Below are 108,152 nucleotides of genomic sequence, written 5' to 3'. Positions count from 1 at the left end.
GGCAATTTTAATTAAGACAAAAGCAAAACAAAGGTGTAAAAACAATAACAATAACAATATAACTGGATTCAAGATTAGACAAGTTCATAAATGTGAATTCAATAGATTCGCTTAGATTCATGTTACTTGGCAATAAAATTGGTGATAAATAGCAAATTTGTCCATCTTTGAAATATATTGCTCAAGCTTCCAAAGGTGGAGGCGAGTCTTTTCAATTTATTAATAAAGACACTCGGAATGCAAAGGTAGTCCCACAAAGTTCAATTTTCTCACCAACACTTGGGTGACATACTGCTTGTAATGGAATCCTATGATCAAAATCTTTTCACTATAAGTCAAAAAACTATTGCACCAACTTGTTAAGTTGTAGACAGTGGATCAGTAATTCCCATCATCCTCAATCAATATGATATGAGTTGGCTTAAAGAGTTCACAACTACAACATCATTGTACCGTACAAGTCCAATAGATTCTAGCAAAGTCAACATTTGGGTAGAGAAATTGCAATGAGGTAGCACCGTCTAACAAAGAAGAAGTTTTGTCTAACAACTTCCTCGTAGAGATAAAAAATTGAGATGAAGACTGAAGAATAGAGACGAGGTTGTGGATTTTCAGGACTCCATTACTTTAGCTCGTGGAGAAAAAGAGAAGAGAAAACCAGAGGAAGAAGAGGTGATGGACTTGATTTCCTAACCCTTCCCCTAAAACTCAATTTATAGATTAATCAAACTACTGTATTACAATAATATCCTTGAACTTAGGGTTTAGGATTTAAGATTTTAACTCTGGAACTTTAAACTAATTATATCAATGCCATCTCTATGAGATGATTCTTTATTTGCCATCATGTCATAATTATATGTTGGCCTATGAGCCTTCTCCTTGATCTGTGGGCTTGAACCCGTCTTCTACATCTCTTGGATGTGTGGGTCTTCCTTGGTCTTATGGGCTTGAACCCATCTTCTAACACAATTGGACTTGTGAGCTTTCCTTAGTTGTGTGGGCTTGGGCCCATCTTCCAACAGAGGTAGAAAAAATATCTTAGAGGAAATATATTGGAGATATTGTTGGACCTCCCACTAAAATGATGGAGAGAGCTCGGAAAAGTCAATGAGAAATAATATAACCATATTTCCAAGGGAGAGAAAAACATGGAACAAAATAGCAGCAAGAACCTGGACAGAAAAAAAAAAAAAAAATAGAATGCATCCGATGGACAAAATAGTATCAACTTATTAAAACTTCTCTACTCTTTCAGGAGTTGATGACCAATGCAAAACATTGTCACAAACTTTCTTTGATGCCTCAATAAATGCAATCACATCTTTAATAACTAAATTCAAGATATAAATGACACAACGCATATGAAGAATTTTCCTATATAACATAAGAGGGTGCATGGATAAAAGTTGATCTCTGAGTAGTCCAACCAAAACATTATTAGTAAAACAATTATCGAAAATAGAACACACCAACTTTCTTTATTCCAATCAAGAAGAGTACCCGTCAATATTTCACACAAAACATACTTAGTGTGAAGAGTTGGTACATAAGCAAACTTTAAAAATATGTTAGAGAACAAATATATTAAAATTAAGGCAACTATACAACAATTGACAAGTTAAGTAAAAAGCAAAACAAAAAATTAACTTTAAAATATCATAAAATTCGCTTTTGTAACAACCCAACTTCATCGACGTAGTATATAACTATGAATCATATAACCGTTCTTTGCATAAATGTACATAAACAAGTTGTGAGTAAACACGGCCATGAATTTTCAAAAGGATTTTTTGCAATGTTATTCTATGTCTTACATACATATGAACAATATGTTTTTTTATAGTATTATGAGAGACGATCTTGAACAAGGGTTGCATGGCTGCTTCCCAATTCCAACCATTAGACTTGTTGATATATGATAAAGAAAGATACTTAATCATAATCATAAGAGTAAAAACATCTTTTGCATGTTGTTTGTCAAAAAGTAAAGTTCTTAACATTCACTTCTCCATCTTTTTTTCACTATTAGATGTTGCTTTAAATTGGGAGAAATATCCCATGAGGTTGAGACTCATTTTCTGGGTTTTTTTTTTTGTTCAACTAATTAGTTTAATTGTCAATTGAATAAAGTAGGTCATGATAAGTGTCATGTCATGCGGGTTTAAAAGAGCATTAATTTAAGCTAAACAATACCAAAACAATAGTCAAATAACTTTTTAAAACTATTACGAGCCATCCTTTATAAGTTAAATAATGTATAATCTTTAAACTATAGAAAAAATGAGATAAGGGATACGCCATATTTTGACACAAACCCAAGAGATTTTATGACACTGCCAACCATTTTCACATATTTTATAACAATGGCTTAATTACAAAGCAAAATCTAGACTAAAATAAAGCCATCCTATTCAAGATACTTTGGCAATGTTAATGACTTCTCTCTAGTTATTCTATCTAATCTCTATTGCATTCTCCATCCATCATGTTCACAACTTAGACAAGATAAATATGAATCTTATGTGAGAATATTTTATTTAAATCATATAGTAAAAAATGCCTGATAATAAAAAGATAGTCGAAAGTATAGTAGTGTATTCATGAAAGAATATATGATAAAATTTAATAAGTAATAAAAGTAGCATGTATCATGACCATTCAAAAGAATTTGTACCTTCATATTGATGTGTTTTAATAACACTAGTGTGTATCAAGTCTGATAGGGGCAAAAAACCCTTTTTATGTATGTTATTATATAATTTATTTCTAATTGATTGAATTTGAATTCAGCTATATTACAGTACGGAGCATGCCTATAAATCAAACCCTATTTTTTGGGATTTTAGTTTGGATTGAAACTTATTGCCCATCACAATGCGAGCTACAATAAAAATTATGGGATCAAACGTAGATAAGAAAGTTGAAGTTATTTGGATCAATTTTTAGGGCCAAGAGAAAAATTATGAAATAAAACTAATGCCCAAAGTATAAATAGTATTATTGTTTTAAGCGCCAAAGACATTTTTACTTCAAAACTTGTTACAAATGAGGATAATTTAGAACTTTCATACATTTTTATGTTGCGGGGCTCCGTTTGAGTCATTTGCAATAATCATAGTTAAACAATGAATAAACTTCCACAAACTCAAATTTCAATTTTTGATAATAGAAATGTTTGATTTTTTTTTAATTAAGCAAGCATAAATCCAATGCATGAAATATTTTGAAGTAATATTCTGTGATTGAGTTCAAAATCCTCTTTTACAACTTAGCAATTATCAGTGGGAGCCGGACTCGAACATGGGGCCAACCTGCTCTGATACCATGTTGACACCAGTGCGCTAAAAGGTTCGAATCTATTAGGAAAGCAACCTCACGGATCTTATACAAGGACTGCTCGGTCGATACAAATAAATATTCCAACATCTTTCTCATGTCTCTAACGCTTTAAATGCGTTTAATTCACTAATCCGAAAATATATTATTTTCCCTGAAAATTGATGATTCATTGGGCACTCATATGGGTCCAGAAGGAGATTGTTGAAGTGTTTAAGTTTGATTAATTGGGGAAAATGGGATTTTGCCAAACTAAATAAAGTTTTAATCATTTAATAACACTTGAAGTAGAGGATTTTGAATTGAGTGGTGGTGAAGGCGGCCAAAATTAGATGGACCTAACTTTATCTAACCTCACTTCGCAGTCATACCCAACTGGGACAAATACAAGCTAACCCTTTTAAACACTCTCCCCCCATTCACATGCAGACAGGGCCCACGGCACATTATTCTCCTTAAAATAAAGCGAGATTTTTTGCTTTTCGCTATTCTATTTCGGTTCCTCAATTTTTCTTTCTTTATTTTTTTACTTTATTTTACCCTTTTTTGCTTTCCTCTTTATCAAATTTCAAGAGATCCTTCCATAGTTCCATTCTTTACTTCTCAAATACCTGCTTTATACAACAATTTTCAGCCTTTTTTTAATTTTTTTATGGGTGAATGTCGGGGATATGTGACTATGTAGAGGGAAGTGGATGGATCGGTCGCCGGTTCTCGTGTGAAATGACTACTCATCGATGAAAATCAAGGAGACATGATTATCGATCGGTTTATTCTGTGGAAATCATAGACCAGGCTTTCCGGGGACCAGTTTCTGCTTTCATGGCGTAGACATGATTGGGTCCAACCGTTCTACGAGTGATCTTTCTTCTGGGGATTCTTTGTTAGTCTAACTACTGTTGAAAGTAGATCACCTGAATGTATGAAATCAAAGTTTCTACGACGTCTTCTTCTACAACTGGAGTTTTTTTTTTTTTTTGCTCAGAATTATAGCCGTGGATATATTATTCATAAATAAACTATAATTACGATACTTCATTTGATTATTCTTCTTCTTCAGAAGCGTGTTCCGCTAAGAAAGAGAAAGAAATCAAGGAACACTGTATACAGTAGAGCGAATTAATTCAGTCGGAGAAGCCTCATCAATGAAATTAGCAGAGGCTGGCGGGTAGTTACTGATTCTCTCTCTGTGTTTTAATTTCTTCCTTTAAGCCTTAGGGTGAGTCCAGGTGAAGAATCTAATAGGTTCTCAAAAGGTTCCTGAATCCTGCGCCATGGATGTCTTATACAGAAAGGAAAACAACAGAGTAGTGGTGTGAATGTAGATATACTCCTCTGGGCATACAAAAAGCAGAAAACAGAAAGAAAATCGGTGAGAAATAAAAAAATGACCATCTCACAGGGGTAACAGAGCACTGATAATAAAACAAAAAACAAATTTGTTTCTTGCTTTGCCTATTATATATGCTGCTTCCTCGAGAAGTTTTCTGGTTTTTTCTCATTTTAGTTCGATCGGGGTCCATCAAGTGTACTTCATTTGCCTTGCATATCAAGCAACCTTCGAAACCTTCTCTGCAACTCTTATGGCAAAAGAATCATGATTCTAGCTTACCGGTTCAAGACCCATGTGAGTTCTTATCACCTTTATTTATTTATTTTTCATTTATGCTTCCCGTTTTTATTTCTGGAATAGTGTCAAAATTCCGTTTCCTTTTTCATCGGGAAGAACAAATCGTCACGAAAATTATCAGTCTCTGAGATTTGTTCCTCCGTGTTAAGAATAGAAACGGAAATCTGCGTAATAATCTTTTCTGCAAATACATGAGCTGTTTTTAAGTCTCAGCTAAGGGGCATGAACTTGACCTTATTTCGGAAACAGTACCATTATTTTCTACTACAATAATGAATATTTGCGTCTTAAAAATGGTATAATTGTACAGAAGGGTGCTTTGAATGTATCTGAGAAACAGCTGTGAGGCCGTTTCTCGCTTTTGCTTTAGTAGCCAAGGCGAAAACAAAGGTAGGGATGGAGCTTTACAAGACGAATGGGTTTTTCCTCCTCTCTGTAATCTCTTCTCTCTCTCAAACGTCTACTTGCGCTGCTTAAATTAGTGTATACTGAAAAGGTATATGTATGAGAGACACTTTTTCCTTTTTCTCAATGGCTTCAGTTAAAGTGGAGCGAAATCTGGTGTTTTCCTAGGTTAAAGCAGGTTTATAGCTCAATCTCATAGGGACAGTTTTCTTCTTTTCCTTCTTTCTCTCTTCTTCTGCTTCTTATTCTATTCCTTCTCTCGCCTCTTTTCTCTTTCTTGTAGCAGTTTCTGTTTCTGAAGGGTTGCTCTCCCTTTTTTGTTTTCAAGTCTTTTTCTCCTCTTGCTTCATTGAATTATCGGTTTTTGATCCGATTTCCGACAGGGAGCGAGTCGGTGGTTCATGGGTTCTTTTCTGTGCATTGAGAAGATCTATTTTTTGCTCTCTTTTATTGAACTCATCTTGTTCTCGTCCGACTCCTCACTAGGGTTCTAACGAGAGTGTTGACGCAGCAATTTTTTGGTACGCCATAGGATACCTATTCATTTCCATGTTAGTTTCTTTCCTTGTCTAAGAATCATATTCACAAGACAAAGAACAGTTTAAACTCCTTTCTTTCTTTTCTCTTAGTTTTCCTTCTAAATCTTATATTCATCAACGAATTTTTTGGTGGGTTACAGAGATGTGGATACTGCAAAGGAACTTAACCAGAAGCATGACAAGAAATTTTTGCTGCATCTGAAAAAGCCATGAATAATAGTTCAATTAGTAGTTCTGATCTTATAGATGCTAAGCTCGAAGAGCATCGATTGTGTGGATCCAAGCAATGCCCAGGCTGCGGACACAAGATTGAAAGGAAGCCGGTACGGACGCTTCTCAGTACTGTTTTGATTTACAATTCATTACGATTCCAGATATATGGTGAAATAGAATAATTTCCACACCAGAAATGAAAGTTGTTCGTGTTTTTCTCCAGGATTGGTTGGGCCTTCCGGCTGGAGTGAAGTTCGATCCAACAGATCAGGAGTTGATCGAGCACCTAGAAGCCAAGGTTGAATCTGAGAATTCGAAGTCGCATCCTCTGATAGACGAGTTCATCCCCACAATAGAAGGAGAAGATGGGATTTGCTACACTCACCCGGAGAAACTTCCAGGTAAGCAGCTTCAACAATTGCTCCACCTTTCCTTTTACCCCTTCTTGATACTTATTAATATCTTAGAGCTCACTGGATTTTGTTATGTCAGGCGTGACGAGGGACGGTCTGAGCAGGCATTTCTTTCACAGACCATCGAAAGCATACACAACAGGAACAAGAAAGCGAAGGAAAATTCAAACAGAATGTGATCTGCAAGGGGGTGAAACCAGATGGCACAAAACGGGCAAGACAAGGCCTGTCATGGTGAATGGAAAACAAAAAGGCTGCAAGAAGATCCTAGTCTTGTATACTAACTATGGGAAACACAGAAAACCTGAAAAGACCAACTGGGTCATGCACCAGTATCACTTGGGTCAGCATGAAGAAGAGAAAGAAGGTGAGCTTGTGGTTTCCAAGATTTTCTATCAGACACAACCACGACAATGCAACTGGGACAGGAGTGCAGCGGCAGACAGCACGGACCACAGGAGGGAGAGCGGCAGTGGGAGCAGTTCATCCAAGGAGGTGGGTCATAGGGAGGACTTGAGTGGGGCTGGGATTTCAAGCTACGGCGCCATGGATATCCAGCATATGAAAGCAGACAATTTCAGCTTTGCTCCGTTTAGGAAGAGCTTTGATGAGGTAAGTACTCCGTCTTTTCTCTACAAGAAACACGTTGGAACTAAAGAGATTCCCTCTCTAAGATCTACAAACTCTCCCAACTGTTTCTGTACATCGGTTTCCATTAACAGACCACACCAAAACTTCAATCATATGATACCTCGAGGACTTCCTTCATATTTTTCATTACCCTAATTTTGGTTCCACAGATTAAGTTACCTCGAGGAAGAAGGAAGAAAACTTTTTAAAAGTTCTAAGTTTCATCAATCAACATAAAACCATGCTTAAAAAGTCTGACACTACATATCTGAAACCTGATTTCTCCCTACTACAACCCCATTTCTACTTCATGAATGGAGCCAACTCAACTGTTTCGATGAGTTTTTTCTGGTCCCAAAGTGACAGTGGATAACACTTCAACAACAATAACAATGACATCCACCTCACGTAAAATGAAAGAAGACCTAAAATAGACCTTTAAGTTGATGAAAATGGTATGAACAGAATGACAAAAACGCAAGAATGTAGAATCTGCTGGTATTTTCATATTGTCTAAACATCACCAGAAAATAAGTATTTGAAACTTGAGGGAAAAAAAGAAAAAGAAAACCAGGTTATTTTCTTACCTTTTACTTGAAAAAAATCTTACAAAAATTCCTCTGCAGTGTGTAGTAAATCCATCTTCATCATCTTCTTAACGTCATTACCAGTAAATATATGAGATCCTTCGATTAAATCCGCATAATACTCACCATGGAGGAGAAGAATCAAAGGAACCATAATCTGTTTTCCTTTTCCATGTCCATTACAGGTGGGAGTGGGAGAAGCTTCAAAGGGAAGGGAAGCCTCGTCGCGCACGTGCGAGGAGCATGAAGATCACGAGCACGAGAGGCTACATCACGTGAGCCATGAGCAACAGCACCACCAAGTTGCAACAACAGCCTTCCATGTCAGTCGGCCGTCAAATCCCATTTCTGCCATCATCTCTCCTCCTCCGCTCCACCAAACGTCCATTGTTCTCGATGATCCCTATCAACACGTCTCCAGAATAATTCTCCAAAATGAGAAATTTCAGGTACTTTCAAATTCCCGTTTTACCTTTCATTGCTATATGAAAAATAATGGAATATCATTTTAGTATTTTCTCCGAAAATTTACTGGTTCGATCATGGCCAAAGTACAGAATGTTTTGCCTTGTATAACCGATTGAGTCGTAGGCCGTTGTCATCTATCTGACAAGGGTAAATATTCGATCCAATATCTTAACCAGCATTAATCCAGTCGTTCTTGTATAGGAGAGAGAATCTAATGGTACTAGGAGAATGGTGATATATGAAAAAAAAAAAAAATTCTTTGTTTCTTAGTCTGTTTTTCTCTTTTTATCCTCTTTTTCACATTTTCTTATATAGATTAATTTTAAACTGGGCGGGTTTTGCAATGACAGCTTCAACAGCACCACCATCATAAACTGGCTCAAAGATCAACAGGCCTGGAAGAACTGATAATGGGGTGCACATCTGCTGACATGAAAGAAGTAAGTTGAACTTTTGACTCTGAAATCTATGGACTTGGATGCCATGTAAACACAACCAAGATCAGACAAAAAAAACTACAGCGGAAGCTTAAAAAGGAAATTGAAAAGGAAGACAAACCCGACATTTCTTTTGACATTGGATGAAGAGATAATAAGAACTCTTTTTAGTCTTTTACTTTTGCTCATTTTCCTGTGGGTTCTGGTGATGATGACTGCTCAGAGTAGTAGTCCAATAAAAGCACTAGGTAGGATACTGTAGAACTTAAGCCAAGGCCAACAAAGTGTAAAAGGAGACTGGATAACAATAGTTTATTCAGGATGAGCCTCAAACTGGCACAAAATTTGGAAATTCGATCATAGAGAAGCGCCTACATATACCAAAGTAAGATTCTGGAGCTTGCTAATAGTACTTTTAGTGGCTCAATCTCTATCTTGTATTTAAAAACCATGGTTTTCTTCTAAAAGAAACATGATTAATGAATTCCAAGTCTTTCAGAGTTGTTTAATTCTTGTTTTTAGAGCGTGAGCCACCCATGATAGCTTCCAGCATATCAGTGAAGATATCATCTGCATCTATGCTGATTTTGCTAAATAGAATGGCAAATGAGAGAAGAAAAAACAAATACAGAATACGATCTTCTTGGGAGGGAAGGAAAAAAGATCTGGTGATTTTCTCATAGACAGAGCGACTGGAATAATGCAGAGACAAAAATGTGTCTCTTGCTCTTATTGGATGTAACAACCACATCCAAAATATCAAGTCTTCTGTTTTTGGGACTTTCTGTTTTTTTTTTTTTTTTTTTTTTTTATGGGCAAGAGATCAATTATATTTGCCAAAGGTAGTCAAGAAGATTGTTCACCAGGAAATGGGAAAGGGAGCAGAAAACCAAGGTTGCTTAGACTTTCTTGCACAACAGAAATATGTTTTGTAGTGTCATTCTGGTGTTAGAGAGGCAGGAACCGGAAGGAAAAAAACAGAACCCTTCATTTTTTATAAAGAAGATGACAACAGAACCTTTCGTTTCTTTTGAAACAAGAAAAAGTGCGGAGGTCGAGCTTTTTTTTCTTTTTTTTTTTGTGTGTGGGGGTTCCCTTTTTAGACTATCTACCAAAGAAAAATCAAGAACCCATCTCGGTCTTTGCAAAAAAAGACAGAAAACGAAGGAAAACCATGTATCCTTTTTTATAAATAACTCACTTGGGAGAATTGGAAAAGCGATTCATTTCTACTATTCATCATGTATACTTCTGTATCGAATGCATTAAAATTACACTATCTCATGATTTCACGAACGCACATCTTGCTGCTGCAGGAATCATCAATGCCAAACCCTCAAGAGGCGGAATGGCTGAAGTACTCCTTCTGGCCTGATCCTGACAACCCCGATCATCATGGGTAGGAGCACTGAAGAGGAACTATAAACAGTCGCCAACATCATCATCAGAACTCTAAATGATCCCTGCAGCTCCTTCCAAAAGCGAAGAAGCCATAGGCGCTTCAAGGCCTTCTTCATTTCTTTCTTCGAAGGGTTCTGGATAAGTTTCTGATGGCTCATTCAATTGATCTAACTGTACAATAGACCAAGTTGGAAAAGAGGAAAAAGAGCAAGAAGGCAAAAAGAAAAGGAGAACGACACAAAAAGCAAAGCAGCAATTGCTGAAAGTAGAAGGGAAGCCAAATGCAGAAATCCAAGATATCATGCATGAAAATCATGGCGGCCATCATTATATCTTAACCATCTTATATTATTATTATTATTATTTTTAATTTTTTATCATTATTGCCTTTTATATTATTCTTCCTTATGTTCAAACACATAAACCGAAAGGTTCCTGCTACCGATGTTCCCGCCAAACGTCCAGTTTTCTGAAGCTTTTAGGGGGTTCAGACTTCAAAGTCAGTTATTTTTTTGTTTCTTTGTTAAGATGTCTATGTGGATCTACTCCATCGTCAATTTTGAATGCCAAAACTTCACTCTTGACTTTAAATCGTATTAATAAAAGCAAACATATTTTCTCTCAAAATTTTCACTATCTCGCGTTCTTTGTTAAAACTTTTTATGGAAATGGTATTTTAGCCCTTGATTGAAACTAGTTCTTCCGCTCCTGAATGAGAAAGGACCCGTATGACCTCCCTATCTTATTATTTCTGGTGTCAAATTTGTGGGTTTTTCGAGTGATTTCCCAGATAAAATTTGGGAGACCAGACAACTATTTTTTATTTTCTTTTAGAGAACCCAGAAACGTTATAAAAGCTAGCTCGGCAAACTGCTCTTCATGTGAGCGCAGAGGAAGTTAGGCTTCAGTGACTGTTTCCGTAACAGAACTCACATTCTTACGTATTGCCTTTAGCTTCTGTTTCTCGGAAAAGAATGTCTCTTTATGCTTTATTCTATTCCAAACGCAAGCTTTTCCTCAGTAGCATGGCAATGCGCTTGTTTTAGGAGGAAGAGAGAGAGAGAGACGTTATGGTGGATCTGACGTGCATGAAAGGCAGCAACGTGGTTTGGTATCTGATCTCAGGCATTACGCACCTTCATTGCAGTTTCTTAAGGAATAAAGAGCACCAAGGAACGAGCATAAAATACTCTTTAAATTGTGAAAATGACTCAAAGATTTGTGCTGATCTTTGTCTTCTTATATAAATACGAAAGGCGATTGATTTTCCGTGCATGAGATATCCTCTTGGTACAATAACAAGTCGCCATGATTAATTCCGATGAATAACACTAATGTTCTCTGACATGATTCTGCTACAGGTAAATGGGTAAGGTTGTTTGATTAGTCTTGGAGTAATTCTGAAGCTTCCCATGTCATATTCATGATGGGACTAGAAAAATATTCGTGAGGTATGATATCTGCATTGGAGTTTACTATTTTGTTAAATGTTGACATGGAATTTATGTTAGGACATTCTTCTCAATGTGGATTGCCGATTGGGTGGATGCACCTTAGATCTGGCTTTTAATTAGTGACACAGAAAACTCAGGCAAAAGATCTATCAAGAACAGATGCATCTTAAGAAGTAAGGCAGCCTTGGTATTGAGAATCTTCTGAAACACTGAAAGAGAAATTCTTGGAAACGCTTCTGCTGACAAAATGCTACATACATACGAAATACATCTCCCTGTAGACCTTAATATTCAGTAGGGATGGCATCTAGCTTGAACCAGTTGTTCCTGTTAATTTAATGAAAAAGAAACAAAGAGAGAAGAACACAGATTAACCAGTGTAGTAGTTCATTGAATAAGTGGAACCAGAAAATAAGGTGAAGGAAATAGAGAGAAACAATTGCTGGTGGTGGACTACCAACCAAACTAGCTGCTTCTGTCTCCCGAATGTCGATTGCTAATTAACTCTGGTGGTATTGTTAAGAACTTGCTGGGCAGGAGGCTGATGAATAATCCGTTCAATCTTTCTCTTTTTGCATTACATTAGCTTTTTTAAGCTTTATTTGGAGCCGTAGTACTGGAATGGGGACTTTTCACTGCAACCAAGAGATCTTCCCCACCTAGGAGGGCCAGAGGGAATAGAATGTCAGAGAGTGTCTATTTCCACATGCAATAGAAAAGTATGCTCTGTCTCGTTCACTATAAAAATTCTGAAATTGATTTCTTTCACTTTATGGAAGACTGCGGACGGATGCTTTGGAAGAGTATCAAACGTTAGGCTGCAGATTTGGTTGCATAAAGAAGTTGCAAGCAGAATTGGGTTAGTGGGAGAGGGAATAAGAGAACATGGACTCCCTTTTTCTTGATTCTGCTTCACAGGAAGACCCACTTTTAGAGTTAAAACTTCCTCGTTTCTTCATTTTCCCTTATAGTTTGGCTTTCTGGGAGTTACGCTTTAAACATCCATTTTCCAGTACAGTGATTTTGCAGGGAAGTCTCACGATCTTCTGTTCTACGCATAAACTACACTACATTAAATCAAACTCGAGCAACAAGATATTAACAGTAGCAAACATATCTTTGCATGGTTTACGTACTTTTTGGAACCATGTTTTCTTCTTTCGGATAAAAGTGGCATATCAGACTCATGCATATTGAGCAAGTTTTCTTTTCCTCTTTCCCGGCGTAAAAAAATTGAACTGGGTAGTGTTTTTTGTCATCTGGTCCAGATTATCTTCGACCCAATCGAGTATTTCTGGTGAAGGGGGAGGAGGTGAGCGGTGGTTAGAATAATCTCATATTGATCGAGTGTTTATATTTGAGATGGAGAGACGATCCAAAGGGGGGAACAAACTCTGGGTGCTGGATCCAAATGGAGTGAGATGGAGACCACGAATTGCAGGAGTCGAATCAGTCAGACGAGTCAAATCCGGCCTAAGTAAAGCCGTTGAAAGGGGAAGGATGTCTAGGCTGGTTGAACGTTCAAAGGTGATTACTCTTTAGCCAAAAAGGAAAAGAGAACCATTAGGTTATTTTTATTACACACAAAGTCGGTTCTCCTGGAAAGCTACAGACGAATGCAGAGAACTTACGAATATTTGAATTTCGCACATCGTTTAAACAATTTGCAGGAATTGGATTGAAGTGAATTCAAACTTGATTTGCGTTCTTTAATTTTATGCTTGATGGCGGACTTCAATTCAGCTCATGAATGAACAATCATGTACTAGTCTTGCTTTCGAAAAAGCTGGACTCTGTGTTAAATCTGGCTAAGAATCTGGTCCACAAGTGATTGAGCCCATGGTATTGTTTTCGTGTGATACGTAAGCTCCTAGAGGCCCATAAGATAAACACTTGTTTCCTGAATCACGGATGAGTCCACCTGAGGTCATGATCTACTGAAAAATTATTGTTGGCTCTTGCATTCAAGGGCAACCAGGCATTATATTTGTCAATTGACACGACGAATCGGTTCAGTGGTGACGAGTGACGACACCGTTCCGGGGATTAGGTGAGTCACAGCCACGAGTCGACGATGGAGAAACCAAGGCGGAACCTCCGGCCTTGTTACAGGAGGAGACGGACGGGAGTGAGGACAGAGACTGATTAGAGGAAGAGACGCGGATAGATCGGATTAGATGAAATTGAGAGCGTCGACGAGTAGACATTGGAAACTGCCATAATGCGGCAGAAAATACTACTTCTCTTCTTCGTCTTTTTCCTCGTTATTCTCGCGCTCTCCATCTCTCACCGGGTTTGTTTTCTTGGTGTATTATCTTTTAGTAACTCTCATTTCCCTTTTTTTTTTTTCTTATTTGTTTTCCTGGGATATTTTTAGGCTGGATCCTGGATATCTAATTCGATGATACGTTTTTGTGTGTGTATCTCTCTCTCTCTCTCTCTCTCTCTCTCTCTCTTAATTTGTTCGTGTGAATTGGTCGTAATTGAGGGTACATTGAGTACCCGAACAGAATAATTTGTGAATCTCCGTTTGGGCGTTCTGCTTATTTGGGAATTTGGACGAAATTGGAATCTGCGGTTTTTCGGTCATTATGGGTTATTATGGGTTCCTTTCTTGCAGGAACTTTTTCCTTTATAAAAAATTATGAGGAATAAGAACGCGGACAATAAAATTACTTTCTTGCAAAGGTGTTTCAGATTGTCCGACATGGGAGTGCTTATGGAATATAATCCTTCCATTCCAATTATTGACTCTTACTACCTTCGTCATGAATTGTCTCCTAAGTCTGATATTTCTTTTGTAATTGTTGAAACTCTGTTTTTCGACTTTCTTCCTCTAATATGAACTAAAGTTCTTTATCTATTGTTTTTTTTATGTCACTCTCATTATGGATCACAAGCCTTGTGGGGGTGGAAAAGAGTTTATAGAATCCAGAAAATTCCGAGAGTGGTGATATATCACTAAACTCTGAAACGTCTTCATGCCATGGAATCGATGCATGTTTATCATTCTATATGAATTTTTATATTTAATGTTGTAGTCTCATTTTCTTACTTGAGATTTTCTCTGTACCAGTCAAATGTCTCAGAATGTTTCTAAAACATTCTTTTGCCTTTAGGATGAAATTGAGGTCGAGATAGATCCAGAAATTACTCACAGGGTTTACTTAGATGTTGATATTGATGGACAGCATGCCGGTAAAAAGTTCCCTCCTAATTTTAATTTTAATTTTTTTAGATTAAATGATTATAATCATAAAATTTAATCTTTTGTTCTTTACCTAAATTATTCTTCATGTAATATTTTCTTAACTGCTATTTGACTATTGTCTTCTAGAGAGATCTTCTCTCACTGTTCATTTGTTATTGACTATGGGGAAGTGGCTGGCAAGTAATTTATGATAAATGCTTTTTCTCTGGATTACACCTCATGGAGTTGTAGTTAGATAATTTTTGAAAAATCGTGCATAAAATCTAGATTTCTGTCAATAATAGATCTTTTTTATCAAATCTGGATAAGCTATGTAATTTTTCAATTGGACTTGCTATCACTCTCTCAATTTAGGAATGAACCAGGAGTTGATCAAATATAGCTCTTAACTGAGCGTGAAAACTCGAATCACTGTATGCAAGAGTTGAACTAATATAACTTTCTCATATAAACTAGTGAGCAACAAGCAACATTGAATATAAATTTATGAAAACTTATGTCATAATATAGAATGTTGACTGTGACAACCATGTTATTCTGTGTTTTGACTTAGGCGTGCACAAAATTCTCACAGTCCTAAATTTATACTAAAGAAAAATCAAGCAAAACCCTCATTAAACATTGATTTCCCATGGATTTCTCAAAAGATTTTAGTCACATCTTTACCATAAACCTGTTTCATGGCTTCCACTTATGCGTGAGGCAGTTAGAGTAGCTGCAAGATAAGTGAATTTTTCTATGAGGGCCAGACCCCAGGGTTAGATCTTCATCAGGGAAGGGGAGAAAGGTAGCTAAAATTGATTTTCTTTACAAAGTCTATGTCTTGAAACTTTTGATGGATCTTGCTCTCTCTTGTACTCTATTACTTAAAAAGTAGCCAATTCAAGGTCTCAAAGATGAGCTTAACTTCTGGTAGCAAAAATTTAAATCCCAAGTGATAAATATCATAGCATCTTCCATTGCCTAATTGACTACTATCTAGGAATGTCAGTTGTTAGATAGTCTTGTCTTTGCAATGAAGTGAACAAGGCTTTGAAAATTTTGAGAATGTCAAGATCTTTGGAAAGTGTGCAGTCAATTTACCTAATTACTTGCTTTCACTTTAATGTATTTGAGGAGTTGAGGTCAAGTGGGAGCATGGTCTGATGGAGAGTCTTCTATTTGTTTATCTGCGAAATGGGAAATTGTGGAGCTACTTTGTGAATCTTGCCGTCGAAAAGTTAGTAGGGATTTAGGAAGTAATGGAAGCACAAAGGTTTTAGGCATATTTAGCACGCTGATATCCTGAAACTGGACTCAAGGACTTGTTAGAACCATTGTCTGAATGTGAGTCTGTTGGATCTAATGGTGTTTTGGTAAATTTTTTAAATATTTTTCAAATGACACAAGAGTTTGAAGTACTAAGCTTTTATCTAAACTGGCACTTCTGGCCAATATCTGCGACGTCTATTTGTAGTTTCACTTCTTGAGGTATGTATGGGCTCACATGTTAATTCACTGAACTATGGATGTGGTTGACGTTAATTCTTAACTTGTGGACTGTCCTTGTTGTTTATCCTAATAAATTCTTATGCCCGTTTCAACCAATTGGCATGAGATCTCCATGTGTCAGATGGACAATAGATTTTCAGTATTGCAAAGTATGCTTTCTTTTCTGAGGTATTGGGTTCAAATGTCGGTAGGGGAAAGGGCTGCAGCATATGCATTTGTAATTAACATTAAAAATTAAATCACCTTTTTTTGGTTCTTAAAAGTGAATTATCTGCAGGTAGAATTGTTATTGGTCTATATGGCAACGTGGTACCAAAAACTGTTGGTATGTTCACATCACTTGCTCTATTATACTTGATTTCATTTTCTTAGTGGCTTTTAATTGTTGCAAATTGTTGTTGGTAGAATTTAATAGAATAAAATTCTCTCCAGGAATCTCTCACTAATCTTTAGCTTCTGATATTGTCCATATTACGTTCATCACATGAAACTCTTCTATACTCTGAAATTGATGTATCTTTTGCTTCTCTCTGTTCTAATATTTAAAGAGCTTTTAAGTGAGAAGCATTGGGAAAGGGAGAGATGTTGTCTGAAGTCTGAAGATGGCATTTGCTAAAATTCCAACTATATTCACAATTTTTTACGAGACTGAGAAAGTAGCTTTTTGAAAGAAAGATCTAAATCTTCCCAAGGAACTGATATTGCAATTGGATGTACCTGACCATACTAATGGTTCTGGCATGTTTCTGAGCCTTAAGCCTCTAGCCATCTGTCTGCCCAAATTCTGGAAGAATGATATTACTTAGAAAATACCTAGAAGAAGGATATTCTTAACTTCTTGCATGAGAAACATAAACTGGAAAAGAACATGAAGTAGAGTGGTAAATATGGTTGCAAAAAATAGCGGGAGAAATGTCTAAGAAAAAATTGAATAAAATAAGCTGAGCTACGTATGATATTTTTTAATAGAATTTTTGAAACTATCTACAAAAGGACAAATGAAAATTAACATATAATTTTTGTTGACTCTTCTTGACATTTTTCATAGATTTTGCTTTGTTTTTTTTTTTTTTTTTTTTCACATCCTGAATATTATCTTCTGATACGCCATATAAATTTTTTGGAAGACTTAATGTGAAGTCTAGCATGAACTGTAACTCATGATAGCATGGTGTGATTTGAAATTTACTTGCCTAAAAACAATGAGAAATAAATAAAACTTATTTTTGTTAATTACATAAGAAAGTTCTTAGCTTAACATGTTTAATAGGTTTGTCATGTTACTTGGATAATTTTACTCAAATGTGCGTATTGGACCTTCTAGCTTGTCTGACAAAGTTTCCTTTGGTTTTGCAGAAAACTTTAGGGCACTTTGCACAGGTACTTCCGAGCATCTAAATTTATTATTATTATTATTATTATTATTATTTATTATTATTATTATTATTCTATAACATTGTTGTTACCATTTTTATTATTATATGAAGCATCTTGCAGTTGTAGGTTTCCCTTGCACGATGGAAAAATCCAGTTGTATTGTCATCTGAATTTGGCATTCAAAATTGTAGGGGTAATGGGGAAGGGCCATAGTCGGAAGAATTTACACTACAAGGGAACACCATTTCATCGCATTATTTCTGGGTTTGTAATACAAGGTGGAGACATCATTTATGGAGATGGGCGAGGAAGTGAATCAATATATGGTGGCACCTTTCCTGATGAGAACTTCAAAATTAAGCATTCATATGCAGGTCCTTGTTCATTTTTAATTCGTTGCTTTTTTGTGGAATCCTAGGTTTGGTGGTAGGAAGATATTTACTGTCCTTGGGCTTTGAAATATTTTTGTACTGGCTGTCTTTGCATGTCATCTGTGGTTCAATATGCTTGGCAAAATCAGCACGATTTCATTGCAGGAGTTGGTTTTGTCCTAAAAAATTAAAACCTTGCATTATCTTTTTTTTTTTTTTTTTGAGTAAAAAAACCTTGCATTATCTTCACTACCATTATTGTTAAAGAGATTTATTTATGAGTTTTCTGCTGTTTATTTTCTTGGAGGCATAAAAGCTTTATTGCATGATCAGTCCCTGGACATATGATTTACAATTGTTCTTTTCATTAGGGCTGTCTGCTATATTTGCAGGACTAGGGATGACAATAAGGTGGTCTGGTTTAGGTTTTTAAAAGCCCAACCATACCTTGCAACCCCACCCAGCAGCCTTGTCCCTTCCCGCCCCGGCCTGTGATGGAGTTGATTTTTCATATCCATCCCCACCTTGCAACCCCATCTCCAACCTACCTTGTGATGAGGTTGATTTTTCAATCCTGTCCACCCCACCTTCCCATTCTTTTAGAGTCTGACCATTTCCTGGTTTCTGTGCTGATCTTGAAAATTCTACATGTTTTCCCCTGAATGTTATTCCCGCAGTCATGGTGCCAATGCTAATCATCATTGATATAAAAAAATTCTCTGTTGAATATTCTTTACTTCTCCTTTAGTGCCATCTAAGAAACCCATTCCATAGGAAGTTGGAATGACTTCCTCCCGTTTCTAGTTCAAGTTGATCAAGTCTTTGTAATGAAAATGTCCACAATTATTTGTCTGTTTGCATAAATTACCATATACAATCAGAATAAGATATTGAGTTCTCTTGAGAGAGAATTTTTTATCTGTCAAGATACTTGTGTTTATTTTCATAATGAATTAAATAATGCATACCTTCATAGGGACTGCTGCTAAAATCTAATTCTGAACTAATAAGCAGTGCAACTAGACTTTAGCACCAGTGTTGTAAAACCCATGTTGGACCGGCTGGTTGAACCAGGTTCAATTGGACCCGGTCCCTTGTCTGGGTTGGAGGTCTTATTGACTCTAGATTGTCTCAAAACTCGGCTGGTTTTGCTGCTTTAATTGGTGAATCACATGACCTGGCCGGTCAATTGTGTCACACACCCATTGGACTAGAGGTGTAGAGCATGGGGGAACTTCGGTGGGGGGGAAGAAGAATCAGCAATGGGGATGTGTCTTGTCTGTTGATGGTGGCCAGGCCTGACCTCTTTTCTTGCTGCTGGAACCAGAACAAGGGGAGGAGTGGCGCCCGCCACCCCCTGCTCTCTACAAATCCGTTTAAATATGCAGAGAGAGGGGTGGGGAGTACCACTCCTCTCTTTTTCGAAAAACTATCGACGAGGGAAGGATGTAAAATGTGAAGCATGTGAAGGGGGGAGGGCCTTTCTGTAACCCGGAAGCAAAATTTTTATTTTTTGTTTTTGAATTTAATTTTTTGTTTTTTGAACTGGACCTGATCTGTTTTAATAACATTGTCTAGCACATTTAGTTGGACACGTCATTCCACAGGGAAATATTTTCTTCTATACGTTTCCATAATGTTGCTTCAGATATGCTATGAAGCTGGTACAAGTATTTCTGATCATTTGGTTGAGATGAAACTTTGTTATCTTATTGTCCAAAACCCGTGTCTGATGCTGTTAGTTGACTTCTCAGCCATACAAATCCCTTTCAGGTGTTGTCTCTATGGTTAACACAGGACCGAATTCCAACGGATCACAATTTTTTATAACCACAGTGAAGACTAGCTGGTAAGACTCTTCTCAGGTACATGGCAGCAATTGCTCTATGTAAAATAAATCAGTTTTTACGTGCTTGTCTAATTTACGGTTGTCTAGGCTGGATGGTGAACATGTGGCCTTTGGCAAGGTGATTCAAGGGATGGACACTGTTTATGCAATTGAAGGTGGAGCAGGGACTTACAACGGAAAACCAAGAAAAAAGGTTGAAATTGTTGATTCAGGGGAGATACCAATGAGCGAATGGAACGAGGATAGCTAGTTTACTGGCAATCTTTTGGAAGTAGTGACACGGAGGCAACAGGTACGTGAATTCAGATGCAAATGCACTTATCAAAAGCTAGGTGCAGTGCGGTTTCTCTGAAGCCTTTGCTCACTTAACCTGTCTCAACCAAAGATTAGATTCTATGTTTCATCCCTAGCATACTCTTGTGGTTGTCTGTAGATAAACGTTTGTAACATTTTGAGGATAATTTAAATCTCGAGCAGGAAGTTGTTGTATTAGGTAATGTCGATCCGGTGTGGCAGAACAATGAAACGAAAGAGAAACAAAAGACTCTTTTGTCTTTTGTGGGTTGTCTTGTATCTGGATTTCATGGTGGTTTTGTACTATTAGTTTAATTATTTCCACCCTCTAACCCTATCTCTACTCTGTGATGCAAGAGTTTGGTTTTCTATTCTACGTTTACACCTTTAAATCCCAATTCTTGTGCAACAATGAGATTACTTTTTTAGCTCTATGTTACCTTGCAACTTTTCATATTCCACAATGGAGTTGATTTTAATGATGTTCATATCTTACCTCATCCGGTTGTTCTACTGGGTCATGTCAAGATTTTTCATCCTTTCAATTTTCATCATTATTAACCCAAACGAAAATTTGAAGGCTAAGCTCTAAGACACAATATCAATACGACACCCACTTTCTAATGAACAATTGATAAAAGGATAAATTCTATGGAGAAAAATAAATTCGTACAAAGTAACATTTAAATGGTCCCTGAATGCTTACGTGATAGGTTGTCCCGAGAATTTTAGCTACCCATTCGACTTGGCCGTCTCAGTTCCTCTGTTGGAGAGAAGAAGAATTCTTCCTTAGGGTAGTTTTAAAGTCAAAACAGATTACAGACTGTTTGTGCACTTGATTCATAATATCCCCATAAAGAAGACCGATTCTCTAATCCAACGTTGGACAAATTTGGCTATATTGAAGAGTTGAATTGGAATCAAGCTGTTCTTCATTATGAAACCTCGGTGACAGCTTTAATGGCGACCCATGTTCCCTTGCTTCGTTCCAAGCTCACCAGTTATTACCAGAGGCCCCATCAAATACTTTCGGTGGCAGACCGATGCTTATGTTTTGAACTGTAGGCCGATGATAAGATCCGAACTGTAAAACCAGGCCCCCATAACCCGAGGTAACCATTTAAGATGAGAAGTCTGATGCTACACCCAATTCATTGCAGTTAGAACAGGAAGCCACCTGCCACCGTTGTAAACTGGGTTTGTGGATTTGCTCGTTGAATCTTCGGACAAGGGATAAGCAACAAGCAAAGTGAAATGATTTGGGGGATTTGTTCGATTTAAGATTCCGTAATCACAGCTTCTCGGGGTGGGGTATCGTGAATTTCCAGAATCATTCTGACTTGGCCGATTCATGTTATGCACTTAACAGCATGAGCTAATCAAGTTCTGAGAATAACCGAATATAGTTCTAAACGGTAATGGTAATTTTAAAAATATAAAAAAGGAAAATAATGGATGCAAATTAATGAAGAGGAGGCGGTACTACTGTATGAGGGACTGGGAAGAGGGGAAAGTGATTTCTCTGAGCTGTTTACAACCTAAATTTCTTTTCAGTTGACAATGGACACTTCTCTGAAAGCTCACGCCTCCGGACTCCATTGTATCCAGCTTTCACCTTTTTCCTTACTTCAAGGCAACTCGGGCTGGCCTCTTATTGCTTCACCTCCTTCACTTCATTTCTTCCCGAAAAAACACCTCTTTGCTTCAATTCCGCGCGCCCTCTGCCTCATCAGCCTTGACTGATTGAACAGAGGAAGCCTTGTACTTAACGTAGAGGGCATGAAGTAATAAATATTAGAAGGAGACAACAATAAAATACTTCTGTCATTGATTAACCCACCAACCTTTGTTACAGAAAATAAATACCAGTAATCTCATGGAGTTCTGCTTTGAGGCTTGACATTATTCGTCTGTTTTAGATCAGCTGAGCCACACACCACAGGTCCTGCTGCAGGGATCCTCAGGCAGTTGATATTGATCGGTGTTCCGAGACACTCTGGCGGAGGTCTCTGCATATAACTTCCGGGAATGCAGTTTCCAATGAAATCAAAACCAAAATTTCTAGCATTCCCACAGTCTTGGGTAAACCCAGAAAAGAAATTGTAGGAAACAGTTAGATTGAGAAGGTTTTTCAGAGAACAAATAATGTCAGGGATGACACCGGAAAAGTTGTTATGGGCGAGATTAAGAACTTCAATTTCTGATAAGCAGGCCATTATATCCGGCAAGTGTCCGCTCAATGAATTGAAGCTGACATCCAGAAGCTCGATCTCGGATAAAAGTCCTACCCCTTCTGGAATGCAACCTGTTAGCTTGTTGTTGAGGAACAAAATCTCCTTGATTCTTGGACCCATGTAACCAAAACTAGCAGGAATGCTCCCAACGAATCTGTTATTGGCCAAGTTGATCACTGAGGCAGGCGAGTTTCCCAGACTCTGGGGAATTTGCCCATCAAACAGGTTATTGTTGAGGAAGATTGCATCAAGATTTTTGTTGAAGAGCCCTTCGGGGAGGGAACCCGTGAAGTGGTTGAATCTGATGTCGAGATAAATGAGGCTAGGTAGCAGCAGAGTGACGCTTGGAAAAGGCCCCGAAAACTGGTTGTTGCTCAGGTCTAGCTCCGACAGATTCTCAAGGTCTCTAAAACTATCAGGGACGGTTCCTGAAAACCTGTTGCTGTTAATGTGGAACACTGTAAGATCGAAGAGGAGAGAGAGCTCCCTGACCAGACAACCTTTCAAATTAGCATGATTGAGATCTATGGCCGCAACAAAGAGGCCGGAAGGCATTGATTCCACAAGCTGAGAACAGAAGACTCCTTTGTAGGAACAAACATCCGGACCAACCCAACTGTTCAAAATCCCCGACGGGTCCTCCGTGATAGCAGATTTCCAAGCTTGTAGAGCCGTGTAAGCTCCAGAAAGCCTGGAATTTGGAGACCCAGAAGACCCAGAAAATCCAGAAGGCCCTTGGCTGGTAATACCTCCCCCAACCCAGAAACCCCCGCTTTGAAATGAACCACCTCCAACTGCAACTCCTCCACTGTAATACGCCTTCGACGAGACGACCTGCAGGAGGAGAAGAGCTAGAAACCAGCTCCTCCCCATGTTGTGAAACCAAAGGGAAAAATTTCTTTATTTGGTTAACTACGTCCCCAAGCTGCAGAAAGAGATCCGACTTGGAGTCCAGGTCTGGCTCATTTCAGTTGACATCTTTTAAGTGGCCTTTGCTGGCCAGGTGTTGCGCATGGCAACCTCAACGCAGTCGCTTAGGAGGGAGCTTAAGAGCTTTAAAAGTAGGATAAGCATGAAATCTTGTTTATACCATTCTGGTCAGAAATTACCTCCCATAAAACAACAGGAAGAAAGAAAAAGCTGAGGAATTAAGAGAAAGGTACCCGTCCAAAACTCACAAAAATTTGCTTTGCATATTGTGGAGAAATGAGTGATGTTCCCCACAACGAAAGAAGAGGGTCATGGGTGTTCTTTCATTGGTGTTTAAGGGTCTTGCAAAATCTGCAGGTTGGCCAAGCAAATACCTTCAAATCAGGTAAGTAATCCTTCCAAGCAAACATCTGGTTTCCTTCACTTTTCTAAACATGTGTCTGAACTCAATGATTCATGAACATGTACCAATTATCCCTCTGGCAGGCACCATGTGCCACTACCTCGGTTATAACTCTATATACCCTTTGACTGAGTGGGAAGGAATCCCAAGTGGGTTTCTGCATTGAGTGGTAAGCAATGACCTCAACATGACCACTATTTCTCACCTGTTTTAGAAGAGGGGGCTGGTCAATTCCTCTAATTATCTAATTGGGGTAAGAAATCTTATTCTATTTTCATTCCATTTAAAAAACAATTAATAAAAAATCAAGTAAACAAGTAAAATTGACGCCCCTAAGATGGAATTGCGAATGATGTAACAATATGGAAAATAGTATCGATTTGATTGTATAATTGGGTCATAAAATTAAAATTATGAAGTGATTCAATTTATGTTTGTGACGAGTTAGGTAACACGGAAACCTGATTAAAGAGAATGAGATAAAGAGGAATTCTAGCTTTTGGGAGAGAAGGAAGAGGAGGAAAGAGAGGTTTATAGACGATTTTGAGCGAAAAGAAAGAGGTTTGAACTCTCTACTCTATGTCCTGATTACAATGCCCTGAGTGTTACATGATTCAAAAGAAAAAAGACATAAGAAAACATATATTAACTTACATAATTACAATTTTATATCGTATCTATAAAATTTCTCCTCACCAATAAATTTAGATTTTATCTAAATAAGAACCGAAAAAGGATCCACGTTGTACGCGGGCGTCATCTGAACGCTAGCAGATATTCGGGCTAACTTGCTAATTTCTCTTTGGACAATTCCGGCGATCGCATTAGTATTTAGTACCAAACTTTCCTGAGTTCGGAGAAGGTTGCGAGAGTGAAAAAAACGGAGCATATGTTTGGAGCATAAGAGTGTCTAATTGTCGGCTCCGTCAGTCAAGCATGGAAATGTTTCTTTAAGGTTGTTGGCCATTGATTGAGGTAATGTGCGATTTTCTCTGAAAAAACCGTCAATTATCAGAAGAATTGGTGTAAGAATTTAGAAGAATTTTCTTTTATATGCAATTTAACGGTGCTGGAAGATTCCTCTGTGGAAATAGAGAAAAAGGTACTAGGTTTCCCGCATCCGGCATTATTTTGGGCCGGAAAGTGTAAAATGAGAATCGAGGAACTGGATAAGTGCAAGCTGGAGGGAGAAGTGGTTGCAGACTATCGACGTGAGATTGTCCTGTTTGACTTCAAGAGAGTGCTGGTCGGGGCAGGGGCTCGTGTCCTTTTTTATCCAACACTTTTGCATAACGTCATGCGGAACAAGATTCAGGCTGAGTTTCGGTGGTAGGATCAAGTCGATTAGGTATCTTTCTTCACCTCGCCTCCACTCAAATTATCGTTTCTCGTTTTTTTTTTTTTTGTTTTTTTTCATTCACGTTTTCTTATTGTAGTTTTAATTTCCTTATTGCTACCTATTGACGTTGAAAAGGATAGATCATTTAGAATTCCATTTGGCCGGAATCAGCACTATCAATGGTGTCACCTTGCTTGGTGTCATTATGTTTTAGTTTCTCTTGCTTGGTGCTGTTCCATTTCCCAAAGATATACCTCGCTTGAAGCAGCTTGGTGTTCGGGGAGTCATCACCCTTAACGAATCATATGAAACGTTAGTCTCAACATCTTTGTCTCATGTAAGTTTATTTATTTTAGTTTATTTTGTTAGAGAACTCCTTTTATAAATGCAAGTAGAATATTATTTGAATCACTTGCACAGTTTGATGTCATTGAATAAGTAAAAAGCTCTCCTGTTTAGATACTGTGACTTATCTTTTACTTGTGTTCTTCAGTCTTCCTCTCTCATTCTTTCAGTACATATAGTTTCAATCCTGATGTAGTGAAATGCTGGTTGATGAGGTAACATTGAAATTTCATTAAAGTATATATGCATTAAACTGATACAGACCTTTTCTATTGAACTCAAGGTTGAGTTTTAATCTGGATATCGAAGCATTCATAGGAATTTCGTCTGTGGCTGTACTTAGCTGGTAAGATTAGAGTTTCAAATTATGGACAGGTTAGAGATGAAGACAAGATTTTTGGAGAAAAGGCCTTTTGAGGATGTCTTTACTTTTCCATGTGGAAGAAAACATGATCTCTCTCTCTCTCTCTCTTTCCCACCCTGACCCCCTCTACATATATTGTAACATATTAATTTGGTTTCCAGGCTCATGGGATAGACCATTTGGTGATTCCAACGTGAGATTACCTCTTTGCTTCATCATTTGCGGATATAATTCATGCGGTGGATTTTATTCACAGTAAGAAATTCTGAACAAACTATTATGTCATCTTTTCATACTCTCCACTGATTTGAACTAAGGCTCTTTTTGTCTCTAACTTAAGAGAAGTTGTTTTTACTTAGGTATTGAGCTGGTTATTTCTCATAGTTACTTCCTATATCATTCAGCCAGAGAACATGTTGCAAATTTAGGAAGTCATACTGTGTATTCTCTAAAGTAAACACCCCTACAGATTCTGGTGCTATCCGCTTAGTTTCGGTAATCTCTGTTTCTGTTTCAGTAAAAAGTCCAATCCATTTGTATCTGAGGGCGGACACATGGATGAGTGAATTAGCTCACTCACTAATCCAGGTTTTAGATACCTGCAAAAGGTTCTCATCGCAGCAACCACTGAGCACAGACTTTATACAAGCACTCTCACTGCTAGATTAGAAGTTGTGTCATGTTGTTTTCTGGGTAAAAGAAAATCATGCACGGAACCAGGTTATGCACCATTATTTGAGGGTAGTGAGGTGCCTTAGTTGTTTCAACTGTTAAGTGTGACTCTTTAGTTTAGATTATTTTGTTTATAGAGAAATTTAGTCGCAACATTGGCCTATTTGGCTTTATTGAAATCAGAAGTAAGGTTCTTGTCGAATATCTGATCTCATAACAAACTCTTGTTTCTTTATGCAGAGAATGCATCCTATGGTAGAACAACATATGTCCACTGTAAAACTCAAGTTTGTGGATATTTGCAGTTTCTCCTAATAGTATTCAACTGTCCCAAACTAGACAGTCCTTCAACAGGAAAATAGGCAATAACTTGAGAGGACACCGACAAGGATATCTCACCAGTGATCAATTTTATCCATGCACCAGTGGATCATAGGCTTGTTCCTTTTGGGATGCAGGGATCTTCTTGGTTCACTTTTCAGCAATTGTTGGCCGAAACTTGGGAAAAAGATGTCACCCCATAGGGCTAAGAGTTCACTGTCCTATGACAATTAGATGAGTTTGAACTTTTGATGCTGTTCTAAAAGGGGGTCCCTGGAGTTTCATTTCTTGTTATTCCAATGTTGCAGGTGGAGCATAAGCATATGACACCTGCTTCTGCTTTGCAATTTGTTCGATCCATAAGACCTCGAGTGCTCTTGGCTCCCTCCCAGTGGCAGGTATTGAAGGTTTCTTACATGTAATCTGCAGCTTTCTGGAACCTGAATCTCCCCTTTGCAGCGCATCTCATGGGGCCTGCAAAACTCCTAGTTTACAGGCGTAATGGCTCTGCAAGGGTTCTGTAGTTGCTCCTCTCCTCTGACACCTAAGGCCATCTCGGAGTGTCAAAGGATCCACCTAACGACAATTTATTTTCAGACTAAAATTTGTCTTAGTGACTTCTAGATAACAAGACTCTGTGTAAATGATTTCCTGAACTTACCGGTGCTTATTCTTATAAAATGATTGCAGGCTGTTCAAGAGTATTGGAAGCGTCAGTCTGATCATTCCGTCATTCCTAGTGACACCTTGCCTCTACCATCAAGCGATAAAATTTTCATTACAGATGAAGATCTTGAAGGCCACTGTACGGGTAATACTGCATCTAAAGTGTTGATTGTCCCTGAGGAGGCAGTTAGAGCCAAACCCGTGACTGTGAGGCTTTCATGTCTCTTTGCGTCCTTTAAAGTTTCCAGCAGTTGTTTTCAACTTGGTAAACGTAAACCTCGGATACGCGTCTGTTAGCGTGTTCTGAAATCTGATTAAACTGGAACTATAGAGAGTTGTACAGAATATTCTATAACTCAAGCAAAAAATTGGATAAAATAACCGAACTAATATTAAAATAACGCTACAGAAGTAGAAGAACTTCAGATGATTTCATGGAGTGCTACGGCTAGATAATTGCAGCATTCCTAGTCCACAAGGACATCAAACAGGGTCATTAGAGTAAATAAATAAAACCACAAAAACAATGGTATAATTTGCATTTGCTAGCTCCTTTCCAATTCTACAAATTGCTTGGGAACCGTATCTAAATCAACACATGATGTGAAACAAAATACAAAATCTTGTCGCGAGAATGAACCTGCGCCATAGAGGAGACATAGGTGTATCATCTTGCATCTGTTTTACTACCATAAAAGAAAAGCAAAACAAAATCATGTCTGAGGAACCCTACCTTGACTATATTGAACCAATTTAAACTCTGAGAGCAGCTTTGTGAACCATTGTTTCCTTGTGTATTTGGTGGCAGCTCTTCTCGACGAGGTCAAGCAGCTTCTCTAAATTCATAGCCCATGAATTAAGAACGTCATTGCTATCCTTAGCCACCTGAAAGCACACTATTCCCATTGGCCTGTCTATTTTAGCAACAAGGGATTTAGACACAACCATATCTGACATGTGCTTCTCTGTATCCTGCAGAACAAGAACCGATTTCATCACAAAAGAGACAAACTACTGGAGCAAGCAATCTTAAGCATTTCTAGAACATCATCAAAGACGACACCTTCAGAGCCTATCAATAATTCAAACAGAAAATATTTCTCGGACTCCGAAGAAAAGACCAAAAACTCAAGCACACAAACTGAACTAATTTTTAAGAAGTTTGTTATGCCATAAAGCTCCCAGTAACTGTAGGAGGGCAACAAAAATGACAATCAATTGTAAGCCTCTATGGTACACACACAAATGATCTTGAACTCTAATTACTTAAACTGAGAGAAGTAAGTTGTCAAAATGTTACATCCTCTGTAAGTTTTAACTCTTACAAGTCTTATTAGAAAGTAAAAGTCGACAAGGTTTAGGAGACAAATATATCCATGTTTCTGTGTTGTAATTCTCCTTTTTGTACTTGATCAATAAAGTAGCCATAAGCAGAAGTTGATTGGTCACTGATTCAAAGTTCATCAAGTTGGTTGTATTATATTCTATTCTCTGATACTCCTTTTGTCTTCTCCTTTTTGCACTTGATCAATAAAGTAGCCAAATTGGTTCTATTCTCTGCTATCTCCGTAGTCTTTGTGGTTTCTCCTCTGTCTCTTTCATGCTTCTTGATTTATAGGGATCATGTTGATGCCCAAAGTAAAATACAAGTAAGCCTTTGCAACTGTCATTTACAGGCCAATATGGACGATACAAAAACAAACCCTAGGGGCATCCAAATCTATACAGATTGTATAGAAGTGTCTTGGTGAAATTTGAACCCAGTAAATTACAACAGACAGAGATAAGGAATAAGATACTTAATATGCCAAACAAACAGACACTCACAGAGTGAAGGTATGTCAGATAGTGAAGTTATGTAAGTCTCATTTAGCACTGCACATTACACAGGCTTTGTCGAAGATACACGATTGGTGTAAGATCAAGTCTCTACCTCAAATGCACCCACTAGATCACAATAAACCCTCCGAAGAGAAACACTTTGCAATATGGCTCATAGAACATTACACATGGACACCACCAGAACAGTTACTCAATGCAAGATTGTTCACATCGATTACTCTTCATAAGTTAAAAAGTCCACTATGAGTTGAGTATACCTGCAAACTCAAGCATAAAAGCTCCGCTAGCCTCTTGATTGTAATCTTAGTGTAATATTTGGCAACAACCAAGATGTTCTGAAACCATATCAAAATATAAACAATTAGTTAAGCACCAAAACTAAGAAAAAGGAGATACGCATAGAAAAATTACATGTTCAATAATTCTCTGTCTAAGATCTTCTGCTGCCTTATCACCTAAGGGTCCTCCAAGCATATTATTCTCATTCTCAAACTCAGCCCTGTATGTGTCCCAAAGGCTTGTCCACTGAATCACCTCCATTGTAACCAACTGTTTTAACAACAAGCTGGAGTCACAACAAAGCAACAGACAAGGTCAGATAAAAAAATAAACTTGAAAACTGAGAAGAAATAACACAAGAAATTAAATGGATAAAAATGTAAGAGATTGGACAACATGAGGATTAGTGGCCTACCGAAAATGAGGAATTTCAGACAGATTTTTGTCTTCCAAAGTAGAATTAAGAAGGCTTGACTGCATGGGATCATGAGGGGACAGAACCAAATACCAGCATATTTTTCTCAGCACCTGCAATTTGAATCTTAATGCCATTAGGAGATTTTCATGAGCCTTCTAAAGAGAGAAAATGGAAGGTCCATACCGGAATCCACTGTGATGGATCCTCCTTCACTGAAGGGATCTCATATATTGCCTTGTAGCTACGGCAAATTTCCAGGTAATCATTGCTATGTGAATGATACCTGACCAAGAAAAAAAAACACATCCAAGAATGTGAACACTAATGTTTTAATATATATGCCCCACAAGGGTAGAACTAAATAGACTTGAACAACCAACATAGACAGCTTTTAGGCTAAAAAATTTGGCAAAATTTCGTTCGAACAGCGACAAGACAACTCATGTATTCACGAATAATCCTATGTTTGCCTTCTATCCAAGAATAATAATGAATTACTTTATAGTGTCTTACATCCTGAGCTACATAAACAAGAAAACATCATAGATAATATATCCTGACGGAAATCAAAATTGTCAGAAACTAAATTATTTTCATAAATATTTAAAATAAAAAATAAGAAAAAAACTAAGATAATACTAAATCATGCATTCACTCTAACCATATGAACCCTGGCAAATCAGCTTTACAGTGAAAAAGAAAAGGATGCCAAAGTGCCACCCATATCATGCTAAATTGGAACAAGCAAAAGACATTAGACCCAACATTTTGCCCCACAAACCGTAAATGTTAACACAATAAGCAAACCAGTTAACTGAGATAGGACCATTAGAAGATGAGTATATGTCATCTCAACAAGAACTCGAAGAACAGACAAGCTGCAACATTAAAATTGTAAAAAGCATATGATGCTCACCATGATCCATGATCATTTATCATTCAAAGAACAATAATAAGAATAATACCTTATCATTAATTCATAATAAATTCGCTTCAGTTCTAAGAGTGAAGGTATATCTGCAGGGGCTTCTTCAACAACAGCATCACCTTCCTTTGGCTTTTTCTTCTCCTTTGAGGGGTCTACATAAAAAACCCGTGGGCTAATTTTCCTTGAGAGGATCTGAGCACGCACATAATCTTGACGATCTAGACATAGACGAACCTGGAAATTATTTAATTGAAACATGGCAAAGAAATCACACCCTGTCATTGCATATTCTACTTTTGTTCAGAAATCTGTCAATGACATTGAGTGATCAGTGTTTTTACTTGCTCAAGAATGAATGCTATCTTTTCAGTCTTTGCCATTGCTCCAAATGTCTCCACCTGCAATAAAATATCATAAGAGACTGCTTGGAATTTTTAAGAAAGCATCGAAAAAAAAAAAAACACAGAATCAGTTAGATGTGTTACAAGTCTAAACTTACAGCAACTTCTTGCATCAAATCAGCAGCCTCAGCAATTTGGCCCTGCTCTTCCCTAATTTTTGCAAGCTTTTTTATCAGCCGAGCCCTCTCTATTTCAACATAGATCTGCAAGGATACATAATTACTAAAATGATTAATATATATGAGGAGAATAAGAAAAGTAAGTGTTCCCCAACACAAAATGACTCTGAGCAGATCTTATCCACTATAACTCACCTTTCCAGCAGAGACACTGTTCAGTGTTTTTATGAGCTCTATGCGCATCTCAAGATCAGGTGTCTCATCAATATATTGCATAGCTTGCTGGACCATTGCTGTGACAGCCTGCACAAGAGTTGGTTGCATAAGTAATACGACATGTACAGCTACTCAAATGAGTATCAGAAATGTAAAACTTCTCATTTTCATTTTTAAGGTAACATGTGAAACTCAATAACAATTAACAAAGTTACTTGTTCAAGGTACACATTGGAATAACCATAAGAAACAATCCAGATAAGTACTTGAATGGTCTCATTAACTGGATTATGAAAGCCAAATTGGAGGCATATGGAAGCCTCTAACAACTGTGGCCATTGAAAACAAGGTCCTAAAGTGCATTCATGGGTAAACTGATATCTAACAGCTTATCAGAAAGATTTCAGACATCTCTGAAAACTTGCACTTATATCATTCTTTTTTTTAAGGGATTACATTTAAAAAGATCAATCTTTAAAAATTATATTGAAAAATGATTCAAAGATAGTAAAATGGAGCACATACAAGAAAGCATGATTAGAAACAAAGAGAAATAGAGAATGAAAGACATCGCTGTACGAAGCAGAGTGCACTTGCACATGTGTACACATGCACCGACTGCTAAATACACGAAGGAGTAAAAAGTATTTTATGTACGCACTAAAACAGAAGGAAAAAAATCGCAACCATTTCAGCACAAACAATTGACATATATAAGATCCACTGAAGCCCCCACCATTCAAAAGATGTATAGTCAATTGGAACAAATACTGCTTTTTCACTCATAAACAGAACCGGATCCAAATTTAAAAGTTTTCTCATGCCAAATGGCATGTGCTTTCCATTTTTTTGGTAGAGGTGCTTTCTCATTTAATGAATAAAATCTGTTGCATCATTTTTACTCCAGTAAACCAGAAATCACCAAATTAATCCTCTCCAGTACAATTTCTTAAGCCTCTGGGATTGTGATGAGAAAGCACATCAACATTGTGGGAATCAACCTTCACAAATCTAATTTATTCTCAGAGCTATCTAACTTTTCCAGTATTTTACCCAAGAGATGCTGCTGATTGTAGCTTCTTAAATTATTGATCCAAATAATTGCTTCATTTAAATGAAATACTACAGTCCACCTAGATATTTTTTTCTTATTTAATATTATCATCTTGACTTGAAGAAGCAGCAAATCAGCATCGTCCTACTGTCTACAGCAGTAGAAAGCACACCAACACATGATGACTGAAATGTTTTACTTCTGAGAATACTCTTTGTCAGTCAAATAATGCCACTCAAAAAAGATACTCTTTGTCAGTCAAATAATTCCAGTCAAAAAAGATACTCTTTGTCAGTCAAATAATGCCAACCCAAGAACTCTAGAGTGAGGTATTGGGTTCAAGTCTCACCAAGGTTGAAGGGGTTTATCCGTGTGCAACCAGCAATCAAAACAAATGATAATAATAGCAATAATAATGCGAACCCAAGAACTCTACATATCTAATTGAGTGTAGCTCTCTAAAACCAAAGATATTTCATAATAGCAACTCAAACAAAGTTACCAAAAACGTCGTATACTAATTATCATGCCATGAACAACTTCAAATGTCACATGAAAATATATACAAACGATGACGTTTACGAGAAGAATCTAATTACCTGTTTGAGCTGACCCCTTCTCTTCGACAGAAGAACAATTTGATCGTTCAAAGTCTTCCAAGCTCGAGCCTCGTAGCAAAGCTGGATGATATCAATAACCGCCTTTCTGGTCCCAGAGACCTCACCAGCGAGCCTCATTTGCTTTTCCACATTCAAAAGCGATTCAATTGCGGCTTCCAGATTACCCTCCTGAAAATGCCCAACATTCAAAGGCATTAACACCTTGTTCCATACGCAGATGTAGAATACATGAATTACATCTCACCCTCTTTATAAACATGAAAACAACAACGGGAAAAAACCCTAAACCCAAGATTGAAGTCTCAAAAGAAGAGATCAATCGTATAGGATATGGGTGGAGCGATAGAATCCAGCAGCCAGACAAGATTGTAAAAAGAAATCGCATAAATAACCGAAACAGAAGGTCAGAAACAAGAAGAAATTTTAGCTGCTTAAAAAGAATTATTGCAACCACGACAAACAAAATAAAGAAAACGTCTTACCATTATTCCTCTCAACAAGCAGGGACAAGAGCTAAGGAAGAAAGAAACACAGGAAGGACCGTGGAAGCTGAGGAAGAAAGAAACACAGGAAGGACCGTGGAAGCTAAGGAAGAAACGCGGCCAATCAGGGACAGTCGGGAAGAAGAAGAAGCGGGAGTAATTCACTCTGCACGTCACTTTATTGTTCCCGTTTATATGGGCAGAACCTATGATTTGTCACAGACGACACAAGGCTAAGACTAAACGCCCACGGCACCTGGTTTGTTTTAAAACTCGAGCTGACTTTATGTCTAAAAAGCCCAATAAGATGGAATTTGGATTCAACCGTGCGAGAGACGATGTCTAAGGTCCACTTGCGGGGCACTGGTCTGTCTCCCACCGTGACATATTTTGTCCAGTGTAGAGGCTCGAGCTCATTCAAGGAAAATATTATTTTTAATGATATTGATAAAATATATCTTAGTTTTGAAATTAAATTATATGGCAAATTTTTAGCCATACAGAATTCATTTCATCCGTGCGGTTACTCACGTAATTCCACTAACATATTTTTTCTTATCTAACAATCACTTATTTTACTCTTTTCCCGCTTGTAACAATATATCTGCCCGCCATATTAACCCACAGTTGCAGCTATCTCTCTCCAGTAAAACAATGAAATGTTCTACAAGAAAATAAATTGGTATATTTTGCAACCATTTTTGCATCATTAAGACTGATATTATTTGTACAAAGAAGTATGAGAAAAAAAATGAAATTTACCTTGTGAAAGAATTTGTTGCTAAACCTAAAAGTAACAAGTTTTGTGATCTTTCAACCAGTAGCAGATTACTAGTTTGTCGAGATCCTCTTCGCTTGCTTTGTATCCTAGAATTGAAATAGTATAAAAGGCAACAAGAGGGAGCCCATGATTGAATTTACTAATTAAGTCTTCCTTATTAGCAGTAGTAAGTAGAAAAAAATGATCCTTTATAAGTAATGAAGCTTATCAAGTTCTTTATCTGAGTTGCGTACAATATGATGGTCGAACATAAGTAAAACAATAATGGTATCATTCTTCGGCCTCCACTTCTCAATGATTTTTGCTTTCTCTCCAACTTTTTCTCCTTTTTTTATGGTTAAAGGGGAAGAAAATACCAAGAAAATAAAATGGGCTGGGATCATGAGTAATGGCTAGGTTTCATCTGATCAAGGGACGCGACATGGTGTCCGTAGTCTAGCAGCCAGTCGGAAATCGCCAGTTCTGTGGCGAAAATCCGAATCGTCTTCTTCCTAAAAACAAGTCCACGGTGTTTTGGACTCGGCAGTCAGAAATTGAGATGGAATCAAAATCTGACACGGCCGACTGGTAAGGAACTAGAGATTATCAAAGATTCCAGAAAAAAAAATCGCATAAGAAGCCGACAGATGTTATTCAAGGGAAAACGAGTCAGTATATACAGATTTTAGGCTCCGGGAGATGAAACGAAACCACTGCAAAGTGCATAATTTGTACAGCAGATCAAGATCCAAGGAGCTATCCTTCGGGACCGATCGATCTACGCGACGACGACATCTTCGTTCGGATCTTCATAGTTGGGATCCTTAGCGTCCAAAGGACCCCACTCCATCCCGATTTCCTCCGCGGAGAACCGATCGCCGGCCCACGTGAACTTCCCCCCATGGCCACCTTTCTTCGGGGCGCCATTCGTGCCGGTGGCTGATTTCCGATCCTTGCGCCCTTCTTGGACGGATTTCGAGTGAGACTTGTACCCTTTCCCAGTGGCGTCCAACATGCCTGCCGATCGCTCTCTCTACGTTCGACGCAAATATCTATATGTTCAGTGAACGAAGACGGTGACCCTATTTATAGCCTGAAACTTTTGAGGAACTGTTATTCAGACTGACGAGGAAAGGATAAGGCCGATGACGTGTATTTTAGTAATTAGTAAGTGTAAGAGGATCCGTGGTTTTCGCCTTCTCCTCGCTAGAAATAGAGTTTTCTTTTTTCGAATAATGAGTTTTCTTAATTAAAAATATTTTAATATCACCAAATTATTTAGAAAAATATTTTTCTAAATATAAAACTTCAACATTATTTTAAAAATTACACATTCAGTATGATGCTTGTAAGATTTTGAGTTACTACCTCCTATAATTTAATATTTTTATTTTTATTCAATATATAAATTAAAGTATTTATTTATTTTTAATAAATATTACCTAAAAACCAATAAAACCTCTTACGTAGATTACCTTTTTTACACATGATTAGTCTTTTAGGTTACATTGGCCAACCTTTTTAGCCCAAGTCCCATACGTTCTGCCTTCAAATACTGCTAAGAGTAAGGGCTAGTCAAGTGGCCATTGGCATTGATTACAAATAAAATTAGTAATTTTTACGTTCAAAATATGCTTAAAAGTATGTATCGGAAAGCAATTAGGGTTTATTTACCTTTGTGGAACAAGGTGTCCTTGACGCTTCGCGTAAATTGTAAGCGGTATCAACGAGATCCATTCTCAATGTTTTTCAGATCGAGTCCTGTTCACGAACGAACATTCTGGTCGGACGAGGGTGCCTCATTTCGGTATCATTAAGGCCGAACATTTTCATGTGTGGCCCTAACGAGGGAAACGGCTCGCTTTATTCGGCGGCGAGTGCCCCCTAAACAGCCAGTAGGGAAAAAGGACCAGCGGGGTATTTATGAAATGACAGGGGCACCGGTTCACTTTCTCTCGTCCACCGTGCTCCCTCCTTCCTTGGGTCGCCTCTCTCGGCTTCCTCGACATCCACCAGAAACCGGTAAGCGTGGCTGTCAGAACCTTAACATCTTATTTGGTTGTTTTTCCTATATTTTGTTTCCTGCCATACAATTTAGTGCTAATTCTTGGCAAAAAATCCTACTTTTTTTTTGTTCAAGAAAAGTTCCATTTTGTTGCCTAAAGTGAGTGGTGTTTGTTTTCTAGATTTCCCACATTTGAACTGGAAAGCAGGCTTGAATGATTTTTTATATGCTTCGTTGCTATCAACCGTTATTTCTTCTTTGCTAGTACTGTCCTTGTTCTCTTACTCCATTTTTATCTTCTGTCTATTTCTCAATTCTGGTGAGTTGATTCTTGTGTTTTATAAAATAACTGAAGTCTAGACGTTTTTTTTTTTTTGTCTTGATAAGACCCTGTCAACTTGTCAAGTACAAAAATTTAATTTACCGGTGAGTTTTTTAGATAAAGATGGCATGTTGTCAATGCTTGACGCAAATCCTTTTCATTTTGTTGCAAGCTCATGTTATTAATTTCCATCTCTCCAACCATAATTTTCTCTGTTTCTTGTTTCCTTGGGGTGGTTGCATATTCGGTTTTTATTGTTCAAATATCTGCGCAAATTTGTAAGTGGTCAGTGCAATCCTTATATTAGTAATACGCTGAGCATAATGAAGACGTAACTTCAATGCCATTGACAATATCCAAGTAGAAGTTGCCTTCTTTGCAAGGTAACAGTGTCTTGGTATTGCAGAATTTTACATTTACAAAGTCTGGCACTCCCTTCCCTTTGGTGCTGATCAGTAATCCGTTTATAACTGGAAGATGTGAGCTGTCACTTGTGATTGGTGGCACAAAATTCTATTCTTTTGGTTATTAGTAGAACGATTTAAGTTTGAGTACTTCTAATGCAGGATATACTGCTTCTTGTGAAACTAGACAGGTTACTTCAGATTAACGACCAGAAGATTAATTATTAGCAAGCAGGCTTCATTGCGGTCAGCAATGAGCAGTGAGGTGTCAACATCTGCTACTCTGCAAGGAGGGGCAATAGATCCGGTAAGTATCTGCATATGTTGATGTTGAGTCCATTATTAGTTGAGGCTGTAACTCTTGATTAACAATTTAACTGCCTTGTTATAACAAGTTTTTTTTTGGAATGGCATTATAACAAGTATTTTGCATCTTGCCTTTCAGAAGAAAAAAAAATCCTGTGTCTTGTGTTTTAGATTAGATTTAAAATGGTTTATGTTACTATCTTTACCTTTTTTGTGGAGATTTGCATATAGAAATTAATACTGTATGCAAGCAGTTCAATGATGGCTTTACTTCTTGTATTTTTGCTTGACGAAGATGAAGATGGAGAAGTTGAATGAATTAATCTCATGATCCTTTATTTGCTGTGTTTACATGTTTTTCCGTTGTCATTGCAATATTTTATGATGGTTGCTGGCAGTCATTTCTTGTGAGGAGAAAGGAGAGGATGCTGGATGTTCTGGGTTTTGCTTTGTTAATTACCCCAAAGTTGCATTTTGCTGGGGCTAGATATGAAGACTATAATTGCTGGTGTTTACCATTTGAGATTGAAGATAACAGCATGGCCAATAAAGTAGTGAAGAAGAGGGAAACACTGCTTGCTTAAGACAGCATCATACCGAACTCTTTTTTGGCGATCAGCATGAATTGCTTTTCCTTTTGCATGCTAGGAGAAATATGAAATTTAGGGGAGAGATTGTCTATTACAATTGCCTTAGTCAACGGATGAATTTTTCTGTTAAATTTCTTTTTGCCTAGTTCAGAGATTTTTGTCTTCCACATTTCGCTTAAAAAAGCAAAGATCTGTCACTTGTACGACCAGCCAAAGAGGCCCACTCATTGATGATATGAAACCAGAGGAGAAAGATCTTCACTGCTGCGAGCTTACTATTCATTTAGGCAACATAAATCTTGCTTGTTTATGCTGATGAAACAGTGAACTGTCTATTTGCCTATATGCCTTTTTGAGTGGAGGTACTGAGTCCCTTTATGAAGGGCATTGGCATATTCATGTTATGCTTGGATGTCGGATAGTATTGATCCATGATCTCTGTTCCCTGTGGGATGTTGTTCTTGTGGTTAGATAAGGAATTGCCTTCTTTTATAGGCAGCTCCACCAGCTCAGGTGATATGCAAGCTTTCAAATTTTACATTTTTGAGCTGCGGGGGAAAACAGATATTGGACTACCCTCTTTTGTGAGAAAATTATGAATGTTAATAGGAAGGAATTTCTTTCACCTTAATTGTAGCCCTCGTGGAAAGTGTGATCACCTGATAAGATTTCCGTAGAGCAGTTGCCCCTCATGAAGTTAAGAAGAGACTGCTTGAGTTCGCCACAGTTGAATCTAAGCCAACCGGATGGAGGCACATGAGAAAAGAAGTCTTCAAGCTTGTTTTAGATTGCAGCCGTGACCTTGGTGAAGGGTTTGGGGCTGGGTTCTCCAGCTTGAGAATTTGGGTACCTCAAATTTTGGGGCACTGAATGACTGTAAGGGGCTGGTTACTTTCAAATTTTTTGACTCTCTTAGTTAGTTATACTCAACTAGAGTGGTGGTCCTGCCTGTTTTAATGGGGACTGAATTGTATGTGAAGACCTTTTCTTCTCCTGGTTGTTGAATGTGGTCCATTGATCAATTCCACTACATGAGGGCATTCCTTGTCATGACATGCATCATTAAGTTAGAGAAAATTATAGCTATCTAGGTATGGGCACAAATTACCTAGTACAAGTTACCTGGTGATATATACTTAAGTTGGCAGGGCTTGAGATTGGTCAGTGGACTATGAGGAGATGGATCAGTGGACTTTGAGGAAGCAAATAAGGGAGTGCTATTGCACTACTTTTGGGGTATAGTGACCCTTATGGTCTCATGCTCAGTAATTGTGTCGTTATACATATTCTGAAAATTTTGTGTAATTTCCCAAACCTGTTCATATTTCTTGCCAAAGATTATTAATTCTCCTCTGACTCACACTTCACTTTTAAAATGCAAATAAAAGGAAAAGGAGGTTAAGAATTTATATTCATCTTGCATGTGTAAGGACCATATTCTGACACATAGCTAAAGGACTGCAGCACATAATAAAAGATTTTAAAAAAATCTCCATTCCTCTTCCATGTATTTGAATCTTGTTGCTGTTGCACTCATTGTCCACTGATTAGAGTATCCCCCCTTGCACATAAATGCTATTGATTTGATAATGTCTTTGATACAAGTAGACAAGTACTCCTGAAGCATGGTTTTTAGTCAATATTGCTGGTGTTATCTCATAAACAGCAGAAGCCCGCATGAGGAAGATAAAAATTATTCAAATTGTTCCACATTCTTTATGATGGAATATATCCCAGAGTCCCCACTGTGTATTGATGTTGTCTTTTTTATCCTGTTCATAGGATCTTGCATCTGATTTCATTCTGATGGTAGTTATGTTCTTCCATCCCTAGAAATTTGCTACTCATTTTGAAATGATGCATAATGTTGTTAAGGCACAGATAATAGGTGGTGCTGGAAATGTTAAGAGGCAACTATCTCAATTATTTGAAGTCTCTCTAAGAACAACGTTTCCAGATGAATCAAATGTAGAGCCTCTGGTTGCAGTGTCCCAAAAATTTGGTGATTATCAGTGGTGAGTTTCTTATCATATTTTTATTAATTATAACGGATGTAAGGATATTCACCATTCTTTAAAAAAAAAAAAAAGATGTTAAAAAAAAATACTTGATAAGACTTGAGGCCAATGGTACAAGATGGACTGACTTAAAGTAGTCATAAGGATCCTTTATAAAAAAAAAAGTAGTCATAAGGATATATCAGTCTGTACCATTTAGCACCAAGTTCTTGGAGTCACGGTGTGATATGGATTTCTGTTGTGATAAGATTTCAGCATGGTTTTGGTACCTCCCAGTATTTATTTGGTGAAGATGATTTGTTTCGGTGTAGCAACAATGCTATGAGCATGTGGTCCAAAGTAAAAGGAAAAACAACTGAGTTTAAAGGGGGTCCTGCTTCTATTGGAGAGGTACTAATACATTCTCAATAATCTTTTTGTGCTGGCCTTTTCAGGGTTCTTATCCAAAGCCTTTGTGAATTGTAATTCCTTGTCTCACAAAACCACTTCTTTTCTCTTTCAGGCCCTTGCAAGAAATTTGCCTCCTTCTGAAATTGTAGAATCTACATCTGTTGCAAAAGCTGGTTTTGTGAATATTATTTTGTCAAACAAATGGATAGCTAAGGTCTTGTCATGGCTTTTGATTTCTTGACATTTCTATTTATTTTTCTTGTTTATTTGAATCTCTTGAGCACAGTTTAACTTTCACAACTAATACAAAACATCCGTTTAAAAAAAAAACTAATACAAAACATTGCTAATTATAATGTTTTACATGCAGAGCATTCAAAAGATGCTTGTTAATGGAATTGGGACATGGGCACCGGTGCTTCCTGTAAAAAGGGCAGTGGTTGATTTTTCGTCACCCAACATTGCAAAAGAAATGCATGTTGGCCATTTAAGATCAACAATCATTGGGGACACCCTTGCTCGAATGTTAGAATATTCAAATATTGACGTTCTTCGGAGAAACCATGTTGGTGACTGGGGTACACAGGTGGGTTATATAGAAACAATCAGTTTCCATTACCTGATTGAGGTTTCTTTCTTATGTAAGTTTTGTGTTCTGCAGTTTGGTATGTTGATTCAGTACCTCTTTGAGATGTTTCCAAACTGGGAGGAGGCTGGTGTTCAGGCTATTGGTGATCTGCAGGTTAGTTAAATATGCGCTTAACAACCTTTCCACTTCTTCTTATAACTTGCCCTCGTCAGATAAGTATTTTTGTTTTGCCTTTCTCTTTGAGAGTTTACTCAACATGACAGTTAAATTTCCAAGTTGCCTTCCTGGTCTTTCCCTGTAATATGTGCCTGTTTTGTAGTACCACTACTTTTGGACTGAATATATGATAGAATTTGTAAGATGAAAATCACTTTTTTATTCTTCAAGGAAAATTTATTTGGTGGAAGTAGGGCTGGTTCAAAGATGTCCTCCATTTTTCTTTCTATATTTTTATGTGGCAGTTAAAAATGGTGACTAGGACTTGTCTTCTTTCATCCTTTTACAACATTCTTTGACCAGTCTTTTTTATTTATATACTTAGTTATTTGAAATAGTGGAGTCGTTTTTGTTGGAAGTGTCCTAACCATGGTTTTTGATGTCAAAGTTAAGGAATCATTGTGGTCTTGCCAAAGTTCAATAAGACCTTGTTTTAGCTGTAACAAAATGAATTTAACAGCAGTGGAGCCATTTTTTTTGGAAGTGTCCCAATCATGGTTTTTGATGTCAAAATTAAGGAATCATTTGTGGTTTTGTCAAAGTTCAATATGGCCTTGTTTTAGCTGTAACAAAATGAATTTAATGGCTAAGCTCTAAACTGAAATTGTAGCACGTAGAGGAAAATCTGTTTAGAATTAGGAAGAAAAGCTGTGCCATCCCTGCATTCCAACAATTATCTTTATTTATGAATTTTAATTTTTTTGAGGGTGCTATGTTTCCATTTTACATTGAGTACCGGAATTTTTAAATGAAACATGTCAATTTAGTGAATTGAAAGTCTGGTCACTAAATCTTGACAAAGGAATTTATGGTTTACTCATTTAAACCTTATCAATTTGTAGGCATTCTACAAAGCATCAAAATTGAATTTTGATGAAGATCCTTCATTCAAGGAAAGAGCTCAGCAGGCTGTGGTTCAACTACAGGTGAGTTTGTGCAATGTTTTGAGCTATACTTGGGTGGTTTGGATACAAGGATTTGTAGACCAACATTGACACTCAAGAAATCCTTAAAATTAAGATTCAGGATGAATAGTGTCTTAATGAGTACATGTTTGGTGGTCACTTGTTGTTTTTCTTTTGCCTTGACAGGGTGGTGAGCCTCGATACCGTAGGGCGTGGAAGCAAATTTGTGAGATTAGCCGACAAGAATTTGATCAGGTGTATAGACGGCTTGGAGTTAAGTTAGAGGAAAAGGTGCTATTCTTAAAACTGTCTTGCAGCTTAAAAGTATTAAGTGTCTTAAAACTGTTTTTTGCCAATATTTGAAAAGAAAAAGGTCTGTTGTGAGTCATCACTTTTTTCTCCAGTGCATTTTGCAATTATATGAAACCAATCTCTTTTCATCAGATTCTTAACTCATGCAGAAATCTCTTTACAAGAATAGTCTTAATGAAAAAAATTGACAAAGCCATTTTCCAAAAAAAAATAAAAAATGACAAGGCATGCAGTCTTGCATAGGTTTGGCCTGTTTTCTATTTTGCCATTTCTGCCAATATGATATCATTTTTTGCCCCTTGCCACATTTTGATTTGTTTCTGGTTACATATGACTCTGTCTGCTTCTGCAATCTGCATATGACTTAGTGGTTATTTGTTTTTCTTCCTTACATTTTAGCCTGTTGGCTTTGTAGTTTGTGGAACAGTGTGTTATTATGATGTTATCATTTGCTGACTGGCAAGAAAATAACATCCATGTTCTTCTAGGGGGAGAGTTTTTATAATCCTTATATCCCTGGAGTTCTTGAGGAATTGACCAGCAAAGGATTAATAGAAGAAAGTGAAGGTGCACGAGTGATATTTATTAAAGGGCATCCAAACCCATTTATTGTTGTCAAGCGTGATGGAGGATACAACTATGCTTCAACTGATCTAGCAGCTCTTTGGTTAGTTTGTTTTGTGTACAGTTGATTGCCATAATATTTTTTCATGGATTTTTAATTCATTACTTATACGTAATGCTACTATCTTTTTGTCCATTTGCATTTTAGAAATTTCTAACATGACTTCTTTTGTTGGTACCATATTTGTGCATCATCATATTTGAAGGTATCGGCTTAATGAAGAAAAAGCAGAATGGATGGTGTATGTAACTGATGTTGGACAGTCACCTCACTTTGAAATGCTATTCAGTGTATGTAGCATTTTCTTGTTTTCGGCTTATTCAATTTACTATCTGCAATTTTCTTTTTTCTGAGCAAACTTCATATGTATGAACTTTTACTTTCTGTCACTTAGCATCCATTTTTTTGCCGTCCCTTAGCATGGTCATGATCGGACCTCCAAGACACCACTCAAAGGGTCTAATGAAGATGTCCAAACCTTGATTGAATAGTAGAGAATTCCCTACCCCTCTGTCGTCAAGAGACCGAAAGGCTGGAAGAATATCTCCATAACCTCAAATAACAGGAGGAAATTTATCCAAACTTTCTTTCTTTCGTTTTCACTCCTTCAAACTTTATAACTTTCTTCCCCATCCCTTGTTTTTCTCCTCTCCCTGTAACATGCTGCTGACCAGCTGCATGTGAGGTTGCATATGACTGGAGTTATTCTAAGTGATTATTATGACATGCATTTATTTATTTTTAAGTGATTTTATTCTCTTTTTCTTTTCTTATATCTAGTAATAAAATCCTCTTATTGCTGGATACGATATTATTTTCTTTCTTTACTCTCCATTGTACTTTTTGCTGAAGTAGTGAAACGACAATAATGATAATATATATCTTAAGAAGAATTATTGGAATTTTTAGATTATACAATATAAAAGTTGCAATTTCTTACCTTCAAGCGAACTGTCCCCTTTGTGCTTGAACTTCTTGGGTTTTTTCATGCAACCTCTCCTCAATGGAATCTCTTTTCTAAAGAAGAGCTTGACGATATGGTGATCTGAGTCCTAGACTAAACTCTGATTGTCCAATCAACTGGTCATTGTGGTTATCATGATATGTGCTAGTACATTTAAGATATTGCACGGTGATCTGATATATCCTTAGTGCATGGTATAAAATTCTATCCCCCATATGCAGGTGTTTAATATAAAAAACTGGAATTTTTTTACTTTAACTATAATTGACTCAGATGAAAATTTTGAGCACAAGTCCCTAAGATTCAAAACACTAGCTACATTGATTATTATGACATAAAATAAGTGGTTTAATTAGTTGTGTAAAAAGAATCAAGTTTCTTAGTCAGATAGATTGCAAAAATGGTAGCAAATGAAAGCTATGTTACTCTCAGCTACTTACAGAAAGAGATGTGTTTATCTTGTTTTATCTGAACATAAAAATAACCTATCTAAAGAATGATTATTAGATTAGAATGTAGCAATACATGATGTGCCACATTACTTGACTCTGACTTCCTTGTCTGAGGCATTTTGGCTTTTTACAAGAAGATAATCTTGTTGTGCAGGACATTGCTTTGTTTGATGTTGAAACTGGGTTTTCCTGTTGTTAGGCTGCCAAGCGTGCTGGTTGGCTTCCTGCCAATGATGCTACTTTGTACCCCAAAGCAAGCCATGTTGGTTTTGGTCTTGTGCTTGGAGCAGATGGCAAACGCTTCCGGACTCGAGCTACTGAAGTTGTTCGATTAGTTGACTTACTTGATGAAGCCAAAAATCGCAGTAAAACAGAACTCAAACAACGCCTTGAGAACAATGGTTTGCTTTTTGCCTGCTGTGTTTTTATGATTTTTATTTATTTTTGGTCAACCAGTAGTAGTGTGTGAGAAAAGTATGTCTCAAGGACCTATGGTAGGAACTTTTGATCTGCAACCGTGCTGTCTGGCCCATCTTGGCCAAATTGTTGCCTAAGAAATGGGGCTACGGAGGATCCTGGTGTAGATAGAATAAGGCTAATACTAGATCCAGTTTTCAGTCTTGTACCTGTTTTGCTTTTTCCCGTTTTACCATGATCCTGTCTTATGCATGCCCTAAACAGTCAAGTGAATCTTTGCTAGCTAACTTTACTTCTCTGGTTCTCCTTCTCATGCACTGATCCCATGTTGAATCTTTGCTAGCAAACTTCAAGCTAAAAACCCCAGCCTTGGGCTCGTTGTTGGTGTCTTAGTAGTGGTAAATATTGTTCTACTTGTGTCAGGGAAAAGTTGATTTTCTACTGTAGTTATTTCCAAAATTTCATGAAGGTTGCTTAGAAACTCATGGGGCTTAGTGATGGATGTTGCTTTTTTATACATTGCAAAATTATGACCTGTCAATGTTTCTTAGATAATTAATTTGACTGTTTTGGATGACATATCCTTGAAGCTTCTACTTCATTTTCCCGATTGTGTAGTAGTTTGCACTCAGCGTTGGTTAGACTGGTTTGTTGTCATGCTTCAGAATAGCAGTGCAAGTCAAACCAGATTCACTGAGTCAGACTGAACTGAGTTGTGTTACAACTGAATCTGTTTTTCAAGTTTGTGTTATAGAGAGTCCTTTATTACTTCAAAGATTTAAGAATTATTTTTTTGAAAACCAATATTTTAGAATTTTTAACATACTGTGTTTTGTCTTTGGCTAGGTAAAATTGCAGAGTGGAGTGAAGAAGAACTTGAGCGAACAGCTGAAGCTGTTGGCTATGGAGCTGTCAAGTAGGACACCTCTTTTTTAGGCTTTAGTTGCTTTTGTGTAGATCTTGCATTATTTGAAAGAGGCTTTTACTTCTCTAAGACCACACAAAAAAATAGGGTTTACATCTTTTGCTGGAAATATTTGTTGAAAAGCTCATGGTATGGGCTAGTCAGAATATCTCCTCTTTCTTGACCAGGCATGATTTGTTATGCAACAGGTATGCAGATCTCAAGAACAATAGGTTGACAAATTACCAGTTTAGTTTTGATGCAATGCTTAATGACAAGGTGTGGTTTTATTTTAACATTTTAAATGCTAGCGTTTTTCTTTAGAAAAAATTACAAGCTATCCTTTCTTTGAAAAAAAGAAAATACATCTTAAAAGCTAAGCTTAAGTGCTGATTGTTTCATGAATTTTAAGATGTTACTTCTTTGACGTGTAAGATGCTGTAGGACCATAAAAAAAATATTTGGTCATACACAAGGCAAAAGTTTAGAAGGTTTTTTATTTTTTGTTAGAGTTCTAATTATAGAATTTAGAGTGGTTTCTTTCTTGTTCATCCTGGCCTTTTTGACAGGGAGACACTGCTGTGTACTTGCTGTATGCTCATGCACGTATTTGTTCTATTATCAGAAAGTCTGGTAAAGATGTAGAAGAACTTAAGAAAGTACGTTCTTTGTTCACTATTGAGGAACTTTTCTGCCAAAAATATGAAATGTTCTTTTTGGGATATATCCTTTTTGGAATTTTTTGGAGAAACGTTACACGGGTGCTTCAAAATTTATTATGTGATGTTTTCTTAATTTAACAGTTGGAAAACCTCATTCTGGGTCATGAGGATGAAAGGGCATTGGGGCTTCATTTAGTTCAGTTTTCTGAGGTGAGACTTGACTTTTCTTATTGCCTTGAGAAGGAGAGAAAACCTAAAATGGCTTTTCGTGCATTTGCAGATTGTTGAAGAGGTCTGCACCAATCTCTTACCCAACCTTTTATGTGACTACCTCTACAAATTATCAGAGAAATTTACCAGATTTTACACAAGCTGCCAGGTATGATCAGACCACCCGAAAGCTTATTCAAATCTTGTCCTTATTTCCTTCCCTACCTTACCTGAGAAAAAAATAACTTTTGGCCTCAAGTTCCCCAAAGAGGCAATGCTAGAACCGTTCAGGGAGAAAAAGTAGAAAAAAGATCTTGGGTATTGGTGTCATATCTTAATCAACGTTTAAGTTTGTAGATTATTTGAAGTTTTACTTCTGGGTATTTATTATTTCAATTGTGGACAGGTGGTTGGATCACCCGAGGAATGTAGCAGATTGTTGTTGTGCGAGGCAACAGCTGTTGTTATGAGGAAATGTTTTGATCTTCTTGGTATAGTCCCTGTGTACAAAATATGATACGATTTGCAATTCAATTTTATTTAGACTCAAGGAGGGTTGGGATACTTGTTCACTGCATCGTAGTTTGTAGAAAACAAATTACGGCATCAACAAAAAATTGATTTTCTAATCTTATCCTCTGTTGATGTGATCATACATTTAAAAACATTCTTATTTTTCTCATAATTGGATTTTTTATTAGTTAGCGTTGTGATTTGTTCCTTTTCTTGAGTTTATCCTAAATATCTCCTTTCATAGTAACTTAAAATATAAAATGCCCGTGTCTTTTCAAAGGTATCTGTGACATACTTTGGTTGGATTCCTGTTGAACTGGCTCCACCTGGTTTATGTCCATGTTCTGGTTTCAAAAGTGCATATTCCTTGCCTCACATACTGCTTCTAGTAGTGGGACATCTTCATTTGTTTGTATGCAATAACATTAAGCAAGTCTTGAGTTATTGTTAAGAAACTACATTTCAATTTAAGAGAATTGTATCATTTCTTCGATCTGATGTGGAACAGGGGCCAAAAAGAACGCTTGCCGTGCTCTTTGAGTGCTACGCATTGGTTTACAGTTATCACACATTGATCTGGCTCTCAAAATTGTAATACCCTTATCGCCTCTTTTCATCTAGCGATGGACGGGATCAGTAAGGAGTGAAATCTTTGTGGTCGCTCAACAATCTGATAGAGATCACGTCTGAAAAAAATTTCATTAGCTTGTCGTGAGACAGTCAACAACATGTCGTTATGCTGCCTGCTTTTACAAGGCAGGCTTACAATCAACGGCTCTGCATCACGGCAGGGTGGAGGTCAGGGCTTTCTGTTTTTCAAATGAATCCTTTTTCTTTTCTTTTTTTTAACTACTACATGTTGTTTCAGAAGAAAAATCTTAATCTAAATTCTCTGTAGTAAATCATTTTTTTGCTTCTTTTTCTTATTCACACTCGAGAAATCAAGTAGATCTCAACAGGGATATCGTATCAGAAAATTCGAATTCCTCGCAACCGGAGGCCTTCCGGCTGTAAAGCTGCTATTTCTCGTGCCCAAGAAAGAAGAATAAGACGCCCGGGAACCCTTCTTCCTTATTCTCCTCGTGCAAGCTCCAGGAGCGTTTGATCTCTGGGAATCCAGCCCACCCGCGTAGCTCTTACATGACTTCATTCTCTTCCCGTAAGGTGTCTCTCTTTTCGCGAGATCTTCGACGGATCTCGCTTCAGATAGAGATGTAAAAGATTGGGACTTGCCTTCATAGAACTTGGACAGCCCTCTCCTGCAAAAATACTGAATCAAAAACCATACTCATCCTATGCCTCAGAACAGAATCTCATTTTTATTACGAAATCATGTGAGAGGATATATTTGACAACTAACTGGAATTTTTATGGGGAATTCGACGAATTAACTGCTCATTGCAGCCACTAGCATAAAATAAAAGTTTCTCTATCTAGCATAGAATTCACTTCCCATTAGTGGAAATCAGTATCAAACGGTGGAAGATTTATACCAAGTAAGGATCAAATACGTTTTTCAGTAATCTCTGAGCTGGACTACTTTCTGTGCAACAACAAAGGGTGAATAATTTTCATTTACCATACTCACTTGATGGGGAGGTATGCCATGAGCGAGGACACCTCGTAGAGAGGTCCATCCGGAACTACTTGAGCTGGTAAAGAAGAACCAGAAGAAGTCGCATCCTCTGCAAAGTCCAGAGACGAAGAGTCTCCCGACATATTAGAACCATCCGACGTGGTAATTGAATCACAGTCATCATCGCCGTCGACCATCATCTTCCCACTGTAAGCTGCACGCAAAGGAGACGAAAAGGAAGGGGGAGTTTTCAGTTTTCACCTTTCAGCAGGACAGGGAGAACTGGTGCCAGGACTGGTATTTATATATCTCCGAAAGAGCGGTCGACCGTGCCCTGGATGATGGATTATTCTATATTTGGACATATCCCATATTATCAAATTGAAACTGGATAAAACTCATGTGGCAACCACGGAGACAGCGAAAGAAAAAAAACAAGGAGATTTAAATATTTGTTTATTAAGCAGAGATTCGGTATTATCAGAAGCTTTTATGTAAGGAGTTTGAATAGTCTTCCATCGTAAGCCCGCAGCAGCAGGAAAAGGTAAGAGGAGAGAAGAGGATAAGGCTTGGGAATTAGAGTCATCCATATCTGACTCAGTAATCACAGGTCGATACCACCACATTTTCCTCACGAAACCAGTGGCTATTTAAGATGAGAGCACAGGAAATGGGATCCTAACTGTGGGTTCCTCATCTTTCTCCCTGTGATCAGGATTGCCATTGTGAGGAAGAAGGTGTGATCCAATGGAAACTGTCTCCAGAAAAGTATGCACCATCATCAAACTGAATCTGTCTCTTTTGTAGTTGCACGCGGATTTTTGATAAGCAAAAAATTACATCTCAATCATTTGATAAAAAAAACTTTAATCAGCAATCTAATATTCATCCACCCATTAAGGCATCCAATATTAAGTGATTGATTTGGGTTATCTTTAGAACATATTTCTGTTTGACAAAAATTAAACTGCTCAGATTGAATGATTGCAACTAATATCTTTTTACACACAAAATTAAAATACCCACGTCAAATCGAGTAATCTGATCATAGAGGATTTGCCATAAAGCAGAAACCAAAGCCTAGAAAAGAAAAAAAGTGTTTGACAGGAAAAGAAAGAGGAAGAATCATGTCGGGGGGAAAAAGGGTGGATGGGAACCAAAGCTGTCAAGAAGTTGATTTGGGGAAAAAAGGAGAGAGAGAGAGAGAGAGAGAGAGAGAGAGAGAGAGCCGGAAGTGGAAGAAAAGGAAAGAGATGAGAGATAAGAACAGAGGGGTAGCTGACGATGCAAGGAGTGATCCCATGGTGTGGAATGTGGATCGTGCCTGGCCGTGGAAATTCAATTACATAGATTTAACATCTGAAAGGTTTAGACAGATAATATGTTTTAGGCAATATAATTACTAATTAGATATAATTAATTATTTACTATAAAAGTAATATTGCCAGAAGCTGAATACCTCATTCTTCAGCCACAGGAGGTACCAAAGCCTTCGGGCACAAGAACAACTCCAAAGTGGTCTCTAGCAGATATAATGGGTATAACGAGTTCCGGAGCAAACCAGAGTTCCATCTCGTAGCTGTTGGAGGAGGAGGTCGGAAACAAGAGAGGAGTGAGGTTGGGCACTGTGACTAGCTTCCTTTAACGAACCTCACCATCCACTTATCGTTGTTCAAACAAGTCTCTTTTCCCCACCTTCTCCTTGTCATAATTTCGTAGCCATTGTTTACAACGTTGGGAACAAAAAAGTTATATTATCAGATTCAAATTTCCGATTTTTTTACCAGACTATGAAAATCAGATGAAAAGTTGAAAAAATACGAAAATCTTATTTTAAAGATTTAGAGGCAAGAGGAGCATACGATGCCGTCTCTGTTAGCAGCTTTGGGGAGATCCGCACACGGCCTTCTCATCCACCACGACAACAATGGAAAATAAACAGCCAGTTTTAACATGATACACCGTTGATTAATACGTTGATTACAGTCGAAACTCCATTTTAGGTTGCGTCTAACACGCGCAGACCATCAAGTGACGAATCAAAGAGAATCTTTCTGGCCAACCCCGTTTTCTGCACGGGTCAATTAGGGACGACCGACGGATACAAGAAAATTTTCAACACATACAGAAGAAGACTAAATAAGAGTAAAATGTGGGGAAGATGATTGTTGTCGTTTCAACGAGAGATACAATGAAACACAACTGCCCATCTTCCCCAAAACTAATCTCGCAGGGAACTCTTTCGGCAAGATACGCATTGAGAAAGCGCAACGCCGATACACACAATCCCTGCTTCTTTACGCAAACTTCTACGGAACCGTGTTTCAGTGACAAAACCAGAAAACTAAAAAGTTTGACGAAAAAGAAAACGGAAATTGATCATCTAGCCTATGAAGAAACATCGAGGACACAACGACAGATCTTCCTGTCATTGTTCCTATCACGAACCCTAAACCCTAAATCCTTCTCATTTAGTAGAGAAAAAAAAAAGCAGGGACAGGTAATTCCCCAAACAAAAAACGCCTTACTGTTGGGGCATTACTTCGACACGGCTCTGTAGAGCTGAACGACATAGCAAGCTATATATAGAGAGCAAAGGGAACTAGGGCTGAAGAAAGGGATTGCGCGCGTGACTTTACGTTACTACCCCTTTTCCGACCAGGATCCCGACTCCACTCGGCCCAACCCAATCCATGGCATGGGAAAAAAAAAAAAAAGATGAAAGTTAAAATTTTCTATTCCTGATCGAAATTGGATTTGAAAGGTTTATTTACATAATGTATTTTAAATTTATATATTTAATAAAATAAATACATGAGTTAGATAATTTGATAATTTATTACTTTTACTTTTTTTTTTTCTTGAAACTCGCCTCTACGAAAATCACTTCAAAACCCCATTACAAGTTAAAATGAGTTGCATTTTCTAACCAGCAAGGACTGCTTTTGTCTCTGTGTTAGTGAAGAATAGCACAGTAACAGTAAAATTTGCATTTTTTGTATGGTTCTCTGACTGCACTCACATAACGTTCTAGCAAATCAAAGTAAATTGCCAGAATGGGAAGTAATGTGAGCGGCAGCAAAAGATAATTTTATTCTTTCATCCTCCATCTTCTTGTACATGAACTGATTCAAGTTTTACAGACCCAAACCATCCAAGCCTCTGCTTCCAAGAAGTCCACACAACAAAATGAAAGATAAAAATGGTGAAAGCTTCTGCCAACGCCTTTCTAAACAACAGTTTGCCTTTCTGTTACATGTATTTATTGGCCTCTACAGAAGGAACAGGGTCCTTTCTCATTCAACTTTTTTGGGTTAGGGCTACCGATTTAAGAATAACAAAAAGTGACAGTACAGTTCTGCAGAACACACACACAAAAAAAAAAAAAAAACTCACTGAAGAAAGATACATGGCCGCAGAGTCCATGGAGTAGAACCCATGTGTCTGGACTGAGAAAGAAGCCAATTTTGCACCCAGTGTCATCATCAAGATGTTTTTTCTAAAGTTCCAATACTGTTTTTCCGTGCACACGCTAAAATAGTTTTATCAGCAGTAACGAAGTAGGCAGCGATGGAGGCTGTTCAACAGGCAGAAAGAATAATATTAAGATTTATCATCATTTCAGTGCATATATTTCTTCATCGAACATTTCAGCATCTATGAACACAACTAGCAAACTCATTTGGAAATAACGATATTATCTTTATGAGAACACCAACTTGATTTGTGCTCTTAAGGACTTTCCTAGTTCTAAACCAAAAAATAGAACAAAAAGAAATAGTACAAATCAATACGAAATCCAAGAAAAACCCATTTCCAGATTATTAGCTAAAGAAACCTAGTAATTATAGCTTCAAGTTTATTTTAATTTTCTACATCCTGAAGGCATACATACTTATGACCCTGGGTTTCACGGTCATTCCTCTGCAATCCTATAGCGTCACCAAAATTACCAACACAGTGCTGCCATTAACTTCTTTCAGTTAGCTTTAACTGGACATGTAAAAAGACTCAATTGCCCTTATAGAAGTATTACAGTAAATCAAGACAAAACTGCATTAGGAGGGTTGCATCAATCCAAATGAGAGGGTCATACATCACTTTCATAAAAGGATCAGAATAGTACTTTAAAAGGGCAATCTTGGCTCTCCCCTTAAAATTGTAAATAGTATATTAACGGAATTAACAAACATGTATTTACTGTTGGTTATTATTTCCATATATAGAATTTGTAATTTGAAACATTCAAGAGTAGATTCACATTTCATGATCCAAGAAAACAAAGTTTTCCATAGTGTAAAATGAGATGAAGAGGCCAAAGAATTTAAAGACTTCCTAAAATATCACTTTCAGTGATCATCATATAAACAAGACAATTGAAATGAGAAGAAATGTAGAAGAGTGAGGCCCTCAAGAACTGGAGCCCTTACTTCATCCATAAAGATATTCAGAAGAAGTTTAGAAAGATTTTATGTTTTTATTATAAAAAGTTTAGAAAGGTATTTTAGCTTACCTTCAACTACTCGAAGCAGGAAGAAAGTTCTTGTTTGTTTCAGAAACAAAAGTAAAGGAGCTAATATTAGAACTTCAGTATTTAGCATCTCATATTTGTGATTTGAAATCCACAGCAATTGCTGCAAGCAGTTCATAAACCCAGCACCTCTATCTTTCCCTTTTTAATTTGGCAGCGAGAACTACTTGAAGCCATGAGGAAATTTCTTCTTTGGCACGTAAGCCTCAACTACCACAGGAACAAAACAGGGTGCCTGCTTTTCTGTTTTATGAGAAAATGGGGTGCTTGCTAAGCAAACAAGAAAAAAAATGCATTAAAACCCTAAGTGCCACCAATTGAACTCAGCCACTCAAATGCAGAAGCACATTCCATCAGTACCATAAAAACTTGAAACATCAGAAAGTGTAGTCCTAGGAATCATGAGAAACTCGGGCCTATACAGTAATTTCAGGAAACCAAATCATAGTTTTAAGGCATTATCTGAGCGCTCTCAAAACTTTTAATTTTCAGACTTTCTTTATACATTATCCAATACATAGCATTAATAATACATGAAACAATTCATAAGTCTCTCCACAATATCTGTTTTCCTAATTCCTTAACTTTTTCAGGTCTGCCTGTTTTAAGCACTGGCATATGATCTGACCGAAGCCCAAAATGTAGATAAATCCAACATTAGTCTAAAATGAAACTCCTCAATAATCTAGCAGCATTCTTATTTGTCCTTTAAAAGTCAATACAGTTCCAACAGTGAATTTGCATTAATTACTTTTCATAAATGAATGAAAAAAATATAAAGAGGAATACGAGACATTGTTTTTCCTTTCTCATCTTATGAAGCTTTTCAAAACACAAATATAGAAATGAGTCAACAAAAACTGAGATCAAAGAATCAAATGGTGCAGTTTTATGTCTGCAACATCTTCACTTAAAGAAAATTTAATAGTCATAATTTTTGTTATCATACCTGCTGATATAATGAGTGCTTGTGCAGTGTGATTAAGGTTAGCCTTTGCCCATGGAATAACACGAACACCTACCAACTGAATGACAGGACATCAAGAAAAAAGTCAGAGACAATATAGAATCCTTGATCTCCATATTAATTTGGAAAGCAGAGACCACTATTGAGAAGCATGGTCTAAAAGTAACCAGTGGACTCCAACAGCTGCCAAGATTAATTCAAGATAAAACTAGAGTTATGAGAAAAAACATCAGACACAAGACCTACCTGCTATCCCCTTTAAGACCATATACATAGAACAGAAAGCAAAGTGACATATCGCATGACATAAATCTAACCAAAGAGAGGCAATGGATACTAAGAAACACTTTATCTTTTACTAAATTCATCTCATCCGAAGAGATGATATATATGCACGAAATTTGATCTCGTGAAACTAACCAACCGTGAAGAAGATAGAACCTCTTATCCTATTAAACTAAACACAGAACCCATGTTCATACCAACAATGTGATAAGTTCTTTCTAAAACAGGAAAGAAATAAAGATCAACTTTAACAAATACAAATACGTAGCCAAGGAAAAGGTCAGGTTAACACCGTTGGCACAGCACTTGCAACACATGCGATTGAGGCAGCCTTGAGGCCTTGGCGAACTCCCTCTGTATAGTATACATGGAAGAAGGTCAGTATGGACGCACAAATCACAAGTATATAAACTTGGAATGTAGGAGCCTTTTCACGAAAAGCACCACGGATACTACAAGATCGGGCAGCTCTCAGAGAGTTAAGAAAGCCAGAGTTAAATGGCAACATACTATCTATCCTGGCAAAGTGTTTTTTTTTTATACATGACCAAAGTAAAGTGTGAAAAGCTACAACTTGTATATGTTCTCTTCTTAAGCCATAATGAGAACCACAAAAAATCTTATCTTCAGCCTCCCACCTTAGGAAGTAGAAATATGAGGATTATCGGCCAATTTTTGTTCTTTTCAGAAAGTTGATAATGAGCGAACATTTATGTGCCAGTTAAAAACGAAAATCCAAGAAGAGAAAAAATTCACCTAATAGAAACCTTTAGTATTTTTTTACTACTTCTTAATCTTTCGATCCCCAGACCCGAGAATGATAGATAGTTCCAAGTAGAAAGAGAGGATTGAAGGAGTGAATCCAAATCAGTGAGCAAGCTTTGCCAATATCCTCGATGACAAGAAAACAGAGACTTCGATGTAAAAAAAAAAATACAATAAAAAAAAAGAGATACAGATCAAACGCTATTGAGGCATCAAAATTCTTATTATCATAACGAAGTTTCCGAAGCCCGCGCAGATCGTGATTCAATATTTAACTGAAATTTCGCATCCGACAGGTTCCCAAGATGGTGATTTATGCAACGCTTTTACTCCATAAGCAAAGAGATCATAAAAAAAAAATGCCGGTAGATTCATTTATCAATTTCAATTCGCAAACAAAAGAATAAGGTGAGATTCGCATACCTTGTTGACAACGTTTTGCAGCAAGGATTCTGTCCTCCTCAGGAGAAGCAATCAGTGGAGATTTCCTTCTGTTGATCCAAATGTCTCTCATTTCCGATGGAATTCCCATGGTTCGTTCGGATATTTCTCAGTAAAACTTGATCGGCCGCGTCCTGCCTACTTAGTATAAAGACCTTGTTTTCCGAATCTGGGTGTAGGGAGCGCGTCTTGTGCATTTCCCTCGTGCGTGCAGTGTCTCGCCGCGCAGCCATGCGTCGCTTGTACAATTATTGACTCGGAAAGTCGACGACTTGGCGGCTTCTTACAGCCTAAAGAGACTTGAGAATTCGACTTCATATCCAAAATTCCCAAACTACTCATCGCCGCCAATATTAATTTAAATGACAAGTACCACCTAAACACGATCTAATCACTACCTAAGTGTGAGTTGGCACGTGAGTGACACTTAGAGTTAACAGGAAAACTCCACTCGAACAAAGGTAACACAAAGGTGACACACATTGCCTTGTAAAAAAACTCTACGTGGGGATAGGTGGCATTTTCTAAATAAATAAAATAATAATAATAATAAATTAATGATGATGAAGATGATGATGATGATGATGACGATGGAGGAGGGACGTGAGGCGCTCGAATCGTTCCAATTTCCAAAATCCAAAGGAATCAAACAATCCCTGGTTTTTTTTACCGTTGGCCTGTACCTGATGCTGTCGGACAGACATTCACTTATGGACCCGATATATTTTCCAAACCATATTTGATTTCAGCCATTGACATCCGGTACTGAGTTACAGAGACGTCGGCCCTTCGTACGATATTTTATCGAGTTCGGAGCCGCAGCGAGAACCGTGATGAAGGCTGTTACTCTGCTTGCCGATATATAGAGGAAAGGAGGACTGTGATTTCTGGAAGAAACGAGGTTCGAAAGGAGCTAGGGTTTCGTGGTTGGCAATGGCGAGAGCCTTTTTCATTTTTGCAAATGGGATCGTTCTGCTGTTCTTTTCTCTGTTCTCAGGTTTGTCGAATGGCTTTTATTTCATGGATTTTCTTTATATTCCGTGTTTTGTTTCGCGGGGTCGATTGACTGTTTATGGTATTCCATTGCTGACTTAGAGTGCCGCCATCCACATTACATTCGCTCTGTTTTACTTTTCTGTACTCTCTACTGGTGCGTTTCCAACTTATGCTGCTCCATTTCTTCCGTATGTGCCGTTGCGGCTTGTTTGTCTTACAGCTCTCCCTTGTATTTTCATGGATGGTTCCGTTTGTGCTTTTTCTATTGGTCTTTTTGACGAGATGTCCATTGCTTCTGTAGTTTCACTTGTTAAGCTTCACCAGTCTCTTTCATGTACGGCGGGTTTGAAATCTGCATTTTTCCTTCATTTTCTTCACTTGCAGAAAAAACCATCACATTCTATCGATTTTTACTTGCTTTAAAGAAACGCTTTTGTGCTCGTGTTGTCGCATTCGGAAATCCTCTGTTTTTTTCTCCTCTCTATTCTTGTTCGAGCTTTGAGAAAAATGGTGCTACTGCTCATAATCTGTTTCCCATTGCCCCAACATGATCTTTCTGTCAAGAGCTTCTCACTCCATTATTTGTCTTATTTCTAGGCATTTAACTTGGTTGGCTGTGTATACAGTTTTGTTTTCTGCAGGAACTATTGAATCAGCTTTTGATGCGATTTCGTTTCTTTAAAATGCTTGTCAGTCTGTTATTTTTTTCTCTGCTGGGAAGTAGGAACTCAGTTTATCTGTAAATATTCATTAAATTCAAAGTTTTGCTGTAACAGTGTGCAGAGGAAGCAAAATTGGCATATGCTATGGACGAAATGCTGATGACCTTCCGACCCCGGACAAGGTTGCTCAACTGGTTCGGCTCCACTCTATTAAGTACATGAGAATCTATGACTCCAATATTCAAGTTCTGAAGGCATTTGGCAACACGGATGTAGAACTCATGATTGGCGTTCCAAACTCTGACTTGATTCCCTTTTCTCAATACCAATCAAACGTGGATTCTTGGATGAAGAACAACATTCTCCCTTACTACCCAACAACGAAAATCACCTACATTACTGTAGGTGCAGAAGTTACTGAAATTCCCGGTAATGTGTCCGCCCTGGTGGTTCCTGTTATGCGCAACGTCTTGACGGCCCTAAAAAAAGTTGGGCTTCACAAGAAGATCAAAGTGTCCAGTACCCACTCTCTTGGAGTCATGTCACGGTCTTTTCCACCTTCTGCAGGGGCTTTCAACAGCAGTTACGCGTTCTTTTTGAAGCCATTGTTGGAATTTCTTGCAGAGAATCAGTCCCCGTTCATGGTCGACATTTATCCTTACTATGCTTTTAGGAATTCTCCTTCCAAAGTTTCTCTGGACTATGCTCTGTTCTCTTCGTCTTCATCCGAAGTTATAGACCCGAATACAGGGATGGTTTATACGAATATGTTTGATGCTCAAATAGATTCGCTGTATTTTGCCTTAATGGCTCTGAACTTCAAAACTCTGAAAATCATGGTGACCGAGACGGGATGGCCTTCAAAGGGATCGACGAAGGAGACAGCTGCAACGCCAGATAATGCACAGACTTACAACACCAATCTGATCCGCCATGTTATTAACAACAGTGGAACTCCGGCAAAGCCTGGAGAAGAACTTGATGTTTATATTTTCTCGCTTTTCAATGAAAATAGGAAGCCGGGATTGGAATCGGAGAGGAACTGGGGTTTGTTTTATCCTGATGAGACGAGTGTATACAGTTTGGATTTGACTGGAAACGGCATTGTAGATACCACTACAGAGGCGAACGTCACGAGTGCAAACGGGACATGGTGCATTGCGTCCCCAAATGCCAAGGAACTAGACTTGCAGAACGCGTTGGATTGGGCCTGCGGACCTGGAAATGTGGATTGTTCTCCTATTCAACCTAGCCAAGCTTGTTACCAACCTGACACATTTCAGTCTCACGCTTCATATGCTTTCAATAGCTATTATCAGCAAAACGGAGCTTCCGATGTTGCTTGCAGCTTCGGGGGTGCAGGAGTCAGAACGAATAAGAACCCAAGTAAAGTATTTTTCTTCCAAGGCGCCCCTATACAAGCAATGATCTTTCTTGTGCTTTTCACCTCTTGCACATCTTTGAAAATCACTGCTGCTCGTTTATCTTGAGCGTTCTCTGGAAATGCTTATTCGCTTTTTGATGTTTTCAGTCTGTACTCTTCCTCCATATTTTAGTGGTTCTGCTTGTAGTTCATAGCCCTTTTATAGGCCAGAGCAGAAACTGTAATTACTGAAGTTGCTACAATTGTTTGCAGGTTATGATAGCTGCATGTACACTACAACTGGGTAAGCAGACGCATCATTTCATCTGTTTCAGTTTTTACCACTGCTGCTTGTAGTTGGGATTTGCAGAAATAACAAATCCTTGTGCGTTTGACATTTGATTGTTAAATCTTGGACAGGGCAAACTTGACGACTAATAATAATGGGACAGCATTATCTCAAGTATCGTCGTCCCTCAAGTGTGGTATCTTTGCAAGGAGATTGGGGATTGCGATTGCATCGTATCTTGCAGGTTTGATTCATCTTGGGTTATGAAGAACTGCTTGACCGCTCATTCTCGCTTGGTGGCGAGATGGTTTTGGAATTGGGAAGGGAAAATGGCAATTGTGAAGTATATAGATTATTGAAATTATCGGAAACAACGGTTTAAAGGGAGACCAGAATGTATTTTCGATAATGTTAACCACCATTCTTTCCGACTCTCAGATTCACAGTGATCCATTTCAATTTGCTACCGGGTGTTAAACACTGATTAACTTGCCATCACCATGGGCAGTTGGACTTGCATCAACTTGGATTATTATTATTATTATTATTATTATTATTATTATTATTATTTTAGTATAATGCTTCAAGGACTCCGTTTTAGCTAATTTTTTAAGTATAATGTTTCAATTTCAATTTACTCTATTAACAAAAACTAATAGCATAAATCTAAAAAAAATATAGATTTGATTAACAAAAAAATTATATTATGTTACTCTATTTAAAAACTAAACAAGGATAAGTAAATTATTTAAAATAAATTATTATATCACTGTAAAATTAGTTTTCAATATATTTTTTAAATTATAACGGATCAATATAGATTTTTATACAGAGGAAAAGGTGGCTGGATTCATTATAAAATAAGTGCGGTTGGTCGATTCTAAGGCGGGAGTGTTAACCTAGGGCTGGAAGCGATCAGCTCGAGTGCGGTAAACATACCTAGGAGTCTGGTTACCTAGCTTTTCCGCACTGGTACGAACTCGGGCACATACAAGTCACGTTATATCCTACTAATTTTCCTCTCTGAGTCTCTTTACGATCAATTTCTCGCACTTTGACGCAATGTCGTCCCCGGCGGAGTAAGTTCTCTTAGTTCCCCTTTTCTTTTCTCTTCTTGTCTTCTGGATGTGGAGAACCTGAGTGGGATACCTTATTGTAGTTAAAAGGTTTTTGTTTTTAAATTCTGGTTCTGGGGTTGACCCTCTATTGTGCCAAATTGTTAGTCGTTTGCTTTTTCCTCTTTGTGAGTTTCGAAATCTTCCTGTTTTGTAATTTTCAAGGACGGAACTCGCCTTTTCCCATTTTCAGTAATTTAGTTGTTTTTTGAGGATGTTCATGCATGCGTGGTTCTAAATGTGTTGGGCGAAGGTATGATTTAACCTGGAAGGGCTTCCATGTGGGCTTATTTTTGTTCTTTTTGTACTTGGCATCGGCCACTTTTGTTGGCCTCTACAGTATGCTGGTGGCAGTGTAGTTTGGACTAATTCTTTTTTATGACGACTATTATCTGATTATTTAGTTTGTAGTGGGTATTTGTTATGGTCCCAGATCTCACACAAGGATTCGTAGGAAGGAAGAGGAGGACAACGAAGATCAAGCCAAAAGAAAGCTTGAAAACCTTAGAGCTCATTGAGGAGAACTCCAAGCCTGTTTACTCTATAATTAACCTAATTCTCAATACTTCAAATCCTTCCCTTCTCGTTACTCTTACCTCTTAAATAGGGTCCCTTTTAGGGTTTACGCTAAATTATTACAAAAATACCCCTGTGGCCTAAAACTGAAATAAATAAAGTAAATTAAAGAAAAACAACTAAAATAATGTTATTCTGTGCATAACAGTATTTCTACATGAAATTGAGACCTGAGTGGTTCCATTGTCAGAGCACATTCATGCTGCTGGAGTTATCAGAAGCCATTTGCAGCTGTTTTGTGATCAAAGACTGGAGCTTGATTTCTGAGGATTCTTGTTTCGTTTTTCTTTGTTAGGGTCAATATTCAATATTTATTCATGCCGTGATGAAACAAATATAGTGTAATTTTTTTTTTATGGATAGGTGTCATTACATTAACAATTAACTTTAACTGATTTACTTATCTCTACCTTAGAAAATTGTATATTGAACTGGTGGTCACTAATTTTGGTTTCACTGATCAATGATAATCTGATTCGGATCCTTAGAGAGGGGTTGACAGTAGTGGAGGCCATAGGGATCAATCCAACTACAGAGTTTCTCCTGGATATAGCTTTTCTGTGAGATCACTTTTTCTTCGTATTTATTTGCATGGGCCTTGATTATGGAGGAGGCAATATGATTGTCCAAACTACTCAATTTCTTCCTTTAGGTCCGTGAGGTTAGTTTTGGTACTCTGTGCAGAATCAGTGCCTTGACTTTGCCAGAGGCTACAGGGTGGTTCAAGTATACGATGTCCTTACTTAGGGATCTTGAGATTAACTTGATATAGCATAGATTTTCAAAAGGTTAAAAGCAGATTGTATGAAATGGTGAGTATGCACTGGTTATATTAGAAGGCAAAATCAAAATATTCTCGAATATGAATTGTTTTGGAGATCCATTATATTTTGTCATTTGATTTGTTCACTTGTATCTATGTTTCTTATTAGTGCCACTGGCATATCCTTGGTGAGATAATTTTTGTCATGGCTTTCTTTTCATTTCACAATTCTTGATATAGTTGCTCAATTTAAAAACTATGATCTGGTTGATATGAATGTGCAATATGTAAAATTGGTATTTGCTGCAATATACTTTGGTTTTACACGAAAATCAGCTGTTAATTTTGTCAGAGTGGTTCCGTCCACTCTTGTTAGAGTTTGTGGTTTGAGTTAGATACTTGGCTTTCCGCACCTTAAACGGCTAGTCTTTTCGGGTTGTATTGGCTAGGTATCTGACTCAGAACTTCGTAGTTAAGCGAGCCTGGGCGAGAGTAATTCTAGGATGGGTGACCTCTTGGGAAATACTCTTGCCTAGGACTTTGACATGGTATCAGAGCTAGGCACGCCATGGCCCGCGTTCGTATCCCGTGAGAAGCGGCTCCAGAATGGGCGGGGTGGGTGTCAGAGTGGTTCCGTCCACTCTTGTTAGAGTTTGTGGTTTGAGTTAGATACTTGGCTTTCCGCACCTTAAACGGCTAGTCTTTTCGGGTTGTATTGGCTAGGTATCTGACTCAGAACTTCGTAGTTAAGCGAGCCTGGGCGAGAGTAATTCTAGGATGGGTGACCTCTTGGGAAATACTCTTGCCTAGGACTTTGACAAATTTTTTTTTTGAGGTTCTGTATCTTTAGGTTCATCTCAAATGTTACCATCCTAGTATAAAAAAATTATTTCACAAGTTGGCTTTTCATGCACTATCATCCTGAATTTGTTGGGTCTAGAATTAAGGAGTAATTACTGAATAAATCCACATCAATGGAAAAAGGGGATTTGTGGCCTATAGAATTAAGGAGTAATTAGTGAATAAATGCTGGCGAACAAGTTTTGCTGTTTCTTGTTCCATATTCTTATGTAGTTACTCCTTGTATGCGATACTCTCGTTATAATTTTTTTGCCTCATTGCCTTTTTTTTTGTTTTTAATTTTTTGACCTATTGTCATTTTGCTCCAGATTCTACAACTCCCTTCCTCCTATTACCAAGGGTTACGGGACCATCTGTGTGCTGGCAACTACGGCATTCCATTTAGGATTATATCACCCTGAAAGTATTGCATTAATATATGATCCTGTATTTTCTCATTTCCAGGTATGATTGCATATGACTTATTGTTTCTCTCTGTTTGGTTTACACTATCATATTAGTCATTATAATCCATATTCTATAGGACTTTCATAGGCACTATGGAGAAAATGTATATCTAGTTTGTGGGTTTAGTGAAAGTTTAAGCTGCTTGATTATGTAACTCACTTTCCGAACTCAAGTTGTGGGTCAATCCCAGTGAATTGCAATGTCTTAACCCAACAACAAGAAGCTGTTCATAGAAAATGGTTCGACTATGCTGAGGAAGTGGAATGAGCTAAGAAATTTATGGACTGGTCAATGAAAGTTCAACCTTAAATATATTCTCTTTGTTCTTCCTTTTTCTCTTATTGAGTTTGTTTGTCATGGATGAAGGTTTCAGACCATAGGTGGTGCATTTCTTTTATTAAATGAGCAAAGAATACATGCTACCCATTTATTGTTTATGTATCGACTATATTGAATCTTAGGGAAGGTTCCGACCTTCATATCCTGGTAGCATCACATCCAAATCAGGTTCCACAGTCAAAAAGCTTAGCATTTCAAATCCTAGTTTGAAGACGAGGAAAACATTCCTTTGACTAAGGACTTGTTATATATTTCGTAGGTTTAATGAACTATTCATTTCAAAATTGTCTATTGAAGACCGTTAGTTACTTCTTTGTTAGTTAAGGTTGATAACCAAGTCAAGCTATTAAACTAGCAGGAGAGATTGCTTCCTTTAAACAAATGCTTTAGGTTGAACAAGTGGTCCTGAAAAGGGTTATTTTTCATTTCTGCACTGTTTTTTGGGTGAATTTCAAGCTTTTCTATATTCTGCTCTTCCGGTGATGGATTTAATACAATTTTTTTGTTAATGACTAGTTTGATAAGTGGTCAGAGTGAAGACCATGTTATCAAAATGTAACATCACTGTCTGCACAAATGACACTGTATACATGCATTGTGACTTCTGCTGCACTTTCTTTGCTTCTTTATTCCTGTTAAATACTTGTTTTCTGTTAACTTTTCATTGAAGGATGGAAACTTCACTTTTGGTGAAGCAAGTAGTGTTTTTTTACTTGTATAATGTGTAAACCTGGTACTTGATGTTCCTTTTCTCTCCTCTTTTTCATCTATCCTCATTGTTGTTTCCTCTTTCTGTTTGTATTATGTGACATCTGCCCAGTCAAGTGATAATACGCCATCCAAGAAAAAAATTTCTTTTTAAGCGGTGTGAATGGTAGGCTGCTTGGTTAGGAATAAATTTTGTTTCCTTGCAATAATTAGATTTCAGTAGACTGCTTGAACCTAGGATCTACCAATCATGATTCATCTGATTGATAGTTTCTTTGATTTAATATGTAATTTTTTACATGTTGAATGAAAAAGTTGGATGTTCATGTGGAGTTTGATCTTTCTATATTTTACTTTCTGTTTACTTTTTGTTTTCTTATCTTGTTATCTTGTCTTCTTTGCCCACTATTTAGGATTTTTTTTTCTCTCTGAAAAATTTGGTGCATTTGCAGGTGTGGAGACTTGTTACAAACTTTTTCTTCCTCGGCAAGTTCTCAATTAACTTTGGTATTCGTCTCCTAACGCTGTAAGTTTCTGTTGTGCTCAGTCAACCTGTGAGATACATGGTTTATCCTACCCAGGAAAACCTCTTGGTAGCGATGCTCTCGACATGCATCTTCCCAGCGTTTTCTAATTTTCTACTTAACTGAGGTAACATAAGCTGAGAGGAATCATTCATGACGATGGCATTTTAATCTGTAGAGCAAGATATGGTGTGCAACTCGAGAAAGGGCCATTTGAAAAGCGCACAACTGATTTTTTATGGATGATAATGTTTGGGGCCTTCATTTTACTGGTATATTTTCTCTGCTTCCTCTTATTTAAGTATTTCTTGCTGGAGCATTTTAGTTTTTTATCTCAACCTTTAAAGTCATTCGTACAAGCCTACTATGACAAAGTGATAGTATCTACTGTTAATTCGGGTAAAAGAAAGAAAAAGAAATGAAGATAAAAAAATTACTGCAGCTTGGTTTGCTTGTTGATTTGAATTAAGACTAACTTGTCATCTTTATACTTGGAATGTTAGGTATTATCTGCTATTCCACTTGTTATCCCATTATACTTTGCTCCGCCATTCCTTGGAGTTTCTCTGGTTTTCATGCTTCTGTATCTTTGGAGTAGAGAGTTCCCAAATGCACAAATCAGCATTTATGGCCTTGTGACACTAAAGGTATGTTTTTTCCATGATTTGAGTGGATATTTTTCTGCTTTAGAAAGATCAGGCAGTGATCTTTTGTATGTCCCTATAACATGGACTCCTGGCTGTGCAAAGGTCTTTGCGAATGGATTGAGCGATTCAGATTAGAAGAAAAAGTAGTGAAAAAGTTTATTATTGAAAGTTTCCATGCCTTCTATTCTAGTTTGCTAATATGATCTTTGAAAACTTAATCGCATTTATGTGACCAGGCATTTTATCTACCGTGGGCTATGCTTGTACTAGATGTTATATTTGGCTCACATATCACTCCAGACCTCCTTGGAATTGTTGCTGGACACACTTACTACTTCTTTTCTGTGTTATATCCCCTGGCGGGTGGACCAAACCTGCTTAGGACTCCACTTTGGGTGTATCCTTCTTCTATATTCTCTTCCTCTGTATTTCTAATTTCATTGATCCTTCTTGTCTACCATGAAATTGTACCCCCCCTTGTCTGGTCTTCAAAGGTTCCTTAACAATGACTGCAGGCACAAACTTGTCGCTCGGATGGGGTTGGAAGGCCCATCATATGGAGCCCCCCCTCAGGCCATTAGGACCGCTGGTACGGCTTTCAGAGGAAGAGGCTACAGGCTCAATGAATGAAACAAACTCACGGAAGCAGACATTAATGGAACCCATTTTCTTGCTGGAGAAGCACATCTGTAAGAGGACTAGGCGCGTAGCCAACAGAACAGAGGCATTTCAAAAGAGGAAAAGATGTCTAAACGGTGCAGTCCCGGCCTTCAAGAGAGTTCTTAAGTTTCTTCCCCGTTTTCCAACCTTTTTTTCGTACTGTAAACAGTTTACTTCGTGTAATTCTTATATCTTTTCACAGGTTAAACTGATCAAGGATTATGTATGATATTAGAGTAACGCCCATGGGTTATAGCTTCAAATCTACAGTTGTGGAGGCTGTTGATAAATCAACCGAATTGGTTAATTAGCAAAATGGCTGATCCAATACAAAAAATCATTTGGTGTAAAATATGCCAACATTAAATCAACGTTATTTCAGTTGTTCGATGAATAACAAGTTTTGCACCATATATTAGAGTTGAATAGGAGACTAAAATCGGCCAGTTAAGATAACCGTTTTACATGTCTCGCACCAGTATATATTAGAGCTGTCCCTACATGACAGAACAAATGGATCCTTATGTCTGCTCCATTATTTCTCAATTTCTATTATATGCATTTTGACGACTTCTTAGGTCCAGCCAGTAACAAAAGTGAAGACTGTTAGTGCGTGAACACATGCACTAAAGTAAGACACGTGTAAAAGACGCAATCATTGGGATTTTGCCAGCCTAGAGGGAGAACGGCCGAGCACTCTTCCCTGTCGGGATTTATTCAGCGTATTTGGCGAGCCAAGTAAAGGTGACTAAACGAGAAAGCTTCTAATGGACTTCTGATGGTAACGATTGTTGCGGTAAGTACTCGGAAGATTTCGTTTGTTTTTAGACTTTTTCTCCCTCGAAGGCAGGCGAACGTGAAGGCAACTTTTGAATGAACGGCCTGTAAAACTTTTGGGCTCCCATCTTCCCTACTTATTTATTCTTCCAAATCCTCGCATCTCAGATCGAAGCTGCTCTTGCCTTTGCTCCTCTGTCTCTCTCTCGCTCCCGGCCAAGCTAAGCAAAACCAAACCTCCGAGCAACCACAATGTCGTGGCAGACCTACGTCGATGATCACTTGATGTGCGAAATCGATGGCCATCATCTCACGGCCGCCGCGATCGTCGGACACGACGGCAGCGTCTGGGCTCAAAGCACCTCCTTTCCTCAGGTTTTTCTTTTTCCTCCTTGCCTGTCGTCTTTCTTTGATCGATCTGGTTCACGTAGGAACTGCGTTTCGGTCCTTGATTCTTTTTCATGTCGTCTTGCTTCTGTTTTAATTTTATTTTTAGATTTTCTGATGTCGCGATCAGTGATTTTGTTTGGATTTAGTGAGTGCGTTTTGTCAGTTTTATGTTTTAGACTTGGAGTTGGATAATTGTAGATCGGATTCTGCTCAATGTAGATTGGTATGTTTGGACCTCATAACATTGAACTCACGTAGAATGTCCCAGTGGATTTTAGTTTGGTAAATTGCACTCTATCTTGTTCCTTGTTCATAAGGCCTTTTTAAAAGTTTGAAATGGATTTGAGATTGACCGCTTTCAACAGAACTTTTTTCGACTTTGACGCTAGGAAATGGTGTAGGCATTGGTACTTTTGAATAGTTTTATCTACTGCTTGCTGATCTCTGTTTTTCACTTGTCCTGAACTCTGTTTGCTGCCGTTTATATCTGCTTGTAGTTAACATAGTGTGCTTTTATTCTGGAATCATAGTTTAAGGCCGAGGAGATCAATGGCATCATGAATGATTTCAACGAACCTGGATTCCTTGCACCTACTGGTTTGTACCTTGGTGGTACTAAGTATATGGTAATTCAAGGCGAGCCCGGAGCAGTTATCCGTGGCAAGAAGGTGATTCATTTGGATTTCCATTTTATGTATTCGTAATTTATTTTTCACCAGGTTTTCCTCAAATACTACCAGATGATTCGGCAAATCGTAAAGAAATGAATGGTAATCTAAATATGTGGGAAGAAAGTTCGGAAGAGTCACGAAATAACTCTAATTCTAAATTCAATCCATAGGCAACAGGTAGGAGGAGGTGAATCTGACAATTTAAATAACTGTCGATCTCAATGTGATTTTCCAAAATAGAAATGCCATTTTTTTTTTAACTTCATCTTTTCCTTGTAAATGTGTTTAATCCGGCTTAACACCCTGCTTCTTTATCGTTAATTTGAACTTTTTTTCCGGTACAGGGCTCTGGTGGCATCACCATTAAAAAGACTGGGCAAGCTGTAATCTTCGGAATTTACGACGAACCCTTGACTCCAGGGCAATGCAACATGATTGTGGAGAGGATGGGCGATTACCTCCTTGAGCAGGGCCTTTAGTTCAGATTCTTTGCATATTTCTTTTTTTTCTTCCCCTGTTTTTGATGGATTGTACTTTGCCTACGGGTGTTGAGCTTGGTATTTACTTTCTATGGCCACGAATTGGCGCTAGTGATTTTTGGAGAGAATAATCTCGTGAGGACAAGATTTGGTATCTAGAGTCGACTCATCTTCCGTCATCAGCCCCTTCTATTCCGATTGCAGCATTTTTTTTCTATTTATTCTAATGTTATACTTTGCAGACAAATATTCTCTAAGAAATTTTCTTTTCTTTTTCTTTTTATTTTATTTGCATTCATCTACTTTATGTGCTTCCACCAAAGAGGCCGAGGCTGAGACATCAACTAACTATTAATTTGAAAATATATAAAAAAATAAAAAAATTATGTCTTCAAGTGGGATCTAAGTCCTGAGTTGTAAAACTCTGATTCTTTCCCAATTCCCGTTTTCATGCCCTGAAATCAACACTAACACGTCCTATTTGGGAATCTTACGGCAAAAGATCTGCTTCAGTTAAGCTCTTTATTTGCTATCAAACTCCACAAATTGCTCCTCACTCGGGGACTGTATGCGCCTGTTCAGGGAATGAAGAAGAACAACACGGTCTAAATGAATCCCCATTCCCATATAGAAAGGAGCTTTTTCCATCATTCCATGGTAGGAATTCTGCCAAAACAAGCTTTCAAGGGAAGGTGACAGACATCATGAACTGCCGAATCGCTCAACCAACCTTTGCCTACCATTTTACTGCACAGAAGAAGAAGAAATCATACAAGTCGGAGTTAACAAAAAGACTACAGAGCGGCTTCAAATTTTAAAATTTGGTTTTGAACTGGTTCTGGAACAGAAGGAGAGAACAGTTTCTGTGACAAAGATAAGGGAGGAATTTGTAATTTTGGAATATAGCGGACGTGAGGGGCATTTTATTCAATCTGATTCAATAGGTTGCCGAGTAAAATCTCTCTCCTCTCTTTATTTATTCCCTAGTTCGCGTAACCAGACTTTCAACTCTGTACCTCTCTCCGTCCCCTTCTGCGCGGAGACTACGATCCCCCCCACCCCTCACCACTAGAATTCTAGTCTCGGCAAGATGTCGTGGCAAGCGTACGTTGATGATCATTTGATGTGCGAGATCGAGGGCAACCATCTTACGGCAGCTGCAATCATCGGGCATGACGGAAGCGTCTGGGCTCAGAGTGAAACCTTCCCCCAGGTTCAGTTCGATCTCAGCTGGACTTCAATCTCTTTTAACCGAACCGATTGAATCTGAAATGGGTATCCGGAGATTTTTTTTCTTCTTCTATTGTGTGAGCGGCTTTCCTGTTTCGAACTGAGGCTTTCTGATTTGGCTGCTTTACTTATGTCTCAGTCTTTTTTGTGCGATTTTATTTTAAGCTGGGGTGTTGAAGAATCCAATAGATCTTAAGTTGAAGCGTTTTGTCTAACATGCTCAGCTCATTTGGATGTTTTTGTCTTTGTTCATTTCTTTCCAGATTTGATTCTTATAAACCTACCTTAGTTGCTTGTACGGATAATGGGAGATGGTTCTGTTATATGACGAGAGTCCTTTTGGCTTCGGATTTCCATTGTTGTTACTTTTTTTTTTGTACATTGATCTCAATGTTCAGAAATAGTTCTCATTTGTCTTTATAGTTTTGGATCTTATGTGCATGTGGTGGAGCTAGTTTTCTAATGGGTAATGAGTTTGAACATGTGAAGTACTCTATTGTGCTGGGTAATTTTCTTCTTCTTTGTTAATGTAACTTACGAATTGTTTGTTATCTAGTATTTCTTTTAGGATGAAAGCTAAGTAGGATCAGTCACACGTTACTTCGTTTTTGCTTTTGGAGGATGTTATTGTCACTTTGTCAGCATCAGGGCCAAATAATTTCATCTTGATATGCTACATCTAGGACGGAGCTAAGAATGTTATATCAAACCGGCGTCGATTTTTTCTGCTCTCAGTCAAACTGAAGATCAACTTCTGGCCTCCACGCCTACTGATCTGTTGTTCGTTTAATTTATTCCATAAGCAAGTACCAGTGATTGGTTATAAAATTTTAGTAAAGGTTTTGCCAAAGAAGCATTTAGTTTCTGGGTTTGGATTGGGCTAAACAAGCTGGCAAGAGTGTAGAACTGTAAATGGTAACAGGAGGAGGATTAATGGTTAATGGAAGAAATGGAGACCCAAGTTTGTAATACCTTATCGTAATGTACAAAAAATTACTAGATCTAATGGTCTATTTTGTCTTGGTTTGAATTAGGTGCTATTGATTTCCGTTTGAGATATAGATAATGTCTTTCTGTGTCTCTTTAGTCTAATATGATCACGCATCTGATCATTAACTTGTGTATGTATTGGCAAACTTTTATGTATCCTACTATAGTGGAAATCTATATATGTTCCTACCTCATGAATGGGTGGTTTTCTTGTTCTGATTATCGTTTATTGTTATTATTATTTTTTGGATTTTACAGTTTAAGCCTGAAGAAATAGCTGCTATCATGAATGACTTCAATGAACCTGGATCACTCGCACCAACTGGTTTATACCTAGGAGGCACCAAATATATGGTTATCCAAGGTGAATCAGGTGCTGTCATTCGAGGGAAGAAGGTGATGATCTCTTAACTTGCTTTTATTTGATTGCTACTATGTTGACTCCTAATGCTAATTTTGCATTTTGGGTAGACTCAGCTTACTCTTATATATCATTTCCGATTGAAACTAATAAAAAAATTACAGTGGTGGTCATTTGACCTGTTTTTATCCACTATGATCAGATTATTAACATTAACCATAATTTGGAATACTTTAGGGGTCTGGAGGTGCTACTGTCAAAAGGACCAACCAAGCTTTGATTATTGGCATCTATGACGAGCCTCTGACTGGTGGGCAATGCAACATGATTGTTGAGAGGCTTGGGGATTATCTCATTGAACAAGGTCTTTAGGTTGCTATTGGGTATGTAATGTCTTGGTGGATTTTTCATGTTTTCCTTCTTTGAGCTGTAATAGTTAACACCAGCTTGTGGGATCTAAATACTACTAGGCATTGGAGTGATTGCACTTGCAGTGAATAATGAATTTGATATGGCCATAGGGGGCTAATCTGTGTGGGGACAAAAAGAAAAAAAAGTATTTATAGGTGTTTGTAAGGTGGGTATGAAGAATCCCATTCTGATTGAATTTGTTCTTCTCTGTATACTTCATGTGGCAGGGATAATGATTTTCAAGTGAACTATACCTATATGGAGTTTTAATTGTGGATTAATGTATTGGTCCTATAAGATGGCTTCTGAACCTCATCCTCATATGCTACTTTAAGCTTTTTTGAAAATTTCTATTCTTTTGGTAAATCTTTCTGCAAGAGAGGTCCATTAACTGTATCTAACCAGAGAAAAGGAAAGAAATGGCTTGTAAATTTTTTTTTAAAAAGGTGAGGAGCCTCTTTTAGTGGTCTTGGATAATCGAAAATAATTGAAAATACATGAGAATATATGAGTGATAAGAACCTTATTTGATTCATTATATTTTATAAACAGATTTTGACCGTCTACCTGAGATACTGCTTGTTATGCTTGGTCGTCTCTTGTGATCCCGCTAGATTGGGGTTTTGCTTCTCTATCGTATCCTTGGACGCAAACTGGTGCGAGTGTTTCTGCGACGGATAAGCCCTTGCCGGCTCCCCTCTAATCGGATGTAAGACAGATAGAGCCTTCCGCCGAGTGCAAGTCCTAAGCCCAAGGGTCATTTGTTGGGGCTGCGGCTCCGGATTTTTGTGCTAAAATGGTGAAAAGAAGACACGATTGCTAATTGTGCGTTTAAAGCAAAGGCGATTCAAATCTCTCTCTCTTCAGCGGATTGGGAGCCTTCCTTTTACGCGTTCGTTGACCAAGATCACTGCTTGTATGGCAATGTCGGTCGATCGAGGGGTATGACATTCCTCTGATGCTTTGGTTCCCTGAACCAAAAATTAATTTTCACCGTCTTCTTAAAGATGCAAGAGAAAGATGAAGATTGAGAACCCGACAATAGGTTATTGCCATGGAAACGCAGTAGAAGCTTCACACCCTATGTTTCTCATTGTTTCTCATTGTTCAGATTAAGAAATGTTCTCTAACTAATTTGCTTCTTGGGCACTTTGAAATCTTTGACAGTCGGATGAGCTCTAACTGTTGGGAAACTAGTTGCCACCACAACTCCAACGATACCCTCTTCTTCCTGCACTCCTCAAGTTAGCTTGTCACGATCTCTCTTAGACATGCTCTCTTGACAAAGGAGTCTACGAAGTTTTTTTTTTTTTTTTCACTTTCGACTTATTTCTCGTGGCTTTCGATGTTCGATTCTGGTCGCCTCAGAAGACAGTCCACATATCTAGTGCCCAGTAGGGGTGGCATCGAGCCGAGCCGAGCCCGAACCTGCTTATGTTCGAGTCGAGCTTGATTTAAATATTTCGAGCCGAGCCTCGTCTCTAGCCTAAAATTGTTATCGAGCTCGAGCCCAACGAGTTCGAGCCTCAACATACATTTAAAATTTTTCAAAAAATATATATCGAATAAAATGTATATAAAAGTATGCATACATTTTACGTAAAATTGGGCATGATATCTACATAAAATTGGGTATAACTTATATATATAATATGTGTATAAGATTGGGCATAACCTCTACTTAAAATTGAGCATAATCTATATATATAATACTTGTATAAAATTTGGCATGACCTCTATTTAAAATTGGGCATAATCAATATACATAATACCTGCATAAACACTCCATAAAATTGTCTATACATTCCATAAACACTTCATGAAATTGTTTATACACTCCATAAAATAATCTAAACACTCCATACACTGCATAACATTATAAATAAACTCTATACAATAATCAAACACAACAAAATTAAATAAAATATCACTATCAATTTACAATCACCCAAATAAAAATTATAAATCCTTCAAATAAAATCCTATTACTATTACAGACTTACTAGAAAATTACAAGAAATATTTTAAATTTTTCTTAGGAAAGTTAAATGGACCTCTTATTGCCTTTTCTAAGGAGATAAATAAAAAATAATAATTAATCTAATATATTATTATACTTATCGATAAATTTTTAATCACATAAAATGTCAAACACAAAATTGCTATGAAAATTGCTTCATGCTCAAAGTATTATATCATCAACTGTCAAATACTTATTCAAAATTTTTCTATATGGTTTTCTAACCCATCTTGGCAAGAAAATGTTACTTGGAAAATTATATGATTTTTTAAAAAGAATTTATAATTAGAAAAATATTTTGAAAAAATATGAGGCACTAATGGTCCCTATATTTCTATTAAAAATGTCTTTTTAACATTTATTGAAAAAACCACTAATAGTCTCTAGAAACGTATTTCTACTAAAATATCTTTTCAATTTATTTAAGAGCCATGAGGAAGGGACAAAGAGTTTTTTTTTCCTTGTTTATGATCTCGCACGTAGGGGTGGCTTTGAATAAATTATATATAAAATTATGCATACATTTTAAAAAAATATAATGATAGGGGAGGTTCAGGATTGAATTTCAATAATGGATTAAAATGCACCAATATTAATATTTTTTACTCCAATTGTTGTCTAGCTTGTTTTGTAATTTATGAATCTGGCCATAATTTATTATGGCCTCCTTAGTGCCCCTAGATAAAAATTTATATTCTAGGAAAAACTAAAAATATTTTTCCTATGATACATATTCCCAAAAAATTTTTTAAATAAAATCTTATTACTATTAGTGACTTATTAGAAAATTATAGGAAATATTTTAAAATTTTCTTAGGAAAGTTAAATGGACCTTTTATTGTCTCTTCTAGGGAAATAAATAAAAATTAATAATCAATCTAATATATTATTATACTTATCGATAAATTTTTAATTAAATAAAATATCAAACACAAAATTACAATGAAAATTTCTTCATGCTAAAAGTATTACAGCATCAACTGTTAAATACTTATTAAAAAAATTTCTATACAGTTTTCTACCCCGTCTTGGTACGAAAATCTTACTTAGAAAATTATATGATTTTTAATAAAAAATTTCAATTAGAAAAATATTTAAAAAAACATTAGACATTAATAGTTTATAGAAAATTATTTCTATAAAATTTATTTTAAATTTTTTCCAGAGGAAAAAGTTTTTTTTATTTTTTTATTTTATGATCTCGCACGTGCGAAATCGCACATGCGAGATCATCTTCTCGTGAGGGAAGGGGGAGATTAATTCTCCCCTGTTCTGGTTTTCCGCCGAGACGAGGAGGAGGGAAGGGGGTTACGGCAGCGGAGAGGACCTATTGTCGGGGATGACGGCCACGACGAAGTTGGCGGCGACGAACGCGGCGGTGACGGAAGCGGCGGTGACGGAAGCGGCGGCGACGGAAACAGAGGCGACGGCGAGGAGAGAAAGAAATCGAACGGACGGCCACAGAGGCGACCGGCGAGCAGCTGCGATGGCGGTATAGACGCCGACGGCAGAGGCGGTGACAACAACTGATGGGAGGGGTCGACCGTGACAAGGGGGGAGGAAAAAATTTCCCCCCCTCACTCTCGCTCCCGCATCCGCTCCCCCCTCCCCTGCTCGCTCGGGATCGTTACCGATTCATACCGATCCGATTCATTTCGAGCCGGCTCGCGAGCCGATAAACCAAATCTAGCTTCGGTCGAGCTCGGCTCGTTAAGGTAAACGAGCTAATTTCGATGCTCGAACTCGATAAATGACGAATCGAACCGAGCCGGTTCGAAGCCACCCCTGACACACTTCTACTGCCCAGTATAATATATGTTGGAGTCAGTAGCTGCTATTTGGACTTTTGAGTTAAGTGTTTGGAGGAGAGAAGGCAGCCAAAATGTCCCAATTCTCAAACATTTATCTTTTGCGTCTTCTATAATTATATCCGTAAAATACAGGGTAGTTCTTTGCAGAGGAATCTCTCTTGCTTGTTCAGACAGTGGACGACGATTTGGTGAGAGAGAGAGAGACATGGCTGGGAAGAAAGGTAGGGTTCTGATAGTAGGAGCTACTGGGTATTTAGGACGACGGTTTGTGAAGGCAAGCATGGCCCTCGGCCACCCGACCTTCGTCTTATACCGACCGAAGGTTGCCTCCGATGCCGAGAAAGTTCAGATGCTCATCGGTTTCAAAATGGAGGGAGCTACTCTTCTTCAGGTACGCCACTTTCTGTCTCCTTTTGAACAGTAAAACGGATTCTGGACTTCGAATCTCACAAGTCACGGAAGATTGCATCTTCAGCCTTTTTTTATTTTTGAAACTCTGAAGCGTTTCTTTCAATCCATTTCATAAGTTTTCAGTTGATTAATATTTCTACTGTTATTTGAGTATGCAGGGTTCGTTTAATGACTTCGACAGCTTGGTCTCCGCTGTTGCAGCAAACCACTTGAGGCACGTTATCATGGAACAGCTAACACTCATCGAAGCCATCTAAGAAGTCGGAACGATCAAGGTATAGGCTGCATCTAATTCCTCTACTAGACAGGATCAAACTTCTAGGTGGATTTTGTTCTGGAGATGTTGCCGGCTCTCCATCATCCTGTTTTTTTCTGAGAATTTGAAACCCTGTCATTGGGGCAGAGCGGAAGAGATATATAATTCATTTGGCTTTTTCTTCCATTAATTTATGATGAAGGAGAATTGACTCAGTTTTGTCGTAAAGCATGACAGCGTTTGGACGTGGACCGAATGGAGCACGCAATCCCGACGGGAGATTACGTCTTCGCCGACAAACGAGTCATCCGACGGGCTATCGAGAAGGCCAACATTCCCTACACTTACGTCTCCGCTAATTGCTGCGCGGGGTACTTCTTGGCTGCAATTGCACAGGTCGACCATATCATGCCCCCGACCGATCATGTTCTCGTTTACGGCAACGGCGACAAGAAATGTATGGGGCAGTCTTACCTCTTATAATATTGCTCAGGAGTTTAAACGATTAAACAACTGATCAGCTTTCTGTTGATTCTGTAGGTATCTGGGTCGACGAGGACGATATGGCCATGCACACGATGCTTGCCGTCGATGACCCCCGGACACTGAACAAGACCCTGTACCTCCGGCCGCGAGACAACATCTTGAGGAGGTGATCAAGAAATGGGAGAAGCTCATAGGAAGGAGCTCAAGAAAACCTATATTGAGTGGCTTGGTTCCATGGACAGTAAGTATACTCAGGAACTTTTTTCAGGATTAATGGCTGAAAAATGGAATGTGATGGTAAATTAAACGGTTTGCTTTGCGATGCAGAAATGCCGCCGCCGCCTCTTCAAATCGGCGTCGCCCACTTGTACCAGATGTTCTACCATGGGGACCTGGAATTCGAACCAGAGGCTCCTCATGGTGTAGATAGCCAAGATATGTATCCAGACCACAAGTATGTGACAGCTGAAGAGTATCTCAAGCAAGTAATAGACTCTAGATTCTTACTTCAAATAGATTCAACTAAAAAACAACTCCAACCTGTTTCGTTCAGGATTTATGATGGTATTACATGAATACTAAGCTCAAAGGAACCTTAATGATAAGAAAATACTCAAATAAAGGGCAACTTACCTACCATGATCCCTTGTTTATCCACATCAAATAATTCCTTATTATTTGGCTTTAATTTAAGCGTGCCAAGCTACAGTTTAATTAAATATACAAAGATCCCCTATTTAATTTCACCCATGACAAACTTAAAACAAGAACAATTAAGGGGGGATTAGTCAACAATGAAGTTTATGCCCATTACATAGTTCATTTAATTAGGCCGTTGATGGTGCACTAGCGCCAGTGTCATCTAAAAGACAAAAGTAATTGTCTCAAGCTAAAATTGTGGAATCGTGATTCAGCCCAATTTTTTGAATCGTTCTGGACACATTGAAATTTTGGGCTCTGTCTCATACTCTCTTCTCCCTCTCGACCTTCCTCCCCCAAGTTTTTTTTTCTCCCGCTCTCTTCTTCCTCTCGTCTTTGCACTCTCTCTCTCCCTTCTCCCCCTCTCATCTCCCTCTCTCTTCTCCCTCTCAACCTCCGTCGTAGAGCTGCTATCACCAATCCTCCGTCACAGTTGACTGCCCCGCTCCATCGCAGAGCATCCCGTTAGAGCGTCTTTGTTGCAGGGCCTCCGGCATATGGTCGGAGTGCCACCTCAGTTGTTGTTGCCTGCTGGCCAGCCGTTGTCTCCCTGCTATTATCGGCCCTATGAGGAAGACGACGTTGTGATTTAGTTTTTCCTAAGTTAAGAAAAATTAAACCAACATTATTTATTCATTATATTTATTTTTTAATATAATCCATCTTATGTTATTAATAAAAAAATATTTATTTATTCAGTATATTCATTTTTTAATTACTATATTAAATTAGTGTTTTAATAGTCATAATTAAAATATTGTTAATGTAAACATTTGATAAATTATTTTGGTTTAATTATCCCAATGATATAATTAATTAAACCAGTGATTTTAAATTTTGTGGCAATATATTATTAATTAATAATATGTAAAAATATATATTGTGTTATTGATAAAATAATATATTTATTTATTATTTTTATTATTGTATTAAATTAGTGATTTATAATGTTAAAATAGAACTTTTGTTATTAAAAATTGAATTAATTAATTTATTATATTCACTTATATTATTTTTTACTTTATTTATTTATTATAATTTATTACAGTTACACGTAATTATTATATTACTTTATAATAAACTGTAATAATTAATTAATATAATATAGTATTTCATTAATTAGTATATCAATATATTTTAATACTACATTAAATCACTTATTAGTATAGTAACCATATTTATTTGGTTAATTATATGTTTAGGTATATGTTCTATTTAAGTATATTAAAAAAAATTTAATCATTCTTTTGTTTACATCATATTTTTCATTTTGAGGTACTAACACTGAAATCTATTTTTCATTTTGAGGTACTAAAACTGAAATCTATTTTCAAGTGTACGGGAACTGGTCTATACTAACACCCAAAGAACAATTGAAGTTGAATCACATCATTCCCATGAATTTGAAGTCTAACTTCAACTTCAATGTTGACTCTCCGCCCCCTAATATGGAGATATAATAATGATTTTCCAAAGCCGAAATCCTTGAGATTCTCCTACATCCAAAACCCAAGTAAACTACAGAATACGCTTTAGTGGAATTAAAAAAGCTCAGATTTCAGTTTCAGATATCCAAAACCCAAGTAAAACTACAGAATACGCTTAAAAAAGGCACTCTGGTGACAAATATAATGAGCTCTATCTGAAACTGAAATCTGAGAGCTTCATGAAGCATGTCTTTCAAACAAAAAAAAAAAACAATAATAACATGGGTGAGCTTATCAGTGGGTGAAGCGGCAAATCGCATGCGGGTTGTAAATGCTTCTCGAGTGGATTAGTATAATTGATCTATTTGTGCGGCGATGATCGCAATTGCTGATGAGTGATGGCCCTCCAGTCTTTCGCATTGAACCAAATTATAATAACAAAGTAAAGAAAACTTTCCTTCCGGATAAAGAATTGCTTGCCATCGCAGAAGGAAGGCGAGTACGGTGTCTACTGATCATTACCATGGTGCAGCTTCTCCCATTCAGTCATGTCCATTACGTCTGTCTTTTAACTTCTGTGAATCAGATCCCCAGTAAAGATAAGAAAAAGTTGCACCCAATTGAATTCTCTGGTTACATTCCCGTTTTCTCTAGTTAACATTACCGAATGCATCTTCTTCCTTGCCTGTCTTATTAATGAACCCAACTGCAGAAGAAAGTAATACCCAGTTTGCAGGACCATCGGGTATATGTCACTTGTGTCTCAACTAAAAGACGAAAGAGAGAGACAGAGTCATTCCCAACCACAAAGCTCCAAAGGTCCCCTTCAAGTTCGGTAATTTTATCTCTGGACAACCACGCAACATCCTCAATTAAATGACATTAATTTATTCCAGTTCTCGGTTAAGGGGACACGACCGGTCGACCACGGACGGACACACTGGTCGGCGATCGCCACCTTCCCTCCCGTCGGTTCACCTTCCGACGACGTTGAGCAGAAGGAAGAAGCATTCAAGCTGGCATTGACGGGAACTCGCCGTTTATAGTGCACGTGGTAGTTTTTTGAAGGGATCCATCATGATGTGGACGAAACGTAAGCACAGGCTTGAGCTACGTGTACGGTGAAGCGTTCATTTATGGAAGAGTTTTCGCCCTAATATCGATGAAAAGGATAGGGCCCACCTGTCTCCTCGTTTCAACTTAAATACAGCTGTACGGTGCCAGGTAGGCGGTGGGCCCTGGGCATAGCCAGCCATTAATGCCAAGGATTTAAAAGGGCGACTAAGGGATGGGTCCCATTGGAATGCCATGTCATAATTAGCGGTATTTGCGCTCAGAAGATTTAAAGATAATGGTTAGATGATCTAAGTTGTTGGCGCTAGCCTGGTGACAGCGAGGACCCAGCTGGCGCTTTTCCTTCTCGCTAACATCGCCAGTCTCGTACGTCGTTGTTTTGCTCCCTAATCACGTGCCCAATAAGATTCCTTCTCCTCTAATTCTCCATCTCCAGGAGAAAGAGAAACGCTAACGCCACGCCTCTCTCGAGAAATCGAGCACGTCACCGACTCGCGCCGTCTTACCCAGTTAAGAGGACAGAGCAGATTTCCCTGTGCTCCATTCACTCACAGTCACAGCTAATCACCAGACTAGACTCCAACCACATAAAAGCGTTTCTTTCCACAGAATCCTTAGTTAGTTACGCCATTCGCTTCTCTTTCTGCTTTCTGCTTCTCTTTCCCAAATCCCTATCAAACGAAGCTTCTATACTCGAAGAGAGAAAGCAGTAGAAGACGAGGAGGCAGAGAAAGAGACAATGGATCCGTGCCCCTTCGCACGGCTGACTGTGGAGTCACTCGCTCTCAAACTTCCGTTTGCTTCGAGGCCCGCGGGACCTGGCGTGCATCCTTCGACCAGTCCTTGCTTCTGCAAGATCCGTCTTCATAACTTCTCCTCGCAGACGACTCCACTCCCGCTCTCACCTTCCGCTTCCGACGATGTTACGGCCACGTCTTCCTCCTCCTCCGTTCGCTTCCACCTCGACCCTGCCCTGCTCTCTCGCCTTCCCAAGTCCGCTACCCTTCGCGTCGCTGTCTACACCGGCCGGATGGGCGCTACCTGCGGAATCCGTTCCGGAAAGCTTCTGGGCCGGCTACGACTTAATCTGGACCTGTCTGGGGCGGAGACGCGGGCTTGCGTGTACCATAACGGATGGGCGAAGATCGGGAAGCACGAGGAGGACAAGAAACCATCGGCTCGACTCCATCTCGTGGTTCGCTCCGAACCAGACCCCCGGTTCGTGTTCCAGTTCGGCGGCGAGCCGGAGTGCAGCCCGGTGGTTTTCCAAATTCAAGGCAACATAAGACAGCCTGTCTTCACCTGCAAGTTCACCGCCGGCCGTAACGCCGCACCACGGTGAGCAACCAGTTACCACCTCCAACTCGGCTTGCATTTTCGAGTTTCAACTCTCGACCTAAAAATGTTAAATTTACCGCAATAGTGTTTGCTCTCGGCTCTGGTTAGCTCCACTGTTCTCGCTAAATTGTGCGGGTAAATGGATCTGGCCCTTATTGAACTTATATTGAAACAGACGGCCCAGGTTCATACGATGAAGCTGATGGAGCCGACATTATTTCCCTCAAGATTTGTAGAAAACAGTGATGATTTATTGTCGCCATGCCTGAAATAATGTCGGTTAAAATGACACCTTGCTTCTAATGAGAATGAAAGCGAGAGAAACAATAAGAAAAAGAAGATACTTCCTGATGATTAACCCGCTTGATCCATATTAGTTTTCTGGTTATATACAGGTAGGAGCTATCTATTTTGATGTATTTTCGTACATTATTATTGATTTCAATGATTTATTGCTTAACCCACACAGGCCTCAGCTGCCAATTGATTCATTAATGTGCGGATTCTTGACTGAATGTCCACCAGAAACCCAACTTGATTGTTAGGAATTTATATTACTGCAGTGGGTAGCTTAGATCAATCAAATTGCAGAGATCCATTAAACTCCATGAATTTATTTGATTAACCGATGGCAGTAAACAAAGCTGAAAATTGGTTTCTGTGGTCTTGGTTTTGTTAAGAATGAATTTTGTTGACGGTTCTTTCCCGTTTCGTATGATCAGATCTCTGCAGCTGGATTACTCCAACACCAGTAGAGGATGGATGGGGTCTTACAGAATGGAGAAGGATCGCTCTGGAAGAGAACGCAAAGGGTGGAGACTGATGATATTCGACCTCTCTGGCTCTCCCGTGGCTGCTGCGTCCATGAGCACTCCGTTCGTTCCCTCCCCGGGTTCCGACCGTGTGTCTCGCTCAAACCCTGGCGCTTGGCTCATCCTCCGCCCCAACGGCTTCTCCGACAACGCCTGGAAGCCGTGGGCGCGCCTCGAAGCCTGGCGAGAGAAGAGTCCCATCGACGCCTTGGGCTACAAACTGGAGCTCATTACCGATACTGGCCCTACCTCTTGTATACCCATCGCTGAATCACATCTGAGCCTCCACAAAGGTGGCCAGTTCTGCATCGAAAGAAGCTTGGTTGGAGATCAAACCCCCTGCTACTGGCCCTCTGTGGAAGGATTTGTGATGGGCTCGACCGTGGAAGGCGAAGGAAAGGTTAGTAAGCCAACTGTGCAGGTGGGGATGCAGCATGTGACATGCATGGCTGATGCGGCCTTGTTTGTTGCGCTCTCAGCCGCCATTGATTTGAGCATGGATGCCTGCCAATTATTCTCCCACAAGCTCAGAAAGGAACTGTGCTATGATCATCAAGATAACGTCTCGTAAAAGCTTCTGCCAACGAAATCTGGAGTTAACCGTGCAGTGACGATCAACGGGTTTTTTATCTGTTGATAAAATCATGATTAAAAAGCCATTGATTGGGTTTTTTTTTTACTTCTGATTTCCCAATTTTTGTTTCAATGTCTTTTCGGTTGAGTCGGTTTTGTTTGTCACCGGCGGCCTCGGTCGATTGTTTGCGAGTGTGAGCTCTCAAGTCCATTCTTTTTTTGCGGTTTTTTATTTCTGGAGTTGATTTTTCCAAAGATGATAGAGATTTTTGATACAGAGAATGTCTGATGCAATCATGTATACTTGTATAATCACCAGGTAATCGATATTCGATGCTGTACAGAGATCGAAGGCGCGGTTTTTATTTATTCATAAATTTTGTTCAAGATATTTCTTCTTTCTAGTTCGATATAATTCCAGCTTCTTGACAGTTGACAGGGCTCTCTGTTTCGTCTCGTCAATGGCGATATCTTGACCTTGATGGGAATATTTCTCGACTGGCACAGTGTCTGGCAAATTTATCAGAAATTCCAGTGGATCTCTATTCAATGGATATCGTGGTTTCAAATTTTTTGGATAAGCCTTAGACCAACTGCACATAAAGCAAAGTGACACAACCCTATAAGACCCTCCCTGATTATACCTTAAATTTCTTTACTTATTTCCATATAATTACACAATTAGCCTAAAAATCTACTAAAACTCAAGCAAACTAAATTTCAGAAATTTTGAATAAAGCACCTTTAATTGCCTTAGACAATCTCGCAAATGACAGATTCATTCAAAGAATCAAAGTTCCTGCATCGAAACTACATCAAGTTCAAATCTGCACAAATTGAAACTCTCTGATGGTCGCTGTTACAGATGAGAAATAGATTGCATCACGATCAATTAGTAATTAATCCTAGTGGGAAACGATTGCATCTTGGATAGAATTGAAATATTAGAGTACAAATTACAGATTAAGCATCAGTGTCGTGCGTGCCTCATTGAGATTACTAAAGAGCAAAAAAAAAAAAAAAGAGAAAACAAGTTAGCAGAACAACAACAATGTCTTCCTTCTACTTTGCCGGCAGCAAGCAATCGGAAGACGGGAAAAAAACAGAAGAAGTCAATGATAAGAAACAACAGGGAGCTGTTTCTGTGCAGAATCAAGGACGAAGTTGTTGCCCTTATGGAGACTTGACCCGATTGCGTATTCTGCTTGAGCGCCGAACAGGAGTTGTGACCACCGTGACAGCCTCCCCTTCCTGTAAGATATCACAAGATTTTTTTCCTTAGTTAGCGAAGAAGTCAGGTTGTCATGGGAAAATGTTGATTTTGTATTTCCTGATGAGGGAGATAATGCTAAGAATTTTTACTAATGCTTCTCACCTGTTTCTTTGTTAACTTTCCCTGAACAGTAAAGCTCGCGTATGACAGCGAATCTGCAGATGAAAACGCTGAAGCGGATGACTTCACTTTATTGCTGGAGAAAGAAATGCATGCCCGCAAATTTTCCAGCTCTTTTGGTTGAGGAATGTTGACGCTTTCGCCTCCAGATGCGGTTTTTAATTTCAGGGAAGGATCCTTCTCTGAGCTGCCGGCCTGTTCTCCCAGTTTGTATTCTCCGAGCAATTCAACAGTTGGTGGATGGGTCGCATAGAATGGTTGGAAATTATCTGCAGGAAGTGGCTGCGCTTTGAAAGAAAGATTGACATGGGAGTTACTTTTTCGTTCCTTTTCTGAGCTGCCTACCTGTTCTCCCAGCTTGTATTCTCCGAGCAATTCAACAGTTGGTGGATGGGTCGCGTAGAATGGTTGGAAATTATCTGCAGGAAGTGGCTGCTCTTTGAAAGAAAGATTGACATAGGAATTATTTTTTCGTTCCATCTCTTCTTTCTCGAGTCGTGCCAAAGTTATGTTCTCCAATGCGGTTGATTCAGAAGTCTGTAGCTGGATAGTAGCGGTAGGTGGAGACATTGATTCAGAAGCTTTCCTGGCCTTGAGATGCAAAAATATAATAGTTATACATGTCGCCAGTATAAACGACAGAGACACTCCGAAAGCAGGTTTGGATGTTAATTTGTCCTTCACGTATTCAGCCCATGAACAGTCTTCCTGTTGCTCATTTAGCTCTGTTTCAGGAGTGATTCCAAGATCAGATTCGGTGGAGTGAGCATCGATTTCACTCAGCTCAGAGGACTCCTTTTCCGGGCTTGTTTCCGATATGGATTCGAGGAGTAGATCCGGCTCAAACGCAGATTCAGATGGTGGAACTAGAGAATCAGATAAGCCAGCCATTTCAGTAAATTGTATATCTGGAAAATCAGTCACCTTGTCTGTAATTTTTTCCCCTGCTTCTGAACCTTTGAGTTCGACAATATTCTCCTCATCGATTCCCTCGTCGTCATTTTCCTCCGTTACATTGAGCGAGTCCTGGTCCTGCTGCCACAAATGACCATTCCATAAACCATCTAACTCGCTTGCTTGACCAGCTATATTTTGTAACTCAGGATTACCGTCAATATCTACAGGTCGCTCTACTGACGCTGTTACTGAAATCGCGACAGGGACTGATTCATCCGATTGCTGCTCTTCCAAATCAAAACTTTCTACTTGGTCATCTGCAAGCCACGAATGACTCTCTCCCTCAGCATTAATGTTGCTAGTTGTGACTACCGGATGAGCTATCAGAACCTTTTCGCCCGCAAATGAAACAAACTTGGGAGTCCAGCAAACACTACCTCCAACAAACGTCGACAACGTTCTCGACAATCTCAAGAACTTCTCGGAGAAATTGTCTAGATTCGATTTTGTCAAATAGGGAAGAGGATCCTGAATGTCAAGAAATCCTTCATCGGAACTTCTTCCTAGATGCCGTAAATAAGGCAGCGAAGAAGAAGGATAGGTTGATGATGTGAAACAGAGTCCAAAAAACAGAAAGCTTAGAACAAAGGAACATTGTAGAACAGATCGCCCACGCCAAGACCGTTGTTCTTCTTCCTCTTCTTCGTCTTCCTCTTCACCATTACGATTTTCAATGTCTTGTCCTCGGCAAGATTCTGAATCGATATTATCGGATAGCCGATGAGACCCATCTTCTTGTTCCCCAAGTTCTTCATCCAGAGAATCACTCAGCGAGGCTTGAGGTTCGTCTCCCGTTAATTTCTTCGACTCAGGAGAGAGGCTATCACTAAGGCCCAACTCTTCTTTATGCTTTTCTCTGCGCAGAAATTCAAGGCGACTGTTGGGTTTGTAGCGAAGAAATCGCGGCCTCGGCGACAGGTAATTAGTAAGCGGGTCGTAGGGAAGAGAAGAAGAATCAGGGTTGAGAAGACTCGGGTCAATAGGTTGAGAAATCTTTGAAGGTGATGGCGTTCTATCGGACAAGAAGCTCATATGGCCATAAGCCGGAGAGTCCTCAACTAGAGACTCGTTCCTTTCGACCAAAATCTTCTTTCTAGGAGAAGCCACCTTTGAAGCAGCAGAGATGGTAGGGGACATGAAATGTTTGGTGGTTTTCTTCTGAAACAGAGGCTTCAAGGCAACGTCCTTACAGACATGTTCTTGGTTCTCGTCAACGTCTTCAGGATTAACCTCTTTGCAAGGACGCACTTGATGAGAATCTGCAGAAACAAACGAGTCCGTTAACTAGAAGAAAAAAAAAAAACTGAACCATTCAAATCGGACAAAAACTAAAGAAAAAATCGTACCAGAAGAAACCCTCAAACTCGGGGAAGACTTCTTTGCTATGAGTGGCGAAATTTTTTTGTGGGGGCTGTCCATCCGATCTTCAGCGGGGGTTCTCTCCCTCTTTCGATTTGGCAAGAAAACTGATTCTGTCGGTTCGCTGCTTGACGACCGAGGGAAAAATTCAAAAGTCGAACAGCGAGCGGGCAACATTATTTGAATTCGTTGGAGATTCGACCGTTGGAGACTGTCAACGGTTTACTTGGAACGTCACTCAATAGATAAATCCAAAACCAACGGCTACTTTGAATAATGTTTCATCTGAGTATATTAATATCATGTGCCACATGTTATCATGCTTTCGTTTGGAGCTCAGAAAGTACTTAAATTAGGTCTTGAAAAACCTCAAGTGCTTAATTTCTCTCAACCCTAAAACTCATAAAAGATGTAAATTTGCGACCAACCGTTGTCTTTCTCTCCACACAAGTATGAAAAATGGTCCAGAACGATTTAATTGGAAGCTGCAGGTTAAAACTTTGTCAGGGTAATAATACTGATAGAAGAGCGTCGGCATTTAATAATCGTAGTTATCATCAATATCCAGAATTGAGTTTTGAACGTTTTGGAGGTTCGTCCACTCCATTTTTTTTATCAAGATTTATGGGTACAGATCGATAATACTAGAAAATGATGGGGATATCTTCCAACCCAAGCTCTCTCTCTCTCTCTCTCCTCTGCTCTTCTATAACCAAATATATTTTACGAAATCTGATAACAATAGAAAAGGCAGGAACTAGTATTCAATGTTCATGAAGCATAACACTCAAGCTAAAGATACTAGTATCCTCAAAGCAGTTCAAGAACAAGGCATATTTAGCTAATTGGACACAAGGCACAAGCCGGACTTCACCTTTCCTGAGGGTGAATTCCATGAGATGTTCAGCAAATCTACTGATGATAAATAGCAATATTCCATTCTAGTTCTTACTTTTTTGCTACTCAGCCAAGTTTCTCCTGATACGAAAATTATTCCTGCAAATCATAAAATTCCAAATGCACACTCAGAAGGAAAAATAAGTAAGAGAAAAAATCATCAAAAAAAATAAATAAATCTCACAATGGCCAGAGGGAGGAGAAAACCATGGTGTGTGTACATATAATATATAAATTATCTAGGCAGATGTAACACAGGAACAGCGCAAATTCTAAATACTTGTAATTCTTTAAGGCCCTGTTTGGTATGGAGAAAATGAAAACAGAAAAAGAGGAGAAAAGGGAAACAATATTTTCATTTGTTTGGTTTAAGAGAAACAAGGAAAGACAACAAAACAGGTGAGAAAGTGTCTCTCTCCTACATTTAACTTTTTTCTCTTCAAAAAGAAAGAAAGCAGGGATAATTTTACTGGGCTCCCTCATCCTCTCAAGCCTTATGCTACTCTCTTCATTGACAAGGTAGAGAAGAGCTTCCTCCCAAGCCCCTTTTTTCCCTCTTTTCCTACCATCTATGAAACTGATGATCCTCTGTTGTGTGTTTTCCATCAAGTTCTCCAAGATCAAGAGCAGAAGCTAAAAGCAAGATTCATCCTACAAGATCAATGAACTCACCGGTGATCGCAAAAACTAATGTAGACCACCGTTCTGAATGATTTGAGTAGGGATAGACCTTTCTTGAAAGTTTGACCATTACAATGAATGCAATATGAAAATAACAGGAACTCCCTCAACTTTCATGGCATTGCTGGACTGGGTACCATTGTACTCTCTAGACTAGAGCAGCTGGTTCGCTTTTACCTCAGTACATGAAATAAATGGGCCAGACAACAGATCTAGATGGCATAGCTACCAAATCGAGCTCCTAATCATCTTATCAGGCTCTGTTTGAATCTTCTGCTTGAAGTTCCACTAACTGAACACTGTCAACTGTTTTCTTCTTCATGAAAGAAGTAAAATTGCATTTATTTTTGTTTCTCTAAACCAACTTCTTTTGTAAATATTTTTTAATAAATCCAGTCTCCGCTTGCCTTTTTTGTTTCAGGCTAATTTTTTTATTTGCTTATTTTTATAAATCAGCAGCATAAATAATCAGTGGTTACTGATTTCAGAGCTAGATGTACTGTGGCAGCTCGCATATCAGGGGTTTCATGTTGTCTGCTTTGAAGATTACGACATGATACCCAATGCAGATGAGCCGTATCTTAACTATTTACTGAGTCTTTTTTTCCCTAGTTGAACCAAAACTTGCTAGATACATGTCTCACATCAGCCCATTTCACATGGGGTGTTAGGGGTCCAAACATAAAACCAAATACTGAGATACCCAACCCAGACTGACCTTTGGATTAGACAGCAGTATCAGAAAGGGCTTTGATGCTGTTGACAGCTTGCTAGAGAGTATTGAGCCTTGTGTGGAATCTGTATCTAAGGTCAGATGCATAATTATGTTGGATCTGAGCCTGCAGCTCAAATTCCGCAGTCCCAGGAACAGTGCAGCTTCGGCTGAAAAACCCTCATGTAAATCGGTTACTCTAAAACACCACCTACCATTGACGTGATTCGATTCAATAAAAGGTCATGAAATAAGAACACTTTCTTTGCAACCAAGAGATTGTGTAGGTGGGCATGGGTTCAACTTTTAATAGGGTATCAAAGCGGTATAGGTGGGACTCCATCCAAAGTTGTTCACTAGTAAGAGGTGTGTTATAAACGGTCTCGTGTGGATCTAGGATTAGAAAGATCCTATATGTTACTTGGAAGGAGGTCTGCTAACTTTGGCTAGTTATTTTGGAAAGGATTTGGACCGAACTTCAATAGTAATGAATTTAAATAAACTTCTCAATTAGAAACATTGTTGATATCAAAACAACTAAAACTTTCTAAAAACTCTAGAACACCTTGGTACCATAGGAGATCAAAGGTTTCTAGACAAGGTTTGCATTCGGTGTTCCAATTTACCCTTGATGAACTCCACTTTAACTAAATCCAAACAGGCCAACAGGATATGCCTAGGTGCACCAATTTAATCCAGTTATGTCAACCTGACTTTTATCTTTAGAGGGTGGAAGGGATGCAGGCTTAACAATTTCACCTGATTACATGTAAAGATATGGAACAGAATCCTTACCCATTAAAGAATTTACCAGTTTACACATGTACTGTTTATCAAATGGAACAGAGATGGGTAAAGGTTGTTTATATGCAATTACACAAATAAGAGAAGGTTTTTTTTTTTTTACTTTCCAATCCCTCGCAGTGCAAGTGTATAAAAAAAAAATTCTCATGTAGTGGATGAATTAATGTTAGAGAACTCTTTAGTTGAAACTAATTTAGTTATATACTACTTTATTATACTTGTGTTTGGCCTTCCTATTGGAAGCCTTTTTTACTTTCTTAAGGAAACAAAAAATCTGACAACAATCTTGCGCACACAAGCACACAGTATGCTCATTGCAGTCACTTTTATTTATGTTCCAGAAATAATAAATGTAAACACAAGGAAAGTGACAAGTATAAGAAGCGATAGGCAAAGCAACTGTCAGCTCTGCTTTCTTGTCCTCATATGAGCATGTTTAGTTGTTGTCAATTGAGCTCAGTATGACCTTTTTCTTTTTGACCAAATAATTTGCGTTTTCCATTTTCCGAGTTTTTGGAGATACTTTCAGGTGGTGCCACCTATCTATTTGTGTTTTTTTTTTCCTTTTCTTACTTTACCATTGATTTGAAAGTTTTGAGTTGATCTTTATCACTTTGCATTACTCGTTTACTTTAACTAGGTTATGTTTTTCTTCATTCACTTTTTCCACTTTTTCGATCCTTAATTCTAGCCCAGAAAGAGCAGAGCAGTGTAAGGAAAAGGGTACAGATAGAATATGTGGGGCAGGGTCCAATCACGTGTTGGAAGGGAGCAGCCAGGGACACAGTGCAGGTTTGAGTCCCAAGGCAGGGTGAAGTTTCCCTCCAGCTGTCACTTCTAGTTATACAAAGCACTAAAGACATGCACTCTGAAATAACAAGATTTCGTGTGGCCTCCTTAACTTCACTATTTCTTTAAAAACTTAACGATAAATCCAAATCAACGTTTTGGGATCAATGACTTCGAATACATGGAGTCAGAGAAAGAGAGAAAGGTCAACAATATTTTTGGATAGAAATGCCCATATATAAATGTTGATCAAAAGACAAAGAAGCAACCAGTAAAAAATACCCAGATGGCAAAGAAACTAAGAGTTTATGACTGAACAGGTGAATGTTTTAAATGCACAAAGTTCAGTGCAGCTGACAAATAAATCTAAACTGATGCAAATCAAATTCCAGAATAAATCTTAAGGTCATCATTAAGTAGAACTATGCGGGACACTATCAGTTTATGTTCCATACCTGGCTATGAATCCTATTTAAGGCAGAAATGAGGGATTCATTCCCAGCAATCGATATCATAGTTTTGGCAAGTGTATCGGTTGAAAATTTTCCTTCCTGAAATGCACATAGATAAATACACGACAAAACCCTTTGCTAACTTAAGTCTGACAACCTATTCAATAATAACCAATTACCTTATAATCATGATACACTTTCTCCAAGGATTCCATGGTATGCTGAGGTACATGTCCTCTCATTGCAGAAAACAATGCAGGGAACGACATATTTGGAGGAAGTCCAGGGAATGGAGCTCTTTCCCTTCTCCGTCCTTGGGCATTAACCAAAGAGCAACCAGGACTCCAAACACCTGAAACCTATCCCACAAAGGAACACCTCTTAAAAAGGAACACCTTTTGTATTTTGGTAAGGAACAATTAAACATAAATGGCCCCAAAATTTTAATAATACACAAAGGAGAATGATAGCTTTTACAACATAAAATAATATTCTTGTATACTGAAAACCATGTCTTACTGGAGAAGCAGGAGAACTCAGGATAGCACTTGGAATTTCTCTTGGAGACATATGATGTTGAGGAACAGCAACAAAATGTCTCATGAGGTCTTTTCTCCACATCTCTAGAAATATCATATAGTAAGTATGTCAGACACTCTTGCAAGTTCCTTATTGCAAAATTGAACCATAAACTTGTTGAGAAGTAGAATAAAAGCTCTTTAAATGACAAGTTGTGCACATAAATTACCTTGAAGCTGCTGAGAAACTGTGAAGGTCACAACATATTCAGGGAGAACATGGGTATTCATATAGGTGCTCCACACAATATACCACTTTGGTTCCTTTAAGTTATCGACCCCATTATCAAAACTTTCTTTGCTAGGGTGGAATTGACGTGATCCCAGCTCAACTTCTTCCATGTTCCCCATTACAACACGACAAAGCACCACATGAAATTCGTTATCCACATCGGGCTCTGAACTAGATGCACTAGCAAAATTGCAAGGCACTCAGTCAAATGCCAGGAATTTCTTATCAGAGAGAAACATCTAGTTTACGAATTTAACTGGACTATCTAAACAACATGATCACACTGGACAGATCCAATTGAACAATTTAACATTTCTGGTATATCAGCACATGCCTTAATTAGCAAACATTATGGCTTCTGTGAAACAATGCACATCCTGCTAGGAAACTCTGTGCTTCCGTATAGAATCATCAGTTATAACTTATGAATCGCTAGCATACATCCCTTATCAACCCAAAAAAACCATTAACCAGGTGATCTCACCTCACATATGTCTTAGTTGATCAGGTGAAAATGCTATCTGGTCCTACATGCCTTGGTCATTTACCATACTTCCTAAATTGTTGTTATTAGCATCCATAGAAAAAAACAGGCTCCTTTATAAAAAAGAAAATAGCTAATAGATCAATTATAGAAGCTTATTTGGCATTGAACAAGTGATGAACAGCACAAGCAAGGTATGTGACCATCATAGTGGCTCAGTCATCTTTCAACAGTTCCTTAAACACAAGATAACTTTATTTATTTTTAATGCAACATAAGATAGAGCTTCAACAGGAGAGCCCATCACATATTTTGAAGGCATGAATACTGTAGGTTTATTCCAGGCATACCTGTCCCCTTGAGTATTTTCATATCATAATACATAAGCCACTTCTCAATTCTTAGTTAACAAAATGGCCTCATTCATATGATAATATTTTAGAAATATTATGTGGATATACAATATTTATTACGTCATCTTTCTGTAAAATGTGAAGGAAATCTTCCAAAAAAAATCTAGATATGGATGTTACTGCATTAATAGTAATACAGGAATGTTTCTGCCACTATATGTTAGATAACTACATACTATCCATGTATATGAAACTTAAAGAGAAAATTTTTTGGCATACCCACAAAGGAAACAGACGCATTTACTTTTGGCAAACCCATAATGGAAACAGAGTCTACTCATGTGAAATTCTAGCAGCACATACGCAGAAATAAAGTGAGTTCAGCTTGCTGACAAATCAAAACACCTTCAGGACTGTCAAAGTGCAGGACATAGAACAGCAAGTATGAAGAAATATATAAAACCTGTTACACAGAACAACGTTATAAAACCTGCCAACGTTAGCTGCAACAGTTTAGACCTATGTAGATCAATCTAATATCGTTTAGCACGTCAAAATCAATAAAGTGTCCACTCAGTTTTGCATTCCTGAGGCTGTTCAAATGCTAGGAACAATGATTTGCCTGAGAGAAATGCTATGCTTCTAAATAACAATGGTAGAGTCCTGATCTTTGAAGGAGATTAACAGATGAAGAGGTTGTTGATGCCTGCAACCTTTTAGCTGCACTGGAGGAATGAGGACTAATGAGCAAGAAAAGATGAACTGGAGTCCTTTTCAGGACCAATGAGTAAGACAAGATGCTGGAGTCCCTTTCAGGACTAATTAGCAAGACAAGATGGACTGGCTTGGGTTTCTACTTGGTAGCCTCCAGCAATGAAGGTCTCTCTACTCATATTGCTTCCTTATCTTAGAAGCTGGGTGGGTTAGCCAAAGATTTTCTTCTCCATTTGGAACTTGTTGTGAGGTTGAGTCCTCGTTTTTGACAACTTACAGTGCAGAGGCCTGACTATTAGCAATTCAACATGAACTCTTCGTTGGCAATTTGACATGTCTATTGACCATATTTGGTTATATTGAAACTTAGGATTCTATGATGTATAATCACAGTAGAAAAAGATTAACGGATAAGAAGAAGAAGAATAGTTGTGGAGATACGGTTTTAGGAGGAGAAGAGAAAGAATGACGAATTTGGAGAAAATAGGAGAAAGAAGAGGGTAATGGGCTTATTCCAAACCCTCTCCCTTAAGCTCTATTTATAAATGATAAAAGTACCAATATTATAATTATACCCTTTACCTTAGTAAGAGTGAAGAAGAGACAAAAAACATTAACTAATTACATCAATGACACTCCAACATATTCATATCTTCAAATACTCTCCCTCAAGCTGTGAGGTAATGGTAGTAATCCCAGTTTGAAACAAATAACATAAATGTAGTAATAACATCCTCAATCACGATGTCCTAAGGATAAGTACGAAACCGGGCACAAACTATCAAAGGGTAGAAATGGGTGATAAAACATAAGTCAAAACCAACCTCAAATGATTTAGAACAAATATAATGATAATAATCACTAAAGTGGGTAATGACTGTTATTCACAAGACGGCGATAAAAAACCCAAGGGTACCAATAAAAAATTTCAATGGACTTAAAAACACTCACATATAAAAAGGACCAACCATAGCAATACACCAAAAAGGGCTAGCAAAAGAGAATTAAACGAGAGTCAAGTAAAGGATTGTAGGAGAAAGGACCAAATAATAAAAAGGTAACGGGGAATCAATAGGAAGATAAGATGAAGAAGTTGGGGCCATAATGTGCTTTATTTTCCGAAGTAATTCAAGTTCTTCATCATATGAACCAATGCCGACAACAGTCAGCAAATAATGAACCCAAGGCAAACAACCGAGGAGTTATTCTTCAATAATAATGTCTTAATCAAGGAGACACAATAGTAGCTACGGTAAGGAGCCAATGCCCAAATAACACATACCAAATATGTTGTTATATAGCAACGGATAACCGGTAAATAGTAAAAGTCCTCAAGAATAATAAGGACATATGAGATAATCCGCAGCAAATCCATCCTTGAATAAGAAGATGTGCACCAAATAATAAATTGGAACCGAGTAATAAGCTACCAATAAGTTGAACCAAATGTTGTAAATCTTCTCAAAAAGAATAACTGAACTGAGTACTGCTAATTTCGAGAGTAGCTGCAAGGTCTTCTAAAAAACAAAGAAGAAAGAAGAAAACAATATTGGATGTTGCTTCTACACTTACTGCATCAATGATTAATTCAAATACCAAACCAAGAGCTACCCATATTAATCCAACTAATTAGCAGTCAATGACATAAGTGTCTTGTTTCTGAATATAGAGCACACTTAGAGATGTAATTACATAATGAAACTGATTCTAAAAGGCAAGATAAAAAACCGAAGGCAAAGGGGACAAGTAAACCGAGTGCTGATCTAACATGTTGTTAATATGCTACAAGGATTTCTCATAACCAAAAAAGAAACACACGTTTTGAAACTGGTCCTAGATCATAATCTTTTTACATAGATACTTCAGTAATTTTTAGTATTAAATCAAATCACTACTTTTTTTTTGGAAGTTGCCATAATTCGGAATAGGAACACTTCTTCTCTCTGACAAATAAATGAAGGAAAGTTTTAAAAATAAGATGATCTTCTAAAGATTATTTCCAGATATTGTTAGTTAATAAACAAAAAATTTTCAAGGGTAGATCATGAGATACTTTCCTGATTTGTTGATCAATAACAACAACTCAAAAAGTACAACAAAAAATTCGGATCTTTGAATACAAAATACCAACATGACCTTTGATTCTTCCAAGGTGAATATCTCCTTAAATATAAATCAGATTGACATGAAATTTTCTCCTTATGAAACTAGACTTAAATACCTTTCATCTAAGTATAGCGTCTCATCATAAAATATACTTCTTTTGAGATAAATAATCTGATAGATTTTGGACCTTGTAATCTAGCCAAATTGAGTACTCTTTCTTCCTTGGCCAACATGATCATTGATCTTCCAAGATTGATATCTCCATATAAAAAAGTCAGATTGATAATTTGTTGAATAGATTTACAGATCTTTCTTTTGATGTATAATTCTCCATAAAAAGTCTCGTTCTTGATGGCATAAAACGATTCGAAAGTTGAAGTTTCTACTGTTGCACGAAACTTTTCTTCTGCTTGACTTTTCCTACTTTGTATGTCGATTTCTCTTTCTAGAAAAATTGATTCCAACGATTCTTTTTGAGTTGGCAACTAGGCTCAAAATATCTTTTCAACGTTATATAATTTTCTATATGAAACATATGGTAAAAGAGTTAAAAAATCCAATGAAAAAACATGAATTGGGAAAGAAGGGGAAAACGAGAAACTCCTCTCGTTTCTTTTTCTTCTTTTTCTTCTTCTTCCACCCCTTCTTCTCCATCTTCTTCTCCTTTTCCATCTTAGAGATTTTCCTACTCTGATACTATGTTGAAACTTAGGATTCTATGATGTATAATCACAGTAAAAAGTGATTTAAGGGGTGAGATGAAAAAGAAGAGTTATGGAGAGAAGGTTTTAGGAGAAGAAGAGGAAAAGTGACGGATTTGGAGAAAGGAAGAGGAAGAATAAGGTAATGGGTTTGTTCCAAACCCTCCCCCTTAAATTCTATTTATAAATGATCAAAATACTAATATTACAATTATACCCTTCACCCTAGTAAGAGAGAAGAAGAGACAAAAACATGAACTAATTACATCAATGACACTCCAACATATTCATATCTTCCAACAAGTTACACTATGACTACCAATTGAAGAAATGAATGGTTTTCTTACTTAATTGTAATCCTCAAATATGTGCCCTAGCTACTTTAAAGGATTTCCTTGATCATTGTGCCTTTCACAAGCTTCCTCAACATGAGACATAATTATGGCAATCCTATCTTGCCTAAATTCCTTGGAATATTTGGTTGGAGAGGAGTCAAAGACAATTCAGGCAGATATATGCAGCCGTTGAAAAGGTCATTGACAATGTCCTTAACCCTGTGATGGGTTTGTTCTCTTGATGACATTAATAAGTTCAATGGGGAGTAAATACATAGTAATTCGAGATTGCAGGCTAACCTTACTGCACCTAAACATCTGTCTCTTGAAAAGGTCATTGACAATGTCCTTAACCCTGTGATGGGTTTGTTCTCTTGATGACATTAATAAGTTCAATGGGGAGTAAATACATAGTAATTCGAGATTGCAGGCTAACCTTACTGCACCTAAACATCTGTCTCTTGTTATCTAGTCTCCCCTTAGTTTGCAAACTATTAAACCAAATTTTGACCACTGCTCTTTTGGAAATCCTGGCCATGCTAAGTTCCAAAGGATTGTTATTGGCATGATAAGTCTGTCATTCTTCTGATTCTACAAGTGCTGAACTTTAAGCTCTACTTCATTTTCTATTCAGATGGCAAGGGCCCCCCTCAAATAGAGGAGGATTCTAAATTCATGATCCTGGTGTTTGAGCAATGCTGAACCTCCTTGCAAGACCTTTCTCACAAGATTTTGACTAACTGGTTTCATGTAAAAAGATCACCAAATGATGTAGCTGATGCGTTAGCTAAGAGGGAGTGGGGCTTCAATCTCTCATTGTTAGGCCCTCTCCCTCCTGATTGTGTACCTGGTCCCCAGCAGCCTTGCCTTCAACTTTAATAGTATTCACCGTTTCAAAAATAAAATCAGTGAAGTGATTAAAATGAAACTAAATGTGCAAACTGTATAAACTTGAGACTTACCTGACATATGGGTGCTTTTCAGGAGTGAGATAAATCCCAATGCCATATGGAGTTGCTCCACTCCAGGTTCCAACCTTTGAAAATCCATGCACCACTGTGCTCTCAATAATGTCTGGAGTCGAACCATACCAGGCCAATCTAACATTTGCATCTCCACGAGTTGCCTTTGTCATCCGCACAGTCTTCTGGAAGGCCTCCAACCGAGCACTTCCCATTGGACTTGCATGTGAACACCAGTAAACAGCCTTTACCTTGGTATTTTGATCCATCTTTGACATGCCTCTCAAAAATAGATTCTTGACTGATATATAAGCATTGTTGCTTTCTGATAATTTTGCTAAAACTATACCCATTGAACTGAAACCAGGTTTCCCATGCAGAGTTACAGGTTCTGGAAACTGATAGTGAGAAGCACATTTTCCCAAGCCAAGTATCCGATCTTTGTCCTTTCTCCCAGCTGGGCCAACAATGCAATCAATAGCTCGCTTTCGTGAAGCACCACTAGCTCCTTTTTCAGTAATTCCATCATAAGGACCATTCTGTGCACCAGAAGTATTGACACAATCAGTTTGGTTGTCTTTCACTGAGGTAAACTCCTTGAGGGCGGTCACATTACAGTTGTCTGCAAGACTCTGACCAATATTCCCAGGCCTCAAAGCATTATCAACAACCTCATTGTCTTCCAAATCAGCCTCTCTCTTGTTCAAATCAGGAATTCTAGCAAAGTTTTCATTGTGCTCCCCAAAGCTTGGCCCATAACCCACCTTGCCAGTTACTTCCTTCGTGCTATCATTTTCAGCTTTGTGCTCTGCACTTCCCTCCTCCATGTCAACCTCGCGGGTGCTCATCTCATTTCCTTTCTGACAGCCACCTTCCCCTGCATCAGCATCATGTGCCACATTCTCATCTCTTTTCTGATTGCATCCATTCTCAGAGCCAACCTGGTAGGCCACTCTCTCACAGCTGTCCTCCCCCCTGCCAATCCTATCCTCACTTGGCCTCTCATCTGAGTCGGTCTTGCAGGCAGCAGCAGCACTGCCACACAGTCTAACACCATGTCGCTGGGACCCATTCTCCCCACCCTCCAGGGCCCTAGTCTTGGAATGCGCCTCAGAATCTCCCTCAGCAGGTCCTGCCTCTTCAGACTTGTCAATATTTATTTCAATTTCTAACTTAAGTGCAGCCGAGTCTATAGCTGTGTTTCCTCCTTCCCCAACAAAAGTTTTTGGAAAGAAGCATTTACCGTTAACATCGATCCAAGCAACAGATCGCTCAAATCCAGTTTCCAGATCAAACTGAAGCATCCTAAGAAAATCCACCAGATACCGAGATCCTTCGGTTTCCACTAAGACACACAGTTTTTTGTCAGTGAAAGCTTGTCTGAATCCCTCCAAGCCTTCGGCCGGAAAGTCGTTCCATTTACCGTTTTGAAAGAACATGACTCTTTCAGGGACCGCGCTTTTCTCAAAATTGTGGCGGTTCTCGAGTAACGCTAAGCAGTCCGGCGGGAGACTCTGGCTGGGAGTTCCGCAGGACTGTCCGTTTGGAATGAGAATTGTATTTTCAGATTTGCCGCTAAAGGACGCGTCTTTCCTCCTGTTCAAAACCACCTTGGCAGCGTACACATTGCCCTTCTTTGGAGTGGCAACAATATAATTTCCATTCTGCGACTTCATCATCACGTGCAGTTGCAGAATTGCATATACAGGGAACAAAGATTATGTTGGTCACGTAAAAATTAGGGTTTCGGGTAGGATTTGGAGCTAACGAAATTGATTTAGCACGAGTTTAGAGTTCTGGGTACCCATTGAGATAGTATCTACAAAAGGGGCGATTTTTATCTAACCTGAAAAAACAAAACCAATAGACTGAAAATCTACAGCAGTTAGCAAAAGCCAAACTTCATAAGTTTCTCTTGTTCCAGCCATCAAAACTTCATAAAAGAAAAGAAAATGCTAACTGATGGAATTAATCTTTCTCTTCTTCCCGTTTCTCCTATCAGGTGCTAGACTTGCAAAATTGCAGCGATCTTAAAGTCTGTTTGCAAGCTCGAAAGCGAAACTCAAAATTCTAATACAAAAAAAGAAAACACGATATTAGCAGTATTCTTTTAAGACAGGAAACTACAGGAGATCTTGGTGAGAGAATAATGCAAGATACAGATGGAGATAAGAGGATAACGAGAAACAGCCTAAAGAAGAGTTGATAGATGACCGAGCAAGAGCCAGATCCAACAGGTGATAATTCTTGCAACTTGTTCAGAACTCGTCCAATCTTTTCTTCGAAACGTTCCCGTGAGAAGGAAATGAAAATAAACGAAGGATCAGAAATCTAGACGCAACGCTACTCTTCGTCTTCTTCTACCCTCCGCCATGGCTCGCGCTGTGAAGTTATAGACAGTGGCACTTAAACAAGCACCTTCAGTTCTGAAAGAACTACGGATCCTGCCATCCTGCCATCCCTCCGTTGAGCCAGTCGATTTGACGAAAATAACCTTCGTACTTTCGACAGGTTCTCTCCCTTTTCAGAGGGATCTCTGATCTGTGTCAAAGATTGGACGAACAAGAATGGCAAACCTCTTCAAACTTGTCTTAATCATTAAGTTATGAGGGAATGAAACGCTTTTCTTCTTCTTGCCCATAGTTCATGCACCTAAGAATAAAAGGCAAAGGAGATGTCTAATCAACTAAAAGAGGAAGATGAAGCATCTCTTTGTGTTGTAGATCTCCACAACCAAGAAGACACATCCCTTACCTTGTCACATCCAAAAAATTAACGATGGTGGAGTATAAAGAACTTCGACTACACTGCTCCATCTTTTGGGCTGGCCTAATGTATCTCCTCAAACTGACTGGTACTCGAATACTGCTTTTGTCTAAATGCTCAAGATAGCAAAAGCTCACATAGAGACATTATTCTTAAGCTGGTTTCGACTATAACAGAGTGTGTTTTGTTTGACCAGCTTGGATGGATGGGTTGGAAGTTTGTTCAGTGGAGGCTGACACTTCAAGGGCGAGCTTGATTCAATCAGTCGGAGTGGCCACTAGGTCTGTCTGTGCCACATACAGGAAGACTGCGACAACAACTAAGGAGGCAGAAGCTTGGGAAGCCGCTAAAAAGGCCTGCGGGGTCTTGCATTCTCTAGCAATTCAGGAGCGTCTAGATTCTGATGATTGTGTTGGGTTTTGGCTTCTACTTGACTTGTCAGTTGTCACCACCTTCTACGTCGTGATTGTTTAATTTTTACCTCCTTCGTCTACATAAATGCCTTCACTAAAGCCATTAAAGAACCGTTAACAGTTTTATATAAATCCTTACTCTCGCTTAGTGAACCACTGTGTGGTTCTACTGTTTTAATGGATCGAAGCAAGAAGTTTGAGCGACAATGATTAAGAGGAGAACACCCCCTCAACCGTCTCTGTTCGAATACCTGACAGCGTTAGAGCGAGCAGAAAATTTTGGTTTTTTAGCAGCAAATACCTGGATGTCCTGTGCCTGCAACAACTGCGTTTTGGGGAGTTCCTGTCCAAGCTTATTTTCCAGACAACGTAACCCTATTCCAACGACTTACACAGCAAAAGGATATCACAAACCGTAAGACATTGCCTACTGTGAAGGCGCTAGATATTTACAACATCACGATTAAAATCATCATATAAGACACTAAACTAGCTAAAAAATGACAGCCGATTGTGATTGTTCACGAAACCAACTTGCAATTTCCTCCAAAATATATCAGACCACCATTGGTTATCATCATTAGGATACAACCAATGAAATCAGTCATGCATGATAAATAACAATTCCTGCATTTTGGCATGCTCATACAATTGATTGCAGAAACTCATACAACTTTTCCTTTGCCTTCCCACGGAGTCGAATATGGCACGAAAGTGCTGAAGGTCCATGGAAAAACCAACTTTCTAAAGAGACGAAACGGATGTACAGAAACAGTGGGTGCCAAATGCAAACCCACTAGTCCATAGATGGCCCCAGTTTGCATAGGTCTACCTCTAGATATGATACAACCACCTCAGTAGCTTTTGCCCAGGAAATGGCAGTGGACCATGAAGACTGAGCCTACTGCCGAAAAAGAACTGCAGATAGCATATTTGCAGTGGCTGGAGTTGAATAAAACCAGCCAGCAAACAATGCGGAATGAATCTTCTGAAATGTAATGGACCTTCAGGCTTCATAAAAGACAAATATTCTGAGACATAATGACCTTCATAAAAGGACTGTTTTTGTTCGCTTCTGTTTCTGAGAAACGAAGCGAATACCTTGTTTCCCAAGATCCAAGGTCCTAGCTCTTCCATCATCCAAACTAACAGATAAAGCTGCTGTGCCTTCAACCACATTGGTAATCACACCTTTATGCCTACAAATGGAGTAGAACTATCAGTCAATGATCCATGTATAGAGCATGGTTAACATCACTTAAAAATCAGGTATAGGCAGTTGCTGAAAGCAGAATAAAACTTATTTCTGCAATGTGTCATATTTCTTCACCAAAAACGCAAGCTTTTAAAGCAAAACTTCAGAATGTAGAACCAAAGGAAAGGGCTCTATTACACATATTCTTTAAGCCACTTGGGATTACAGAAAGAGAAACTTGCACATGCATACAGGTGTATTTTGCTTTCACCAATTCAGACACCACGAGAACAGAGAGGATCCACCACCAGCTGAAAGTGGGAAACTCATATAAGTCCATTAATAACCTTAAACGGCAGAGGTCAGTGGTCAATAAGACACTTCTACGAGCAATCCTTATATTTAAGAGGTTATGAGGACCAAATACTAGGGTTTGAAAATATCCTGCAGCTAGAAGGTGAGAGAGCTCGTAGGGTTCAAGAAGTTCTAAAAAGTAACCAAAACGAAGCGGCTGCTCAGCAGTTTCTCTACCAAAAATAAGTACCAGCACTCACCAAGAATTGTCAGAGGACTGATGAACTTCAACTCTCTTTCCAATTGCATCTTTACCCAATTTCTTCAATATCCAGTTAGCATCCATGACTTCATCTATTGGACTATCCCTGTGTGTCTGCCCCTCCTCACTCTCATCTTCATGAAGAGGAGCTTTCTCTATTAACAAAGTTGGTCTCTTCCTTTTTGACCTCTGCCCTTTAATAGAACTTTTATCTTCATCACCAACTGGAGCCCACGAACTCCTATTTTCAAGATATGGGTTCTTGAACTTTAGCCTCAGTAAGGGTTTGGGGTCTTTAATGGATGGGTTGGAAGCTGATTGTGAAGATGAATTTTCATGGTTCTCACTGCGGAGTGTAATAGATGCAGCTTTACGATTCTTCCTCTGCATAACTTCATCATTTCTCAATGTGGGTCCAGTCATTTGCTCCGCTGCTCTTCTAAATACAACTGAAGTTCTTTGCTTATGAATGGATTGCAGTTCGTCTTTTGCATTTCCTCGTCCATTACTGGGAGTGGAATCTGAAACTTCAGACTTGACTTTTCCAAGTTTTATCAAGCGACCATCTCTCCCTTTATGCTTTGCACTTTTTAATAAATTCTCATCATCAGCTTTAACACCTGCAAGTATCAGATAGGGTTAAGCACTTCCCCATTTTTTTATAAATGGTAAGTTAAACACTTCCATATTTAAAAACAGATGTATAACGAAACCTTAAAATGCTAGGCAAGCATCTAACACTAAGAAAGAAGTATAAATTCCAGAACTTTTGCAATTCCGGTATCGTATAAGCTTACACATGAGTAAGTGTTGAAAGAACTAACAGAAAAAACCCTAAAGAAGTACCTTTCATGTAATCTAATTTGGATGTACCATTGTGTCCCCCTAGTATCTGCTTCTTATCATTAACCTTATTCTGGCCATTATCTTCACTTCCTGGGCATGTAAATCCACAGATAAGCCAGTGATGCAGGACTACATATGGGTAGTTAAGTATAGCCGACTTCCATTTATGTCAAAAATAGAATATAAAAATTACTAAACCTGCTCTGGTAAATCATAGGATAGGCATAACACTTCAAATAAGGGGCTTTACACTAAGGAAAGAACTTGAATGTAGAGGCAAAAAACTGAACACTACGAAACAAATTAATTGAACAGAAAAATTAATGCATGCATACCATTGGATGTTAGTGTGTCTTGCTCCTTTTGATAGCTTGAAGCTTCAGACCTTGGAGAGTTGGTAACATTTTTATTTCTTGCTCCCAGATGTATGACTAACTTTGTGCCTTTCACATTATCAGGCTTGCTTGCATGTTTTCCAGTCGTCTTAATTTGGGCAAGCTTGTCTACTCTTTCCTCATTGTTAAGTCCAATATCCTCAACAAACTTATTTTTTATTGGTCCAGTCTGACTAACATAAGACTTCTCCATTTTATTGCTAGGAGGTGAAACAAAGTCAAACCCTTCATATCTATGAGATTTAACATCATCACTCTCGTATGCCAAGCTGTTGTCAAATGATTGTGTTTCCTGATATTTTTCAAATTTTTGATAAGGTTCTTCAGTTCTGCTAGTTTGAGAGACATGGTCATCTTTCTTCTTTGTGTACTTCTTGTAAGAATATGACTTTGTCAATTTCTTCCCATACTCTTTTGTGTTCTTTGTTGCCTTTTCAACAAAGCCTTTGACAGAAATCTTTAAAGAATGCCCTTGATCACTTTTTAATATAACAGGCTCATTTTCTTCATCATCGGAATAAGGAGAAACAGAAAATACATCCTCCTGAGATGGCAACCCAGCTACAGCCCTCAAGCTAGCAATCTGATCTCGATCAGCTTTGTCTCGCCTTCTCCATATTTCTTGAACTGCATCATCAAGATCCCTAACCTGTCACATTATTGAAAACATATCGTTATACATAACAAAGCTGTCTAGTTAAAGGACACCACTCTTATACTTTTTTGGAAATGTTAAGACACGATATGCCCACTATACCTGGTAACTATCTCCACGACAAGCACCACATTTGTAATATAGGTTCCCATCAGCTTGGAACTGTTGATACTTTTCATCACTACATAAAACATATATCAGAAATATGGTTTGCAGAATAACTTCAAAAAGGAGCACCTTAGCCCCTAGTAGATCCCAAGTTATCTGAACTATTTGAACTAAGTTAATGTTTCAGCCATATTACATTTTCACATCCAACTGTGTCAATCAGTTATAGAACAGACCAAACCTAAATTAAGGTTTCAACCATATTACATTTTCACATCCAACTGTGTCAATCAATTTTAGATCAGATCACACCTAAATTAAGGTTTCAGCCACATTTTTGCTTTAATTATCAACATTATTCTTCTTGAGAAGTAAAATAGCCAATCCTATTGCAATATTTTTAAAAAGAAATTTTAGGTCCAGATAGAGCTTCCAATGAATCATGATATTTACTTAGATACTTTAAATCTGTTCACAATCCATATTTAGATATGCCAACAAGCCAACTCTATCAGTTTCTGCTAAACTGAGGTGAGTTCTAGGCTGGACTTGTTTGCAATCCAAGCAGAAAATAAGCAGAGTCAGACACGGGGGCTTATCAATTTTTTAGTCCAGTTTTGGCTATTACCAGTTTTTATTGCATATTGTAGCATTCCAGCCATTTTAACATTTCATTTCAAAAAGCGTCAAGGTGAGTTTCCCCAGGAGAGAAAAATCTATCAGAAAATGTGAGAAGGAAATATAATTTATAGGATATATCAACTGATTGCATTAATCATTTGCTGTAGATAACGAAGGGTATCAACACAAACCTGATGTCATCGCACTCGCAGTGGACCCAATGTTGACATGCATCACAACAGACCATAGGTGTTGATTCTGAATCTCTATATACCTATAAGTGACAAGAGTCAGCGTCATATGTGAGAAAGAAATCCAAGAACATTCCTTTACATGCAGATATAAACCAGAGAGAACTTTTTTTCTTTTTTTTTTTTTTTTTTGAGAACACAGAAAGAACCCATATATAAACACAGTTAAAATATATCTGCATAAAACATACCTAGTCACATAACCCAAACATCTTTGTATGAGAAAAACACCAGTTACGTAACAGAAAATACATTATTTCTGGGAAGAGTAAGTCTGAACCAAAATTACATTTATGATAGGTAAAAGACATCCATATAAGAAAGAAAATAACCCTATCCTTTGAACCTCAATGTCAAGAAAACAAAAAACAAAAAAAATTACCTTTAAACAAACAGGGCAGTACTTTCCCTTCACAAACAATCTTCCACAGGCATCACAGCAAGTATACCCCAAAAACCACCTACAAGTTTTACATGCAACCATCATATATCATCAAACAAAAAATCAGAATTTTGTTAGCATTCTGTTCAAGGTTAAACCAGTCCAGAATTAAAAAATTTACTAAGACTTAAAAAGACAAGCCATTTTAAGTCTATCTTATGGAAACTTTGCAACATTAGGCTGTCTCAGTTCTGGAATTCAAGATTCTAATTATGGCCGCAACAGGCAGAACCACATCTTTGCACATAGTAAAATTAGCACACAACCACTCAAAAGACAGACAGATGTAAATCAGCCAACTACATAAAACCACACAAGATGATCCTACTACTATTGATACTCTTAATACTACTTTACTACTATAACTACTACTTGTAATAATAATAACAATACAACAGCAACAAAATAATAAAATTGTTACAAGTAGAATTCAATGGAGTGGGATAACAATAATAATGTCAACAATAATACATTTTCAAAATAATAATGACAATAATAATATAAAACAACCTAAATCCACTATTAATATTAAAATGACATCCCGATCCTTGGTAAAGGAGGAGGCTTCTTCAGGTAAGTTGATAGCTGGCAGCCTGGCATAAATATTTTGTCACATTGTACTACATGAATCAAGGTCTCTTGTAGCTAATCCGAGTATGTGGGTCATGGCTTGGACAAGGATAACGTGGAGTCTTCTTAGTCTTGACAGGTTTATGATTGATGAATGACACAGGTAGTAAAAAACTTACCAGGGCTCGGATAACATAAAAACTGAACCATTACCACTTAATTCAACCTCAAATACCCTGAGTTTAACCATATCTCCTGATTAAAGAGCATAAATGTTAAAACTAATAGTACCTTGTGCTAAGACCACTTCCAGGGACAGTGGACCCACAACTGTGACACCTTGTATGTTTTGGACACAGATAAGGTCCTGGAGTACGATTCTGTGGAACAAAATAGAGAAACAGGACCATTTTATTCAATTTCCTTAAAATAGCCAACTGCTAGTAAAAATAAAAGAATGTAATAAGGCTAACCTTGTGTGGAGGTTGTTGACAGTAGCAATGATAAGCTCCATCACATCTTTTGCAGAACATGAACTTATTTGGATCTCCAGCTCTTCGGCATACCTTCGAAAGATGAATTAAATATATTAGATATATGACTTGGGCTTTTGGCTTAATGGCCACATGGGAGAGAGAGAGAGGGGGGAGAGGGTTCTAGTGTGAAGTTTTGGGTTCAAGTTTCACCAGGTAAAGAGTTTCAACATTCAAAAAATAAAATAAGAAAAAATATATTGATGTATATTTCTATGAAGGAAGCAAACTGAAAATTGAAATAATGTCATCATGGATGGTACCAAGTGGCTGATATAGATTCAAACCACCAAAAAAAGTAGTAACAATAATAATAATAGCTCATAGTTTGGAGAGGTAACTAAACCTCACAAATGCGACAAGAGGGGCAAGTCCATGAACTCCAATGAAATAGATCTGCACATAAGTGTTATTGAGAAGGTTAAAAACACAAATCAAATCCCTTTTTCAAAGTTCAATTTTTTTAACAAGGAAGAACACTGATATCTGCAAATTGACAAGATAACAGCAAAAGGAGGTAGCTAAAACCTCTATATTCGGCCCAAGACTTCAAGCAGTTCCTATGATACTTTTTGCTGCAAAGTTTGCAACAGAGCATTCTCCTTGCTCTCTCACTTCCTTCATTTTCACCAGAAAAGCATATCCGACACATAACCTTAGGAGCAGATAAACCTTGTTCTTCTCTGGCAATGTCTTGAGCAGCTTCTCCAGAAACTTCCTGAGATAACAAAAATAAATGCCGTTCAAGCAAAATTATACACAGAAAACAAGCAAAAATGTGGAAAAAAAAGTGAATCACAGGATAAAATGAACCAATGCCCATTCATGTCCGAGTTGAATTTTAGGAATCATCAAAATAAAATAAGGAGTTAACTCTCGAAGACTGGTGATACATGTTGGATGATCATGAGGTAATAAAAGGAAGGGAACATTGATCAGAAAGAACACAACAACTCAAAATTTTGATAAAGAGCTGTGAGCCACCACAGTCCTAGCACAAGGTACCATTGATAGAGGACTCAAACATCCAACCAGAACCTTAAAATAAAAAAAAACCTGCAAATTGAAAGTAAGAGAGAAAATGTGAGCTGGTGAAATACTGACATTTGTCCTCCTATACTCCAAATCCAGTAAGTGAGCCCAAACAACCGATCCATAAAACAAGAAACCAAAGTTCACACTCAAGCAAGAACATGCCAAATACGCCGCCACTTCAAATCTCCACTAAGACAAAATGGGGAAAGCCATGTCTGCTGATAAGTCACTCTATCCTATAACCACAAGATGGAAGATTACCGAGACCAACCTACCAAAGCAACTCACTGAAAAGAAACAACTCACAAACGAAACACGAAATGTGAAGCAATCCAACCAAAAAACTTATCACATTCAGCTCCATCCATGACAATAAATACTAAAGAGACAAATCCCCCGAAAATTAATCGAATTAACGAGGAAAGAGAACATTAATTTAAAAAAGACTCACCGCCAAATTGCCAGTCTCAAACCTCCTCGCATAATCCTCGGCAGCCAAGGAGGCGGCCACAGCCCTTCGTTGCAGCGCGGCCCTTTTAGTCTGTGCTGACAACATCTCATCTCCATCCCCAGCAAGGCCATCTCCGCCGTCGACGACCGTCACGGCCGGGACGATTCTCGGAACCGCAACCTGCACAGTTCCCTCCCGCTGAACCCTAATCGGCCACTGATCTCTCAAAAACTGCTCAACCTGAAGCACCTCTTCCAAGAATTCGCTCCTCCACGTCTGGCTTTTCAGCCCACCAGGAAAGCCGAGCGTACAGAAGCAGATGCGTTTGCTGCAGAGAAATAAAGCAATGAGAACGGAAGAAGAGAAAGAGGGAAACGAAAGAGGGAGAGATAAGAGAGAGGGGAAGAGGGAGAGACCATGTAATTGGGCATGCGACGTGAAAGGCCATGGGATTCGATGTTTGGGAGGTTATTTTAGCGGGGTTTCTCTCCTGTAATATTTGAAAAAATGGCAAAAAAATAAAAAAGAAATAATGGGAAATAGGGGAGCAAAAAAGAGGGATTGTTAGCGAGCAAGGCAGTCCTGAGTAGTATACTCCTCTTAAGAGAGAAGACTTGGAGAGGCCGTCCGTCGTTTTCTCTTTCCCAAACTACCCTGCTCCTTGTACCCTTTTTCCTTTATTCTCCCTTTTTACGGTTTACGAACTCCCCTTCACAGCAGAAGAAGTTACCTCTGAGTTCTCCTCCTCGTCCTTTTCCCGAGTCCCTCG

General features: G+C 38.2%; 15 protein-coding genes, 1 non-coding gene and 1 pseudogene across 24 annotated transcripts; 10 read left to right on the top strand and 7 right to left on the bottom strand.

Moving 5' to 3' along the window:
• The first annotated feature begins 5,408 nt into the window (after positions 1 to 5,408).
• Positions 5,409 to 10,639, top strand: LOC137949605 (NAC domain-containing protein 75-like). Of its 2 annotated transcripts, none has more exons than XM_068795700.1 (7): positions 5,409 to 5,465; positions 6,054 to 6,236; positions 6,350 to 6,527; positions 6,619 to 7,151; positions 7,942 to 8,205; positions 8,575 to 8,664; positions 9,978 to 10,639. In XM_068795700.1, exons 2-7 carry the CDS (start codon positions 6,123 to 6,125, stop codon positions 10,062 to 10,064), a joined length of 1,266 nt encoding a protein of 421 aa, XP_068651801.1. In that variant the 5' UTR covers positions 5,409 to 5,465; positions 6,054 to 6,122; the 3' UTR covers positions 10,065 to 10,639. The 2 variants fall into 2 exon arrangements, with proteins under 2 accessions (XP_068651801.1, XP_068651799.1); XM_068795698.1 differs by lacking the exon at positions 5,409 to 5,465 and adding an exon at positions 5,732 to 5,895.
• A 2,907-nt stretch (positions 10,640 to 13,546) lies between these two features.
• Positions 13,547 to 20,446, top strand: LOC137949606 (peptidyl-prolyl cis-trans isomerase CYP21-1-like). The gene is made up of 7 exons (XM_068795701.1): positions 13,547 to 13,809; positions 14,636 to 14,714; positions 16,496 to 16,543; positions 17,575 to 17,598; positions 17,787 to 17,969; positions 19,740 to 19,815; positions 19,903 to 20,446. Exons 1-7 carry the CDS (start codon positions 13,738 to 13,740, stop codon positions 20,063 to 20,065), a joined length of 645 nt encoding a protein of 214 aa, XP_068651802.1. The 5' UTR covers positions 13,547 to 13,737; the 3' UTR covers positions 20,066 to 20,446.
• A 776-nt stretch (positions 20,447 to 21,222) lies between these two features.
• Positions 21,223 to 23,286, bottom strand: LOC137950372 (leucine-rich repeat extensin-like protein 6). The gene has a single exon (XM_068796808.1). It carries the CDS (start codon positions 23,214 to 23,216, stop codon positions 21,984 to 21,986), a length of 1,233 nt encoding a protein of 410 aa, XP_068652909.1. The 5' UTR covers positions 23,217 to 23,286; the 3' UTR covers positions 21,223 to 21,983.
• Positions 23,287 to 24,439: 1,153 nt separating this feature from the next.
• On the top strand, positions 24,440 to 27,747 carry LOC137949769 (phosphatidylglycerophosphate phosphatase PTPMT2-like; annotated as a pseudogene).
• A 48-nt stretch (positions 27,748 to 27,795) lies between these two features.
• LOC137949768 (26S proteasome non-ATPase regulatory subunit 12 homolog A-like) lies at positions 27,796 to 33,945 on the bottom strand. Its single transcript, XM_068795950.1, has 12 exons — positions 33,743 to 33,945; positions 33,240 to 33,428; positions 31,566 to 31,673; positions 31,350 to 31,454; positions 31,192 to 31,248; positions 30,888 to 31,084; positions 30,106 to 30,205; positions 29,920 to 30,032; positions 29,637 to 29,790; positions 29,483 to 29,560; positions 28,117 to 28,355; positions 27,796 to 28,023 (listed from the first exon to the last, which is right to left on the bottom strand). The coding sequence occupies exons 1-11, from the start codon at positions 33,743 to 33,745 to the stop codon at positions 28,137 to 28,139; spliced, it is 1,323 nt and encodes a 440-aa protein (XP_068652051.1). The 5' UTR covers positions 33,746 to 33,945; the 3' UTR covers positions 27,796 to 28,023; positions 28,117 to 28,136.
• A 2,341-nt stretch (positions 33,946 to 36,286) lies between these two features.
• LOC137949708 (arginine--tRNA ligase, cytoplasmic-like) lies at positions 36,287 to 47,469 on the top strand. 4 transcript variants are annotated; one of them, XM_068795858.1, is made up of 18 exons: positions 36,287 to 36,524; positions 37,425 to 37,540; positions 40,011 to 40,144; positions 40,459 to 40,537; positions 40,650 to 40,751; positions 40,908 to 41,123; positions 41,199 to 41,279; positions 42,185 to 42,268; positions 42,434 to 42,538; positions 43,048 to 43,226; positions 43,390 to 43,474; positions 44,800 to 45,001; positions 45,864 to 45,933; positions 46,131 to 46,200; positions 46,491 to 46,580; positions 46,725 to 46,793; positions 46,864 to 46,962; positions 47,200 to 47,469. In XM_068795858.1, exons 1-18 carry the CDS (start codon positions 36,431 to 36,433, stop codon positions 47,308 to 47,310), a joined length of 1,986 nt encoding a protein of 661 aa, XP_068651959.1. In that variant the 5' UTR covers positions 36,287 to 36,430; the 3' UTR covers positions 47,311 to 47,469. The 4 variants fall into 4 exon arrangements, with proteins under 4 accessions (XP_068651959.1, XP_068651957.1, XP_068651960.1 ...); XM_068795856.1 differs by having other exon boundaries at positions 40,005 to 40,144; XM_068795859.1 differs by having other exon boundaries at positions 36,452 to 36,524; positions 37,421 to 37,540; positions 40,005 to 40,144.
• Positions 47,470 to 51,030: 3,561 nt separating this feature from the next.
• On the bottom strand, positions 51,031 to 51,178 carry LOC137950953 (small nucleolar RNA snoR135). Its single transcript, XR_011112042.1, has one exon. It is a non-coding gene; the product is annotated as a small nucleolar RNA snoR135 (small nucleolar RNA).
• Positions 51,179 to 52,072: 894 nt separating this feature from the next.
• Positions 52,073 to 56,122, bottom strand: LOC137950321 (early nodulin-93-like). The gene is made up of 4 exons (XM_068796717.1): positions 55,854 to 56,122; positions 54,958 to 55,019; positions 54,363 to 54,438; positions 52,073 to 52,459 (listed from the first exon to the last, which is right to left on the bottom strand). Exons 1-4 carry the CDS (start codon positions 55,960 to 55,962, stop codon positions 52,368 to 52,370), a joined length of 339 nt encoding a protein of 112 aa, XP_068652818.1. The 5' UTR covers positions 55,963 to 56,122; the 3' UTR covers positions 52,073 to 52,367.
• Positions 56,123 to 56,646: 524 nt separating this feature from the next.
• On the top strand, positions 56,647 to 59,694 carry LOC137949887 (glucan endo-1,3-beta-glucosidase 13-like). The gene is made up of 4 exons (XM_068796122.1): positions 56,647 to 56,868; positions 57,644 to 58,915; positions 59,166 to 59,196; positions 59,313 to 59,694. The coding sequence occupies exons 1-4, from the start codon at positions 56,805 to 56,807 to the stop codon at positions 59,446 to 59,448; spliced, it is 1,503 nt and encodes a 500-aa protein (XP_068652223.1). The 5' UTR covers positions 56,647 to 56,804; the 3' UTR covers positions 59,449 to 59,694.
• Positions 59,695 to 60,076: 382 nt separating this feature from the next.
• LOC137950387 (derlin-1-like) lies at positions 60,077 to 66,033 on the top strand. The gene is made up of 7 exons (XM_068796829.1): positions 60,077 to 60,260; positions 62,805 to 62,940; positions 64,443 to 64,516; positions 64,693 to 64,786; positions 65,018 to 65,161; positions 65,398 to 65,558; positions 65,677 to 66,033. The coding sequence occupies exons 1-7, from the start codon at positions 60,244 to 60,246 to the stop codon at positions 65,789 to 65,791; spliced, it is 741 nt and encodes a 246-aa protein (XP_068652930.1). The 5' UTR covers positions 60,077 to 60,243; the 3' UTR covers positions 65,792 to 66,033.
• Positions 66,034 to 66,599: 566 nt separating this feature from the next.
• On the top strand, positions 66,600 to 68,421 carry LOC137949754 (profilin). Of its 2 annotated transcripts, XM_068795932.1 has the most exons (4): positions 66,600 to 66,617; positions 66,767 to 66,973; positions 67,519 to 67,656; positions 68,004 to 68,421. In XM_068795932.1, exons 2-4 carry the CDS (start codon positions 66,851 to 66,853, stop codon positions 68,136 to 68,138), a joined length of 396 nt encoding a protein of 131 aa, XP_068652033.1. In that variant the 5' UTR covers positions 66,600 to 66,617; positions 66,767 to 66,850; the 3' UTR covers positions 68,139 to 68,421. The 2 variants fall into 2 exon arrangements, with proteins under 2 accessions (XP_068652033.1, XP_068652032.1); XM_068795931.1 differs by lacking the exon at positions 66,600 to 66,617 and having other exon boundaries at positions 66,679 to 66,973.
• A 712-nt stretch (positions 68,422 to 69,133) lies between these two features.
• Positions 69,134 to 71,440, top strand: LOC137950028 (profilin-1-like). The gene is made up of 3 exons (XM_068796370.1): positions 69,134 to 69,351; positions 70,617 to 70,754; positions 70,957 to 71,440. Exons 1-3 carry the CDS (start codon positions 69,229 to 69,231, stop codon positions 71,089 to 71,091), a joined length of 396 nt encoding a protein of 131 aa, XP_068652471.1. The 5' UTR covers positions 69,134 to 69,228; the 3' UTR covers positions 71,092 to 71,440.
• A 3,726-nt stretch (positions 71,441 to 75,166) lies between these two features.
• Positions 75,167 to 76,284, top strand: LOC137950295 (bifunctional pinoresinol-lariciresinol reductase 2-like). The gene is made up of 4 exons (XM_068796686.1): positions 75,167 to 75,352; positions 75,531 to 75,590; positions 75,866 to 76,085; positions 76,169 to 76,284. Exons 1-4 carry the CDS (start codon positions 75,167 to 75,169, stop codon positions 76,282 to 76,284), a joined length of 582 nt encoding a protein of 193 aa, XP_068652787.1.
• Positions 76,285 to 79,779: 3,495 nt separating this feature from the next.
• Positions 79,780 to 82,390, top strand: LOC137950669 (uncharacterized). The gene is made up of 2 exons (XM_068797257.1): positions 79,780 to 80,652; positions 81,375 to 82,390. The coding sequence occupies exons 1-2, from the start codon at positions 80,054 to 80,056 to the stop codon at positions 82,033 to 82,035; spliced, it is 1,260 nt and encodes a 419-aa protein (XP_068653358.1). The 5' UTR covers positions 79,780 to 80,053; the 3' UTR covers positions 82,036 to 82,390.
• Positions 82,391 to 82,963: 573 nt separating this feature from the next.
• Positions 82,964 to 85,939, bottom strand: LOC137950908 (uncharacterized). The gene is made up of 3 exons (XM_068797569.1): positions 85,734 to 85,939; positions 83,413 to 85,646; positions 82,964 to 83,288 (listed from the first exon to the last, which is right to left on the bottom strand). Exons 1-3 carry the CDS (start codon positions 85,921 to 85,923, stop codon positions 83,211 to 83,213), a joined length of 2,502 nt encoding a protein of 833 aa, XP_068653670.1. The 5' UTR covers positions 85,924 to 85,939; the 3' UTR covers positions 82,964 to 83,210.
• Positions 85,940 to 86,450: 511 nt separating this feature from the next.
• On the bottom strand, positions 86,451 to 98,928 carry LOC137949551 (probable inactive poly [ADP-ribose] polymerase SRO1). Of its 3 annotated transcripts, XM_068795618.1 has the most exons (7): positions 98,761 to 98,928; positions 96,547 to 98,616; positions 90,830 to 91,071; positions 90,601 to 90,704; positions 90,261 to 90,440; positions 90,085 to 90,180; positions 86,451 to 86,742 (listed from the first exon to the last, which is right to left on the bottom strand). In XM_068795618.1, exons 2-7 carry the CDS (start codon positions 98,223 to 98,225, stop codon positions 86,737 to 86,739), a joined length of 2,307 nt encoding a protein of 768 aa, XP_068651719.1. In that variant the 5' UTR covers positions 98,226 to 98,616; positions 98,761 to 98,928; the 3' UTR covers positions 86,451 to 86,736. The 3 variants fall into 3 exon arrangements, with proteins under 3 accessions (XP_068651719.1, XP_068651718.1, XP_068651720.1); XM_068795617.1 differs by having other exon boundaries at positions 96,547 to 98,928; XM_068795619.1 differs by having other exon boundaries at positions 90,830 to 91,062; positions 96,547 to 98,928.
• A 1,326-nt stretch (positions 98,929 to 100,254) lies between these two features.
• On the bottom strand, positions 100,255 to 107,920 carry LOC137950054 (uncharacterized). 2 transcript variants are annotated; one of them, XM_068796405.1, is made up of 13 exons: positions 107,800 to 107,920; positions 107,384 to 107,711; positions 106,426 to 106,615; positions 106,244 to 106,293; positions 105,838 to 105,930; positions 105,656 to 105,744; positions 104,735 to 104,813; positions 104,293 to 104,375; positions 103,475 to 103,553; positions 102,658 to 103,366; positions 102,323 to 102,412; positions 101,475 to 102,096; positions 100,255 to 100,924 (listed from the first exon to the last, which is right to left on the bottom strand). In XM_068796405.1, the coding sequence occupies exons 1-13, from the start codon at positions 107,829 to 107,831 to the stop codon at positions 100,774 to 100,776; spliced, it is 2,595 nt and encodes an 864-aa protein (XP_068652506.1). In that variant the 5' UTR covers positions 107,832 to 107,920; the 3' UTR covers positions 100,255 to 100,773. The 2 variants fall into 2 exon arrangements, with proteins under 2 accessions (XP_068652506.1, XP_068652507.1); XM_068796406.1 differs by lacking the exon at positions 102,323 to 102,412.
• Between the last annotated feature and the right edge of the window lie 232 nt (positions 107,921 to 108,152).

This window comes from Aristolochia californica, unplaced genomic scaffold (assembly GCF_029961685.1).
Source record: "Aristolochia californica isolate CCGP_79_NKW_82.1479 unplaced genomic scaffold, dmAriCali1.0.hap1 SCAF_14, whole genome shotgun sequence".
Classification (NCBI taxonomy): domain Eukaryota; kingdom Viridiplantae; phylum Streptophyta; class Magnoliopsida; order Piperales; family Aristolochiaceae; genus Aristolochia; species Aristolochia californica.
The sequence above is the reverse complement of the archived record's forward strand: the minus strand, read 5'-3'. Positions and strand labels throughout refer to the sequence as shown.

What these genes read in the sequence shown, in the direction of transcription:
- LOC137949605 (XM_068795700.1), top strand. Translation starts at nt 6,123, where the DNA reads ATGAATAATAGTTCAATTAGTAGTTCTGATCTTATAGATGCTAAGCTC. An exon ending in TCACCCGGAGAAACTTCCAG is followed by an intron (nt 6,528 to 6,618) that starts GTAAGCAGCTTC and finishes TTGTTATGTCAG; the next exon opens with GCGTGACGAGGGACGGTCTG. An exon ending in TCCAAAATGAGAAATTTCAG is followed by an intron (nt 8,206 to 8,574) that starts GTACTTTCAAAT and finishes TTGCAATGACAG; the next exon opens with CTTCAACAGCACCACCATCA.
- LOC137949606 (XM_068795701.1), top strand. Translation starts at nt 13,738, where the DNA reads ATGCGGCAGAAAATACTACTTCTCTTCTTCGTCTTTTTCCTCGTTATT. An exon ending in CGTGGTACCAAAAACTGTTG is followed by an intron (nt 16,544 to 17,574) that starts GTATGTTCACAT and finishes TTGGTTTTGCAG; the next exon opens with AAAACTTTAGGGCACTTTGC. An exon ending in CTTTAGGGCACTTTGCACAG is followed by an intron (nt 17,599 to 17,786) that starts GTACTTCCGAGC and finishes TCAAAATTGTAG; the next exon opens with GGGTAATGGGGAAGGGCCAT.
- LOC137950372 (XM_068796808.1), bottom strand. Translation starts at nt 23,216, where the DNA reads ATGGGGAGGAGCTGGTTTCTAGCTCTTCTCCTCCTGCAGGTCGTCTCG.
- LOC137949768 (XM_068795950.1), bottom strand. An exon ending in GACAGAGAATTATTGAACAT is followed by an intron (nt 29,561 to 29,636) that starts GTAATTTTTCTA and finishes ATATGGTTTCAG; the next exon opens with AACATCTTGGTTGTTGCCAA. An exon ending in TTTTATGCTTGAGTTTGCAG is followed by an intron (nt 28,356 to 29,482) that starts GTATACTCAACT and finishes CTTGTTCTGCAG; the next exon opens with GATACAGAGAAGCACATGTC.
- LOC137949708 (XM_068795856.1), top strand. Translation starts at nt 36,431, where the DNA reads ATGACAGGGGCACCGGTTCACTTTCTCTCGTCCACCGTGCTCCCTCCT. An exon ending in ACTTTGAAATGCTATTCAGT is followed by an intron (nt 43,475 to 44,799) that starts GTATGTAGCATT and finishes TCCTGTTGTTAG; the next exon opens with GCTGCCAAGCGTGCTGGTTG. An exon ending in ATTTAGTTCAGTTTTCTGAG is followed by an intron (nt 46,794 to 46,863) that starts GTGAGACTTGAC and finishes GTGCATTTGCAG; the next exon opens with ATTGTTGAAGAGGTCTGCAC.
- LOC137950321 (XM_068796717.1), bottom strand. Translation starts at nt 55,962, where the DNA reads ATGGGAATTCCATCGGAAATGAGAGACATTTGGATCAACAGAAGGAAA. An exon ending in TGCAAAACGTTGTCAACAAG is followed by an intron (nt 55,020 to 55,853) that starts GTATGCGAATCT and finishes TATACTATACAG; the next exon opens with AGGGAGTTCGCCAAGGCCTC. An exon ending in AGCACTCATTATATCAGCAG is followed by an intron (nt 52,460 to 54,362) that starts GTATGATAACAA and finishes CCTGTTGAACAG; the next exon opens with CCTCCATCGCTGCCTACTTC.
- LOC137949887 (XM_068796122.1), top strand. Translation starts at nt 56,805, where the DNA reads ATGGCGAGAGCCTTTTTCATTTTTGCAAATGGGATCGTTCTGCTGTTC. An exon ending in GTTCTTTTCTCTGTTCTCAG is followed by an intron (nt 56,869 to 57,643) that starts GTTTGTCGAATG and finishes TTGCTGTAACAG; the next exon opens with TGTGCAGAGGAAGCAAAATT. An exon ending in CAGAACGAATAAGAACCCAA is followed by an intron (nt 58,916 to 59,165) that starts GTAAAGTATTTT and finishes AATTGTTTGCAG; the next exon opens with GTTATGATAGCTGCATGTAC.
- LOC137950387 (XM_068796829.1), top strand. An exon ending in ATGGCCTTGTGACACTAAAG is followed by an intron (nt 65,162 to 65,397) that starts GTATGTTTTTTC and finishes TTATGTGACCAG; the next exon opens with GCATTTTATCTACCGTGGGC. An exon ending in CTTAGGACTCCACTTTGGGT is followed by an intron (nt 65,559 to 65,676) that starts GTATCCTTCTTC and finishes CAATGACTGCAG; the next exon opens with GCACAAACTTGTCGCTCGGA.
- LOC137949754 (XM_068795932.1), top strand. Translation starts at nt 66,851, where the DNA reads ATGTCGTGGCAGACCTACGTCGATGATCACTTGATGTGCGAAATCGAT. An exon ending in AAAGCACCTCCTTTCCTCAG is followed by an intron (nt 66,974 to 67,518) that starts GTTTTTCTTTTT and finishes CTGGAATCATAG; the next exon opens with TTTAAGGCCGAGGAGATCAA. An exon ending in CAGTTATCCGTGGCAAGAAG is followed by an intron (nt 67,657 to 68,003) that starts GTGATTCATTTG and finishes TTTCCGGTACAG; the next exon opens with GGCTCTGGTGGCATCACCAT.
- LOC137950028 (XM_068796370.1), top strand. Translation starts at nt 69,229, where the DNA reads ATGTCGTGGCAAGCGTACGTTGATGATCATTTGATGTGCGAGATCGAG. An exon ending in AGAGTGAAACCTTCCCCCAG is followed by an intron (nt 69,352 to 70,616) that starts GTTCAGTTCGAT and finishes TGGATTTTACAG; the next exon opens with TTTAAGCCTGAAGAAATAGC. An exon ending in CTGTCATTCGAGGGAAGAAG is followed by an intron (nt 70,755 to 70,956) that starts GTGATGATCTCT and finishes GGAATACTTTAG; the next exon opens with GGGTCTGGAGGTGCTACTGT.
- LOC137950295 (XM_068796686.1), top strand. Translation starts at nt 75,167, where the DNA reads ATGGCTGGGAAGAAAGGTAGGGTTCTGATAGTAGGAGCTACTGGGTAT. An exon ending in AGGGAGCTACTCTTCTTCAG is followed by an intron (nt 75,353 to 75,530) that starts GTACGCCACTTT and finishes TTGAGTATGCAG; the next exon opens with GGTTCGTTTAATGACTTCGA. An exon ending in CAGCAAACCACTTGAGGCAC is followed by an intron (nt 75,591 to 75,865) that starts GTTATCATGGAA and finishes AAAGCATGACAG; the next exon opens with CGTTTGGACGTGGACCGAAT.
- LOC137950669 (XM_068797257.1), top strand. Translation starts at nt 80,054, where the DNA reads ATGGATCCGTGCCCCTTCGCACGGCTGACTGTGGAGTCACTCGCTCTC. An exon ending in GGCCGTAACGCCGCACCACG is followed by an intron (nt 80,653 to 81,374) that starts GTGAGCAACCAG and finishes TCGTATGATCAG; the next exon opens with ATCTCTGCAGCTGGATTACT.
- LOC137950908 (XM_068797569.1), bottom strand. Translation starts at nt 85,923, where the DNA reads ATGTTGCCCGCTCGCTGTTCGACTTTTGAATTTTTCCCTCGGTCGTCA. An exon ending in GAGTTTGAGGGTTTCTTCTG is followed by an intron (nt 85,647 to 85,733) that starts GTACGATTTTTT and finishes TTGTTTCTGCAG; the next exon opens with ATTCTCATCAAGTGCGTCCT. An exon ending in GAAAGTTAACAAAGAAACAG is followed by an intron (nt 83,289 to 83,412) that starts GTGAGAAGCATT and finishes GATATCTTACAG; the next exon opens with GAAGGGGAGGCTGTCACGGT.
- LOC137949551 (XM_068795617.1), bottom strand. Translation starts at nt 98,225, where the DNA reads ATGATGAAGTCGCAGAATGGAAATTATATTGTTGCCACTCCAAAGAAG. An exon ending in TGAGTTCTCCTGCTTCTCCA is followed by an intron (nt 90,441 to 90,600) that starts GTAAGACATGGT and finishes TTTGTGGGATAG; the next exon opens with GTTTCAGGTGTTTGGAGTCC. An exon ending in AAGTGTATCATGATTATAAG is followed by an intron (nt 90,181 to 90,260) that starts GTAATTGGTTAT and finishes TGTGCATTTCAG; the next exon opens with GAAGGAAAATTTTCAACCGA.
- LOC137950054 (XM_068796405.1), bottom strand. Translation starts at nt 107,831, where the DNA reads ATGGCCTTTCACGTCGCATGCCCAATTACATG. An exon ending in GGAAGTGGTCTTAGCACAAG is followed by an intron (nt 104,814 to 105,655) that starts GTACTATTAGTT and finishes TAAAACTTGTAG; the next exon opens with GTGGTTTTTGGGGTATACTT. An exon ending in TGCGAGTGCGATGACATCAG is followed by an intron (nt 103,554 to 104,292) that starts GTTTGTGTTGAT and finishes TGTTTTATGTAG; the next exon opens with TGATGAAAAGTATCAACAGT.